Below are 144,179 nucleotides of genomic sequence, written 5' to 3'. Positions count from 1 at the left end.
TTCAACTCAGATTTTAATCTAAGATCCTGCCTTTGTTGTAAAAAGGAGTCTTGGATCTCTTTCTTTGTAAAGGACAATGTTTTTGTAGTGTCCGACCATACTGATAAATTAAGCAAATTTCCTAATGTGGAGTTAATATATGATAACCATGGAATTCTTAACACATCATTCAAATTTAAACAATCTAAAATAATTGACTTGGTAAAAACCGTCCCTTCCCGCCTCCAAAGTGAGGCCCATAATAACAATGGTCCAGCCATTAACGAATCTGCTAAAAATCGAAGCCCCACCTCATGATGTAAAATGGTATTTGATACAGAGGATGGTAAATACAAAAGGTGTTTTAAGAAGCAATTTTCTTCCGTTTGCAGGGCCAAGCTATTAGCATAGCCCCAGAGCCCTGCCCCACACAGGGCTGTGCTTACTCCTTTAGCTTTATAAATAGCTACCATTTCATTGGTCGGTTAATTTCCTAATTTTGAGGAGGATTTTAAAATCCCTTGGGTGACCCTGCTCATTTTAGCTCTGGTATTTAGAATATGTTGGGTCCAGGTGCCATTTCCCAAAAATAAAATACCAAGGTAGCAGAAGTAGTTCACTGTATGTATTGGCGTGCTATCAATAAAAAAGGTTTTACAAGGTTTCTTTTTGTTCCCTCAAATCATGTTGAATGTTTTTGATTTTTTGAGTACCATTTTGCTTTGTGTCATAAAATCTGAGAAACCATCCATTAGTCACTGGAGGCCTAATGGGATCCGTGCTAGTAGTACTGCATCGTCCACATATAACAATACAGGAATCGGGCAACCAGGCACCCTCGGGGAGTCGGCCTGTGTCGTTGCAAGTGGTTGTCTACCCCATTAATAAAGAGGGCAAACAAAACTAGCGCTAACACACACCCTTGCCGTATGCCCTGCTCTACTTTAAATTTGGATGAACATTCGACCTGGGGGCCAAAGTGGACTTGGTTAGGTTCTCATACAGTTGGGAAAGGAGCCCTATGAGCTCCTATAGAGCTCATAGTTTGCCGGAGTCAATTATGGTCGACTAAATCAAATACACTACTCAGATCGGCAAAGCATTAGTACAAGTTGCTTGCCTTTGCCCTAGTATACTTGCTGATAAGTAACTCTTGGTTAATGCATTGTTCAATTGTCCCAAGTTGTTTCTTAAACCCATACTGCACAGTGGTTAGGATAGAATACTCCTGCGCCCATTCCTCCACTCTTACTAATAAAACCCTACTCATAACATTCATGGCAGTATATAAGAGGAAAATTGGGCAGTAATTTTTAGGATCTGTTTTGTCACATTTTTTGTATGTAAGTACAATAATGGATTCTTCCCATGTCTGAGGGATTGTATCGATTGCAGCTGAATTAAACACTTGTTAAAATACGTCCCCATAATTTAGGTGCGGATTTAAAAAATCAACTGGGACGCCATCTGGGCCTGATGCCCGTCACCCAGAACTCTCCCTAATGGCCTGAATCACATCTTCATTATTAATTTTCAGGAGAGGGGGTCTCACCTTCACAACGCTCCAGGTCAAACCCTCCCCCAATGTCTCCCCATTATTGCCAGTAAAATGTGTCACCCATTTGTCTGAGGGAATAAAGGAACAAAACTCTGGGATGTCATTGTTCTTCAGGAAGGGGGGATTTACTGAATCCCAGAAAAGTTTGTTATTCCTAGTTTTTTTACAGAATAGCCAGATTTTCCCATGCTCCAGTCTGTAGATTCTTTTCAGGGCAGCTGTGGCTATATTATACTCGCTTCATAGGGATTTAATGATTGATATATCTCGTGGTGATTTAGACAATGTATACTTTAACACCTGTAATGCTTTAGTGCAAGTACCATCGAACCTTCCCTTTTTATTATGGTCTGAGTAGGTTTCTTTACTCTGTGTATATTGTTCGCAGGAAATTGGGTCAGATGCTTTGAGTAGGAATTTTATATATGCTTTTATTTCAACTGTCTAAGTCTTTACTGTATTTTAAAAGTCGTCTGTTTCTAATGTATCTGCGTATGTACACTGTATGAGCCTCTGGTTAATGTATGTATATATGTGTGTCTTTTATGGCCAACTGGCCGAAATAAAGAAATAAAATAAATACATGAATTAATTATTGCCTGATGTACCTGTCTGCCTTGTTAAAAGTGATTTAATGGCTATTGTAAGGCAGTGTCAGTGCAGTCACTATATTTGGAGTAATTTCATTCTGAAAACAATAGGCTATTTCTCGGTGGCTAGACACCAATATTTGCTGCATAGTCAAACATGGGTCGACACCCATTCACTTGATTCTAACAGTGTTAGTCCTAAAAGGGTTGATATAATTGACTAAGTCAGATAGTTCGCTCCTTTAGCCCCATAAAAAAAAGCGATAGAGTAAGTTAAGGTCACTCAATATGGAGGGAAAAATGCTAGGGTTGCCACACCTGCAAATAGCAGAGGCAGACATAGTAGATGATCAATGATGGAGCGCATATCTTTCCCTGTAAAGGTTGGCAGTAAGTGCCCATTGGGACCACACCCCCTCCGGAGTAGGGGGAAATTTTATTTTGAGATCATCCAATTTAAGGCTTCTCCATACTCATTATGGCAGAAATTGTCATTTTCCTCTCCATCCATGTAAATGTGACTGCGTGCCTGATTGTTAGTTACATGACATTCCATTATATTAAAGACTCCTGCCTATAGTAATACACAATCGGTGCAAATTGGGGCTAAGAATGTTTTGAGGGCACGATCAAGAGCTGTTACCACATTAGTGCATGTGGAATCAAACCTGTTGTAAAAATGTACAAATATCAGATATTTCCCTCGTTTTTTGCTAAGCCACAATATGTGTGCGTGGGGTCCCACTGATGCAACTTTTTTACCTTAATAGAAATCTTATTGGAGATAAGTATCTGTAGTTCCCCTTTTTGCCGTCCTGCTTGTGACCATATGGCTGCTAAAAAATTAGAGGAGTATCCTTCTTCGTGTACAGGGCTTATACACCAGGTTTCTTGTAAGCATATAATGTTGTAGCTAGATATGGTATTAACCCAATCAATGTTCCCAACCTTATTTAGTAGCCCATTCACGTTCCAGGTTACAAACTCAAACCCTTCCATAGGGAGCTGTTCAACAGGCTCAGTATCTTTTATGCTTGTGAGTATAATATTATCTCTAGAGGTGTCTTTGCCAGATGCCTCAACAGCCATAGCTTCAACTAGTCCACCGATAGCGGGCGCCTGTGTGGTGTATGAGCGGTCACTCTGCAATAGCTGGCTTATCTGGTTGACTATAGGAGTCATTGTGGAATCCCTTCTCTGATAGCTCCTGAGGTCCCCAGCATGACCTTGTTCAGAGCTAAGTCAGTTATTATCGTTTAGTCTACACAGGGTCTCATATCTATTGGGCATTGCAAAATGCAGATCATGTGATGGGTACAAACCTGTGGTATCTCTCCGTTTCTACAAATTTGGTAGGCCCCTGGAGCATTGCTCTAAGCCCTTTAGGTGATGGTAAAAAACCCTAGTGGAAGTATACGCATGGCATGTGTATCTGTGGTTGGTATTCCTATCATTTTATGAATACCACTGGTGGTTCTCGGGCTTCTGAAATTATTTATAACACAATCACCACAAAGATTTTTTTCCTGTGGTCCAATCCACCCCACTCTCCTTGTAAACAGGATTTCCTGCACTCTACTCGGGGAGAAAAAATGTCTGGAGCTAAGCCAGTGGAATACCTTATTTTTCAGACATTCCGCGGTTTCCCTAACTCCTCACTTTAATGGGGGATATTATCTAATACTTCCACCTATGGGCAGCTGGCAAGTTAATGGTGACTAGTTCTTGTATGGGCGCATTGGTATTGGGAGTGTGTGTATTTAAGCTTCTTTGATTTTGGCTCAGAACATATGTCCAGGTAGGTTTACTAATAGACTCTTGCATATTTCCGCCCAACATCCCCTCTTGACTGAGGTAACTCAGAGACTCGGCGTGAGGAGGGAAGGCCACCTATGTTGCTACTCATACCAGTGGCTATTATTCAAGGCCTTGGTACAATGCTGTTTTACTAAGATCAATAGCCCTTTTTCAGTCCCTTCTCCACCTTGTCCAGTCTTTCTTTGAGGGGGATTAATAAGCTACTAATAACAGATGCTGGTTATCCCAGAATAGTGCCCATGTATGATTGTCCATAGAGTTAGTTCCTTGTTCATCCCCCCAGTGAGGTCAGTTCATCTGGGGATCTTAAGGCAGTAGGGATTTTGTGCTGTGTCTTCCTTTTCCGTTTGATGGGCTATGTTCGATATTGTAGCTGCTCATAAAATGTCTGATCCCGGGGCAGCAGGAATAGGGACCTGGTCTGGCACAGTTAGTGTTGTTGTTTGCCCAAGAACTTCTCATGGACATCCTACTCTCTGAATATCATATTCGCTGCCTAGACTAGGTATCCCATTAGTAGATGTTGCACATTGGGCGTCTCCAATTTGGCCAATCATGGTGAGAGACATACGCCGTTCTGCCAGGTCAATTTCTTTAGATAAGGCCCCACCCGCACTGGCCAAGAAGGTGTCTATAGTAGTCTGTTTGAGGGTGCTGACTTGCTCGGTTGGTGGCTTCACACCCCCCACCTTTCGTTTTTGCCCATATTGCTATTTGGACTGTTAGAGTTAAAAATAGCAAGTACACAAAGAAGGAAGAAATTTACACACCACTCGTGTGCCAGGGAGAGGGGTGAGTGAGATTAAAAGTAAACAATTTCGAGTTTTTAAAACAATACAGAAGCTTAGGTACAACCACTCCCAGCTGTGCCTCAGGAGGAAAGGGTTACCTGTGCGCTAGCAGATCAGCGCGACTTAAATGGTTTTGGAGAAGTGGGCGTGGCCTCGGAGAGGGCGTGTCCTGCTGAGGGCGAGGAGAATGGAGGATTGTAAATTAGGCGATTTCGCCCTTTACAGCGCTCGTTTTTGACAAGGGACAGGTGCCTGCACACACCACTCGTGTGCCAGGGAGAGGGGTGAGTGAGATTAAAAGTAAACAATTTTGAGTTTTTAAAGCAATACAGAAGCTTAGGTACAACAACTCCCGGACATAAAGTCTTCTTGGTTGGCAAATATAATGGTGCCATCCTTCTCTTCCTCAGACCTCCTTTCAGCTATGGTGCACGGTAATCAGTTCACCATCAACTGCTGCTCATAAATAATACTAGGCCTAAATAAGAAGAAGAGACGACTTTGGGGTGTCCAAATTGACCATGGCCATTCTCTCATTTTACTGATTGATCATAAGAAAGTAAAAGAAAGCCTTCTCATCTCAACAAACATGCATAGAATACCCTACTTAGGAATGCATTCTGCACGGCAGAGTAGTAGTATTAGTAGTAGTAGTACTAGCAGAGTAGTAAGGAACAATGGGTTCTCTGAGTCTTACAGTACCACCACTAGCAGTCCACAAAGCTGACTGGAAAACCAAAAGAAAGGAAGCTACAGACAGAGGCAGTTTGAGGTGAAATACAGACACAAGAAACATAAAACAACTTAGTAAATAATAGAAGAATGCAGGGATGACATGATTTTGTAAATGAATAGATCAAAGAGGATTTGGGAAAAAAATAAAACTGGGAAACAGGTAGAAAATAGTTCAAATTAAGGTGCAGTAAAAGTTAGGGGAATACTTATTAATATTAACAACATGAGGACTTACTGGGGCCAGCAGAGCCATCAGCCAGGGAGGAGTGTTCTTCCTGCTGGGAGGCACCTCCAGCTTCCTCAGCTGCCTCAGATGACCTCTTGCCCCTGGATGCTGATGCATGCAAGACAGAAGTAAAGAAAGAAGAAATAATTGGTGGTAAAAAAATAATCACTCCAAAACAATTTTTGGACAGGAAACAGCAAAATGCAATAACGTTGAACTTTCCTAAATCATATCGACTAGTAGTAGGCTAGCATCGCGGTCCGTCCTATCAATTCCACATTTCCTAATACTACCTAGCCCGCCTATTCTAAAGACTTTGGAGTAAATTGTAACAAATGATGTTTGCTTCTAAGTTCCAATCTTATTCACAAACATTCTCAACCCCCTTTGACTGGCTGATTCACTAAGTATGCCTTTTTTTCTTTAAATGCATAGATGAACACATGAATACACCAAATTGGTTGTTTACATGTCACTGTACAAGCTACAAAAAGGTTCTAAGAACTGAGGTGAGAGGATGTGCGCTGCTAAATTACTAATACTTACTATCTTAGTAGTGACAGGACAAAGAAAAGGAGTTTCTCTCTAGTCTGCATTACTTAACTTAAGTTCTTACATAATCATCTGAAGGAAGCATTAAAGCAAAGTTGCAAAGAAGTAAAATTAGGTAGCACTGAGCACCTGCCTAGAATAACAATCACATAATATAAGATTTGTAAATGTTACGTAACTTACCTGCATGTGAGCAGCAGGCTTGCTATTTGGGAAAAAATATCAGCAATAATATAGAACTTACAATAATATAATATTTAGCTACATACCAAGCCCCGCGACCTCAACGCTTAGCAGATCCAGCAGTTCCTGCTCTCGGTCCAGAATTTTGGAAAACCAGTAGTGTCAGCTGGTTGTGGGGACCCCAGAGAAGTGATACACTGCCCAGCGCATACTCGCACACCACTGCAACACATGCAAAGGACCTTACATTCTATACATTTGGCTACAGGCAGCCAATGTAACAGACAAACTGCACTAGTAGTAGAGCATGTCCAATAAAGTTCTCAAGCAGCATCTTGAACCCTTTGCAGTCTAGCAATTTCCACCTTGTTAGATCCCAAATAGAGCGAATTGGCATTTTCCAGTCTAGACTAAGCATGAGCGAATTTTGCGGATCTCGCGTTCGCGAATTTTGCGGATTTGCGGATTCGCAATCCGCAAAATCCGCGAATTCCCGCGAATTTGCGGATTTTTTTTTTTTTGTGTTCGCCCGTGTTTCTGCCAGTTCGCGAGGGTTTTGTACACTTTCGCAAATTGCGAACTTACCTGTCGGGTCGCAAGTTTCGCGAACTTGTTGTTTCTACGTGTCCAGCCTGTTTGGGACACTCTTCTTCATCACTGCCACTCTCTGTCACCACTGCCACTCTCTGACTACTCATGCCACCCTCTGGCCCACCCATGCCACCCTCTGTTTCATCACCACACCCTCTGGTTGTCCAGTGTACATTATTTTCGGCAAAGCAAAGCACACCTTCCCTGCCTCAAGTGACCTGAATTAATTTGGGGCTGATTCATGTGTCACAGAATATTTTTTTAGCTGGCACCTGCTTCCTTAGTGCGCCCTGATTAGTGATCTTTTGCACTTGCTAAGTGCTTTCATTGTTGCAAAATTAGTTACAACACCTGCCCTGCCCCAACTGACAATAATGAATTAGGGGCTGATTAATGGATTTTAACTTCCAGCCTGGCTCCTGCTTGTCTCCCTTAGCTGTAATTCAGGACCTTTGTGGCATATGTGTAACTATTCTGAGGTTCAGAGCAGGGTCACATAATAGTTTCAACTGGCAACTGAACTCTGGAGGGGCCCCTCAGGAAGCACTACAGGAAATGGCTACTAATGATGAGCCTGAACTTTTGAACCTGGTAAGTAGTTACTTTCATTTTTGCTAAAATCGTATTTCTGCAATTTTGCACTTATTCGCGGGGCGCGAACTCACGCGAACAGTGCGAGCAGTGCGAGCAAAATCCGCTGCTCGCGGATTTGCGGATTTTGCGGGAAATTCGCAAATCTCGCGGATTGCGGATTTCCCGAAAATCCGCAAAATCCGCGAGCGGAACGGATTTTCCGCCCACGCCTAGTCTAGACAGGATGGAAGCCTGGACAATGACCTGCCTAATGAATGGGTCAAAAAACCATAGCAACGGTTTGAGCCCCATAGAATGCCAAAGCAGGTTCTTGCTACCTTCTTTGTTTGCATCTGGAAGCTGAGAGCAGCGTCTACCCACACACCCAGATCTTTTACCACCTGATTGGGGATGGGTGCAGAGCCCAAGGTGGCGAGCCACTAGCGTTCGCTCCACAGCTCAGAGTCTCTCCCAACCAACTGTACATCAGACTTGTTGGCATTGAGCTGGAGACAGTTGGCAGTCATCCACTCAGAGATGACCTCAAGATCTCTCCGGAACTCACATGCATCCTGCACAGAGTCATCGAGAGTGCCACTACCAACTGTGTGTCGTCCGCATATGACACTGCTGTGATCCTCCAAACCTTTTGCCTTCTCCCCACCTGTTTTCTGAAATTGTTTTTTGTTGTCCACAGGACTCTTTGCAAGTTAGCACTGCTAACCAATGCTAAAGTTCTTGTACTTCCGCCTTTCAACATGATAAAATTACCTTACACCCAATTGGTACATTTAATTTACTTGCGAGTGTTTATCCAAGTGGTACTACTTGTGCTCTGAACTACATGTACTCTGGGCTTGTAAATTAAATGCTACTAGTGGGCCTGCAGTACTCATTGAGCCACCCACTAAAGTAGCACTTTTAAAATGGCTCAGGTCTGCCACTTACTGATTTAATTTAGATATCACCAAAGGTTCACTTTATACGCAACCGCGTAAGAAACAGTTATTTAGGTAAGAGCATTTGAATATTCCTCTCAATATCGAGTATAGATCTCCATAAGCATTGAGATTAATTTGGTTTCCTTTCTTTCTTCTTTTCTCCCTTTTTACTATAGACCCCCGACAAAGGGGTACTAACCCCGAAATGCATTGGGTTTCATAAATAACTGTGTTGTGTATTGTTTGAGATACAAAATGTGTATAAGTCCTTTATCACTGATAATGTACTGTATATGTATAAATTGATTTGATGCAAATGATTCTCACTAAATCCACGATAAAGCATAATAGTGAAAATATGTACGGATTATGTTTCATTTAAAAAAACTTTTCTATGAGTAGTGCACACTAGAGTCCTGACGATCTAGCGATCCCAGGCCATATCCATTGTTACGCAGTGCGGCAGACACTAATCTAGTGTAGCACACATATCGGATTAACAATTGAGCTAAACAAACTGAGTGCAATACCTCCAACCATTCATTTTCTAATTCACCACTGCACCACGAGGTAATAGCACCACAGAAAAATGTCTTTTGATTCCATAGCATCAATAACCGATAACCGAGCCAACACCAAAGCCTACACGCCGGACGAAGCAACACAAATATATAAGCTAATAAAGGAGACCAAATCCTATGATGCGCAAGGAGGTTTAGTTGTACAACAACTCAAACAACTGGAATACTTATCTAAACGCGAACTCAATCAACGTCTACATGCGACTACCCTTATTCAATACCACCGAGTTAGGAGGATCCAGCGAGGATTGAGGCTAGCTATCAGACCAATGCTATATCGTTTAAACAGTAACCCAAAGTTTATGGAAAAATGGTTTGAGATCTTGAACAAGTGCTCTTTGGATTTGATACTGTTACTCATCGAAGAACTTGCCAAAACAATAAAAGATCTAGAGGAGGAAATATACAACTTAAAAAAGGAATTATCAGAAAGGATTGAAGAAGATCCCTGGAGTAAATATTTGGAGGAAATTGATGACAAACTTGAAAAATATGGGAAAGAACTTCAAGAGACAAAATTACGCAAGTTTAAGCGAGACACAATCGATTATAAATTAAACGAGACTTATACATGGGCAGAAGTCTACGCCAAAAGGCGGTTCACAGGAAAGAAACAACAGGCAACTTCATCCCAAGAGAGCATAGTCTCTGATAGTGAAACCAACATCTCCAGGCAACCTCTACCACATGAGCAACCACGTCAGAAAGACTCTGAAAAGATGGTCACGATTGATCTGGCATCTACATCATCTGTTGATCCTTTTTTAGAGAAAGGTACAAACCTAGGCAAACCTCCGGACCAAGCAACACCACAGGTTGGCGACAAAAGACAAGAAGAGGACAAGGCAAAAGAGAAAGAAAAAGAGAAGGAACAAGCGAAGAAATCGGGACTACGGAGTCAGAGCAGAATATAGTCATCAATATTTCTGGATATTCACCATCTAAATTTGAGATGAAATTATTGAACAAAGGACCAACCTTTGTAAGTACTTACCGAACAAATGAGCTTGAAACCGAAGTGGCTATTTTTAAGTTCATGCGGATATTGCGCTTGAGATGTTTCTTTACCATCCTAAATCCGATTGAGACATCAGATAACATCACGAGCAAATTCAAACCTAAAAGTACCTTTATGGCCCCTGTTTCACATAAAAGCCTGGATTTATTTGAGACCCTGGTTAAGGCGGATATGACTAAAATACATTACAAAAGTAAACTACAAAACCTGACGCGAGCAGAGTGGAGTGCGCTGCGCACTCTACGTAACAACAAAAAGATAGTCATCCAGAAGGCAGATAAAGGCGGTGGTCTTGTCATCATGGATTCTGAATTCTACACTAGGAAAGGTGACGAGCATGTTTTAGATAGAGAAGTCTATCTCAAACTTCCACAAGATCCAACTAATGAGATATCCCACACCTTGGATCAGATTTTGGACAAGGCTGAAGAACTAGGGTGGATCACTCTCACCACGAAAAGATACCTAAGACAAATGTACCCGAGGAGGCCTAAAATATACTTTTTGCCTAAAATACACAAGTGTTTGCAAAACCCTCCCATCAGGCCAATAGTATCAGGTTGTTCTTCAATTTTCGAGACATTGGGCATATTCATTGATTCTCACATGCAAAATTTCATGCAAGATTGGCCCACATACCTGGAAGACACTTCACATTTTTTAAGAAGCGTGAACTCTCTCAATCTGGAGGCAGAAGAAAACTTAATACTTTGTACCATTGATGTTGTGTCATTGTACACATCGATCCCCCACAAACTAGGCCTGGAGGCTATGGAATGGGCATTACTGAGAACTGACAAACCCACGGAAACGAAATATTTCATCCTGCAACTATTGGAATTTTGCTTAAATAATAGCTATTTTTCTTGGCAAGATGCGTATTACACTCAGTTAAGCGGCACAGCCATGGGTTTTCCTGGTGCATGTATTTATGCAAATATTTTTATGGCTAAATTTGAACTGGAGTATATACTGGAAGACATTACCTGGCAAACCGGCATTCTGTACTACAAGCGATACATTGACGATATCTTTTTGATATGGAAGAAAACAAGTGAAGATTTACAGAAGAACATTGACAGTCTGAACTTAGTAAACCCCAGAATTAAATTTACAAGTCAAATGAGTAACACCACACTACCATTTTTGGATGTTCAAGTTAAAATTGAGGACAAAACAATTGTCACACAATTATACAAAAAACCTACGGACAGAAATACTTCACTTCAATATGGAAGCTTCCATCCAACCACCTTGAAAAACAACCTTCCAGTTTCACAATTCATGCGAATTAAAAGGATATCATCCAACGAAGCGCAATGTAACAGAAGCCTTGAACAGCAAAAACAAAATTACCTTGATAGAGGTTATCCTGAAAAACTGATCAACATGCAAATGGAAAAAGTTAAAACAATACCACGGACAGAACTTTTACAAAAAAAGATCAAAGCAGAGAATAAGAGAATGGTATTTGTTTCAAAGTACTCCACAGCAACAAGAGAAATAAAAAGAACTATAACTAAACGCTGGGAAATTTTACAAATGTAAAGTGACTTTGACCATCTATTTGAGCAAAAACCTCTTTTTGCATACATGAGATCAAGGAATCTCAAAGAAATTTTGAATAGAACAGATGACATTGAGCTTAACACACCTATTCCTAAGGGCACAAGCAAGTGCTTTAATTGCAAAAATTGCAACAACGCAATTCTGGGTAATTTGTTATCGCACCCGAGAACAGGAGAAAAGATAAGTCTAAGACACTCGGCAAACTGCAACGCAGAACATGTGGTTTACTCCATAAAATGTCCGTGTGGACTATTATATGTGGGTAAAACCGACAGGAAATTGAGAATACGCCTGGCTGAACACAAGAGCAGGATTCGCAATAAAAACATAACATCACCATTGGCACGGCATTGGGTTGAAAAAGCACACACCATTGCACAGATTTGTTTCCAAATTATAGAACACATCCCACAACGACTAGGCGTTGACAATTCTAAAATCCTCCTCAGGCGTGAAACATACTGGATACGCAGACTACAGAACCTGATCCCAGACGGGCTAAATTATAAACTGGAAATGATATGTTTCCTATAATCTCAAAGTTTTCCACATAACATGCAGCTGACACCTCAAAAGGGAAACACCTAGCAAAGTGGGCTTTAATTAAGGTTGTAAATTAAATCCTAATCACCACTGTAATTCACTGTAAGATGACTGAAATTACCCTAAATGTTTTTTTCTGATTTATGTTTTTATGGTTCCACATAATGTGCAAATCATTGACTGTTGCAATATCTATATTTACTCTTCATAGTCACCACACCAAAATGTTTTCTACGATGCTAATACGGTTGTTAACAAATTCTCATTCTTATTTCTTCACCCTTTCCCTTCTTTCAAGTTTAAGAACGCGTTTATTTTAATGCCTGACTAATGTTCTCATTCTAAACAGTCATATCTAAGTCGCACTCGGCATTTGGTAACCCTAGAAAGCAGCCTGCTTAAACATGGCTGCCCGCATTTAGCGTTATAGTCCGTTTTCAGTGTTGGGCTTCTCCCAATTAGTTAGTAAAATGACTCGTAACAACACAAACGCATCGGTATTGACCGTCAGGAGAGACGCCGTTCTAACGCCGCTTCACCCGCTTTTTCCGGTAAGACCCTCTCTACAAATGGCTTAGCAGTATGAAGGTTACTGGTTATAATAACCCAATACTGAAACTCGATATCCACGTTTTTGTTTATCGTAGAAAGGGAAAACGCCGATCCACAGCGAGACCTCATGAAATAGACTAAAGGCTCGCAGGTAAATTTCTTTTTCGATAGTACAACAGCAAGCACGTTTTTAATTTCCAACGTTTAAGAGCGGCAATAAATATGAATGTATTATTGCTCTGTCCCACTAGATTCCAGAAAACTACAGCTGACCTGAAATAATTAACAGGTGAGACTTATGGCTGTGTTCATTTCCACTAGATAACCGTATGGTCTTTAATCCATTGGCTTCATAGAATCATATTCTCATTTTTCTTATTTTTACAAACATTTCCAGATAGGCTTTCATCAATCTGGAATTGAGGTAATTTTTGGAATACTAATTAAAATATAACGTCCTTTTAAGTTTTTTGCTATCCACTTACTAGTGTATGATTTAATTTAGATATCACCAAAGGTTCACTTTATACGCAACCGCGTAAGAAACAGTTATTTAGGTAAGAGCATTTGAATATTCCTCTCAATATCGAGTATAGATCTCCATAAGCATTGAGATTAATTTGGTTTCCTTTCTTTCTTCTTTTCTCCCTTTTTACTATAGACCCCCGACGAAGGGGTACTAACCCCGAAATGCATTGGGTTTCATAAATAACTGTGTTGTGTATTGTTTGAGATACAAAATGTGTATAAGTCCTTTATCACTGATAATGTACTGTATATGTATAAATTGATTTGATGCAAATGATTCTCACTAAATCCACGATAAAGCATAATAGTGAAAATATGTACGGATTATGTTTCATTTGAAAAAACTTTTCTATGAGTAGTGCACACTAGAGTCCCGACGATCTAGCGATCCCAGGCCATATCCACGGTTCTAATCTGCCATTTTGACCTTTTGCCAAGCCTAATCCTTACTTTTTAATACTTATAAGTAACCCTTAAGATGGTCCCAACAGGATAATAGGACAGGGTGCACTATATTTAAAAATGAGGACGTGTATTAAAATTGTGAATATCCTGGCATTGAAAATATTCCCAAAGCCGTTTTTTCTCTGTGGTAAGGCCATGGATGTTAATTCACCTCAACGCCAGATGTAGTGGAAGTGACATCAAACATGCCGAATTTCCCTCCTAAGACATCGCAGGACGTTATGTCACATGATCTTTGGTCCTGGTAACATCACAGGAAGTGACCTTTCTAGAGGCATACAATAAAAGTTTAACAAAATAATAGAAAGATTCTACAGTAGATAACTTTATTAAGAAATCATCCATGTTTACAATAAAGTGTAGCTATAGTAAATCAGTGTTGTATCCAAAATATGCCAAAGGCAAAGCCATTATAGGCCAGGGGCAGATCCATCATAGACACGCCCTAGAGTCATCACATACCTGTGTACAGTCATCACATTTCCAAGCACAGCCTCACGTGCCCCAGCAACAACATCTATATGCTCAGGCACAACCATTATATGGCGAGGCCTAGCAACATAAGAGCAGTCATTAACGACTGACCTAGGTGGTGACTGTGTTGGAGGTCCTTTTCAGAACCAGTGTGTGCAAATGTTTTAAACATTTTGAAGTTGAAAATACAAATACTAAAAATATTAGCTATTTCTATAGCACATTTTAAAAACTTCAATCGCTTATAGTGGATTTAATAAAAACAGGGGTTGCAATTCCACCAACTCAACAGTAAGTATCACGTACCTATCAGAATGGGAAAGTCTGTGCAGGTTATTACTTTGAACATATCTTCTTTCCTCTTAGTTGTACAACATAACTGTTTAGTTACAAAGGACCCCATAGTGCAGCTCCCTGAAAAAGCTGACCATTTTAGCACATGATAAAGAACATTAAATTAATGTTGGTTTTAGATATATGTATTGCATTACTAAGAATGACACTTGTTTTTCAGCTGCTGCTAGAGTACTAAGGGTTTTTGAGGCATACCAGTTTCTTTCTTTCTCTGGGTCTGTCTGAGCACTGAGGAATTCTCAAGAGTTCATGTGTCTGTGCACTGAAGAATTCCTAAAGGTTCTATAACGTCCACTTTTACCCATGTCTCTCTGCATTCTGAGGAAAGTCTAAGGTTTGAGTACATGCGTTTGCCCCTGCACGGGTTTGTTTACTGAGGACCTCCTATACGTTGCATATATGGTCTTAAGGATTGAACACATGCACTGAGGAATGTCTTGAGGGTTGAAGATGTACTTCAGACCCAAGGACAGACTGAACATTGAGAACGGCACGTGACCTGCTTCTGGCCCTAGTTCTGCATGCACAATGTGGAGTGATGGTGATGGCAGCATGCAACAATGCTTTTCATTGTGTTAACAGGTCGAATTGAAATAAATAGGGGCAACAACTCCCAGAGTAAAGTGAAAGTCCAGGACCTTCCAACATGATGTAATGATGACCTGTGACAAGCCGAAATGACTCCATACCACCAACACAGTGTGCTCCTGTCCTGGGCTTTCATATTGCAGTTTGGTAATTGGGTTTAATTGATGGGAATCGAGGCATGAACTAGAACAATGAATTAAGCTCCTCATTAAAAGCCTGGACTGGAATACTCCATCCTTGGTGATGTGGAATAAGTTAGTAATCTCACTCTGGGGGTGACGAGTGATCTGTGCTGGCGCACCCTAATAAACTGTACCAAACATTGCAGTATCCCATGCTGCACCAGGCAACATTCTTCAACTGTGTTCCTCCCACACCCTAATTTTAGGGTAATCAGAAATACGAATCTTCCGCACAAAATTGATTGAAATTTCCCAAAAATGTGACTTAATACTGGTTCTGAATCACATCATTATTGGGTTCAAGCTAGTTCAGTAAGCAAGATTCAGCATACTGAACAATCAGAACCTGGATCTGTCGCTGTTTACCTCAATGCCATCCAAACAGAGAGACACAGATTCAGGAAGCGGTTGACCTGTAAATATCCTTCTCACAACAAACTGCAATGATATTCAGTCATTAGAAGGACAACACCTAAAACTTTATAACGTTCAAAAGGATGTGATAAATCAGTTAAGCTAACAACAAAGAATGTAGACCGAGCATCTGAAGGCCCGCACATGGATCTTCTAAACGTGGACCCAATTAGGGTCATGCAGAGAAGGACTGTATGCAAGTTCCTTGGATGGTGTGTAGTGCGGACATCATGTGACTAGTGTCGTTTTGATCAGTTAATTCAGGCACCTTGATCACTACTTGAAAAATAATGCATCCCAAGTCTTTTCACATGCTTCAAACTTGGGCTGTGTGACTGTGCATGTTAGCAATTTTTTTCCAGCAGATAGTTAATTGTGGAGTAAGATAGGCCCAATTCAACTATGGGGTAGCAATTGCAACACCATGAACAATGGTTGTTTAAACCCTGTGAATAGAGTCATCGCAAAAGTGAACATAGAAATAGATGAGAAAATGAGCATGTCTGTTTACACAGAAACAAAAATACACTGATGTTAATATGCTTCCTACATGAGTCCAAAGACCATCATGTGCCATAGTAGAACAAGAAACCATTTATAACTTGTTCACTGAAAATAACATGTAACTTTCATTTTTAGGCACCTTTTACAATTTTGCTACTGCTCATTATTTCTGAAGACAGATTAACCGGAACACACAGGGGCATATTCACCAGGAGCTTTAGCCGAATTAACGGCACTTTATCACAGCCAAAGTCATGATAAATTTACCCCACCATTCACAAGCAGGTGCTAACAGCCCACAGGACCAGTTTTCCCGCGAAAGCAGCTGCAAAAAACATTGCCACAGAGGACCCCCACAACTATCGCTAATAAGATGCAGAGTAAGCGTTCCCGTGCCAAAGGCTGCAACAACACCACACCTCAAGATTCACAATGACTAGCCAGATCGGCGATAAGAACACGAAACACGGGATAAGGCGCGTCAGCAGCAGGAAATGTACATCTGCTCTGACATGCAGGCACGGGCCGTGCAGGGTGTCACACTGGGGCGGTGACGTCAGGCAGGGGAGGGTCAGGGTTGGGGGATGTAAAATACGGTCTAAGGACCATTAGAGGTAAGTATCGAAAAAAAAAACCGAATTTCGTTGCCCACTCTGCATCACATTTGGCGATGCAGAGTGGCAACGAAATTCGTTTCATTTCTTTTTTTCGATACTTACCTCTAATGGTCCTTATCCCGTATTTTACATCCCCCCACCCTGACCCTCCCCTGCCTGATGTCACCGCCCCAGTGTAACGCCCGGCAAGGCCCGTGCCTGCTGACCTGGTGTAAAGTCGGACGGCAGCCTGCACCACAATAGGGAGCCCAGCCCAAAGCCACACCTGAAGACTAAAAGAAGCCAGGGAGCTACTGATCATGCAGCTCAGACACTCAAGAGGGCCACAAGACCCACCCCTCCCCGTACCACCACAGAGGCAGAGCAGACAAAGACAGCGGCCCTCAGGAAACGCACAGCGCCTCACAGGTACAACTTTTGACAATGTCACTGTCCACTACAGGCTGATAAGGATAACCATCCTACGCATCTTGGCTGTCATCGCCCAACATGCCAACACCACCAACATAGCGGACAACCAACATCCCACCCCACACTAAGCTGCTGGCCGTGCTGCACCTGTTAGCCCCTGGCACACCCCAACCAAACCCCGCAGAGTTGGCGGAGTTTCACAGACAGCCACATCCAAGTCCCCCACACCTGTAATGGACATCACCATCTCCCTGGCACACCAGGCCCTGTACGGCCAATACAATGCACTTGAACAGCTGACACCAAAAAGGGCCATACGCCATAGCTGGATGCACGCACTTGTTGGGGGCAATCCACTGCACACATGTCCCACCTGTGCCCCCTGGTGACACAGCACATAATCAGCGCAACAGGGAGCACTCGTCACACATCTATGTGCAGGAAACATCAGAACACCGTGGGACCTTCACCAATGTTGCATCCAAATACACAGCCAGTGTGCATGACCCCTTCACCCTACGACATTCCATCAGCAACCAGCCTTCCCAGGATGGCACATCAGGGAAATGCACAGCTCTTTGGCAAGTTCCCAATTAACACTCCACTCACCTCAAATCCACAACCATGCAAACCACAAATCTGGCAATGCACACGTCACAAGTTCACAACCAACATGCACAACAACGTGCCCACCTACCAGACACAATTGACCAACTTACAATGGTAACCTTGGCAAGCTGTGAACATGACCAATCAACGTCATGGCATCCGAGCCACATGATAGATGAATGTTGGGAGAGGAGGCAAGCAGACATGTGTGAAGGATGCAGTAGAATCATTATTGGGAATGTACACAATGCCAAGAGCGCAGCCCGCAGTATGCAGAGCACACCCATATCCACGGTGACATACACCTCTGGTGTATGGAGTGTAGTGGACAGTGGACGCAACCATGTCACCCCAGCCGGTGGGGGTCCTTGTGGAAATGTTGCATCGCATGCCCCCCGTAAGCGTGAGCAGAGTCGGATGGGCCGGTGTACGCCAGGCCAGCATGGGGGTGTGAATAAAAAGCACATAATCCTGGGTGTGGTCCTATTGCGGAAATCACAACGTCTCTGCCAGGGCGGTGCCTCCCACCCCACCATGAGGCCGACGCCGTCCTTGTGAGCGGAGTTGCCTGAGATCCTGTGCGCCTGCCGGACCCCGACTGGATTACGAACCTCAGCAGCAGACACGGGTGTGTGTCAAGGAGGGCCCATCACATGCCAGTGTAACCTCCAAGCCTGAGGCCCATGACCCAGATGGCCTTTCAGACCACCGCTGTCCCCCCGACTTTGGCCCACATTACTCTTTTCTCATTTACATATTCTACTGGCATCCTCTGCGGCCCATGGGTCTAATATGTGAAACTTTGTCCTGTCTAATGAATGGCAGTGACCCCGAATCCGGACCAGCGGCCACAGCACCAGACCCCCCGATCAGTGAGGCATAGTTCCATATGGGCATCTTGCGACACGTGCTGCCACAAACCCTGTTCAGCGCCTTCCGGTGACACGTGCTGCCACAAACCCTGTCCAACGCCAGCTGGCGAGCTGTGTTGCCACAAACCCTGTCTAACACCAGCCGGCGAGCCATGCTGCCACAAATCCTGTTCAACGCCAGCTGGCGACACGTGGATGAGGGACCAGGACTACCATGCGGACCAGTAGGTCTCACATCCAGCACCTAATCGCGAATCACGAATGGCTGAGTCCACACCAGTGGTCGCACGGAGAGGAGTAAGAGGAAGATGTGTCTCAGTCCAGACGAAAGCCGGGTCATAGTCACAGAGTTGACCGAACACGTGGTGCCACCAAACCTGAACTACGCAGGCCACTGGGGCCACGAACCTATGCCGGCGACACTCGTGAATGGCCCTACACTGCTCTTGGCCTATGCTGTGCTTGAGTAGGTCACAGATTTGAAACTGAACATCGAGTATGCAAAGGCAGATTACACATCATTGCACACAAGGAGAGGCCTATGAGATTTTGCATTGCACCTTGGCAGAGAGAAAAGGATCATCGTTATGGAGGTGTTCGTACACTACCAACAACTGCTTTGGTGTCACTAGCACTTTGCATTGCAAGCCAAAGACACATGGCTGTGGGCCACTGCTGACCGCTGCCTCCGGCCTACACTGCAGTCCAGTAGGTCACAGAGTCATGGTTTTGCTATTGGGGAATTCATATCACTGTACTGGCATCATCGCAGACTGTATCCCCATTTAGCCCGGTTTCCACTAAGTCTGTTCCCTGACATTCATGGACACTCTCTGGTCAAACTTTGGTGGCGTCTGAGTCTATGGACTAGGGGGCAGTTATCATCCTCATGTAGCTGATACCGAATTGGCAGGGGCAATGAAGGTGTCGCATCCCACTACTCCATTTGCTGCTTTCAGATAAAATCAAACCTTTTGGCATCTTGCCCTGGAGGACACCTTCCACTGTTCCCTGAAACTCTCTGGAACATACACCTTGGACATTAATGGTGGCCCATTCAGGTCGCATGGCCCATCTGACTGCACTGCTAGTCACCGTCCGGTGGCTGGGTACCTGTGCCCCAGCTGCAGTGAATCCGGGGCCACTAACTCTCTGCTGGTCAAGTCCGTGACCCCTTCTCCGGAGGCATTGGATGGGCCCTGAAATGTAGGCCTTGGAGTCATCAATGCCATTTCTCTGTGGCCTTACACTGTACGCTGCCTAAGGGCCCGAAGGCAGCCCACCAGGGCTCACACACCAAAGCAAGTCCAGACCGGCCAGGACGTCGCATCACTGCAGGAGGCACACACCACCACCACAAGGACCACCTGCAACCGGCATCTGCCAGAGTTGAAACGGTGGTCCTGACAGACTTATGGAGTTGCTCAGACCTGCCGTGGATGCCATCATTGGCCTGATGCCCTGCTCAGCACTCCAGGTGCCAGTGACTCAGTGCATCGTAGCCCATTGGTATATGAAGTATATGAAGAGCTAAAAACTTTCGTCCAGATTGGTAACATCTTACATCCGCAGCAGTCGGGTTTTCGTTCCGGTCATTCTACCGAAACAGCCCTTATAGAACTAGCTGATTCCATCAAGTTCCTGCAGGATGGGGGCAGGCAGGCCGTCCTCATCCTGCTTGACCTAACAGCAGCGTTCGACACCATCTCGCACGTCATCCTTATCAACAGACTGCAAGAGATTGGCGTGACAGACACAGTTCTGGCTTGGGTTACATCTTTCCTATCTAATAGGTCCCAAACTGTGTCCCTGGGCCCCTACCTATCCAACGAGAAACCCATAACATCAGGAGTCCCCCAGGGGTCCATAATAAGTCCTCTCGTTTTTAATATCTATATGGCACCCCTCCTCGCTGTGATAGAATCTCATGGGATCCTTGTCACGTCTTACGCTGACGACACACAACTTGTCGTCACGATTGACAAAAAGTGTACGAACGCAGAGTTGCGTTTCCAAAACTGTCTTTCTGATGTTTTCCAGTGGCTAAACAAAAATCATTTAAGATGTAATAGCGCCAAAACTGAAATCATACCGCTGAGTAAAGATCTATCCTTCTGCCCGAAGGACTGGTGGCCCATAGGATCTGAGGCCCCTCCCAGCGCTGTATCTTCAGCATGGAACCTGGGCGTGCAATTCGACTCATCCCTCTCTTTTGACGAACACGTCAGGATCACGGCTGGACGCTGTTTTGGACGTATTAAGTCCCTAAAGAAATTCTTCGACCTCCTCCCCATTGCAGCCCGAAAATCAGTTGCGGTAGCTTTGATACTCTCCAGACTTGATTACTGTAATGGTTTAATGGCGGGAGTGAAAAAGTCCACCCTCAAAAAGCTGCAGAGCATACAACACGCAGCTGCTCGATTAGTGCTGGGACTCCCTAGAAGGTCACCAGCCTCAATGGCGCTAAACACCCTCCACTGGCTACCTTCACACAAAAGGATCTTCTTTAAACTCCTTCTTACCGTTTTCAGAGTTATGAATAACTCAGGGCCCCTTTACCTTGCAAAGCGTCTTATACGCTACCACCCCTCGCGATGTCTGAGATCCTCTGGCAAAAATCTTATCACCATTCCAAGATTTAAGTACAAAACCAGGGGTGGGAAGACCTTTACTGTCCTGGCAGCCAGGGCATGGAACACTCTACCGGTCAATCTTAGATTGACGGACAAAGAGAGCATCTTCAGAAAACTTTTAAAGACATGGGTATACCAACGATCAGACGCCTCAGTATTGGCAGCCATCTAATTTCAGCTTCTTCATTTTTCTTTCATCCTCTTCCACTTTCATGTACTCGTAGCACGCTTCCGGAGCGAATGTCTGCGCTCTATAAATACACATAAATATCAAATATCAAATTGTCCGTTGCTGATGGAGTTATGTGCTGTAGGGCGGTTGCGCAGATATATCACTTCAAACAGTGTGTCTAACACACCCCATTGCATCTGCATCAGGTACATACTGAAGTGGCACAATCCAAGATTTTTTCTTCCCATGATCACGCTCATCTCCAGTGTCCCAACCCCAGTGCACTGCAGCTCATGAACACTTATGTTTGCATGTGGCTGTCCTCTGGACTTTCTCCAGCTCACTCCATGGTGCTCAGTAGTTGACACTGTTATACATGTGTTTACTGTTTCCCTTACACTCATGCCCAATGTTCACGTGCTTGCTAGCACCAGACATTCAGTGAGGAATGGCTTACACTCACACCACACACATCCAGCACAGGCATCACTGCACATGTGGCCCTGTCAATAGATGGCCGGTTCAAAAGATATCTGCATGTGTCCCTGTGGTCTTGTTGTATGCATGAGGGCCCTGGGTCCTACGACATTACATTGTGTTGTGTACATCGGAGGCAGACGTGTCACGGCAGGCAGCGGGTTTGAGCTTGGACATGTAGCTTTGTCGTCATTCACTCAATTCGTATGGGGAGTGGCCGCGGCCGTCGTACACAGAGCCAACATGGGTGTGTGACTCCTATTTGAGCCCCCCTGGGCGTGGTTCTATACTGTGAATGTGCATCTGCATTACTCTCTATGGCAGTGTGGGTCTCCTTAGTGGGGTGTTGGTGGGCCCTGGAGTCAAGTCAAGTAAAGTCAAGTCAAAGAATTTATATAGCGCACTACATACCCAGAGGGTCTCAAGGCGCTTAGGGAGGGGAGGAGGATTACTTGTCAAATATCCACGTTTTAAGTTGCTTTCTGAATGCTAGGTGGTTCTGGGTAAGGCGAAGGTGAGTGGGGAGTGAGTTCCATGTTTTAGCAGCCAGGTATGAGAAGGATCTGCCTCCCGTGGTGGTCTTGTTGAAGCGAGGTACAGTGGCGAGGGCTTGGCTGGAAGAACGTAGTTGGCGGGAGGGGGTGTAGAAGGACAGTCGTGAGTTGAGGCATTCTGGTCCGATGTCGTAGAGTGATTTGTGTGCGTGGGTTAGCAGTCGGAAAGTGATCCTCTTATTGACGGGTAGCCAGTGGAGGTCTTTCAGGTGACCAGAGATGTGTTCGTTGCGCGGGATGTCTAATATGATCCTGGCTGAGGCGTTTTGGATTCGTTGGAGTTTTTTCTGGAGTTTAGCGGTAGTACCTGCGTAGAGGGTGTTTCCGTAGTCCAGTCGACTCGTGACCAGAGCATGGGTGACTGTTTTTCTGGTTTCGGTGGGGATCCAGCGAAATGTTTTTTTGAGCATGCGAAGAATGTTGAAGCAGGATGAGGAGACGGCGCTGACTTGTCTGTTCATTGAAAATGAAGAATTCAGGATAACGCCTAGGTTCCGTGCGTGGTCTGTCGGGATGGGTGCTTTTCCAAGGGCTTCCGGCCACCAGGAGTCGTCCCATGCAGAGGGGGATGTACCTAAGATGAGGACTTCTGTTTTATCTGATTTCAGTTTCAGACGGCTGTGATTCATCCATTCGGCAACTTCTTTCATTCCTTCGTGTAGGTTAGTTTTGGCGGTGCTGGGGTCATTGGTGAGAGAAAGGATCAGTTGAGTGTCATCCGCGTAAGAGATGATGTTGAGGTTGTGTTGGCGGGCGATGGCCGCGAGGGGGCTCATGTATACGTTGAAGAGGGTGGGACTGAGTGAGGATCCTTGTGGTACGCCACAGATGACTTCATTGGCCTCTGATTTGAATGGTGGAAGGCGGACTCTCTGGGTTCTTCCGGTGAGGAACGAGGTGATCCATTCAAGTGCTTTTCCTTGTATTCCGATGTTTCTGAGGCGTTGTAAAAGGGTGTTGTGGCAGACTGTGTCGAAGGCTGCAGAGAGGTCGAGGAGGATGAGGGCGACTGTGTCTCCATTGTCCAGTAGGGTTCGAATGTCGTCTGTTGCTGCGATGAGGGCGGTCTCAGTGCTGTGTTTAGCTCGGAAGCCAGATTGTGAGGAGTCGAGGCATTTGTTGGCTTCGAGGAAAGCGGCGAGCTGGTTGTTGACAGCTTTCTCAATGACTTTGGCCGGGAAAGGAAGGAGCGAAATGGGGCGGTAATTTTTGAGTTCGGTGGGGTCCGCTGTGGGTTTTTTCAGAAGGGCGGTGAGTTCAGCGTGTTTCCAGCTTTCCGGGAAGGTGGCGGAGTTGAGGGAGAAGTTGATGACGTCTCGGATGTGCGGTGCTATGACGGAGTTTGCTTTGTTGAAGATGTGGTGGGGGCATGGGTCTGTGGGGGATCCTGAGTGGATGGAGTTCATCAGGTGGATGTGTCCTCAGTGGAGATTGGGTTCCAGTCGTTAAGGGTGTTCAAGGGGGGAGAATGTTCAGCATATGGTAGGGTGGGTTGGTCTCCGTGTTGGTTGTCGAAGCTGTTGTGGATGTCTGCAATTTTGTTGTGGAAGAATGAGGCTAGGGAGTCGCAGAGGGCTTGAGAGGGGGTGATGTCGTTGGAGTTGGCCGAGGGATTGGTAAATTCCTTGACGATGTTGAAAAGTTCTTTGCTGTTGTGGGCGTTGTTGTCAAGTCGATCCTTGAATGCTGTTTTCTTGGCCTTTCGGATTAGTTGGTGGTGTGTGCGGGTGGCGTTTTTGAAGGCGTCCTTGGTAATAGTGGTTGGGTCTTTTTTCCAGGCCTTTTCAAGGGAGCGGCAGAGTTTCTTGGACTTCTTAAGATCATCGTTGAACCATGAGGCTTTCTTGCTGCCAGGTTTGTTTTGACGTTTTTTCAGTGGTGCTAAGGTGTCGGCGGTCTTGGATAACCATAGGGTTAAGTTGGCGGCGGCTTGGTCTGGGTTATAAGAGTGGGCTGGGGTGTTAAGAAGGAGCGATGAGGAGATCTGGTCGATGGTGATTTTGTTCCAGTTTCTTTGCAGAGTTGGTTGGAGGTGGTTGAAGGGTTTCGGCTTGTTGTAGGTGAAGTGAACGCAGCTGTGGTCAGTCCAGAGGAGATCCGTAGTGTGGCTGAAGGAGACATGATTGCTGGAGGTGAAGATGGGGTCGAGTGTGTGGCCTGCGATGTGGGTGGGGGAAGTGACCAGTTGTTTAAGTCCGAGGTTGGCGAGGTTGTCCAAGAGGGTGGTGGTGTTGCGGTCGTTGTTCTTTTCAAGGTGAAAGTTGAGGTCTCCCAGAAGGATGTAATCTTTGGAGGGGAGCGCGTGTGGAGTGATGAAGTCTGTGATGTCTTCACTGAATTTTGCGCGGGTCCTGGTGGTCTGTAGAGGAGGGTGCCTCTGAGTGTGGTCCTGGGGTCGATGTGGATCTGGAAGTGAAGGTGTTCCGAGTTGGAGAGGTTGGCGTCAGAGCTGGTTGAGATGCGGATGGATTTTTTATGGACGATAGCGATTCCTCCTCCTGTGTGGCCGGTACGGTCTTTGCGTGTGATCTTATAATCTTCAGGGATGGCAATGGTGATGTCTGGGGCGGAGGAAGCGTTCATCCATGTCTCTGTTAGGAAGGCGATGTCTGGAGAGATGGTGTCTAGTAGATTCCATAGGTCAATGGCGTGCCTGTGGACCGATCGGGTGTTGAGAAGGATGCATTGTAGGTGATTAGGGTCGGGAATCTGTGGTGTGGTCGTCGCGGAGATGTTGTCGGTGCCGATGAATTTGCAGGAGTAGCAAGAAAAGGTCCATGGGTGTGTCCAGGAGCGGCTTGGACGCAGTTGGGGGCGCGACCGGGGTTAAGGGCTATGAGGGCGGCGGCATCGTAGGTAATGCGAGAGGGCTGTGCAGCGCGAGGGGCAGGGGGTCTGGCGCTGGGCGCGGTCCAGGCGCGGACGGGCGTAGACGGGCTTACCTTTGGCGCACCTTCGGCGCGGGTTGGGCGCGGTCGCTGCGCGTGAACGCTGCGCGCGGGAACAGCTGTCATATATGGATAGTGGAGGGGGAGGGGCGAGGGCGGCTGAGCTGGGAGGCGGGGCGGGTTAACTCCGACCACAACAACAAACAAAATGGCAGCGGGGCGCTGGGGGATAACGCGCAGCACAGCCAAAGTTACACAGGCAATTACAATACAAAACAGAGCAAAAGCGGCAATCTAACAAGTTTACAGAGCGCAAATGCCTCAAGCAGGCAGATAGCAGGAAATCACAGTGAGGCGCTGCACAACAATACCACGTGTCGTCAAAGACACTGGGGAGCGACCACTCGCCTCGGGAGAGAAGAGCGAGTCACAGCGCTACGATGGAGCTGAGCGCTGGAAGTAGTCAGTGGGAGGGCGGCTGAGCTGGGAGGCGGGGCGGGTTAACTCCGACCACAACAACAAACAAAATGGCAGTGGGGCGCTGGGGGATAACGCGCAGCACAGCCAAAGTTACACAGGCAATTACAATACAAAAACAGAGCAAAAGCGGCAATCTAACAAGTTTACAGAGCGCAAATGCGTCAAGCAGGCAGATAGCAGGAAATCACAGTGAGGCGCTGCACAACATTAGCATTCCATGGGTTTGGCCCCCACCAACACCTGTTTGGCCACCTCCTGTTGGCATGCTGACACCTGGCATGGGGGTGGCATGTGTGGGTGGGTGAAGTATCGTGAGCCAGCTGTGCTTGTGGGTGCTTCCTGATGTGTGGTCTGTTGCAGGCTCAGTGTTATCTTCTGAGTAGCTTGCCTGTCCGGATCCTGGTGGGGGGTTGCGTGGGATATCCATGTGCTGTTGTAGGGCATCTGTGTCAACGGTGTGGTGGTCCTCTCCGGCATCACTGATGTGTTGTATTACATGCTCTGCTGCAGGTATTGTGTGCCCTTCAGCGATGTGAAGGGGAGGTGCATGTTGCCTTTGTGTTGACATATACGTTGGCGCATTGCATGGCAGTGTACATTGTGACTGTTTGGGCGGTGCTGGATTCTTCTGCGGGTAAGTGTACATTTGGACCAAATGACGGATGTGAGGTCATATGCATACATTTCCATTTCACTGTTTCCGACTCTGTCAGATATAGTGGGCATGTTTCTGTGCCTGTGCAGAGCCAGTTGTGTCCTCTGTTCTGCAGTGTCGGCTATGCGCGTTGTTCCAAGTTGTCATCAATGTGGGTGTGCTGTTCATGATATGTTATGTTATGTTATGTTAACTTCGATTTATACAGTGCCAAATCACCGACAGGTCTCTAAGCGCTTGCTTTGGGAATCCGTCCTGGCTTTCCCTGCGAGATAACCCCTACTGGGCATCCCCAAGGTGAAGACCAGGCATCCCATTGCGGTGGAGCCATAGTGGAGATTAAGCAAGCTATTGCCCAGAGTTGCAGAGTGTGAACCCATGATTCGAGTAGGCACCAAGACGAGAATTATCGAGTCCGTGGACATTTTGAACTCAAGACCCTGCCGCGTCGGGAATTGAACCCTGGTCCCGGGTCTGACCTCTGCATCAGGGTCTGCCTCCTCTAACCAGTGAGCCACACTTCTCCATATGTGTGTGTGCTGTAGTGTGCCAAGGGGATTGGGACATGATCCAGGCTGTTTGTGGGTGTGCTATGCCTCGTTGTGCATGTATGCCATTGTGCCCATCTCCCCCCGTCCCCCAGTCCCTGTTCGTTGCACCTCCTATTGGTGTTGTATCAGGCCCTCTTGAGCTGTGTCCATACTCCCTACTCCTTGCAACATCTCCACACTGATGACTGTGGGCTGGGTTTCCTCCAGCTCCTCCGGTGGCGCTGGACTGCCACCTCCTGTCGCCGCTGCTGCCTTCCTGTTGGCAGCGGGTTGGTGCCTGGTTTAGGTTGTCACGTCATGCCATCACCTATTGGCCTCCTGGATTGACCTCCTCGGCACTCCGACTGCATTCCAGGTGGTCTGCTTGTGAGTTAGTTGCTGGTAGTGTTCTGTCACCTCAATGAAGCTGGTCTTGTTTTCCTGCGGTCTGCACCCCTTCTTCCTCTCCCTCTTCTCTTTGGCCTTCGCTGACCCTGTTGTTCCTTACTGGTAGTTTGTGGGGGTTGTGGGGTTCGAGTTGGCCTCTGCGCTGGGTCAGGGTGCATCTATGTTTCTATGTGCTTTGGCTTGTTTCTGGTGTACTGTTTCCCTGGTTTTTATGGTACATTGTCCTGAAATACGAGTGGGGTTTGCAGGCCTGTGGCTGGTTTTCGCTACTTTTTGTATTGCGGTTGACCTCTTCGCATGTTTTTTTGCGTTCGCGTATTGCATTTTTGCGGCTTGGTGTTTTCACGCGGACATTTGCTGCGTTATTTGGTCTCTATCGCATGCTACCACCTTGTTGTGAATTCCACGTTAACACTGGGTTATTTTTGCGCGATAGACTGCGATGTTGAAAGTTGTGTTACGCTACTCTTGCGGTAGTTATCACACATTCTTGTGAATATACCCCTCAGTGTGAAAATATGTCCTTATTTTGGCATAGGCAAACCTGTTTGTACACTTTCAGGCACATGCATCAAAGCTTTTTGCGATCGTAAACGGTGCGAATCGCAAAAATTGGCTGTTTGCGATCGCAAAATCAGCTTTTGGGATGCAATAAAGGGTGAAGGCACTCACAATTTGAGAATTCGCAAATATTTGCGAGTTCTCAAATTGTGATTGCATTTAAGGAATCGCATTTTGCGATTCGTTAAATGCAATGCATGAAAGTTTTAAAAATAGCGATTTCGCAATTAGGGGGAGCAAATTACCATGAGGTTAACCCTCATGGTAATTTGCGAAAACTTTGAAAAATGCACTTTTGTGCATTTTTCAAAGTTTCAACATATGTGCACAGATTAATTTCAGGGGTGCAACAGGGTGTCCTTTGGACACCCCTGCCCCCTTGAAATCGCATTCTCAATTTGCGATTCGCTAATTGCGAATCGCAAATTGAGAATGTCTTCCCATTCAATCCTATGCGCCTGTAAGTCCATAGGAATGAATGGGGAGGCATTCCTTAATTGCAACTTGCAATTTGCGAGTCGCAATTAAGGAATGTTTAGAAATCGCAAATTTTTCAGCGATTTCTTCATGCATAGGCTTTTGCGATTTCCTAATTGCGATTCCTTAAAAATCGCAATTAAGAAATCGCAAAAGCCAACAATGATGCATGTGCCTGTTTATGTCTATCCTAAATATCAAAAATTAATTTTAACCGTAAAAGATGCTTTTAAAATGAAGGAAATTGCAAGCACCTTAATGTTAATTTTTTTATAGTCCGTGATATGCTACGATAGCTGGGATAAACACTGACTTACCTGCTTGAGATCCGATTTCTTTTTAAGACGGACTCAGTCTCTTAGTGCAACAAACATAATAACTGTGGTCTACCATGTGGCGGCATCTTGGCTCAGCAAGTATGGGCATGTCAAATATCATGTTATTTCAGCTGCTGTCATAGCCGCAGACAGAGAGATTCATAGAGCTTTCCACTGCATTTGCCTACATCACAGGTGGGTGTTTTCCTCTTTGCAACACACATGCTGTAATATCGGCCCGAGCAATATGGTGATGGGGAAGCACCATGTGATATGGGGAGAGAAAAGGTAAACCCTGAGGTAATAGAAATTTTCAGGTAGCTAATGTGTCCCCCACTCGCACCCTATCCATGCACCCATGTTCCTTGTATGTCGTGTAACTTCTGTACTGTACATGCTAGAAAGACGTAAATACATTTGCGTCCATCCTTAACATGTTAGCTATCCAGTCATGCAAAGAAATCCCGTTAATTAGGCTTCTAGGCATATGGTGCCAACGTCTTTACATGGTACACTTCTGAATTTCGCACATGCTTTTCTCCATGTTTCCTGGCCCAGTCGAGCTAGGTCCTTAAACGAGGCCTCTTTGCCTTATCTCTCCTGTCTCCGAGAGCTGTACGCATCCCTGACCCCTGCCTTACTTCCTGCCAGCGAAGCGGTGCCCGGCTCGGCCTGGACTGCCTGCCAAATTCATGTTTTGCCTACAGTTATCTGCTCAGCCTCCTCGAAAACACATTCCAGTCTAGTGAAATAGGTAAACATATTCCCAGCTGCAGAGCAAAGGGCCCGGCCTTCCTGTCCTCCTTGCAAGTGATTTACTGAATCCGTTACCATGGTAGGCCCATGGCTCCGCACGTTGCACCAAGACACGTATGCACGCACTAGCATTCAGTATTGAACGGCCTCTGCCCGAGAGACCTTTTACTTCAGACACTACATCCTCCAAACATGAGATACCAGATATGCTATAGGTACAGGTTGCCCTGACATTCCAGACACCAGTCTCCTCCACTAGTACTAAAGTCAAAGCCCCCAGTTCTCCCCAGTTCCACGTCATGCTAGTTGCGCGCGCATGCAGGTAATAGGTTTCTGCTGATCCTGCAACTTTCTCTATGCATACACCCACATGTGACGATTCTTGTGACGTTTCTCTGACATGTACAGTGCACGCACATGTGTACGCCCTTTTACACGCCTCCTGTTACGCACATGTGTTCTTATCTCTCTCTTTTCACCTGTTACGCCTACTGTATTGGTTTCAATTGTAACATTTTACTATATATAATGTGCAATGCTAATAAAACGTTGAATGTCCCTTCCTGAACCTTAGAGGCGATGGAACATGATGTCCCATCCTCGAGGATTATCCCATTAAAGCCTGTATGACTCAGATTCCACGGACTCTGCCTCTCATTTAAATGAGCTGTCTTGTATTGATAATTATATGGAAAAATGATTAGGTAAAATTAATTTACCACATAATTTGGCGCCCGAACAGGTACCCCCCCTTCCCCACTCGCCGGTGAAGTCACGCAGACTTTGACCCCTTCTACAGCCAAGACGGAAACCGTGCACGTTTGCGGGTTTTCCTGCTATCTTCCCTCGGGCCCACGGGGGAGACGGAGACTGCGGTCCGACGTCCAGACGAGGCGGTGAGGAATGCGGAGGATCCCGACCAGAGCCCTAGTCGAGAGAGCAAGGTCCGAGGTGTCCGGAGGCCCACCTGTTCCGAAGCGCATGCGTGGTAGCGTGATGCGTGGCAGCCAGATGTCGTAGTAGTCCAGTCCAGTCCAGTCCAGTTTCCGAGGCCTTTAGTTCCTTGCTTCCCGGTGAGTACCGTTGTTGGGAACGCATCTAGACGGGTTCATTAATTTGTGCCCGGTAAAGACAGGTTTGGGTACTGAGACCTGGTCCTGACGTGTTCACTTAGGTGAATACGGTCCGACGTGTCTCTTTATGGGACCGGTATTGTCTGTACTGTTTTAACAGTGCATCTAGTTATTCAGTATTATCTCGAGATTTCAGAATATGTGTTTTCTGTGTACTAGGTAATTCAGTCTGAAATGTTTTAATGTGTTTTAATGTCGTGGGGTGAATGATTGTTTACTATTTATTACTGTGTTTATTGTGTTCACGTTCGAATCACTCAAATCATGCCACTGTTCTCGAAATTACGTCAGATAGGTACTAGGAAAGGGATACTCGAAGAAGCAGTTCCTGTCCCGCCTAGGGACACTCCAGGATATTTTATGTACCACAAGCATGGCTTAGATGCCGTGCTGTATTTAGACTTATGGGTGGATTACACCAAGGATCTGGAAGAGAAGTTTAGATGGCCTGTCTCAGGGACATGGGATGCTGAATGCCTCATGAGAGTAGAAGAAGCATTGTGGAAAAAGAAAGCCAGACAATCTCAGAAAGATGCCATAGAATTGTGGCGTAAAGAATCGCATAGAAGTACAGAAAAAGCAATCAGAAAAACAGAGAAAAGTAGAGAAGAATCCGAAAAAGCTAGAGAAAAAGAGTTACTGGAAGAAGGAGAACAAGTCAGATTAGAGCAATTAGACCGCCAAAGAAATGCACTCATTACAGGCATGTATCCAGTTCTTGCCGAGGGCCTGCCCAAGGCGACCCCGGAAGTACCCCGTAACTTGCCACCTCCATTGGTTCCAACTAAACTCCGTCATAAACAGACCGCAGCAGACATTTTCCTTTCTTCCTATTTAGATGGCGTGGCTCCAGCATATACCAATGTACCCGTACCACTCGCTAATAATGTACAGCAGCCTGTTCCGGCTGTTCAAGCCACGACCCCTCCACGTCTCCAAGACTCGCTTCCCGCGCCTGTTGTCACTTCCCCTACTGCTACTGCTAGTGGTCCCCCTATTATTGGTCCTCTCAATCCTTTTGCGACAGCTGTAACCCAGAGTCCGCCCCCATTACATATACCTCTTCTACCCGCCATGATGTCAGGTCATGCCCTCGCTTCTGCCTCAGGAGGTGCCGTAGGAGGCCACCTTCGCACCCCGCCACAAGTACAACGAATGACAATCAGAGAATTAGCAATGCAACGTACACCGAAAGCGATCACATATGAAAACCTTAGACAGTATATTACGGATTGTAGATATGATCCAGTACCTGGTAAGAAAGGAGACATGATGTTAGCCTCGTTACGTCTACGACGTGTTACAGATTATTTGATGTTATTACCAGAAATGCCAGACCATCTAGACAAAATATATCATTTCATTAGAACTGGGGAGAGACCAGAATGTATTCGTGAGGCCATGGCATATCAGAAAGCTGAGACACAAGGTTTAATATTACGATTCTTGATTAATTGTTTGATAAGGGAACAAGATCGGCCAGGTGTTGTTCAAGAAGAGATGGAAGTACTGACAAAATGGAGTCAGAATATTGCAGATTGTAAACATGATAAACAGAATTGTATAGATGCCATGTCCAGAAAGATCCGTAAAGAAATAGTAGCAATACATAACAGACAGAAGGCTGAAAAGGAAGCCGAGTCAGACAAGAATGAATCCTCGGAGGAGGAAGAAATAGAGACTCCAGTAGAGAATGAGGATAAAATAGCGTACGTAGGTAGAGTGAAACTCCCTAAACAGTATTCTTTTGATAGACCTTTTGACAGACCCATTCGTCTGGAAAACAAGAAACGTTTCCTTTCCCCCATACCAGAGCAATGTTCTCTTGAACATGTATTTCAAGATACTGATAAAATACTGAAAGAAAGAATAGGTTATCATGAACTTAACACCTTACGTGATCAGGAACTAGCCCGGTCAGCAGTCCAATGGGCTGGAAATGACAGTATATACAAAGATGATTCTGTAGCGCAAACATTTTTGAGCCTTACTCCAGAAGAACAGCGACTAGCTGGTATATACATGATCCAACATCTCATTACATTATATGAAAATCAGCAATCCGATCCAGGTCCATTGTATAATATATTGCAAGACTTACTCCTGAGAAGATGGAGAGGCCTAGGTACCGATTTAATTAATACTATTCTAGAACAACGTCACAAATACAGAACTTTCCTGACTCCACATTTTGTTTCTGTTCCACCCCCAGTAAGACAGCCATATCACCTAGACAGACAGAATCCCTTACGAGAAGTTCATCCCGTCCAGACTACAGGGGGTACGCTTCAACGCGTATTCGTATACACTCCTTTGACCAAAATGGAATTATTGGAAATGAAGAAAATAGTGCCTTGTCACGATAAAGATCCTGCAGGGTTCCACCGTGAATTAAAAGACATGTTACTTATGGGAGATTACACGTATTCCGACATTCTTAAAATGTTAAAAGTATTGTTGCCAGCAGGGATTTACGAAAAACTGAAAGAAAAAGAATGGGAGGTGGGAGATAAAAAGATTATCTGGACTGAATTAGAAGACGAGGACAATAGACGTACCCCAGGTTTAGGTCTTGGGGACAAAACTAAAGCATTACCAGGATTATTAGTACAGGTTTTGCCTAGATTATTGACAGTTAAAAAGTAAGACTGGGATGCAATCTCAGCCTGCAAACAGAAACAAGACGTAGACACTAGTGATTTTTATTCCAGATTCGAGAAATGTTTCATTATTAATAGTGGCCTGAAAACAAGTAGCGAATCATATCCACATCTTTTTGTGACCAAATTAGTCGAGAATTCCTTACCACAGGTGAAAAACAGAGTATTGAAAGTCGAAAGCACATGGCAAGCTAATACGCCTTCCCAAATGTTACAGATGTTACAGTACCACCAGAACAGAATTAGAGAGGAACACGATCATGAACAGAGACGTATGAAAGACACGAAAATGAAAGTACTAGTTGCCCAGTCTGTTCCAGCAGATGGTCAGAAGAGGGGTAACACGCAGAACACACAGACTAGTCATTCTGCAGCTCCTGTTAAAGGGAATTGCAATTACTGCAAACAGCCAGGTCACTTCATAAATGAATGTGCCGTTCTCAGACACAATATTGCGACAGGCAAAACGAAAGAAAGACCACGTCCGCCTAGACCAGAACACGTTCCACAGAATATTCCACAGAATATTCCACAGAATCCGCAACCTCCACAGAATGCACAGCAACAGACAGTAGCTGTACCCCAACCCCAACCCATTGCCGCAACACAACATGTCACACAGCAAATGTACCAATATGCACAGTCCGATTACCCCGATTATCAGCAGTACACATGAAACAGCCTAGAGAGGGAGGTTGGCTTGCCCCTTATCGAGGTTCCTGTAGATCAAGATGGTCCCTATGTACATAGTCAGGTATTAGGGAAAGACAGAAAATTTTTGATTGACACAGGGGCGAGCAGAACTACCATTAGTCATGACGAGGTTCCAGGGGCACCCCTCTCAGGCTCACAGAATGTTTCCCTTGGATTTTCAGGAAAGCCTATTGTTAACGAAGTATCAAAACCAGTTCCCCTTGCAGTTGGTCCATTGTCCCGTACTACAGATCTGTTACTTACGAAATCATGTCCCGAAAACTTGCTTGGTATTAAAACGCTGAAATCTCTAGGAGCTGTTATATGTTGTTCTCCGGAAGGAGTGAGATTATTCTTACGTGACTTTAAGGGTCATTATGTGTTGAGAGATTTTGATGCAAGATTGAAAAATGTTCCACAGCATTTATGGGCGCAAGGTCCAACTGATGTAGGTTGTATGCACATTACTCCCTATCGTGTCACACTCAAACAAGGTGTTGTTCTGCCCCGAATCCGACAATACAAATTGCCCCCCGAGGCTGTAGCAGCCTTACGGAAAATTATTGACGAACTCATTGCCCAAGGAGTAGTTGTAGAGACTGACTCCAATGTATGTAATTCTCCTATTATTCCGATTCTTAAACGTACTGACCCAAATGCACCTCCAGTCTATCGACTGGTGATCGATCTTCGAGAACTCAATAAATGCATAGTACCACAGTACCCAGTGGTCCCAGACATTTCGTCACTATTGACTGCCATTGATTCCGAAGCTGCGTTCTTTACTGTAATTGATCTTAAGAACGCCTTCTTTAGCATCCCCATTCATCCTGATAGCCAATACCTTTTCGGTTTCTGTTTAAATGGCCGAAGCTTTAAATTTGCGCGTGCACCTCAAGGGTTCACGGAAAGTCCTAGTATTTACAGAAAGCACTGAAAAGACAACTAGACAGTATTCACATGCCTACTGACACTGCTCTACTACAATATGTTAATGATCTCTTGATCACAGCACGGACCGAACGTGACTGCGAGCGCGAGTCACTGACAGTCTTGTATTTTCTGGCCGAAAAGGGGCACAAAGTGTCCCCTTCGAAGCTCCAATTCTGTGCCCAGCAAGTGGTATACCTTGGATACTTGCTGTCCAAGAGGGGTAGACAGTTGACACCAGATCGTATCCAGTTAATTGCACATCTGCCACAACCCAAGACACAAAAGGAAGTACGGGCCTTTATTGGCCTCACTTCGTACTGCAGACAATGGATTCCCCAGTATGCTTTTCTAGCCAAGCCACTCATACAGTTGACAACACAGGAGGCAGCGACTTTGACTGTCCTCCCTTGGACTCAGGAACATACACAGGCTTTTAATGACTTGAAGAAAGCTTTTTGTCAAGCACCAGTCTTAGCGACACCATGTTACAGCAAACCTTTTACACTTTTTGTCACAGAACGCGATGGCACAGCATTATCTGTTCTCACACAAGATCAAGCAGGACACAATAAGCCTTGTGCTTATTTTTCTAGTACATTGGATCCAGTAGCCCAGGCTCTGCCTGCGTGCTTGAAATCAGTTGCAGCAACAGCACTAGCTATCAGACAAAGCGATTCAATAGTGTTAGGACATCCCTTGACAGTACAGGTTCCACATTCCGTGGAAGTTCTTCTGAACCGTACCCAGACTCAACACTTGGCCATAGCACGACTGACAGGTTATGAATTGACACTGTTCCAGCCACACATAGAAATCAGACGCTGCAACATACTTAATCCTGCCACATTGTTACCCTCGAGTACAATAGATCCAGCACCACATGATTGTGTAGAAGTCATTAATACAGTGACGAAGCCCCGACAAGACTTGACAGATATTGCATTGACCGACCCAGACCTGACACTTTACGTGGATGGTTCATGTATGAGAACAAGTACAGGAGAGTTAGTGGCCGCATATGCAGTGACCACTGAAACTGAAGTCATAGAAACACACCGTATTGACACACTATCTGCTCAAGCTGCAGAGCTCATTGCTCTGACCCAAGCCTGTATACTAGCCAAGAACAAGAAAGTTAACATATACACAGATTCACAGTATGCATTCGGAGTCGTTCACGACTTCGGAGTCCTTTGGGAAGAGAGAGGTTTTTTAACTTCTCACGGTACCAAGATCCAGCATGGTCCCCTCATTCAAGCCCTGTTAGAAGCAATACACTTGCCTACAGCCATAGCCATTATGAAATGCAAAGCACATACTAAAGTCACCGACACTATTTCCCAGGGTAACGACCTGGCAGATCGTACAGCCAAACTCACAGCTCAGACAGACATTCCGACTGACATGACAAAGACTGATGTAACTACACTGACACATTGCCTGACAGTTAAGGATCCCACTCTAGATGTACTCGACATACAGGCACATGCAACCCCAGATGAAATCAAGAAATGGACTGAACAAGGAGGGATCCATACAGATCAGGGATGGATGACGAAGGGAAGAGCCACATGGTTCCTCCCCGACTCTATGGTTCAAATCATCATTAATACAGCACATAGTCCAGCACACTTAGGAGAGAAAGCCATGTTAGACAGTTTACAGAATCTCTGGTTCAACAAACATTTACGAGCAGCAGCGAAACAGAAAGTGCGTACTTGCATGATCTGTTGTCAGTTTAATCCAGGAAAAGGTGTCCCCGTGGAACAGGGTGGATTTCATCCTCCTGACCATCCTTTTGAAGTCCTCCAGGTGGATTATATCCAGATGGACAGATGCCGAGGATTCAAGTATGTCCTCGTAGTTGTATGTGCTCTTTCCCGATGGACAGAAGCATATCCAGTCCCCGATTACACTGCTGCAACCACTGCCAAACAGCTGGTACGTGAGTTCTTCCCACAATATGGTTTGCCCCGTGTTGTGTACTCTGATAATGGACAGCCATTCTCGTCCGAGCTTATGAAACAGGTATCACTCCTGTTAGGTTACCAGTGGAAGTTCCACTGTGTCCGACATCCCGAAGCCGCAGGTCTCGTAGAGAGACATAATCAGACCCTGAAAACACGCCTAGCCAAAATATGTGCCGAGAAAGGTGTAGATTGGATAGTTGCCTTGCCAGTTGCACTCTTTTACATGCGAATGGTAGCCCATTCTAGGACAGGATTGTCTCCTTACGAAGTTATTTTTGGCCGTCCCCCGAACATGTGGGGTACGCCTATGCCGAGACGCATTACTGATATTGAAAGTACTATGTTGACAGATTACTTGGCTTCCTTGATGTCTGCACTACAATCTTGTCGTTCACAGGTCGCGGCTGCCTTTCCGGACAACACCCAAGTAAAACCGCATGACGTCGTTCCGGGTGACCATGTCTTCGTGAGAAACTTCGATAGGAAAAGTCCGCTGGAACCCAGATGGAAGCAGCCAAAATTGGTATTGATGTCAACAAGGACTGCAGTCAAGCTGGAAGGAAGAAAAGGGTGGCTGCATTCGAGCCACGTTAAAAAAGTTCACGGACTGTGTCCAGAAATCCCGATTAAGGACTGCCCACTTTCTGACTCTAAACTCCCCCTGCTAGAGAAAACTCCCCAAGAGGAGTACCGTACAAAGTTAAGGTCTAGTAAGTCAGACAGCGTTTAATTGTTTAAGTCCCCCTCGGGTGAAGCGGTTAGATAGGTTTCTGACATGTATAAGATAGACCCAAGTAGTCAGAGAGATAGGCGTGACGAGAAAAGAAAAAAGTACTGTAAAGTTTTGCACAGCAGATGCGTCATCGCCTTAATTTCTATGTTTCTTCTGAGTCTTACGGTTATATGCATTAGTCTAATGTTACACGTTTTCTTCCCTCTTGATTCACATGTACATGTTTCTTCTAATGATACTGTAGAGCATACTTTTAGTGACCTGCCTCCCCATGAATTGTCCTATCGTTTAGCCATGCGCAACAATACATTCATCCGTATGTTACACCATTCTCACCAGACCAGCAATGCCACTAATTGCTGGGTATGTGGCCGACTCCCTCCCTACCAGAAGTACAAGGGAGCTCTGCCCCTCTTTCCTTATCCGTTCACACATAATGGTTCGTGTGGTGCATGGTTTACTTTAATGTCCTCCCTAGATAGTAAGTCCACGGTTTCCCAAGGCAATTGGATATGGGGGAACCTGAATACAGTCATGAATAAAATATGTTTCCCAGACCAAGAAGGTCTTCCCCAAAGGACAGGGACCGATCTAGAAAATGAAGTGTATGGATTAGGTAATTTTACACTTAACCTCATGATCCTGAATGTGCAGTCTGAGACTAATTCGGACTTGCCGTTTATAACAGTTTTACCAGTGAAAGGTGAATTATGCATCAGAAAGAATGGTTCAGTACATCTAGGACACAGTGATTGTAATACTGTTGTCGAATTCAGTGATAAAGGAAAGTCTACTTTCAAAGCTTCCCGCCATTCTTATTTTATATGTGGTCAGACAGCCTATGTACGTCTGCCATTGGATTGGGATGGGACGTGCTATATTGCGTTCCTATTGCCACCTGTTTTCCTAGCCCCGCCTGATTATCACAGAAATCCAAACCTTGTGCATGTAAGACATAGAAGGGAGATCAAGACCCCGATTGTCGACCAGACTGAAACAACATGGGAACAATATACAGATTTCAATAAAGGATTCTTTTTCTTTGTAGGTCCTGTCCAGAATAGTAAATTGATACGCAAATTGACTAGAACTTTAGAAGCAGTAGTGAACGAGACTACTTCTGCCTTAGGTAACCTGACCGAGGAACAGTCTGCTATGAGACTTGTTGTTCTTCAAAATCGCCTTGTCCTTGACGTCATCCTGGCAGATAGGGGCGGGGCTTGTAGAGTCATCGGATTCAGTTGTTGCGTGTTTATTCCTAATAACGCGCCATCCGTGTATAAGGCCATAACTCGGCTTCATGAAATAGCTCACCTGATACACCAGAATCCAGGCTCCTGGACTTGGTCCGGTTGGCTCTGGAGTGTAATATCCGCCTGGGGATGGAAATTGTTATCATTCCTAGGAATAATATTGGTCATAGTATTCAGTTGTTGTCTCTGTCTGCAATGTGGGCCAGCGATTTGCGGCTTGTGCGCCACAGCTTGTATTCCCCGTCCCAGTACACGTTCCCGTTCCCGAATAAAGAAAGAAGAACAAATGATGCTTTACGAACAGATAGATGGTCTCATGAATATAGATATATCCTAAAGGGTGTAGTAGGGTCCAAGGAGGGAATGAGGTAATAGAAATTTTCAGGTAGCTAATGTGTCCCCCACTCGCACCCTATCCATGCACCCATGTTCCTTGTATGTTGTGTAACTTCTGTACTGTACATGCTAGAAAGACGTAAATACATTTGCGTCCATCCTTAACATGTTAGCTATCCAGTCATGCAAAGAAATCTCGTTAATTAGGCTTCTAGGCATATGGTGCCAACGTCTTTACATGGTACACTTCTGAATTTCGCACATGTTTTTCTCCATGTTTCCTGGCCCAGTCGAGCTAGGCCCTTAAACGAGGCCTCTTTGCCTCATCTCTCCTGTCACCGAGAGTTGTACGCATCCCTGACCCCTGCCTTACTTCCTGCCAGCGAAGCGGTGCCCGGCTCGGCCTGGACTGCCTGCCAAATTCATGTTTTGCCTACAGTTATCTGCTCAGCCTCCTCGAAAACACATTCCAGTCTAGTGAAATAGGTAAACATATTCCCAGCTGCAGAGCAAAGGGCCCGGCCTTCCTGTCCTCCTTGCAAGTGATTTACTGAATCCGTTACCATGGTAGGCCCATGGCTCCGCACGTTGCACCAAGACACGTATGCACGCACTAGCATTCAGTATTGAACGGCCTCTGCCCGAGAGACCTTTTACTTCAGACACTACATCCTCCAAACATGAGATACCAGATATGCTATAGGTACAGGTTGCCCTGACATTCCAGACACCAGTCTCCTCCACTAGTACTAAAGTCAAAGCCCCCAGTTCTCCCCATGTTTACAACAAGTTCCGAAATGCACCACTTCGACAGTCAGATTTACACCGTGTGTCGGTGAAGGAGTCTATGTTCGAAAAGAAATAATCCAAATAAGAGAACGCTGAGTCCAAGATTGCAAGAAAGTGTTCAAGGTTCCTTTAATGCTCCAATTTGAAAAGCCAGCCAACGCGTTTCGTTCCCTCAAGTGGAACTTCTTCAGGGCTGCAAATCCTGAATAAACATACAAAAACCACGTGTAAGTACCTACAAAAACCGATATTGTGCTTAATACATAAGGAAACAACCAATGTTAGCATTACCTAAGGCAAGCTAGAATTAAAAACATGCTACCATTTAAAAATGCAGCAAATATATTGGGATAGTAGACAAGAGAAGGAAAGGGAATTATCCTGTCCTGCTTACTCAATTCTTTAGCTGCATAAGACATTTAAAAATAGGGGAACAATTTTGAGGGTATATTCTCCAGCAATGGCTCCTATTTCGGCCAATGATGTCTAACAATGAGGTTCTGAATTAAGACACATAGCAGTTTTCTACACATTCAAATTATATGTCACAATATCGCTAAAATTACAATTAGCAAACAACAGCGTTCTCATTACTTGTCCTTTGTGTTACAAGATTCATGACTGCTAAACATTTCCAGATTGTATACTTGATTAGTCAGTTAAAAAGAGTTCATTTTGCCACCTCAGAAAGAATCTGTTTATATATCAAAATATATAAAACCAGCACTATTGTCAAGTATGGTTACAAGTGAGCAAATACATTTATTTACAGGTGTATCTATCAGGGACGATTCATTCAAGTCTATAATCGACTATACCGGTCTATGACAGGTGCGTATAACAACACCAAAACATCCCTGCACATATCTCCAAGTCCATTGGTAAGAAGAAGCAGGCCCATATATATCTGGGGATAACCCATCACGTGTAAAACATACAACGGAGCAAGAATGCAAATAAAACAAAAGTATAAGTAAGTCTCCTACCAGTGATGGTAGTTGACGAGTGTAGGGATTTTCCGAACCGGGATCACAAATGGCCGTAATTATCTGTATCCTATGTCTGGATGTTTGTGAGTAAATGAGGTCACCAGATGTCAATTTTTGAAAGGTAGTTGCCTAGAAATAATGTGTAAGAAAGAAAATATATTTATGAACATGTATGCCCTGACTCCATAGGTTCCTGAGACTCTTAAGATTGAATAGCCATACAATTTCCGAAGGCATGTCTGGGCCTTTACTACAGTAGGTGCATACAATCAAAAACTACCTTGTATCTTCCAAAAGGAATGCTCCTTGTGAAAGCCTTCCTGCTGTTTTTTCTATTTTTTCTTATTATTTCTTATTTTTTCTTCATCATAAGTGACAATAGGCTGTGCAGTTTATTGCTGGATAATTGCCTGCAAAGATGTTAAACATTATAACTAATTTAGTTGCACAGAACTGTATCGACTACATGACTCATGCGTTATCGAAAAAAATGTCTGGATTAAGCATGGGGTGTACTGAAACAAAGTGACATACCTTAAAGTGTATAGAAGGCTCGTATTATTCACTGTCACTTGTTCGGATTTGTAGATCCCTAATCAACTATGGCGAAGTAGTCACATTCAGGTAGTTACCTTAAAAGAAATATTTCAATATGGGTAACCATTCTTGCATTTATTATATGAAAAACACGAAAACGGATATGGTGCGCTTTTTTTAGACAATCACAAGAAGGAAAGACCACCCTTATAATTCCATTGTGTTGAGATAAGACGAGACGGAATAATCCCCCATTGCACTAGGTCGTTGAAACATTATATCGACCCCTCAGGCGTTTTTATGTCTAACGAAATGTGGCAAGTGGAGTATCGGCTTGTGTTACCCCAAGTAATGAACAAATATGGCAGAGACGGGGTCGTATACGCGCAAACCACGAACAGCCAAAACCGTGGCATGATGATTATTTAATGGCAGTTGCAAAGTGCAAAGGAGAAACTTTAAATATACAGGGGCTGTCTATCACGGGAAAGAAATTATTGCGTTCTACATTTGCTGACATAACAGTCATCCGCTAGCGTAAAAGAAAGTGAATTAAAAGAGTAAGGATCCTACCTGTGGGGGTCCCATCCGATGTCCCCAGTCGGCGTTTCCACAGTACTCGCGCCAAATCCGCTCCGGCCAATATTACCGTACTCTAACGTCGGGAGAGTTTTAAAGAGTCACTACCTCTCCACGTGTTGACGGCGAGTAGAGCTCACGACCCGAACCACTACTGGAGGGTCGAATGTGGCCGCCATTTTAGACTAGTCAAAGTAGACTGGTGGGCAATCACAAAAGCAATGCTAATGTCGGTGGGTCAAGAATGCTGGAAAGTGTGACGGGAAAAATTAACGAATAAAGCACAGGGTGTGAAAGGATATAATAAAAGGGTCCATTGTGTGGAAAATGTATTGGGTCAAGGGACTTGGAGATATGAAAGAATTGAAAGATTAAATAGCTAGTGATGCTCGACATGGGTCAAGACCGGTACTTCGACAGCAAGAGAAATGATTGCTCGATTAACGTGTTAGGAGGATCCCTGGGAGTGCAGGCATATATATTCAATATTTACATTAAATTGTGACTACATAAATTCCACATCATTCATATGCACAGTTATTTAGACTTTAACTAGAAATGAGGACAATAATACAGTCAATGAAACCTTGGGGAAATTGGTAATCGGAAATTCCAGAGGGGTCCACGGGGAAAGGTGAAGGGCCTATGGACAAATACAGTGGAAGGCAATCACTCGTGCCCCGTTTCTGGTTGATCTAACCCCCTGTGAGGTAAGCCAATATGTTCCAGTCATTAATACGATAGTATCCTAGATCAGATAGTAATGCATCTCGTCCTCTGTATTATGTCCCATCTCTACACACCGTAAGCGACATATCCAAGCCGCTTCCCTTTTCCTGAGCAAAAGTTCACGGTTTCCCCCTCTTGGGTGAGGTGGTATGTAGTCAATACCATGGAACCATAGTACCTTGCTTTCTTTGTGGTGTTCCTGCATGTGATAGGTCAAGGGATACTTGAGGTCATAATTCCTTATGGCACGAGTGTGTTCCTGTATCCTCAATTTCAATGGTCTTATAGTACTTCCAACATATATCATATTGCAACCACAGCCAATGACATAAATCACATGACTGGTGTTGCAATTGATATAGTGCCTTATCTCATACTCTCTGTCGGTGTTATATCTGAATTTCTTTGTTTTATTCCTTCCTAGTGGACAGACATTGCACCCCCCACATGTGTAAAACCCCTTTGGTTTTGTCTGTAACCAGGTGCCTGTCTTTTTCTTCTTGGTGGGATAGCTGGGGCACAAAATGTTTCGTAAGGTTTTCCCTCTCCTGAAGGTGACACTAGGATTTTCTGTAATGTCTTCCTTCAGGTTGGGAACCTCACACAGGAGCTTCCAATGTTTTCTCAACACCTTAAAAACCTCTGTGCTGTTTTGTGTATATTGGGTGGTGGTAATAGGTTTCTGCTGATCCTGCAACTTTCTCTATGCATACACCCACATGTGACGATTCTTGTGACGTTTCTCTGACATGTACAGTGCACGCCCATGTGTACGCCCTTTTACACGCCTCCTGTTACGCACATGTGTTCTTATCTCTCTCTTTTCACCTGTTACGCCTACTGTATTGGTTTCAATTGTAACATTTTACTATATATAATGTGCAATGCTAATAAAACGTTGAATGCCCCTTCCTGAACCTTAGAGGCGATGGAACATGATGTCCCATCCTCGAGGATTATCCCATTAAAGCCCGTATGACTCAGATTCCACGGACTCTGCCTCTCATTTAAATGAGCTGTCTTGTATTGATAATTATATGGAAAAATGAGTAGGTAAAATTAATTTACCACAACCCCCTGCAAGCGTGGAAATAGTGGTTCCTCCGACCCACAGTGAAAACGGTCAAAATTAAAGGCGGAAAGCGGGGCTGAGAAAGCAGTCACTGGCCTGACACATTGAGCAAGCCATCTCACAAATCCCTTATTTTTATTAGGTCTCGCCTGCGTTGCAGCGCATGCTCTGCTTCACCTTGGCGAGAACTATTCTCTTAGCTTTTGTGTCCGGCTTCTCTGGAAGCAGGGTTGGTGTCCGCCCTGTCGCGATTAGGCCCCGCCCACCCTGACCTCATATTTTGCAAGCCTCGCTCGGGCTTTTCATGAAGCATTCTCGGCGTTTGTTGTTGTCTACCCTGTTCATTAGGCTCTGCCCACCTTACTCGTGCTTTTCAGGAGGCATTTTTGGAGTTTGTTATCTGCATTTTATGCTTCCTCGACACTACTTATTGAAGCCATTCCTTCAGTTTTCCTACATTTCAGGGACACGTTGGCTGCTTTAGTACATTTCAGTGCAAATTCGGGTCATTTTTTTAAATATTTGCAATTTGCTGCAGGATGTCTCAGGTAGTTAAACGCTCGCTACTGAGGTATGTGGTGAACTGCAGTCAGAAGTTTGAATCACAACTCACTTTTCCGAAGTTTGTAAACAGAGTGCCATCGCAATGGGCAGTACCAGCCCCTTTGATTTATTTACAGCACTGAGAAATAGCAGAGACGTGGTATATTGGCAAGAGAGCATCAAAGCGCTTTAGCCGAGCACCAGTTACATTACACAAAGGTATGCCAAGGGGAGATGAAGTGATTTGCCCAGGATCACAGGATGTTGAGCATAAACTAGTACTCAAACCTAGTTCCCCAGTTCTAAAACCGGCAGGTCCGTCTCTTAGGCCACATCTGGTCAGTATTTACTTGAAACACTAAATCAATAAAAATTTATTTTTTAATTCTAAGATGCTTGGCAAGCCTCACACATTGGTAACCATCAGAGAGACTGTGCAGGCCTGCCAAGCCTCTCTGGGGCCCACAAACATCATCCTTCTGGAGGACATGACATGGCCACGCCCCATTCGGTAAATACATTTCTCACACAAAGTCCACACTGTCCACGCATGTGATTCTCTGCATTAGAAGCCACAGTTCATGTGACACTTCTCATCCTGTTGGCTGCATGCCCTCAGACAAGAACCCGCCCCCAATCTACACTCCCTGCTTCACGCTTCCAAGTGCAGATTTTCCGTTTTCTGGGAATCCCAACACTTACTAGAGTGTCCCTGGAAAACTAGGGTTAACTCCCTTTATGTTTCTGCCAAGCCATGTCCTCACATCCAGATTGGTGAGACTCATGCACACGGAAGTGACCTTGCACGTCAGGGTTTCTCTCAAATATTTTTGACCTATGCAAAAACCCTCCACTTTATTGTTGTTTTGTGTTTTTTTTGCAGTTTTGAATAGCGCAAACTCGACCCGAAGGTATTGGAGTGCTTTGCACGAACACCAGTTACGTTACAAAAGGACACATTAATTTTTTTAGGCACGGGGAGATTAAGTGATTTGCCCAGAATGACAGGATGTTGAGCGTCAATGCTGAGACTCTAACCTGGTTTCCCAGTTCCAAAGTGACTCTGGGGTAGTTTGCTTAGCCCACGGCTCCCAAGGACAACGGACAGGATGTATGAATGACAGGCCATGGAGAACAAGTGGGCTTGCACAAGAAGTCATCAGTGAAGGGTCACAAAACAGGGGTTGTCAGGGCACTGGGCAGTCCTGTTCTAAGTCTTTCAAAGGTACTGGCTTTACTGCAGGGTAAAACTGTACTTATCCTGCAGAGGGAGCTCCTACTACAGGTCAGAAAGCCCCTAATTCAGTGTCTGCACCCACCCCATAAACAGAACAGAATGTGTAGTTGTAAAGCGCACGTTCACCTAGAAGGATATCTTGGTGCTGAATAACAGATGTTTATTGTCACCCAATTCAATGATACTCATTTTATCGACCTCAGAACAATGAAAGGCCCAGCAAACCCACCGGGATTTGAACCTGTGACCATGAGGGCAAGCACCGGCCCCTACCATGGGCACATTAATCCACTAAGCCCCCTTCACTGCAATGCAATAGGTCTTACATTTTTGTAACATTGACCTATTGGTATTGTGAATGACAATGCCTTTTATTTTTGCAGGTTTTTTAAACGCATAAGGCATTGTCATTTACATTGTAAAAAGCCAAAAACTCGCAAATGTAAGACCTATTGCATTGCAAATGCTTGTTTATGCTGTGCTTGCAATGTGCTTACAGGCCACAACGCCTAGCCTCTCAGATGGCTGTTACCCAGCAATCGATGAATCTACACTAGGGAGAGGCGGAGCCCTACTTATGGATCACGCTTCTGTCTGCAGTGAGGAGCCCTCTCACAGTTCTCGATCTCCCAGGCAGCAGCTGTCCGACACACTCGCCCAGCCGGTGGTGCTCTTGCCGCAGGGGGCACTGAACCCTCCTACAGGCCTTGTCACAGTTTACCTGTGTGGCAGCTGCCCAGTTGCCTAGTGGAGCCAGCAGTGCTTGTGCCGCGAGGACCAAACACTAGTATTGCCTGCCTCGTACCAGCAGTTGTCCTTCATCACTTTGGTGTGAGCAGTGTACATGCTGTGAGCTGTGCCCAGCTCATGAGGAGCTCCACATGCCTTCCTGGTGTTGTCATGGTCTGCATCTGTGTGAATGTTTCCACTTCCCTCATTCCGGCCGTACTGTTGCAGGGATTCTGCTCACACAGAGAACTGTGCACAGAGACCCTGGACATCAGTGAATTATGGTGGACCAAAAAACTCACCTCAGTACCTAGAACCCCTAACCAAATAGTATCAGTGTCACATTAGCCCTTCGCCCTATAGCAAAGGTACCAATGATTAGACAACCCAGAACATGCAACTTAGGTTACTCTCAGGAATGGTGGGAATCAAGAACACTCTTTCGTTATATTCTCATACCAGTCCACAACATGGGTAAGAAAGAGACACGATAACGTTTAAAATATTTATTTTAATGATGTGCTCTAAGATGCAGTATTTTTACGAGCATAGGTAGCCATATGATTAGAAATAAAATGATCAGCATTGTTACAATTCCATAAAACACAAAAGGAGAAATCATATTATAATGATGGTGGGAACAGGCTAGATAGCACCTTGTATGCCACCCTCCCTAGCTAGGAACTATGTTTTATAAAATATAGAAGGTCTCTTAGGCTTGAATGGGGAGCTTCATACCTCCAAAATCAGCAGGATTGAATTATATAAGGGTCTGCCAAAGCACTGTGTCTCTCTGGAAACTGAATTTCTTCAGAGTGTCTAAATCATGCATGCAGTGTGATATTAAAGACACCAGCTTTCAGCTAGCTGCAGCTGCGTGCATGTTATGGCTAGTGCATGAGTCGGTCAGCCCAAACAACACCGAACATTATTTTGATACCCTTGGAGGCTTCAGCACTCACATGTGAAGCAATTTACGCAGCCTAACTTACAACTACAGTTACAAATAGTGTTGTGTGCAAAAGCAGCAAAAAGGTAAAATGGCGTTTAAACTTCTAATAAGCCTATGCTAACATAGCAATGTGTGCAAGTAAGGCCCTGCCCTCACTACACCCTCCTTTGATCGGAACACACACAAAATGGGGGGCAATTTGAAACGCAGAGTTCAAATTCGAGTGAGACAGAGCCAAGTTCAACATTTGCCAAACTGGACAGTTGGGAGTAATATTCTGAATCAGAAACCAACCAAAAAATGTTTTCTTCACTCAACACGAAGTAGGGGCTGCATAGTGTTCAAAGCACAGACAATGACTGGAGTAAAAAAATAGGTAATAAGGCAAGAGTCACAAATGCATCTGAAATAAAAACCAATTCAATCCAAAAGTTTATAAGCACAGTACTTTGCAACTGCATCAAAGAGGAAGTCATTGTTCTCATCCGAAAACATTTCTGCCATCCAATTTAATAATGGGAAAGAACACACATGTTCCTTGACAGCCGGAGACTCTAGCACCATCAGAGGACTATTCGGGTGTTCTTTGAGATAACTGCGTGCCAAAAAATCATGGGTTGCAGACCATATGTTCCAATTAGCTAGGACTCCATGTGCCGCTGCGCAGGCCATTATTCCAATACCAAAACAGTCTAACTTATGAGCAACTAAGGGACTCATTAGCAGATCATAATCAGGGTTAGGAGACACCATGTTGCAGAGACACAAATCCAGAGCCCATTCGAAACCGCAATCCAGGCAATAGAAGACAGGCTGCACACATGTAAAGTACGAGAACCGGAAAGATAATCCATGCGCCACACTTAAAGTAGCGAGCGGGAGCGCTCCATAATAATCAAGCATCCGGTTACGAAGCTGGAGCTGCCGGGGCATGTTGTCGTGGGGCACAGATTCTGCAGCTATTTTTGAGCAAGCAAATCAACAGCAGTATACCAGCAGCCAATGTGAGAATTAATGGCAATCTGCCTAAGAGGCTGGAAAAAATAGAATGAAAAAATGCCGGTATCACACCAAATATAGTTTGGAATGAAGTCACAAGGCCAGAACTTACAATTTTAATAAAGTGCGCCAAGCCTGTGGTCGATGAGGCATTAAAGATAGTGTGAATCAAAACCCCAAAAGGCAGGGGGAGATCAGTATTCAAAAGGGCATGTACCTCGGTGCGAGTATTTGCCACGTGAAGGACGAATGTTTCACGCGAAGAGGTAAGGGCCACTTCTTTTTTAGACAAAAGAGCCCTTATTCGACTCATCTTGTAGAACTCAGCTTTCAAGGTCGGAAAGGAAGGCCAGATGGATTCATCGAGCTTCCCATGTGGAGGAGTAAACAGCACATTTTTGCAGCAGACTACACGTTGGGAAACAGTCACAATCTACGAAATCCCTGCCAGCATACCACAGCTGTTTTCATTATTTAAAAACAAATAACTACCGTTTGCTAGCAATGTGAAAGTCAGGGTTATTGCTGGGACAGGATTTCCTTTTAAAATGCATGCTGAATTCAGGGTGCCTGAATTACAAGAGCCGTGCAATTGGATGTTCCTGCAAACTAATGAGTGATCAGGTGTGGAAGTGCAATCTTCACCTTTCAAATAAACGTCTTTACCCTCCCTCAGGCACCTATAGGTAAATGGCAGAGACCAAGATTCATGGAGATAAGTGCTCCCTTAAGGTTCAAATCTGCCTATGGCATAGTACTTCATACATGAATCTAATTTAAATAGCGGAAAAGGCAATGTTAATAACCCATGAATGAGCCATACAGCTGAATTAGATTCAGCAACCGAAAAAGGCAATGGTTCTACCTTTTCAATATGCAAAAGTGAATATGCAGCATCCTTCATCAACAATTGTTGCTTTACAGTCAAATTAAATGGTAAAAATAGAGAAGAAGTATTCATGTAGTCCCAAGGCACTTTACCAGCCTTCAACGTTTGTAATGTCCAAGCAAATTGCATAATGGAATGTAACAGATTTTGACCATGATACAAAACAGACACTTCATCCAGAACGATATCAACAACAAAAGAAACGATATTGTCCAATGTGTAAATTCGGGAAGAAAGGGTGTTAGTGCTGTTATCAACAACTGCAAGTTTCACATAATCTAGAAGCTGCTTCAATTTGAGACAGTTTCCAAACTTCATTGTAAACAACATATACCCATCGTTTTATTCTGCCTCTCACAGGGCCCTTAACAAAGTTGGAGTTTGACTGACGCTAAGGTGGAATGTTTGAGCCAGTTCTGACATAACTTGCCTACCGAATAGGTAGTAACAGAATGATCACTTTGAAAACTGAGATCAACCTTCACCTGTGTATAGCCAGGGGCAAGACACAGAAAACGATGTTTGCATGAATCAGAACTTTGTTGGCACAATAACCAACCCCGGGAATCGAAACTGGAAATGTTAAAAGACAAATTCAGTAACAGAGACTGTAATTCACGAAGGGACAAATCTGTGTGATTGTACCATGTCGGGTATTCTCCTCAATCAGGAAGAGAGGAAGGATTTAATTTTTTAGACATAGCCAATCCAAAGCAGGTTGTTTGTGAAATTGTCGAATTTAGAAACAACATATGGTTCGGGATGAGACATGCACGATGCAAAGCCTCAGTGCCTTTTATCTTCCATTCTTCTTGACTCTCTCCGCTCCCTTGGTGTTGCTGGATCTGCTCTGGCCTGGATTGCCTCCTTTTTAGGTGGGCGCACCTTTCAGGTGTTTTCGACAGAAGCTGAATCTGCTGTCTATTCATCGGCATACGGCGTCCCCAGGGGTCGATTCTCAGCCCTTTGCTGTTTAACATCTATATCAGACCCCTTGCTACCATCGTGGAGGACGCCGGTTTGACAATCTATTCGTATGCCGACGACACGCAGATTGTGTTCTCTCTCTCCAGCAGTGAGGGCCATGAGGTCTCTGCCTTGAAATCTGGCCTGTCAGGCGTTGCTGCTTGGATGCACGACCATCTGCTCAAGCTCAACGGTGACAAGACTGAGGTTGTTATCTTGGGCAAGAATAAAGATCTGTGGGGCCCTCGGCATTGGCCCTGTGATATGGGTCCTCTGCTGAATCCAGCCCTCGTAGCCCGCAACCTCGGTTTCCTCATCGACGATAGGCTCTCTATGAGACAGCAGGTAACAAAGGTCGCTGCAATCTGTTTCTCCACCTTAAGATGGTTGCAGAAGATCCTATGGATGCTACCTTGCTCCACTCGGAGAACTGTCGTCCAGGCTCTTGTGATCTCCCGCATTGACTATGGGAATATGCTTTATCTTGGGGCCGATAAGGCCACAATAAATAAGCTTCAGGTGCTGCAAAACTCGTCAGCTCGTTTACTGTGTAATGTACCCCAGAGATCTTCCGCAGCTCAGGCTCTGCATGACCTTCATTGGCTTAAGGTCCTGAACCGTGTAAAATTTAAAACCTTATGCCTTCCTTTTAAAATCTGGCAGGGTTCTGCTCCTAAATATCTGCAGAACCTGGTTCAAGTCTATAAGCCTGGTCGTACTTTGAGATCTTCCACTAGTGGCAATTTCCTGGTCCCCAGAATTAAACTGGCCAAAATGGGCGGCCGCTCATTTTCTTATCTTGGTGCAAAGATGTGGAATGCTCTTCCGTCGGCTCTGAAAGCCGAGATTGATCTCCTTCCTTTTCGAAAAAAACTGAAGACCCTTCTGTTTAATTGATCCCTCTGCACTGCTTGTTCTGGTTTGGGCCTTTTGCTGGTTTTCTTTCTTTTATCTATCCCTGGCACCGGGAAACCCATTGAGGGTAGCTGCGCGCAATACAAGTTTAAATAAATAAAATAAAATAATACCTGCCAGTCTTTAGAACCCCAAACAGATTTAAGATCAATAGTATCCTTCCACAGTTCGTAGCTCCGCAACTGCTAATTGGTCAAGAAAGGACTTAGAATATAGTAATTTAGTGTGGGTAAGTCTAACTTTGAGAGGGCTTGCCAGTCATCTTAAAATAAAATGCTTCAGGATTAGATTGATTAAAATCAGTAAAATCAGTAGACCTTTTTAAAAGAGTTTTTGAGCTGCCCTCAACGGGAGAAGGACAATGTTCCCATTCTGTATAATAAACCACATTTCTAAATGTGTTTGCTTTGTGCAGAAAATAATTGCCATAATGTTGGTAGCAAAATAAATCAGCATAATTGACTGAGTCTAAATATAAATCTTCAGCATCAAAAGCAGCATAATAGTTCAAATCAGAAAACAGAGCCTCTATGGCCTGGACATCCCAATCATCAGAGTGTATATTTTGTTCAACCACATCCCCCATAGAAATATGTAGTACATTGGGAACATTAATAACCTCTGTGGGACCATGGATTTGAAATCTTACAGCATCCCATACAATCCCATCTACAACGGGCCACGCAGTGACATTACCAAAAGTCTGGTCCCTCTTCATGATGTGAGATGAGGAGTGGGGTGCCAAAGTTCCATCAATTAACCGAATTGAAATTCTTTCTTTAACATAGTGTCCATTCACAAAACGGAAAAAATACACCACAAATCCAATCGACATAAACAAAAAAATTGAAAAAAGCACTAGCCAAATGTAAGTCCAAGTGGGTATCACAAAGTGTTTCCTAAACCAAACAGCAAAATTCGAAATTTTTGATGGGCACTATGATGCAACAGAGTCAGTGTCAAATAGTAATATTGAATCATTATATGAATCATTATATTTCCCTTCCTAAAGGTTTTGCTATCTAAGCTAGACTTCATATTTTATTTTTACTGCCCATCTGCAACAAGAGTTCAACTGCTGCCTGTACTGACCTGATGTTAGTCATCTTGTTGTTATACATAATTTTCATGGCCGCTGGGAACGTTAGTTGGGCTGTAGCCCCCAACGCCCTGAAGGCCTCCAGATGCCTCCCAAATTCCCATGGTTTCTCTAAGGTTATTCTGGAGAGGTCCGACCTTATTAAGAAAGTAAACCGCTTCCCAGCAAGAGATTTCTGCTTAAGCGCCATATTGAGAATTTGCTCTTTCAAAACATATGTGTGAAAGTTAACTAGTATTTTGCGAGGCTTTGATCTCTGGGGGCTGCGTTTAAAGTGATCCCTACGTACTCTTTGGATATCCAATGCTAGATCTTCCAATGAGGAGTTCATGGAGGGGCGCTATCAACTGAACATCGTTCCGGTTAGATATCGCAAGGGTTTTCCAGGGGTTGGGTAGGGGGTTTGGGGGGGTCACTTAGGTAGGACAGGCGTGGGGGGTGGGAAAAAAGGAAAAAAGTCCTCAGTAAACCAAGATATGTTAGAAAGGAAGGGAATTTGCAGTTTTTTGGAAAGAAATTTGGGCATCAATTGATTGGATTAGCCTTATTTGTTTGTTCCTCTCCTCAGTGGGTTTTCAATGATAAAGATGGGTGATATAAAATACTTCTCCTGGAATGTTAATGGCCTGCGCACAAAACCTAGGGTAAATAAAATTATGCAATATTTGCGAGACACGGAGGCGCAGGTCATTATACTCCAGGAGACTTACTTAACGCAAATAGAAATGCTTGACTTGATTAAAAGAAATAGATGGATAGACTTCGCAGTTTCAACTACCCAGACCACTAACACCAGAGGTGTCTCTATAATCTTCAAAAAAAGGGCTAAAGCCAGGCTGAAATCTCAAGTGGTGGACCCAGGTGGCAGATGGGCCATCGCATCTGTGGTAATAGCAGGTTCTCAAATTACAGTCTTGGGCTACTACGGCCCTAATCAGGATGATCCGGCTACATTGGAGGCTATGTTTTCTCATCTGCTTTCCTTTCCAGAGCCAACCATCATCGCTGGCGACTTTAATATCGTGTTGGACCCTGTGTTGGACAAATCTCCTAATAGTCGATCTTTAGCTTCATCTAAATCTAGGTCCGTGCTACATTCTGCAATGAAAACATACGGCTACCTGGACATATGGAGAAAAAGGTCGGGTCGTCAGCAAGGGGTGTCTTTCCGGAACTATAAATATAAGCACCAGTCAAGGATTGGCTTTATTTTAATTAGTCTGAGGCTGGTTGAGCATGTTAGATCCATTGAATATCTACCAATACATCTTTCCGATCATTCAGCAGTAGTAATGGAACTTGCTCAAGGTACGGAGAGATTGCTCGCTGGATGGTCCTTTGACCGATCACTTCTCTCTTCTCCAGATGATACGGCTTACCTCAATTTAGAGACACATAACTTTTTCCTAATTAACAACGATTCAGCGACCACGCGGATCATCTGGGACTCGTTTAAAGCATTTCTGAGAGGTCTTATAACAGGGAAAGTATCCTATAAAAGGAAGCAGTATAAGGAGCAAATCTCTATCATTGAAAAAGGGATTATCAACCTCCAAAGTCTCATCGACTCTAGTACTGGGGCGGATGAGTCCATCATAGACAGTCAACAAAAGGAAATGGCGACTTTGAAAGCCAGTTTAGGTTCAGTACTGAATCTCAGATTACAGCAGAGATGGGAGGCAAGCAAGTTGGCTCATTTTGAGTATAGCGAGGGTGCAGGCAAACTACTTGCCTGGAAATCCAAAGTTGATCAGGTCCGGAACAACATAGACCTTATCACCGTGGGTAATAACTCCTTCTCATCAGATGCTGAGATCAGGAAGGCCTTCAGGCAATTTTTTGAATCCATCTATAAGGAGGACATTGGCATTTGGCCAGAGGAGGTCGAGGAGTGGTTAAGGCAAGTGGATCTACCCTGTCTTGCGTATGAACAGTCCCGATTCTTGGATAGTACCATCACTGAAGAAGAGGTTAGGGCCCAATGGGCTACCTGCAGAAATCTATAGAAGCTTAGGGGCTGAGATAGTCCCCTTTCTCACCAAGCTTTTTAATCAGATTCTCTTGGAAGGATATACCCCTCCTTCATCATGGGATAGTGCATCAATAACGCTCATTTTGAAACCTGGGAAACCTAAGATTGCCTGTGAATCCTATAGGCCAATATCAATTCTAAATGTGGACTATAAGATCTTTACCACAGTATTGGCCTCTAGGTTGGCTCTGGTAGCTCCATCAGTCCTTCATGCGGATCAAAAAGGGTTTGTAAAGAGGCGACAGTTATACGAATTGACGTATGACTTAATAGGCGCAATTGATATAGCAGTGGCACAAAACTTGCCCTTGACCGCTCTCACGTTAGACGCAACTAAGGCCTTCAACAGGGTCAATTGGGTATACCTGTCGGGGGCCTTGGCCAAGTTTGGTGTGGGTGAGGGATTTTGCCGGGCGGTTCGGCTGCTGTATGGTAGCCCAGTGGCGAGCCTGTTGATAAATGGGGAGCTATCAGACCCCTTTTCAATAACTAGAGGGACACGGCAGGGGTGCCCGCTCTCCCCCCTACTGTTTGACTTTTACATCGAACCTCTTGCGCAACAACTGAGGAGAGAGATTGCCATCAGACCTTTTTGTCACAGAGGGTGGGAGAGGAAGGTGGCCCTTTATGCCGATGACCTCCTCATCCTCACATCAGACGTAACTACTGCTCTCCCTGTAATATTTGAAATGGCCCGGGGGTTTGGTCGGATATCAGGTTACCAGATTAACACATCAAAGACAGAGATGTTGGTCTGGAACGATGATGTGAGTGCATTGGAAGTACAGGCGGGTGAATCAATGCGCTATCTGGGCCTGAATATAATAAAGGATCTTAATAAACTTGCTACAGTAAACTTCACAGCAGTCGCTAAAGAATGTAGGAGATTAATGCAGTCATGGTTTCACCTTCAATTGTCTTTGATAGGGAGAGTAAACTTGATTAAAATGTTGATCTTGCCTAAAATTTTATTTCTTTTTAACACTATTCCCCTTTATTTTGACCAGACACATATATCCAAATTACAGTCAGAAATCACTTCCTTTATTTGGAACAAACAATTACCTAGACTAGCTTGGAAGAAGCTGAGGAGGTGTTGGGAGAAGGGGGGCTTAGCTGCCCCAGACTTGAAATTATATGCCTGGGCGTTTCAGCTGTCTCATACTCGAATGCTATTAAAAAGGCCTACAGACTATGGGGTAGGCTTAATGTTTTCTGCCATGTTGGAGGGAGAAGGTCTCGGCCGGTCGGTTTATCTATTTAAATTTGGCAACCCGAAATTTAAAAAAAAAGTTAAACTGAAGGTCCTCTATGGACTAGCTAAAATGTGGTGTGAGGTAACAAACTCAATCAAGCAGGGGTACTTTTGCGATAAAACACCGCTTTGGGGGTTACCTGAAAGCCCAGCCTGGCTAGAAGATATCCTAGCCATACCTTTAAAAGAGGCAGGCCTTGAAGTATGGGGAGACCTCTTTTATGAAGGGGACCTGCTTTCATGGGAGCACCTTCAGAATAGGATAGGTCCAACTATTTTGAGGTTTAAATACCTACAAATGAGTAGCTTGACGCAGACCTATAAAATTACACCATCCAAAAGAAATAGGTTCCCCCTTGGAGGGTATAGTCAATTAATTACCAATTTAGTGAACATCGGCCCAACTAAAAGCGAGATCTCACAATGGTATAAACTTTTAGTTGAGGAATCGGATGGGGAGTTCAAGTTACCTGCTCAGTTGTGGGGTGCATTAATAACTGACCAGGACGTGCAACAGCTTTGGTCCACCTCATGTGAGCTCGCAAAAAGTATAGTAAAGGCTTCATGGCTTCAAAGGAACCATCTCTATACCCTCCATAGGGCAAATTCTAAATTCTAAATTTGTTACAGGTAATTCAGAGGCATGTGCAAGGTGTGGGCTGCAAGCAGCATCAGGCATTCATATGTTTTTTGAATGTCCTCAGGTTGCTAAATTTTGGGAAGCCATAGGTAATACTCTTACAGTGTCATTGGGCTACCCTGTCACTTTTGATGTATCGTTAGTGATTTTTGGGATCTTGATAGGATCGCAGAATGCAGCCAGAAGTTTAGTGTTTTATACGGTCCTCTTAGCAAGGAGGGAGATATGTAGGAGGTGGAAGGACCCCTTACCCCCTTCCCATGGAGACTGGCTGGCCTTTTTTCTGCAGACGGCACAAATTGACCTTGCTAGACCGGGAAATCTAAGTAAAAGAGCTTTTTGGCACATTGCTTGTTTGGGCACAATAAAAATTCCGGGTTTTGTTTTTCCCCGGGTCCAATGATTACACTACTATGGTGCCTATTCTTTTTTGCACATATATCTGGTCATAACCCGGCCCTGGCCTCGCTGTAGGCCCCCCCAATGGTAGCCAAGATTGTGACCAACCAGAGACAGCTGAGGGATGCTTGGTCCCCCTTTCACGTTAGATCCCTTCCAGTTATAATACTGAGACAGCTGACTTATGGTTTGTTCTATATGGCTTTCTTATACCATGGTGGAAATGAGGACAAAAAAACCCAAAAAAAACAGAGTCAGTGTCAAATGAAAAGCGTGACTGGTTAATTGCAGATGTTCGAAATCAGCCATCGACAAGTCTGTAGGGTAGGTATACTCTGTCTCATTAAGGGGATCACCAGCTGATGTATTCAATAAAGGATCAGTAACTATAGGCATCTCGATGGCCATGTCAGGCCTGGTGGAACTCGCCGGAGCCAAAACAGAATTTCTCAGCATCGCTGGACAAGAGACCACTGGAGTCATACTAAGAAGAATCAGCCACTCGCTCTAATTTGACCAGGTCAATGGAGATGTACCTGTTTTCCTTGCGACCAGGAAGTGGTGGTAAAATGACTGTTCTTGTACCCTGCACGCCAAGCACAGGAACTGGTGTACAATATGAGGGGCCGAACTCCTTCTTGTTCTCCACCTTCTCTTGTACCAGATCACCAACTCGGGGTAGCAAGCCAACTACCGGAATCTGAAGAGCAGCATCAGATGTGGAGGGCAAATGTTACTTTGCAAGATGGTCTCTGATCTTCTGTGTAGCCTGTAACACAGTACAATGTTCATCTACATCAAAGGATGCGGCAGACGCCAACATGTCTAGACCCTCAAGGTCCAGAACAAACATTTTGATGCCAAAGAGCAGTTCGTATGGGATCCGCCCACCCAGGGACCTTCTAGGGCCATTATTAAGTGCACGCTGCATGATATAGAGATGGGCTAGCCAGTTCCAGCCTGTACATAAAACCTTAGCTGTCAAGGATTGCTTTAAGTCATGGTTCATGTGCTCCGCAACACTATTGCCCTCAGGAGAGACGAACATTTGACTTGGATCCCAATGAACCCATGGCATCCTTGTACGCCTTAGAGGCGAACGCTGGACCCTGGTCCGAGTGAAAGATACCACATGCAAAAATTCCCACAAAGACACGCAAATCCTTGATGACAGTGCGGTCATCAGTACTCCTTTGGGGCCATACCCAAACAAAGCGTGTGCACGAATCAACTGCAACTAAAATGTACTTATATGCAGTATAAGAGGAGAAAGGACCGCAGTGATCTAAATAAACACACCCAAGCGGTTTATTAGATATGTACAACTGTGCGTGCAGCAGTTGAAGGTTTAATCTGCTGGTATACGTCGCAATGAAGGACATAATCACGCTTCTGTTTGTACAATTCACACCACCAGTAACGCTGTTGAAGGAGAGATGCAGTAGCTGACATGCCGGCATTAGCCAAGGCCATACCCTCATGAGCTGCTGTTATCAAGGCTTGCCTGTGGTCCACGTTTGGAATCAACCTGTCACCAACGTCATTAATTCTCACATAGGGAATTTTATCAGGACTTAAAAGATAAAATATTTAGAAGGGAAACCTCTAAGGTAATTACCTCCCTTCTCTGTTGCGGCAATAGCTGCCAAGATGTCATCATCAATCTTACTTTTGGAATGTGCAACTGCTGCTACTAAGTATGTTGCAACTGCGGTCTTTGCTGCTTTATCAGCAAGACAATTACCAACAGTGTGTACCCTCATGCGTTGGTGACCAAGAGTATGAATTACAAACACGATGGGAGCCTTTCCTTAAGCTCAGCCACTCAAACCCAAAGCATTTTGTATTTAATCGTGCTACCTTTGGAACTGCGAGTCCAAAAACACAGTAGTAAGAGTCACTCACAATAAGAGTAGTCACACAAGGGTCTGCATACTCCAGTGCAAGCACCAGAGCAGATAGCTTTGCCAATTAGAAGGTACAGTCCCCTAATGTCATGTGCATGCACGACATCGGACTTGAACTCTCCATTCACCATAGTACCAACCACTATCGGCCAGACCGCAGAATAAGCATGTTTTCAATCTGTCACCGGCTGCACCAATCCATCAGTTTTTATGATACAATGGAAGTCCTCCAGCGGGCGCATGGTCAGAGGAGCAGGATGAACAAATTCATACTGCAAGTACTCTTGTGTTTGCAAAGAGGAGTCAAAGATGAAGGTGACATCCTGAGATGTCAAGGACGTGGCCCATTGTATACACCTCGGGTACAAAGCTTTTGAATTCGGTACACTGGCTTTCGTCACTGCCTCCAAGGCAGGATACAGTGTAACAACCAAAATACGTTTCCCCTGCGACAGTGCCCGCTCTTTCAGAATTGCCATCTGGACTGCAGTCAAAACTTTTTCCACAGTGGGAAACCGCATTTCAGCCGAAGTGTAGAAATGTGACTTGAAAGCTATAGGGACTGTGTCACCCTCATTAAAAGTCAGGTACGTGAAACCAACTGCGCCTGGCACAATTCTTATCACCAGGTTTGTATGGTTGTTACGAGTCTGTAAGGACTTAGATTCAAGAAGATCAGACTGCAAAGATCGCAAAATTGCAGAACGTTCAGGCAGCCAGCAAGATTTGGTAAAAGTAGGTTGTACCAAGGCATAAAGCGGCTTGATACGCTGGGTTTATTCGGGAATGTAGGTGCGCTCGAAAATAAAAAAAACACAGCAGAGATTGTTGTTTTTTTTAGAATTGTCGGAGCGCGCAGCAGTGCGCATTTCTCCAGGAACTGAGGTGCTAAACCTCAACCTTCATTGTTGAGCTCATAGCCCAGGAACAACACTGTGCTCTCTGCAATGTATGACTTTGCAAAGATACATTTGTAACTGAATTCTGCAAACATACAAATGATGCTGTCAACGCGACACAGATGCGGCCATAATTCGCCATCTGTGAGATAAATATCATCAACATAAGAGCATGCATCAGGGTTGAGTCTCTCCAAAAGAGAGACAATGCGGGCGGCAAAGACGCATGGACTGTTCTTATAGCCCTTAGCTAATCTTCTGCACTGTTTTTGTTTACTGCCACAGGTGAAGGCTGTCCATTGACTACTAAGAGAAGACAGGTTATGGCTAAAAAAGCCATTGGATATGTCAAGTCCGGTTTTAAACTGCTTAAGCACGAGACTATCCACAAGGGCTGAACTGTGAGTATTCTGTACCACGCAGGTCCGACAATGAGAGTTCAAGTGCCGGCAATCCAATACCAAGCGGTACGAGCCATCAGGCTTGGTCACAGTAAAAAGAGGATTATTCATCGGAGACACACAAGTTTCAATTACACCCTTCTATTCCAATTGTTCAAGGATTTCTGCAACGGGAGCTTTCGCTTCACGTCGCATGGGATATTGGGGTTGAGGCTGTGGCATAGACCGCAATTGTATCTCATGTCTGGGGGAAAATTTGTCTCATCCACACTGAGTACGGTATAATGCCGGGGCAAGCACCTTAGCCTGCTCTTCTGCAAAATTCAGGGCCTACTCCTTCGGCACGGTGTGTGCGAAAGCAGGGAGGATTACCTCATCTCCTTGCGGAGCCAACAGAACAAAGGGTGGGGGCCAATCAGCCTCCGCTAACAAAAGGTCATAGGTAGTAGTCAGATTTTCCCAAAATATCCCTTTTATTGTACGTTGTATGTCACCTTCAATTAAAAGGACTATTTCATAAAGCCTTTCTGGAGGAGCCACTCTAGTGTCAGCTGTCTCAACAGTAACGAACGTGTCAGTTGCTGTCACCTTCAGAAATGGACGCAATGCTTCTTGCACTACTGTAATTTCCGCTGCGTTGTCTAATAGCGTCAGCGTCCAGGTCAGGTTCCGAAGCTGTGTTCTCACTATCCATGGCATACCTCACTGTTAAAGCGACAACTTTCTTCTTCGGAAACTGAGGTCTTTGACGTGGTGAGTCGTCTCGCTTGCCTTTACCGTCGGTCTTACGGGGCTGCTCTGTGCTTTGCTGGGCACCCCGACCCTTGCCGCGGTCTCCTCCACTGGTTGGTGAGACCAATGTATCCTGCAAAGAACGAGGAGAACGTTGATCATGAACCTGAAAACGATCAGGTGACTTAATACTGCGCAGTCGCGCAAATTATATGTGTGTTCAGTAGACTCAGGTATTGGTGAAGCAGGACGTGACCCCTGTTTCTGTTGCTTTTCCACTGTTTTTTATTCTTATTGCAATTCTGTTTTGGAAAAGAGGGGCATTCATCTTTATCCGAAGACGCCACCTTAGTCTGCTGCTGTTTTAGCAAAAGGCTTAACACCCAAACTAATGCGGCCAATGGTTTTATAAGCATCAGCAATGATTTTCAGTAACTGTGGGGCTTATCCGCATCGGGGACAGTGCGCAAAGCATTAGACACTTGGTAGCTCACCGCATCTCCCTTAACATTAGCAAGGATGAGATCGGAAACAACCTCAAACGCTCCAACGAGTCTCATTCCCAACTCAACAGCCCCTTCCGCCCCGTGTTCATCTTGGACACGCTTAATGACGGAGGGCAGGACATCCATGGACGGAGTGCCGAAGCACTTAGGATAGACCGTCTCAAATATCTTACCCCAGGTCTCACAATCAGCAACATTTGGTGTTAAGTCTTTCTGCAAACTAATCGTTAGAATCCTGTGTTTCTCAACAGGAGTCGTATTAGGAAACACTGCTTCCAGCTGGTCAAATTTCTCAGCAAGCCAAAAAGGCAAATCATCCTTTTCTTGGGGCCGCTTGCCCATAACCGAATTAACCATGACGGGATTCATTTTCATCCCGGCCAGTCCAGCTGGTTGCCCCGCAGCACCAGATGGCCCTGCCTGGACGTGGCGGGAAACTTATTGCACTAGAGCCCGGTGCACTACGACCAAAGAGGTATCGAGCACATGCAACTCTTCTATAGTGACTTGCATGTGACGTGGATGCGGTGTGTAACTGGCCAAGACCGGCCATGTGGCCCCAGGGATGGACAAAGGGCCCAACCGAACCGCCATCACTGATTAGGGAAGGGCGCCATTGAACCAAATACGATGCTGCCATGCAGAAATGGGAATCTCCAGTGTCCTATATGGGTTGTAGTTCAAAGGCACAGCCATGGGAGTATAAGTGTGAAACAGACCAGAATCTGCATTTACTGCAGGAAAGGTAACCTATGAGTAGAATAGCTCAAACAGGTATGCCTCCTCAGCACTCACCACTAAAACTATTGCCATGCCATCCACAGTGATGTCATACATCTTCAAGTGAGTGCGGACGGCCATCCTACTATGCTGGGGAATCTCGACGTCACCCATACGGACACAGGAGATAATAAGTACAATGCAAAATAAATGTAGCACTAAGGGTAGTAATTCAAATAGGAACCGTTTTAAATTATCAAGCTTGATAGGAACCTATGTAACTATAGGTAGGTTAAACAGTCACCACTGTCTACCGGAAACAATAGTAAGGGTGTCGTGGACTGGTAAAAGCACTACTTGAGTGTCTCAAAAATACGACCATTACATTCGGTGTGCCATGTTGCAGGGATTCTGCACACACACAACTGTGCACAGAGACCCAGGACAACAGTGAATTGTGGTGGACCAAAAAACTCACCTCAGTACCTAGAACCCCTAACCGACTAGCATCAGTGTCACATTAGCTCTTCGTCCTATAGCAAAGGTACCAATGATTAGACAACCCAGAACATGCGACTTAGGTTACTCTGAGGAATGGTGGGAACCAAGAACACTCTTTCGTTATATTCTCATACCAGTCCATAACATGGGTAAAAAAGAGACATGATAAAGTTTAAAATATTTATTTTAACAATGTGCTCTAAGATGCAGTATTTTTGCGAGCATAAGCAGCCATACGATTAGAATTAATAGGATCAGCAGTGTTACAATTCCATAAAACACAAAAGGAGAAATCATATTATGTTGATGGTGGGAACAGGTTATATAGCACTTTGTATGCCACCCTCCCTAGCTAGGAACTATGTTTTATAAAATATAGAAGGTCTCTTAGGCTTGAATGGGGAACCCCATACCTCCAACAACAGCAGGAGTGAATCACATCAGGATCTGCAAAAGCTCTATGGCTCTCTGGAAACAGAATGTCTTCAGAGTGTCTAAATCATGCATGCAGTGTGATATTAAAGATGCCAGATTTTCAGCTAGCTGCAGCTGTGTGCATGTTATGTCTAGTGCATGAGTCGATTAGCCCGAACAACACCAAACATTGTTTTGATAACCATGGAGGCTTCAGCACTCACTGTGCAGATTAAAGTTTAGCTGTAAGTCTAGGGACGTTGAAAACAAGCCCTTCTCAAGTGAAGCAATTCACGCAGCCTAACTTACAACAACAGTTACATATAGGGCCAGATGTAGGTAAATGAGATTTACCGATTTTTAATTACCGAATTTTACCGATTCGGTAATTAAAAATCGGTAAATCTGAGGGGTGGATATGTAGGAACATCCAGATGTTCCTTTTACCGAATCGGTAAATATCTGTATTTACCGATTCGGTAAATACCGACCGGTAATGCCCCATTCATTCCTATGGGCTTTGAAGCCCATAGGAATGAATGGGGCATTACCGGTCGGTATTTACCGAATCTGTAAATACCGATTCTGACAAGGGTGCAGGGGGTGTCACTTTGACACCCTCTAGCACCCCCAAAAAAGGTTCGGGGGCCATGTGGCAGGCATACCTGCCCTAAGGGCAGGTCTGCCTGTCATATGGCACAGGTGTGCATGCACACATGTGCATGCACACCAGAATCGGTATTTTACCATCAAATAGTATTTGATGGTAAAATACCGATTCTGTAATGCTTGTGGGACTCAGAAGAGTCCCACCTACATATCAATTTTACCGATTCGGAAAAAATACCGATTCGGTATTTTACAGAATCGGTAAATTTACCGATCGGTAAATTTACCGATTCTGTAAAATACAGGGCCCTACATCTCAAATTGCATTTACCGGTCGGTAACGGCCGAATTCGGCCGTTACCGACCGGTAAATGCCTACCTACATCTGGCCCATAGTGTCGTGTGCAAAAGCAGCAAAAAGGTAAAATGGCTTTTAAACTTCTAATTAAGCATGGGCGAATTTTGCGAATCTCGCGTTCGCGAATTTTGCGGATTTGCGAACTCACAATCCGCAAAATTCGCGAATTCTTGCGAATTTGCGAAAAAAAATTGTGTTCGCGCGGGTTTCTGCCAGTTCGCGAGGGTTTTGTACAATTTCGCAAACGCGAACTTACCTGTCGGGTCGCAAGTTTTGCGAACTTGTTGTTTCTACGTGTCCAGCCTGTTTGGGACACTCTTCTTCATCACTGCCACTCTCTGTCACCACTGCCACTCTCTGACTACTCATGCCACCCTGTGGCCCACCCATGCCACCCTCTGTTTCATCACAGCACCCTCTGGTTGTCCAGTGTACATTATTGTGGCAAAGCAAAGCACACCTTCCCTGCCTCAAGTGACCTGAATTAATTTGGGGCTGATTAATGTGTCACAGAATATTTTTTTAGCTGGCACCTGCTTCCTTAGTGCTTCCTGATTAGTGATCTTTTGCACTTGCTAAGTGCTTTCATTGTCGCAAAATTAGTTACAACACCTGCCCTGCCCCAACTGACAATAATGAATTAGGGGCTAATTAATGTGTCACTGGATTTGAACTTCCAGCCTGGCTCCTGCTTGTCTCCCTTAGCTGTAATTCAGGACCTTTGTGGCATATGTGTAACTATTCTGAGGGTCAGAGCAGGGTCACATAATAGTTGCAAGTAGGCAACTGAACTCTGGAGGGGCCCCTCAGGAAGCACTACAGGAAATGGCTACTAATGATGAGCTTGAACTTTTGAACCTGGTAAGTAGTTTCAGTTTTGCTTAGATCGTATTTCTGCAATTTAGCGCTTATTCGCGGGGCGCGAAGTTGAACTGGGAAGCAGCGAACTCACGCGAACAGTGCGAGCAAGCCATAAGATCCTCTGCTCGCAGATTTGCGGATTTTGCGGGAAATTCGCGAATCTCGCGGATTGCGAATTTACCGAAAATCCGCAAAATCCGCGAGCAGAACGGATTTTCCGCCCATGCTTACTTCTAATAAGCCTATGCTAACATAGCAATGTGCGCAAGTAAGGCCCTGCCCTCACTACAGTACTCACCAGTACACGACCAAGAATGACCAATGTGTCTCAAATCGAGCCCTTCCTCATAGAAGGTGCACTGTCATCTCTAGCTTCCAAATGGAGGAACCAGGTGGAACTAAGAAGCCACAGAGGGACTCGTGGAGAGGCAATGATCCCCTCTACGTTTACCTAGGGGGAAAAGCCATACAGAAAGTAAACAAGATCATTACAGAAGTGACACCCAAAACATATGCCATGCTAATCGCAGCCCTAAAGACAGATTTTGAACCAATGGCAAAACATGACTGCAACTGGTTCATGTTTCAGCAACACCACAAAGAGCCCAAGGAGTCACTTGATAGCTTCTATGGCAGACTTGTATCTGCGGTTTCAATAATGAGCAAGAAGAGATTAGAGGCCAGATCATTCAAGACTACACCTCATACAAGCTGTAGGAGAGCATACAAGAATCCAGAACATCCCTGCAAGACATCTTCTGCAGATCAAAAAATCTGTCAAAGGCCAGGGCATCACATATGGATGCTGCACTACACATGCCAGTCTAGATGGAACCAGTCAATACTGTCAAGCTGCCGCCTGGCCCCGAGACAACGAAGAGACACTCAAAGCCAAAAGAACATGTGGATATTGCGGAGGACCAACCCACAGGCCAATGGAGTGCCCAGCAAAAGGAACGACAATGACACCCACCGGCTGCTCCCCCAATGCAAGTTCCATGTTGCCAATACCCAGTCACAGCGTCCATAGACACGGGAGCATACATTGACATCATGTTGGCAGGCACTTTTCAGGTCATGCCGAAACCCCCAATGTTAGCTAAAGCAAAAATCATAGTCTTTGCCTACATACCGACACAACCACTGCTGATGTAACAGTGTTTTGCTTTCAAAATCTCTCACGGGGACACATGTTGACACCACCAGATACTTGGCGAGAGGAGGCCAAGGCATGCTCATCAGTTGCAACACCACAGAGGCCCTGGGTCCGATCAAATTTGCTTTTGCCGTACAGACTGAAGAACTCTCCCACATACTCACAGAATTTGAAAGCCTATTATATGGCATTGGATGTCTGAAGAACAAAGTTGTAAAGTTGCACATCAACAAACCAATACAGCTAGTAGCACTGCAGCATTGTTGCATAGTGTTTTATTTTAGACCCAGAGTTGAGAAGCAACTAGACAACTAGAATAAGCTGCCAAGATTATTGAGGTCAGGGGCCCCACACCCTCGGTATCGCTCACCGTGATTCCAAAAAACAGAAGCATCCCAGAAAGGCCCGCATTTGCGTGGAGTGGAGGCTACCCAGCATTGCAATTTGTCGAGAACGCTACATGAACCCTTCCATAGATGACCTCATTAGAGAGTTCAACGGAGTCAATTGATTCTCCAAAGTGGTCCTACCACGAACTGCCTCTGCACCCTGACTCGAGGTTTATCACCATATTCTCAATGCTCATGGGGCTCCGGCACTACTTCTGCCTTAACTTTGGTATCTCAAGCACAGTTGAAGTGTTGCAAAATGCAATTCAGGAACTGCTTGCAGGACTGCATGATGTCATCAATGTCAGAAATAGCATTCTCATAATTGCAAAGTCAGTAAGAGAGCAATATGAGCAACTCCAAAGAGTACTTCAACATATCCAAGATGCAGGAATCATGCTCCATCAAAGAACCTTCTCCTACATCACTGCCAAGACCTTGAATGAGCTGCCGATCAACATCAGATGTGCCCCCACCCTGCACATCTCGATGAAGACCCTCAAGGCCTGGCTCTTCGAATGACCTGAGATACTAACCTCCCCCCAATCCCCACGGGTGAGTAGCACGCTTAAAGTTTACCTGATTGATTGAAAAGTGTGAGTTTATGAAGCAACAGATCAGTTTCTTTGACTACACCTTCTCAGTGAACAGTGTAGCCTGAGATTCGGTGAAGGTGTGAGATGTCAGAGAAGCGATCACACTGACTAATGTGTCGAAGGTGCGAAGCTTCCTGGGCTTGTCTATTGCGGCAGGTTTATACTTGATCTTATATATCTCAGCCAACCAATTTCAGAGATCACAAAGGCTGCGGTCCCATGGACCAGGGGTGAAGAGCAAGCACAGGCCTTCCAGACAACCAAAGAGACCCTCTCAGCTGACACCACGTTGGCATAATTCAACCTCTCCAAACCAACTACGATTGCAGTTGACACCAGCCTCAAAGGACTAGGAGCTGTCTTTACTCAGCAAAAAAACAGAGAGACTGGGCCCCAGTGGCCAATGACAGTCGATCACTAACCCATACAGAGAGGAGGTTTTGCAGATAAAATGTGAAGCCATTGTGATCCTCTAGGCATGCAGTCACTTTCATCTGTACATCTATGGACACCCCTTCCTATTGACAACAGACCATAAACTACTCATCCTGCTGTACCAGGGCATATCCTCCAAACCTCCACCACGCTTCTAGAAATGGATGCCAGTGACAAGACTGTGGCAATCGAGTAGAATACTGGACTGGAGTCAACAACCGGGCAGATTATCTATCCCGCCATCTGCGTGAGGTGATGCGTGAAGAGGCGGAGGATGTGGAGGACACAGAGGAATATGTGAGTTACATAGTAAAAAGGTCCAGGCCACTGCCTCTGTCTCTGGACATAATCCATAGTGTGACAGAGTAGGATGAGTGTTTGCGATTAGCCCTGGCTTCAATCCAGTCAGGGAAGTGGAATTCCCTCAAAGAACATCGAGCTTACCAAACTCCGGAGGCAAGAGGAATCCTAGAATCACTCTACTAGTCATCACTAACTAGTGACTGATGCAAACGTGTGCCTACAATGAGGGCCCCACATAGTTATTCCTGCCAGGCTCACCAAGCAAGTAGTACAGCTGACCCACAACGGGCACCAGGGCATTGTAAAGACTAAGAACCGCCTCAGGACCAAAGTATGGATGAGATGGTAGAAGCCACAGTGCAGTCCTGTCAAAGGTGCCAAGTCATGGGCCTATCAGATGCACCACCCCCAGTAATCGCTGAGCGAGGCCCTCAACAACCATGAATATGTGCCAGTCTTGCGACCCCCTGGTTCAAGGGTGACATGAGGAGCACCAGAATAAGAAAGTGAACTATAATCAGTGATATATTTTCCGAAAATTAACAAATCAGTTTACTTAGTGATGTGCAAGTGATAATTAGTTAATGAAACTCTATTTCCACATATTGTTTTTTGTGTGTTACATAGTTTGATCAGTAAAATTGCATATATGTGGAAATTTAGTGTTGATTTCAATAGAAAATGTGCGATCTGTGCTCATAACAGCTCACTACCATACCATGCTGTATTAATATATTTGTGACAATGTGCTCCAAAATTCAGCACCATCTACAAATCACTCCCTTACTACTTTCCTGCTGAATGGGCAATGCTCATTTGCTGCACGTGTTCTTTGTGTAATGCTAGGATGTTCCACAATCCCCATGACTTCGTTGACATAACAGTGATGACAGCAGCCCTCACCCCTCTAAAACATTATTTCAGCACCATTGGGAAAATGGCCAGTAAATAGTTGTGCACACATGGACATCAATTGGGGGTCACCAGGGGTTGTAGCTGAGACACCAAGCTTGTTTTGCTACCCCTGGGAGTGCTCTTGCGACCTCTGGCTCAAAGGTGACACGAGAAGCACCAGAATAGGAATGTGAACTGTAAGCAGTGATCTATTTTCTGAAAACTAGCATGCATGGTGGGAAGGGAAGTTCTTGCTAAAGAAAAGTGCTGAACAATTAAGTTAAAACATCAGCACAGAACTGTAATTGGGGTTTGGCCAGATTCATTTTTTACTGCTATGCTAAAGCGTTACCACATGAGAGAGATATTCAGTTGCATTTTAGCCACATTACATTAGTACTGAAAAGAAATTGGCAAACGTTTAAGCACGAAGCATTTAACCACTAGCCTGGGGCCTCAGATATGATACTCTGAAGGTTCCTACTTCCATGCATAGTTCTGAGGAAGAAATCAGCATATAGCTGCCCAGTGCCTACCATTTGAGACTGGATCTCTCTGCCTGCGGCCATGTAGGCATTGTAGACGCGGTGATTGCCTGGTGGCCTGTGAGCTCGTGTCACAAACACAGCATACATAAAGACCAGGGAGTCATGACATGGCCTGCTCAATGCTTTGGTCCAGTGACGCCTTTTCAGCCTCTTCTTCCAAATGTTATTCCAACCTTTGCACTGTGTGTAGGAGAAACTGCTATTCACCCGCATGCCGAGGTTAGACCCTTCCCCACTACTCACATGGTGCTGCCCCATCAGCACATTACTCTGGGTTCATATATTACATCCCTCCCATATTTAACTGAAACATAATATTTTCCTTTTTTTTTTACAATCAAGTACCTCAGTAAACTGGAGAACGAGAACGGAAAATGTGAGGTAGCATAGTTTATTCTCATCATGCAGTTTTTGAGTCGCACACAGGGTGTGGAGTTGTTCCATGAATTGTAGTTCATGCAGTCACTCCTTCTGCTAGGGTCTGAACTGCTTGAGGGTGTGTGAATGCTAGAGGGGACTGCTGGTCGACCTGAGAGGGGAGGAGGTGATGGGTTGCTGATGGTATATGTTGGATGGATCACAACCAACCTTTCGGGGTACTGCTGGTAGAGTTCCTTCAACAGTGTTGTGATTTGGTGCTATGTTTTTTGGGTCTTCCGTTTCCTCCTCGGTGTCCACCCTGGCATGTTTAGAGAATGAGATGTTGTGGCTGATTTCTTCATCATTCCATCAGGCTGTGGTCATTGTGCTCTGATGTCATGTTACAACACATGGGTGGTGGTCAACAGGGAGCCAGAATCTGCTACCCGAATACCTGCCTTTCACGAACATATTGCCACGTGGGCGGAGATTCGACACACGGGCTCTTCGGCGGATGTTCACCTTGTAGTTGGTGTTTCTTCTTCTCTGTAGTGTTTGGACATCATCCACCCTGGGTCATGGGGGATGGTTTCAGCTATTACACACCCCATGAAGGCATGCCCATGGGCCTGTCCAGTGGTCGAATGTAGGATTTCCCGATATTTATGCAGGAACACATATATTGCCCACTCGAGGGGTTGCTGATTGGCATGCGCAATGCCAATCACTTAAGCGTGCGCATGCATCACTCGGCTTCTACATTATCCTGAGGCTAGGGCCAGATGTAGGTATCCAAATACCGGTCGGTAACGGCTGAAAATACAGACTTTCGGCCGTTACCGACCGGTATTTGGATACTGAGATGTAGGGGCATATTAAAATGCAGATTCGGTAAATTTACCGATTCGGTATAATTACCGATTCGGTAAAATTACCGAATCTGCATTTTCATATGTGGGTGGCACTGTAAACAGTGTAAACAGTGCCACAGGGCTTTAAGGATTCGTTATTTACCACCAACTATTAGTTGGTGGTAAATAACGAATACCTGTGTATATGCAAATCTGTGCGCACATGGTTTGTGTGCCATGTGGCACACATACAATGCCCTAAGGGCATGTATGTGTGTCACATGGCACACAAGCCCTAATCAGGGGTGCAACAGGGTGTCAAAGTGACATCCTGCCACCCTTAAATTTTTCGGTATTATTCGGTAATTGACATTCATTCCTATGGGCCTACAGGCCCATAGGAATCAATGGCAACTACTGATTCGGTAAATACTTATTCGGTGAATACCGAATCCTACTGATTCGGTATTTTTTACCAAATTTTTACCTACATTGGATTTACCTATTCATAAATACCGAATCGGTAAAATTCGGCATTTATGAATCGGTATATCCAAATTACCTACATCTAGCCCCTGGTAATGTAACCGCAGAGATTTCTGGAAGCACATGAACATTTAGAGTTGGAATGAGGAGCAGAACCACAGGGTTGTCACAGGTTATCATTACATCATGTTGGGAAGTTCTGGACTTTCACTTTGCTCTTGGAGTTGTTGCCCCTGTTCATTTCAATTCAACCTGTTAACACAATGGAAAGCAGTGCTGTTTGCTACCCTCACTTTACAGTGTGCATGCAGAACTAGGGCCAGAAGCAGGTCATGTGCTGCTCTTAAGCACTCTAGGGACATTCTGAATGTTCAGACAGATCTTGGGTCTGAAGTACTTGTTCAAACCTCAAGACATTCCTCAGTGCATGCGTTCAATTATTAAGACCATATATTCACCCTATTGGAGGTCCTCAGTAAACTGGTGCAGTGGCCAAAGCATCTACTTAACCCTTAGACTTACCTCAGAATGCAGACCTGGGTTAAAAGTGCATGTTCAACCTTTAGGCATTCTTCAGTGGACAGACAAATGAACTCTCAAGAATTCCTCAGTGCAGAGACAGATCCAGCGGATGAAAGAAATTGATATGCCCTAAAACTCCTTAGTGCTCTAGCAGCAGCTGTAAAACAAGTGCCATTCTTAGTAATGCAATACATAAATTTAGAACCAATGTTAATTCAAAGTTTATTATTAAGTCTTAAAATGGTCAGCTTTTTCAGGCAGGGGCACATACTTCTATGTAAATAAACAGTTATTTGCTACAACTGAGAGGAAGGTAGATATGTTCAAAGTAATACACTTGTGACACTTTTCTTTAAAGCAGCTAGTGTAAATGTAATGTAGAACGAATACATTTGTGAGTTATGTTGAATTGTATTAGTAAGTTTATCTGAACAGCCTACTAACTCATTGTTGATTTTGGGTGTACAAGTTTTATGCTATTGGTGTGGAAAACAAAAGCGCATCTGAACAACATTGAACATATTGGCTTCTGAAATCTAAACAGACTTTCTCACTCTGATAGCTACGTGATACGTACTGTTGGTGGAATTGTAACCCGTGTCATTACTAAATCTACTAAAAGCAATTGAAGTTTTGAAATGTGCTGTAAAATGGGTACTATTTTAATTATTTTCATTTTCAAAATCAACATTTTTTAAGCTTTTGCACATACTTTTTCTGAAAAGGAAACTCCAACGCAGGCACCATCCAGGTCAGTCGCTAATGAGTTTTCTTATGTTGCTAGGCCTCGCCATATGAAGGTTGTGCCTGAGCATATTGATGCTGTTCCTAGGGCATTTGAGGCTATGCTTGGAAATATGATGACTGCGCCCAAGTATATGACGACTCTACGACTTGTCAATGATGGATCTGCCCCTAACTTATAATGGCTTTGCCTTTCACATATTTTAGTTGCACTACTGAGTTACTCAAGCTGCACTTTAGTTAAAATATGGATGGTCTCCTAATAGAGGCATCTACTGTAGGACGTTTCTATTCTTTTTTTGCATGTCTTTAGAAATGCCACTTCCTGTGATGTTACCAGGACCAAAGGTCAAGTGACATAACTTCCTGCAACGTCATTAGTGGGAGAGCCGGCATGTCTGATTTCACTTCAGTTACCCTAGCATTGAGGTGAATTGATGTCCACGTGTGCATACACATCTATCGATGAATCATACATTTTGGTAGAAAATACTTAGACCTCGCAAAAGCTGTCTCTGCCAGATTTGATATACAGGAGCTTGAATCTAATTTGTGGAAGCTCTTGATCATCTACATCCATCATGAAAGCAGTCCTCAGAATTCAAACCACTGCTCAAGTCATGTGAAATAGCTTGAGTTTCTGAGATTCTCATTTTGCAGAAGTTTAACATTTCGATTTCAAACTGGATAAATTAGTGTTACCTTCTACTACTTTTTCATTAATCCTCTGTACCTGTACTAGATTCCAGTATACATCTTTCACTACAGCAACATTTGCAATGGAGTCTAAGTCAAGGAAGTCAGTCCACACAGGCCAAGGATATCCATTGCAGCAGTTTACTGTCTACACCAGGATAACACTCCCAGTTAACTGGACATCTAGCAGTGGTCATCAGCTTCCTATGAGCACCCAGAAACATCTACCGGACGACAGGGTGATCAGTCTTCAATTTGGCAAAAATCATTCCAAACAGTCTTTATTTTAATAATCCTGGAAACCAGTTCAGGAGATTGGCAAATTGTAGTCCAGAAACAAGGAGTCCATGACATAAGAACTTGGGTGCAAGGTCTGAACACACCACAAATATTTCCTTTTCCAAGGCAAAATACATTCCAGAGCTACATTTGTGGCAAATCTCGAGCAGCCCAAATGTATTTATAAAAAGCCTTTCCTAGTCAAGAACTCTTTAGTCAAAGCCAAAATAATTCCAATGTTGAAAACTTAGGGAGGCCCCACTGGCACTTTTGCGCCTCCGGAACATCACTTTTTTTGATTTCCAGTGGCACAATATGCCATTTGCATATTTATAAGGCCATGCAAAGCAAGGTTACAGGGCTTTTCATTGCCTTATAAATATGTGCCTCTTTCACACAGAAAACTGAATGAAAGGGGCGTTCAATGTGTGTTGGTGGGGTCGTACCAGCAGCATCCACAGCTTTTTGGCACTGCCCCAGATTTACGAGAACTTGTACATTTGAGGCAGCGCAAAAAACTAGGGAGGCACAATGAGGAGAAATATTTTTATTTCTCCTCATTTTTCCTTTTCCTATGTGTGCTGCATAATGCAGCACACATAGAAAGAGGAAAAGCCTTTTGTTATCACTTTTATGCAGAAATGTTTCCCTTCCTGCACAAAAATAATCATTCCCGCAATCCTGGCACCCTTTAACCATGGTGCAAAGTGGCCTGTGTTGGTGCACGGCAGCCCATTGTGTGCTGGTGCAGGGGGAAAGGACAGGAATGCTCCGTATCTGATAGATATGGCGCATTCCTGCCCAATTCTTTTGCTGTAGGGCAGCGCAGCATGCCTTCCCGCTGCGCTGCCCAATGGCAAAACTTCATAAATGAGGCGCTACATATTTTGTAGTAAGTATAAAAAAACTTGGGGATTTGCTTTCTAGTACTCTAAATTTCCCATTGACTCCTTAATAATATTTAAAATGGTACTTTGCTTGCTACAGTGCTCTCTCAAAGCAAACCACTTCCCAGTTTCAACACATATTCCACATACATCAAGACATTTTGCATTTATCAGCCAACAAAGAAGTCACACCTTCCTGTGATTTTCTGCAGCCAGAACTAGAGGAATAGGATAACAAGTTAATGTAACTGGATCAACTTTATGCAGTTTCGGCAGTTGCTCTATGTCAGTTAGGATTTTACAAAACTCTTTTAGTATCTGTCTAGTGTTTCGAGATACAAACCAAGGAGTTCAAGAAGTGAAAAAACTGGAGATTTTTGCCCAAGCAGATGAAGCTGCTTACAGTGATAAAATTGGCACTAATGGCATTTGCATCGATTTAATCTTTGACCCTGAATTAAAGTCAATCAGAATTTGCTTTTGCTTGCGGTTCTGCATTTACATTTGTAGTGTAGTTCCTATTTTCCCAATAGGCCCTGCGCATTGGAATAACATAAACAGTAGTATCGACGTAGAAGTGCAGATCTTCCAGGCCTCCACTGACTATGCTAAACTTAATTGGGTTTGTTACCAACTAGCTCAGAGGTCACTGGAAACTTTCTTGACTGAAATAGGAAGTGATCAGCTTCCCTGGCACAGACAAGAAGGGATTCAGTTTTCCAACAACCGTGCAACATGACAACTTTGCTCCTCAGATCAAGAGTCAATCTCTAGGGTTGTGTGAAACAATAGACAGTTATTTTACTCAGTCAGGTTGGTGCAGATTACTTTCACAATATGTAGAGAATAGAGAGACGGGCGTTTGTCAATAAAAGGTTAACATTTATTGAACAGTCTTTCTTCTCATACAAGAGAAATGAATTGCCACAATTGCAAGACTTGTTATTATAAAAAGTACGTACAGTAAGATAAGTATTGCGAAATAGTACTGTAAAAGCATTGATATGGTTTCTTAGCCATACAATGGTTTAAAATGAATAAAACATATATACATTCATATATACATTAGGCTAAAATACTCAACTGGTGCTTCTAACTACGCCTACCCCAGTGTACCTGACCTAAGCCTAATACTTGGGAGGGGAGTAAGTAAGTAGCTTTAAGTTAAGTTGGTTTTGCCAAGGTTTGCTTCAAGAATTCTCTCTCAAGGGTTTAGTCAACACCATACCTCTGGAATAGAATGATGGAGGTCTGGTATCTCCTTCAGGGCTCGATATCCCAGTCACCCGCAAGGGTAGACCAGAAACGCCAGAGCTGGATTTCTCTGCAGGAGAAAGACAGCGTCTCTTCTTCAGCGCGTCGAGGAGGAGGAGGAGGAGGGGCAGCGTCCGCGGGCAGCTTGCATCTGCTGGGCTCTTGCAGGGGGACGGCTGTTCAGCTCCTAAGTTCACCACACCATCGTTCGCTTGTTAGCAGCGATAGCAGTAGCGATAGCAGCTATGGTATCATCAGCATGACAGCTTCTTCAGCTTCAGCGAAGACAGCAGCGATGGCATTGAGGCAGCTAGCGTTTGCTTAAGGCAACGTTGGTAGTATTTATACCTGAAAGGTGCCTTGGTTGACGTAAGTTTGCTGGACATAAGACGTCAATAAAGATGTCACTAGGAAGTGATCGTCTATCAGTGCTCATTAGAGTTCTATTACTAATCAAAACACAGCAAGTGGGGATTTCCAGGTTTGCTGAGTCTGTATCTTGTTGAAGAACTCGGAGTGTTAATCTAGGAATCTTAGATAGTAACTTCTGCTATGTCATTGCACTAATTGGTTGCAAAGGAAGTGGCAGAGAAAGCTATTCTGAAATGTGGCTCTGTTCGTGTGAGGCCAGAGATGAGTTTCTGAATATTGCACTTGAACGGTTATGCCAATATAGGGAATAAATGAATTTATAGCCGAATAGTGGCATAAGGTCACAGTATCGATCAGGATCCTAGATTAGAACGCTACTCCCACTCCACGAATTCATGTCCATCAAATTACTAAAACTAGAGCAATAAGATGCATGTGTAACATTGCCCACCCCAAAATACATATATGCATTTGAAATAGGCGTATTTGTAATACGTGAAAATTTAGGTACTGTACGTTTTTGAAGCATAGAAATCATTCAAAAATTATAGCATATGAAATCAATGAACGATTATGCAAAAGAATTACACATGAAATATCTCTGAAACAGAAAAAGGGCGAGATAAATCATCACATATAAATGCATTGCAATAACATGTGCTAGAGGCTGGTGTAAAGTTATTACGTCTCTAGATGTGTTTAGAACTAGAAGTTGAAGCTTCTGTTCTCTTTGAATAGTTTTTACTTTAAGCAAAGAATTTTTCGTGCCAAAAAGGGGTGAATATTAAAAAAGTGTTCAATTCAAAAGCATTAATGCTTGAACGGGGAAATTAGAGTTCCAACGCTTTTAGCAGTTTTTGTTGTTCAAAACTGAAGGCCGAATTCAGAGTTCATGGGAACGCTGTGTGTCGGAATGCTTCTCCAAAGTTATTGTTTCTGTTCGGGTGAGAACATCATATCAGACAGGCTCTCAAAGAATTGGTCTACAAAATCAGGTAACAGTTCAACCAAATTCGATAGTGCTGTAACTTGGCAGGTGTGAGAATGATTGCTGTCATCAAAGTCGGGATCAGCAATGCTCACAGAAGGTCGTACCTGGTTGATGTTGCTTTTGTCACTCGCTCCACTGTTATCACCTAGTCGTGGCACAGGAGTCTCAATGAATGCCGTCATCAGGATTGGTAGCCGCTGGGGACAACACAATGCGTGAGCCGTTATCGGACTTAGCAAAGTATCGATATCCATTGGTACTGCTGATGGAAGTGAAAGACAGATGTCCAACACGCACTCATCTCCGCATAGCATACATCGAAGTACAGGTAAGATGCAGGATTGCCATATCGATCTGAATGAAAGGAACCAGGTCATGTTTAGATCTCTCAGCCTGGCCAATCCAAGGACTTTAGTTATTCTGTCCCGGTAGCGCATTGCTAGGATTGTCTCTTCCATTCCCATAGGAGTCATGTCTGAGCTGTGGCTTGCCATAACGAAGCAGGAGGGTCAAATATAAAATCCCTGCTACAAGTCCCAAAAATAGGGGTATGCCACCAAAAACAGAGTGGACAAAATTTGGAACGATTCCCAGAATTGCTTGAAATGGTGTTAGCAGTCCCGTAAAAATGTCTTAAATATGCCTGGGATGCCTGTGGCACTAGACATGTTAAGGAGTTGGCTAAGCATTTCTACGAAATGCACGGGGCAATTTGTTGATAAAAGGTCATGAACCTCCGTAGCTGTCCTTGCAACTAGAAGATCATACGTCTCTTTCCTAAACCTAAAAACCTAGGGATTATGATTGACTCGGATCTTTCGGGAAAATCCCAAGTCAACAAAATAATAGGTAAATGTATGGGCACGCTAAAAATCCTGCGAAAAATCATCGATCTTATTCCCACTGAAGCAAGAAAAACTATTGTGCATGCACTTATAACACCTCACTTGGACTACGGAAACGTTCTCCTATTAGGCCTGAACCAAAAGCAATTGCACCAGCTTCAATGCATTCAAAATGCTGCCGCCCGCATGGTACTGGGTCTACCAAGAAGAACATCTTCCAAAGCGGCCTTGTCCAAACTGCACTGGCTCCCGGTCAGGGAAAGAATTAGATTCAAGAGTCTTTGCTATGCCCATAAAATTGCACACAACAAAGGACCTACCTATCTAAGAAATCTTCTCACTATCCATCGCCCAACCAGAAACCTTAGATCCTCGGGCATGTCCCAATTTAAACTTCCCCGTATCCATAGAGCGAAATTGGGTGGCCGCTCCTTTCGATTCCTTGGAGTAAAACACTGGAACGCCCTCCCTGTTCATTTGAGAATGGAACCTTCAGAAACTCTTTTTAGAGCAAAACTAAAAACTCATCTTTTTCCCCAATAATACTTTTCTGCACTTTTTTTCCGGTGGGCCGTTACGAGTTTTTGTTGGCAGTTAGCGCGGGGATACACAGTTGTGCAGCCATGCGCTTTATAAATGCCTTATCATTATTATTATTATTATTTCGATGACGTTATGGGCAGTGTTGTCTGTAAAAGCACAGATTTCATTTTGCTTAAAGTATCAATTCGTATAGAAGAGAAATGCAGACGAGGCCAGATGGGGTCTCTATGTCTCCAGGCCCGCTCGGGAACAATGCTTGCATACAGCATTTGACCATGGATGTTACGCTTACGAGATAACTTTTCCCTGGAACAAGGCCACAACATCTGTGATCCGTTCTTAGAATGTAACTCCCATTCGCGAGTTGCATAAAGAAGGGCTCTATCTGTGTTGCAGGTGTGACAAGCTGGTGGCATGAAAGGTTGTTAGAATTACCTTCACAGGCTCCGTGTAAATTAATACCCTGGCACAAAAGTATACAGCTTAGTGAACGTTTACAGTTTTCACCACTAAGAAATACATTTTTGTCGCTGTCACTATAGCATGAATGTGTGTATGGCAATTTCCATTCTGATTTTACATATCCTTTACCTAATCGTTCATACTGGCCAGTAGGTATGTATTCAAGGCACTTTTTAAATCGGAAAGTTGTTATCGGAATAGTGATAATTCCGTGTATTATCCATTCAATGACAGGACTTTCTGACATTGTCAATGGTAATCTCTCAAGTTTTTCGATGCTCAGGATTGTATAGTCTGCTCCTTTTTGTGCCAAACTGATTTGTTTATCAGTAAGGTTAAAAATGGAAAACAATGACGTTGTGTTGATTAAACGCCAAGGCACATAGCCTGAACGAAGATTTTGCAGCGTCCAGCCTAATTGTACAATAGAACGTAATTGCGACTGGCCATGCTGTAACATTAGCAAGTCTCTGTCTATTATGTCAAAGGCAGAAGATACAATATTGTCCAACGAATATATTCTGGAGGACAAAGTCATTAACCCATTGTCCACTACAGAAAGTGATTTTTCCAAATTAATACGATCAATTTCTCGTATTTTTATTGCTGTTTCAATTTGTGTGACTTTCCAAGCCTCGTTGTACGCAGCATAGATACTGGTCGCTATGAAACGCTTTTGACGCTGTTTACGTGGTCCAAGAATGAAATCGCGCAAATCAGCACCATCTTTTAGTAAAGACAAGTGTTGCTTAATTTCAGCCAGTGTGGATGATCCTAGCCATTCGAGGCAGAGTTTCCCTACACTGTATGTTGTTACTATCCCTGGATGTTGTCTCTGGGAGTATCTAGGGTCTTGTCTGGTCATTTTTAACCCCTGTGTTTTATTCAGGAATCTATCTTGACAGTTGTTTGTGTCAGTAGGCCAGATTAACCACTTTTTCCAATCAGGATGTGTTCTGTTAAAATGTAAAATTTTAGTTACGTCTATCTCAATATCTGTTGTTGCATTATCAGGTATTGGCTTTGGAATAGATGGTTTGTTAAGGTCTTTAATCCTAGCTAGGCCAAGACAGGATGTTTGGTGAATTGTGTCATTTAAAAACATCATTTGTTCTGGTATCATGCAGGTTCTGAATAGTGCTTCAAGGCCTTTTACCTGCCAATCTTTCGTACCCCAAATGGTTTTTGTTTCAATGTTATTTTTCCAATAATCAAAACCAAATGTCATCATTTTTTCATAAAATGTTTCTGAATATATTAATTTAGTGTTTGTCAGCATTGTTTTCATTCCTGGTTTATCTAACAGTTTGTAATAAAACGTTTCTGCATCACTGGTGTTAAACCCTGAGAAGTACTTGAATTTCTCAAAGAATGTTTTAGAACTGCTTTTAAGTGGTGTAGCACAATGTTCCCATTGATTATACTTAAAAACATTTCTAGGCTGTGCAGATTTATGCAAATAATGATCGCCATAATGTGTATAACAGAATAACTGTTCATAACTAGACGAACCTTGTAAATAGTCATGTTCTGTGAATCTAGCTAACATTACTAAATCAGACATCATGTCATTTATACTATTAAAGTCCCAATCATCAGAGAATGTACTATGTTTTACAAAGTCACTTAAGGAAAACTTCAGTTGATGAGGATACTTCAGGATCTCGACCGGACCATAGATCTCATAGTCAGTTTTCTCCCATACTACCCCACTTTTGGAATGGCTGTGACATTTACTGTTGACAGTTCTCTTTTATTCACGTGGGATGATCTGTGTGGTTTGAGGACTTGGTTGATGTTCTGACTTGCTGTGTCCATTGTACTATATTTTCCCTCAATGAATTTCCCAAACAAAGTACCATGATGAGCCAAAGCAGGAGGAAAAATACACCTAGACCGAACCAGAACTCTAACCAAGGGGGAAAGGTAGATAGATTTCCTTCAGTTGATGAAAGAGTTCCGTTGCTTTTTCTTTAAAAGTCTTTTTTATTTCTGGCATCACTTCGGGGTTACTTTGATCCTCGGAAAAGTTGTCGAAGACGATGAAATAACCAGAGGCAGTCCTGTCAATTGTTGGGATTATTCTTTCAATCTGTCTCTCGGTAGCACTTTCTGATGCCACATTATTGTAGACTGGTGTTTCTTGACGAACTGTTTCAATCTGTGTCTCAAGAGGCACGAGTTCCATGGTATTATTGCATAGTCCTTCTCTGTGCACTGCAGGCTGATCAAATGTGATTAGTCTTTCAGTTTGAACCTCTTGGATTGTTGCAAGTTTGGGTATTCTGTTGTTTCTTGGGAGTCCACTGGGCCTACTGTTGATTATAGGCCACATGCTTGTGGTTTTACCAGGTCGATAGATACGACTCTGTTCTCCTTTTTACCAGCAAGGGGCGGTAGTACTACTGATCTTGTTCCGGTGACTGCCAAGACAGGTACTGCTTTTCTGTAAGAAGGCCCAAATTCCTTCTTCACCGTGATTTTTTCTCTGACTAGATCCCCAATCTTTGGAATCCAGACAGGCCTTGCTGGGGCTGTTGCTTGTGGTGCCTCGTCAGTGGTATTTGGCTGTTGCTTTAACTTTATGTTGCTTAAGGATTTTCTTGTTTCATTCAGTTCCTGTAAAACAGCCAAACGATCTTTGATGTCAAAGTCTGTTGTTTTTTCTTGTACCACTGATACCTGACTATCTAAGTCCTGAATTGTCATTCTAATTCCGAACAATAGTTCGTATGGGCTGAAACCTTTTAGAGATTTTCTTGGCAAATTGTTAAGACTGGTCTGGACACTTATTAAATGTTTGACCCACCCTGCGCCTGAACCTAATACCTTCGCTGTTATAGATCGCTTTATGTCTCGGTTTTTTCTTTCAACCATACTATTCCCTTCGGGGTGCGACGGACAAGAATACCGCAACCCAATTCCCATGCTGGCCATGGCATCCTTATAAGCTCAAGAGCCAAAAGCATGACCCTGATCAGAATGGTACGTGGTAATTGCGTATGTGCCGATAAAGACTCGCAGATCTTTTATAACCGTTCTAGCGTCAGCCGAGCGCTGGAGGCCACATTTTTAAAGTGATTTTAGTCTTAACTGATTAATAGGACGCTGAATGGCTTGCGGACATCATTACCCTTTCTATAAATGGTAGCTGTGCAACAGGCAGGACCGGTTCATTACTGCGATCCCTGCCACAGTCCGGACAGTTCTTTACATATATCTGATGTTGCACGCTCATCCCCGGCCACCAGTATACTGATTGCAATTCAGTCAGAGATTCCCTCATCTGAATGTGCCTTGGACCTTCACCCATGTGTGCGTCTGCTATTAATAATATTCTCTGGTTCGTGTTTGGAATTACCCTATCCCCCACTCCAGGGATTCGAGCAAAAGGAACGGAGTTTGCATCGATTATGTATGCATAATTGAGTGGATAGTTTACGGGCAGTGCTGCACAGTCGCCCTTTATGGTTGTTTTTACTGCCAGCATTGTTTCCCCGTCTATGTATTTTTCTGTACGCTTTTTTGTGGCTACGGAAGCCGGTTTAGTTGCTTCCGCTGTGGCTGTGTTAGCCAATGAATTCCCTGCAACGTGAACGCCATCACGTTGACGACTCTGTGCGTGTATCACGTGAGTCTTTTGTAGTTCTTTCTGTAAAAGAGCTCCCTGTTTCCAGAGCAATTTATGCTTTATTGTGGCACCTGTGTCATCTTTGTAATCGTTTTCAATCCAACTCTGCAGTTTATTATTGTAAGAGTTGACGCATAAATGAGAATCGCACACGATAAGTGTCGGGAATTCACGTTCTGCATCTTCGAGCGCCATCTTCAAAGATCTGATTTCAGCTCTCTGAGCCGAACAGTTTTTGACTGATTCAGTTTTTGTTACTTTCGGTCTGAATTTACCGCACAGCCAACGACCTTTAACAATCGCACAGGCTGCATCGCAGGATTTGCTCTCTACGTTGAAATGCTGTACAAATCTATCTGTATAGATTATACAGGCGTATTGTGGGAGAGGCAGAAGTTCGATTGGCAGAGGATATTCTTCTTCATATTCTAAATCATTCAGTTCTTCGAATTGCGGGGCGAACTAGTATTTCACATCTTCCGCTCCTAGAGAATCTTCACACTGTATCCATTTCGGATCCAGTGACACTGTAGGCAGGTTTACTGGGCTGAATAGCGCCTCGAAGGCGGATTCCGCTGTGAGGATATTAATCAGTTTGCCGTGTGCTAGTTCTCGTTCATTTGCTAATGCAATTTGCACTGCTTTCACAGTTCTTTCTGTGTGACTGAATGTTTTTTCTACCTGTGTGTACAAGTGAGATTTAATTGAAGTTGGTACCTTTTCTCCCTCATTAGAGGTCAGGTACGTGAATCCGCATCTTCCTGGGATGACTCGGATTACAAGATCGCGTGTATTGTCACGTGTATCTAATTTTGTTTTTACTAACATGTCTGTTTGCAGTGATCTCAAAATTTCTGTGTGTTTTTGAGTCCAATTGATTTGTTTAAAATCAGGTTTAATTAGTTCGTAGAGAGGTTTAACTCTCTCTGCATAATTTAGAATGTATGTTCTTCCGAAATTCAGAAAACCTAGTATGGATTGTAAATTCTTTAGCGTTTTTGGAGCTTGGAGTACAGCGCACTTCTCTAAGAAGTTGTCCGCTAGGCTTTTTCCTTCACTTGATAATTCGTACCCTAAGAATAGTACTGTCAGATTGGCAATTCGAGACTTTTTAAAGTTGAATTTGTAACCCTCTGCTGCGAACCCAAGTATAATGGTGTTCACTCTTTTCAAGTGAGTATCCAAGTCGTCGTCTGTGAGATAGATATCATCTACGTAAGATAATGCCTCATCATCATATATTTGTAGTAACTCTGTTACCCTAGCTGAGAATAGTCCTGGGCTGTTCTTGAACCCCTGTGGGAGTCGACAGAAAATTTTTCTGCGACCCAAATGCTGAGAAAGCGGTCAAGTATCTGCTTTCTGGTGCAATGTTTTGACAAAAGAAACCATTAGATATGTCTAATGTCGTTTTATATTTTTTCCTAACTATGTTATTCATTAGGGCTGCACTATGCGAATTTTGTACTGCAAATGTTTTGCAACATGCATTAAGGTGTCTGTAGTCCAAAACTAGACGATATGAATTGTCTGGTTTGGAGACAGGAAACAAAGGATTGTTCATTTGAGAGGTGCATGTTTCAATCACCCCCTGGTATTCAAGTTGATCTAAGATCTCCCTGACTTGTTGTTTAGCTTCTTGCTTAATGGGATACTGCCTTTGGGCAGTTGGTTCGCTTTTTAATTGGATTTTGTGGGGAGGTGAGTCCTCATCCCATCCTACATGATTTTTATATAATGCCGGTGCCTAGGCCACTGCCTATTTCCTTGCATAAGTATATTTTTTGTGAATCGGAATGTGATTCGAGAAGGCAGGCATAATCATTTCTTCGCCACGAGGACACTCCCTGACAAACTCTGAGGGCCAATCTTTTTCAGCTAACAGAATATCATAGCCTTTTGAGAGTTTATCCCAAAATAGACCCTTTATTTTCCTAGTCTTATCACCCTCTATCCGCAATGTTATTTCGTATATTTTATGGGGCTCGCTAAGTCTGGTGTCGGCAGTTTCAACCTGAATGTATTCATTCGTGTCCACTGTCTCCAGATGACTCATCAAGATTTTGCGGGCTATAGTGATTTCTGCTGCACTGTCTAACATTGTCTGTGCCCACTCCCCGTTTTTCAACTGTGTCCTCAGTATTCTCGGCATGTTCGATTACTCTAATACTGGCTACCTTCTTTTTTGGAAATTGAGATTTTTTACTCTGAGCAGGTTCCTTGTCTTTGGACTTGGTGTGCTCTCCTGGGTCTGACCGTCCTCTTCTTTCCGATTTCTGCGAAAAAGATCGAGAGGGACGTGTATCAATACTTTGATATCTATCAGGTTTTTTCAGATTATCTCTATTTCTAAGGTTATATCTTTTCTCAGAGGGCTCCCTTTGGGGAGAATGGTGTTCTCGAGTCGGAGTTTTTTCCCTCCGTCGAGGAGACCTTCCTCTGGACTGGAAAACTTTTTCCTTGGGAGTGGATTGTTTATTTCCATCCCAGCTCTTTTTAGGAGTGTTTGAATTATTTTTAATAAATAATTTTTCAGGATTTTCGAGCAGTTGGGGCTTTACCGGTTTTCCACCCAAGCTGTCTCTACCTAATTCTTCATAGCATTTCTCTATGATTCTGGCAAGCTCAACTGGCTGATCTGTTATATCTGTTTCCTTCAACTTCTGGCGGATCGCCACAGATGCTGCTTCTCCTTTTATGTTGGCTAATAATATAGCCAAGACCTGCTTGAAGTCTTTCAGTAATTTCATACCAAGAGTTAAAGCAGGTTCAGGACCGTATTCATTTTGAATCTGTCTTAGTACATCTGGTATTACCGCCATAGACGGAACACCATGTGTTTTTGTGTAAATGGAAGCAAAGACTGTACCCCAAGTGTCACAGTCCTCCACGTGTGGTGCGATTCCCATAGGAAGGCAGATGGTCAAGATTCTGTGTTTCTCGATAGGGGTAGTATCTGGAAATACTGCCTCTATTTGAGTGATTTTCTGTGCTAACCAGAAAGGAATTTGTTCCCGTTTTACAGGTGTTTTACCAAGACATGACTGTATGTTCTGTGGTGTAATTTTATTAGTGTTCCCTTGATGAGGGGTCAGCTGTGGTACATTAACAGCTGGTTGGACTGTTGCAGTCCGCATTACATATTGTACTAATTGCCTATGTATTTTTATAAGTGTTTTTAGCTGTACTAACAGCTCTTCCTTTGACATTTTTGCAATGTCCGGATGTGGTGTGTAGCTGGCTAGAACCGGCCACGTTGCTCCTGGTCTACCTAGTGGACCGAGCCTGGTAATATGATCATTATGTTTTAGGGCGCCATTAAACCAGAGCAGGTGCTCTTGGAATTTTAGTGGGATTTCAGTCTCCTCAAAAGGAGCGTACTCTTCCGGTGGTTTCTCTATTTTGTAATAGTGAAACTCTTTTGTTCTAGCGTTTGCCGCTGGAAAGTTTATCCATGAATAGAATACCTCTGTCTGCCGATATTCGTGTGCCTCTATCACGAAAATTACTGTACCACCTTGTGGTGTCAGTCCGTTTTCTATAAGTTTTAACGTTATAGATTTTCTTAAGTGGACCGGGATTTCGATAGCATCCGGGTCTGTCTGTAGGAGACTCGTGTCTTCCTCTATTAGTAGGGTTGCCAGTCTAGCTGCTTCCCTTTCTTCTTCACTGTCTGACATTTTATTGTCAGAAAAGTTTTGCAGAGTAGGTCTCCAAGGAGACAAAGATTAGGTGCACAATATTTTGGAACACTGTATCATTCAACGTTGAATAAACCAGAGCTTTACATAGGAATCTCTTCCTACTGAGTTCGGGCGGATTTTAACCTTCACCCACTCCAGACGTCTATTGGAGTATTTACGGGAGAAAGGGGTCTGTGTGAAATATGCACGACTGAGTTATTCTAACGTCTTGCGTTAGTTTATCGCCTTACCAAACGTTTGGGCGCCATGTAGTGTAGTTCCTATTTTCCCAATAGGCCCCGGGCATTGGAATAACATAAACAGTAGTATCGACGTAGAAGTGCGGATCTTCCAGGCCTCCACTGACTATGCTAAACTTAATTGGGTTTGTTACCAACTAGCTCAGAGGTCACTGGAAACTTTCTTGACTGAAATAGGAAGTGATCAGCTTCCCTGGCACAGACAAGAAGGGATTCAGTTTTCCAACAACCGTGCAACATGACAATTTTGCTCCTCAGATCAAGAGTCAATCTCTAGGGTCGTGTGAAACAATAGACAGTTATTTTACTCAGTCAGGTTGATGCAGATCACTTTCACAATATGTAGAGAATAGAGAGACGGGCGTTTGTCAATAAAAGGTTAACATTTATTGAACAGTCTTTCTTCTCATACAAGAGAAATGAATTGCCACAATTGCAAGACTTGTTATTATAAAAAGTATGTACAGTAAGATAAGTATTGCGAAATAGTACTGTAAAAGCATTGATATGGTTTCTTAGCCATACAATGGTTTAAAATGAATAAAACATATATACATTCATATATACATTAGGCTAAAATACTCAACTGGTGCTTCTAACTACGCCTACCCCAGTGTACCTGACCTAAGCCTAATACTTGGGAGGGGAGTAAGTAAGTAGCTTTAAGTTAAGTTGGTTTTGCCAAGGTTTGCTTCAAGAATTCTCTCTCAAGGGTTTAGTCAACACCATACCTCTGGAATAGAATGATGGAGGTCTGGTATCTCCCTCAGGGCTCGATATCCCAGTCACCCGCAAGGGTAGACCAGAAACGCCGGAGCTGGATTTCTCTGCAGGAGAAAGACAGCGTCTCTTCTTCAGCGCGTCGAGGAGGAGGAGGAGGAGGGGCAGCGTACGCGGGCAGCTTGCATCTGCTGGGCTCTTGCAGGGGGACGGCTGTTCAGCTCCTAAGTTCACCACACCATCGTTCGCTTGTTAGCAGCGATAGCAGTAGCGATAGCAGCTATGATATCATCAGCATGACAGCTTCTTCAGCTTCAGCGAAGATAGCAGCGATGGCATTGAGGCAGCTAGCGTTTGCTTAAGGCAACGTTGGTAGTATTTATAGCTGAAAGGTGCCTTGGTTGACGTAAGTTTGCTGGACATAAGACGTCAATAAAGATGTCACTAGGAAGTGATCGTCTATCAGTGCTCATTAGAGTTCTATTACTAATCAAAACACAGCAAGCGGGGATTTCCAGGTTTGCTGAGTCTTTATCTTGTTGAAGAACTCGGAGTGTTAATCTAGGAATCTCAGATAGTAACTTCTGCTATGTCATTGCACTAATTGGTTGCAAAGGAAGTGGCAGAGAAAGCTATTCTGAAATGTGGCTCTGTTTGTGTGAGGCCAGAGAAGAGTTTCTGAATATTGCACTTGAACGGTTATGCCAATATAGGGAATAAATTGATTTATAGCCGAATAGGGGCATAAGGTCACAGTATCGATCAGGATCCTAGATTAGAACGCTACACATTTAGCAACTGCTTTATACTGGTGGTTGCTGTTAGGCCCAGATTTACACAACTGTCTCACAAAGCAGCACAGCATCCAAGGTTGCTGTGCTGATTTGCATGAGACGGAGAGAGCATGGAAGCACCATCTCTACTACAATATGGCACTATCATGCTCTCTCCGTAGCACTGGTGCTCAATCAGACTGCCTAGTACTACCTACATGCCTTTGCACCATAGTGCTTCTAGCATAGGTTTTGTTCTGGTAAGGTAGCCTACCAGAGCAAGATGTTATGCCTACACAACTTTTAAACATTTGACACTTCAACTGTTTGCTGTACAGTGCAGCACATATGAAAAGTGGGCAAAGTGATGCCTTCTTATAAGTGCTGTTATTGTTTTGGTGCAAAATCCAGTCTACTGCTAGTAGTAGAAAAACCATGGTTAGCTGCATGAGAAAGCCATGTAACATCCATGGAACGCTCCTTTGACGCAGAGTAATGCACAAGGGAAAACTGTTTAAATTATAGGCGACACAAACGCTAACATCCTTTTAAAAGGAGACCAGTAATTTTAATTTTACATGATATGAGTTTTTAAGTGCAAGTGCGTTTGCTGTCACAATACAGGAAGTCCTATTCATGCTTGGTGCTTTGGTCTATACGTTCCATTTACACTCCAAGGGGAGCTAGTATATGTTATGTAGGTAGAACAGTAGAATTCCCAATCAGGAGAATGTACTTGTACCCTCCGTCTCCAGACATTGAATGGTTTAAGTATTCTATTTTCATCACACACAGCATTCCATTCACGCATCATCACTCATGTAGACTGATCAATGACAGAATCTGGAGCAAAGGCGTACCAGTTGTAGTGTCTGGCTGGACACGTTCTAGTGTTCTGCCTGTTGTACCCCACACTTTACACACACCCACAACAGGCATCATCGTTCAGGTGACCCTGCAAATAAAAAGGGCCGGGCGCACGTGCCCTGGGCCAGTTCTGTACAGTAACCATCCGTGTCTGCGTGGTCATTTATTCTAATATGTGGGCCCAGGGCCCGCCAACATTACATTGGCGACAAGGGGCTGTGCCTGTACGTGCAGCAGCCCAGCTGATCGGCGTGAGGGGAAGGTATGCCTGTGTCGAGGGCACCCCTCTACGAGTCAGTGCAGGACGTGCCCAATGACCCGCGGGCCATGAGAAGAGCGCCAAGGCGAAGACAGTGATTGGGAGGCCCCTGCACCTGGTTTGCCTGCAAGCGTGTGGTGGCACATGGGAGTAAGAGACCACGTGGCAAGTCCTGGAGCCGGTGGCATGCCCCTACCACCAGCCTACTGAAGCTTGAATGAAAAGCGAGCTGAGCGGAGCCGACCTGCATCGGTCGCAACGTCACACTGGGCAGGAGGTGAGCCCATGGAACCTGAGAGGTGTCGAGAGGCTGTGGTGAGAAGAGTGACCCCTAACAGCATGAGGTCAGCGGGTGCTCACCCAGCATCAGCGGCAGAAGGTGAGCCTAATGTGGGAGGATGGAGAATGGAGTACCTACCCACTCCCCCGCCCCAGCGAGGAAGAATGAACTCTGCCCATAATGAAGTCAGCAGTCTCTGGGAGCCGCACTAACCCCTCCCAACCTCCATGCAGCGTGTGCAATGTGTGGCTGCAGTGGTGAGGTGGAGGAGTGAGGAGACTGGCCCCGCAGGGGGAGTGGCGCGAGACATCTCCCCCTGCGGTTTTCGGGCACATTGGAAAAGTCCAGGCGCAAGATAGGGAGGGAGCGTCAGGGCAGGTTTTCAGCGCGTAGGTTGTGAGGAGATTAGGCGCAGGCAGGTTAGAGTCGGGGATTTTGCTCTTCTAGCGAAATCGAGTGTCAGACAGGTTATGTACGATTGTTTTGTTAGAGGCTGAGGTTAGTTTTAGCAGTGAGTTTGTTTCATCATGGAAATGAGTGAGCAGCTGGTGGCAGCTTTGAGAGTTATTCAGCAAGAAGGGAGAAAGGGAGAAAGGACATGCTGACGCAGTCGGCGCTTCAAGAGATGCTTCCACCTAAGCGCCCCCCACAGAGAAAAGCGGCAAAGGGGGTGAAGTATGCCATTGAGGCTTGTTAGCCGGCTTCTGTCAAAAAGGGGAGCAGGAGAGCTCGCTCTTTGAGTGCAGGTGTTGACAAGTCATTGAGACCTGGCGTGACAGGAAAATTCGTGGCTGTACGCAGGGCTACCTCTCTCACGCGTCCACAAGCGGTGAGTGATATTGATAGCAGACCAGACATTTCTGACGTGAAGGCGCAGGTTGTGGGCACAACCTTGGGGGCCCTTTAGGGTACTACGCAGGTTGCTCTCAAGAGAAAAGGAAAAGAAAAGGTCATCAAGAAGCTGGCAGTTACCCAAGATAGGTCGGGTGGCTCGGGATTACCTTTGCTACCCCCACCCATGAGCGTTTTGCCCGTTGTTGATGAGTCTTGTATGGACAATGGGCAACCCAATGTCAGTCAGATATTTATCGTGAGGGAGCGGACAGGCTCTTTGGTGGCTTATTCCAGTGACAGTGACGATGATGAAGAATTTGAAGCGCAGCCCCTTCAGGATCCCCCCCACCTCACGATACACAGACAATTACCTCAGAATAGTAGCGGGTTAGTGCGAACAGCAGAGTTTAGCTTAGAAGGGCCACCCTTGCCTATGCGGGGAGGGCCCCGTGCCCATCAGCAAGTTGGTGTACCTCAGGAGACACAGGAGGCGAGTGATTCGGATTTTGATGATGATTCTGACGGCGAAGAGGAAAGAGAGGATGACGGCGAACCTGAGCAAAGAAATGAAACATTTTCTTCAGGACAGGAAGTCAGGAGATGGGATACCAAATATCTATTTCCACGTACTCGCCTACACCGTATGCCGCACCAAACATGAGAAGCACACAAACCAGGAGCGGCAACGGTCAGTGGGTTTGGGTTGAGCACCCAAGTTCCACTGACAACCACTCAGAGAGACATATTTCCGCAGAAGACTTCACTTTTTCGCGAGGTGCTCGCGACATGGCTGATGCGCAGATGGTTGGTTTCCAGAATGTGCCATCTGTTCATGCGGCTGCCTCTACTGTATCACCGTACATTGAGGGGCTTGGTAAGGTATATCCTAGCGAATCCAGAGCGGATTTTCCGCGGTCAGACAGACCTCTGGAGCGGAGTTCTGACCTGGTTTGGTCGACCTTTGATGGCTGGGTAGGGGATGGGGCTTGTCCTGGTACCAGTGGGGGGTCAGAGGTGAGGGGTGAGTTTAGTCAGGCCAAAAAAGGACAGGCAGGAAAATCGATAAAGGGCAAGAAAATTGTGCATAACAAACAAAGCGTCTTAGGTACAGCTGGTAAAGCACAAAAAAGGGCAGGGGGGGCAACAACCTCTTCTTTATTGTTTCAGAGGTCAAGTGCGGACTCTTCTGCTGTGGAGATGACCCCAAGAGATTATCAAGAGCGGATGTCTCCAACGGAGTTGCAGCAACGAGCGGTACAGCTATCTCGTGGTGGGCAGTGTGGGACGATGGACGGGATAGAGAGGTGAATTTTCGAAATTTCCCTGTGGTAAAAATAGTAGGGGAGAGGGAAGGTAGGAAGAGTGTGTCGTTAGGCAATTCGATATCATCTGGAGTGCTGACACCGCTTAGTGCACTAGATGCAGGAGAGTCCTCTCAGGGGTTAGTCACTATGGAGGGAGGGCGTACACAGGACGCGGTGTCAGATCAGTTGGTATCTATTAATGTTAGACAACGGCTTCCTTACATGGGCCTTGCGATGCCCTTGGGGGTCACACTTATCAGATAAGACCAAGCAACGTATATGGAACCATGAGTTTGTTGACATCTTCAAATTACTTCACCGTGATATGCAAGCCAAAGAGGGTTCAAAGAAAGAGGAATGGGAGTAAGCGCAACATCCCAGGGTGCCTCGTACAATTGAGAATTGGACCTCAGCCTTCCTGATACCACAGATTCAGTGGGCAACAAAGATTTCAAGAACAGGGTGGCTGGGCAGCTAGGGGAAGGGGCGCCTCTTTCCCTACTTTTCCGAAAGGCGCCAACACCAGTTAAGTTAGCCAGTCTGATACCTTGGTTAGACAAATATCATGACACTGACGCAGCAGCTCGTTTGTTTTTGGGGTTTCGAGAGGGCTTTAAGCTGGGATATCAGGGCCCCCATCAACAGAGGTGGGCTGATAACTTGCGTTCGGCTAAGGCGTTGCCGGAGGTGGTCCGTAAAAAATTAGATGCAGAGATCAAGGTAGGCAGGATAGCGGGCCCCTTTCAGCATTGTCCTTTGCCGAATTTGATAGTGTCCCCTCTTGGAGTCATTCCCAAAAAAGCTACTGGCGAATAAAGGATGATACAACATCTCTCCTGGCCCGAAGGGGGTTCCATCAATGATTTCATATCAGCTTTAGATACCTCAGTGTCGTACACGACAGTGGATGAAGCGATGGATTTAGTAACAAAGATGGGCGAGGGAGCAGAAATGGCTAAATGCGATATCCAATCTGCCTTCCGTTTGCTACCCATTCACCCTTCTGATTTTGAATTGTTGGGGATGTTTTTTCAAGGACATTACTATGTTGACAAAGTCTTACCAATGGAATGTGCGGCCTCTTGTGTGCTGTTTGAGATGTTTAGCACATTCATACAGTGGATCTTTTCACAGATATGTACGGAAGGTATCAGTTGTCATTATTTAGACGATTTCCTTTTCATAGGGAAGGCTAAGACAGGACAATGTATAACAGCACTAACACACTTCCAGATGCTTGCTGAGTCTTTAGGGGTTCCTTTAGCGCCTGACAAGACTGAAGGACCTAGTACGGTCATGACTTTCCTAGGCGTTGAGTTAGATACCATACAGATGATAGCGCGCCTTCCACAGAGTAAGATTAGTGAGATCAAAGCATTTTTGGTCTTGGTTATGGACGCACGCAAGATTGAATTAAGATAAGTGCAGCGCTTGTTAGGCTACTTGAACTTTGCGTGTCGGGTGGTAAGAGCGGGGAGGACTTTTTGTAGACGTTTAGGCATGTCTTTATCGGGCGCCTCTCTCCCACACCAAAGAGTTCATGTAACTAAAGGTATCAAAGAGTATTTGAGAGTGTGGTTGTGTTTTTTGTACAGTTTTAATGGCATACCTTTGCAATTCTTGGATGAGAATTTTGTTTGGCAAGTCCAAATTTATTCTGATGCTGCTGGATCGAGCGGTTTTGGAATTTTCTGGGAAGGAAGGTGGTGTGCCGAGGGTTGGCCAGAACATTGGAAAAATCAAGGCCGGAGCATTGCCTTTTTAGAGCTGTTTCCCCTAATTTTGGCTTTGTTAGTTTAGGGTCATGAATTCCAAAACAGATCTGTGTTGTTTCACGTAGATAACACGGCTGTAGTAAATTTGGTGAACAATCAGAAAGCCAAGGATGTCAGAGTGTTGCAATTGTTGAGAATGTTCATGCTTTTGAGTTTGTGTTTCAACATGATCTTCAAAGCTAAGCATGTCCCTGGCGTTAACAATTCCATTGCTGATGCTCTTTCCCGCTCTCATTGGCAGAAGTTCGTTCCGCGAGCTGGCGCCAGGGGCAGATATCACCAAAACGAAAGTGCCACACAACCTTTGGGCCCTAGGGGAATGAGGATCGTACAGCTAGTCGAGCAGTCAATTGCCCCTTCGACTAGAAGAAGTTATGTACAAGCATGGCAGGAGTTCTTACACTATACACAGGTGGTAGGCGGGTCAGGACAAGTGGGAAAAGAGAGGGGTAACATTTGTGATTTCATTCTTACGTTGATAGATAAAGGGTTATCTCACACAACCATTTCTGGAAAGTTGTCAGGTTTATCTTTTTATGGTCAACTGTTGTGGGGTTTTGACCCAGTTGATAATAGTTTGGTTAAGAGAATGTGGAGGGGACTCCAGAGGAGGACAGTTAAGTTTCAGCGGCCGCGAGCTCCCATTACGTTTGACCTATTGCAACGATTATTGGAGCAGTTGGATTTGTTTTGTTATGATCTTTGGGAAGTTGGGCGTTTTAGATTGGCCATGATTTGGATGTTCTTTGGTGCGTTCAGGGTTTCTGAAGTGCTGGGTGCGGGGAGAGACAGAGGTTTATCCAGCACAGAGATTTCAGTCATGGAACACAGGATAGGCATATGGGTTAGGAAGTCCAAAACTGACCAGTTGGGTCGGGGTACATGGGTCTTTCTAAATAGCAGTGGTATTTCATATTGCTGCCCTGTACAAGAATGGGTTCAATTTTCTTCTTTGCATACTTTTCAACAAGGGCACATTTTCATTCATGAGTCCGGAGACAAAATAACTAGTTCACAATTCTTAGCAGTATTGCGGAGAGCATTAGCGTTTTTAGGAGAGAACCCGCAATGCTTTGCCACGCATTCATTTCGTATAGGGGCAGCAACGGAGGCAGCTAGGTTGGGACTGGGTTTAGACGTCCTGAAGCGTATTGGCAGATGGAAGTCTAGCAGTTACAAAAGATATGTGCGAAAATAACTGTGTTGGGATGCTGGCACGTTTGATTGCGCCAGACTAATTTTTATTTTCTTTCAGGTACTGTTCGGGGAGTGAATTCGAGATTTAAAAGGCAGACGTGGATGGTAGGCCATTCATTTGTAAAATAGGCAGCCCTGTTTGCAGAAAAACAGATTTACGGACAATCCCTTGGTATTCCTAGCGCCCAGCATGAATTGGTGTGGAAGGGAAAAGGAGGCATGAAATGGACTGAATTGTTCCCAACGTTAACGCAGATGTTCCACGTAAGAGAGTGCCCGGACTATCTTCTTATCCATTTATGTGAAAACGATTTGGTGAAATTATCGGGTCTCACACTCATCAAACAGATGCAACTGGACTTAGCGGTCCTCAAAACAAATTGGCCGACCACTCGCTTAATATGGACAGAATTCATTTATAGACAATCATGGCAACAGCTCAGATGTCATGCTGCGGTTGAAAAGGCTCGGCGAAAGTTGAACAAAGTCATGAGAGTATTTTGCAAAGTCATGCAGATCGGGGTTATTGTACATGAGAATATCACAAGCAGCGAAGGTCATCTCTTTAGAGATGACGGAGTACATCTGTCACATTTGGGCATGGCCTACTACTTGGTTGAGATTAGGGATATGCCGGCTCAGGAATTGCAGGTCAATCTGTGGTGCAACTCAAAATTGTGAAGGGATTTAGTTTAGGTACTTAGGTGGGGCCAGGAAAACTCCTTGGTTTTCCTGGGTGGCATAAAACCCTCGGGGAGGAAAAGTCTAGAGCGGGCTTTTCCAGTTATTAGTTAGCTAGGGGGACTTCTAGAGAACAATTGAGGGCAAAGATGGAAAGAAAATGTTGGGGAAGTTATGTTAAGTTTGAATACAAGGAAATATATATATTTGATGGTTTCGGTATAAATTCAGATTTATAATAAAATAAAATGGTTTCGTGTTCAATTGCCAAATTACATGTTATAATATCAATGAATGGTATCTGGTGGGAAATTCATATATCCTGAATAAAGTGGCCTTTTATGCTATAAGAAAGCGAGTGGTCTTGAATTTGTGGGCAATGGCCCGCAGGGGGATCGGCGCGAGACGTCACCCCTGCGGTTTTCACGCACATTGGAAAAGTCAAGGCGCGAGATAGGGAGGGAGCATCAGGGCAGGTTCTCAGCGCGTAGGTTGTGAGGAGATTAGGCGCAGGCAGGTTAGAGTCGGGGATTTTGCTCTTCTAGCGAAATCCCACCCACCCACCCCCCAAAAATAAATAAATAAATAAATTATATTATATATTTTCCTCTCCGAGGGTTTTATGCCTCAAGAAATCTGTTATGGGAATCATATCCTGAAGCGGCGAATATATATATATAAACAAACGCATATATATATATATATATATATGACCCTACAACTATATACTTATGTATGTATATATATATATATATATATATATATATATATATATATATATATATATATATATATATATATATATATATATACATACATAAGTATATAGTTGTAGGGTCATATATATATATATATATATATGCGTTTGTTTATATATATATATTCGCCGCTTCAGGATATGATTCCCATAACAGATTTCTTGAGGCATAAAACCCTCGGAGAGGAAAAGTCTAGAGCGGGCTTCTCCAGTTATTAGTTAGCTAGGGGGACTTCTAGAGAACAATTAAGGGGAAAGATGGAAAGAAAATGTTGGGGAAGTTATGTTAAGTTTGAAGACAAGGAAATATATATATTTGATGGTTTCGGTATAAATTCAGATTTATAATAAAATAAAATGGTTTCGTGTTCAATTGCCAAATTACATGTTATAATGTCAATGAATGGTTATCTGGTGGGAAATTCATATATCCTGAATAAAGTGGCCTTTTATGCTATAAGAAAGCGAGTGGTCTTGAATTTGTGGGCTAAGCGTCTGGCCAGCGGTCGACTGGAGCGGCAAAAGTAAAGTGCCCAGAGAAGAGGGACGAGGTAAGTGCCCAAAGCGCGCATGGCCACTGTGCAGCAAGAGTATTGAAGCGAGGCCAGGGGAGCCCAAAGTGCATAGCCACAAAAATAGGGAGACTGGTGTCGCCGCAGGTTCACCCTCCCACTCTCACCGACTGAATGAAAGAACATTTAACTTGCTGGGATATCGGAGAAGGTGCCGCTGCCCGGTGAGAGGGCCTCCTGTAGCTGCCGGGGGCAATGGTGCACCGCCCGCAGGTTGAGTGAGCACGTGGCCGGCAGGGTCAATGAATCAGGCCACCCTCACATGGCGTGAGACCCCTGTGCAGCCAAGTCTTGGTTCGTCCAACGCCAGAGACGGGAGGCCCGCAACAAATGCAAAGTTGCTGAGGCCGATCCTGTATGAAAGAAAATGTGATTGCATCACAGACAGCATTCACGGAAGCAGTCAGAAGTCTCTACAGCTCTATGGCATCGAGGTGTAAAGAAGGCAGCCCCGTCGATGCCCGCGTGGGCAGGACAATATCTGCAGCACCATGGAGCCTGTCCAGGTTTTTGAAAGGAAAAACAGCTGCGGACTGAAAAATCAAGCCCCGCAGTGCCACCTAGTGGCCATCTTGCGGTACCACACCTTGGAAACAAACAGTGCAACGGAACGGAACACAGGGAAAGATTGACTGGGGCACACAGTTGTTGCTGAGAGAGAGGCAGTTCCAGGCGGCTGAAGAGATGTCAAACGGAAATACATCAGTGCCAGGGAAGAAGTTTCTCCATGTGGTTTCTAAGAGAAGAGAAAGAAAGCACTGCACCAGCAAAGTCGCAGCAGCACAGGAACGGTTGTTACAGCTCCATGGGACGTAAGGGAAAGATGTAGCTAGGGGAAGAGAAGTGGCAGAATTCCCCCTAAGACTGCTGCATGAGGGGTGAGGAAAGGACCACTATCCCAGTCAGCAAGGAAGCCCTGAACATAGCTGAGACAGAGAGTGCAGTGACACCTGGTGGCCACAAGTTGTCACTGCGGCCGCAGGAACAGAGGAAGGAGCAATTCCTAAAGAACAAGGGTGGTTCAGGACACAAGCCTAAAACAGCAAGTCCCTGGAGAACAGAAAAAGTGTGCAGCACACGCGCCCAGTGGCATAAGGACACCACCGCATGTGGAAGAAGGAAGAGCGCAAGGAGAGAAGTTGCGTGAAGATGTAACCCAGACACGGACGGTACAGACTGGAGCTCAAGAATCAGTGCCCTGCAAGGATGAGGGCCCAGGTGGTCACACGGCGTGACTCCTCCTGTCAAGCCGACCTGCCAGAAGGTCGCAAAGAAGCTGACCTGCCAGAAAGTCACAAGAAAAAAGCCGACCTGCCAGACAGTTGCAATGAGAAGCCGACCTGCCAGATGGTCACAAGGATGAAGCTGACCAGCCAGACGGTCGCGAGGAAGAAGCCGATCTGCTGCATGGTCACAAGGAAGAAGCCAACCTGCAAGACGGTCACGAGGAAGAAGCCGACCCGCCAGAGGGTTCCAAAGAAGGTGACCTACCAGAGTTTAGAGAGCAAATTGACCAGAGAAGAGGTCAGAGAGATGAGACCTGACAAGAGGTCCGACAAGAAAAATTAAGAGGATGTCAGTGAATAGAACCAAGGAGAAGTCTGACAATATTGACCGAAAGTCAGAAGTAATTGAACGGAAGAAGGTCGTGACGACAGGTCTAGTCACCGAGCAAAGTAAATGCAGTGTCCTAGGGGTAGGACCGGACCAGGGAGACCTGTGTGAAGTGCACGTCACCTGGTGAGGCCTGATCAGTGATTTCAAGCAAGAAGATGGAACCAGACCGAGTCGCAAATTGGAAGCAGAAGAAGGAGAAAATTGGGTGGCATGGCGCCACCAAGAAGAGATGCAAAGAAGAAAGTGCAAGAAGAAGAAAGAAGGAGAACGGAGTGTGTGACAGAACAACTTGCACCCCCAGACAGCCAAGGTGACACATGCCAGAACATCGGAACACACTGGAGCACAGGTCCTGGAGAACAGCAGTGGCACTGGGAGAAACACATACATCTTCTACGAGTCTCCAGAACACCGAATGACGGCAGTGGCTAGCAGGCTGGACCATTCGCAACATCTGCCTTTGGGGTCAAGATGGTGAGACTGCTTGGACTTCTGGAAGAAGATGATCCGACCACTCCACACCAGACCGTGGCAAATCAGGGGCAAAGGCCTCAGGGACGGCGGTGAGAGAGGGTCCCACCACGAGAAATGGATCCACAGCCGCTCTTCTGCAGGCCCCGGAAGGACAAAGACATTGTGCAGAAAGACAGGAGCCAACAGTTACCCTTCAAGGGAGAAAAGGTGGGACTTGTATCGTCTCCTTCACATACACACAGACAGTGGCAGTGGAGCGACACGGCGAAGTGCACCCAGTCCAGTGGAAACCTGGTGAAGAGGGCCCCCAGGACATCCAGTGGGAGGGGAACACCTGCGAGAGGGGAATCCTAGTGAGAGGGATGTCCAGCAACTACACCATTTCAGAAAGAACCAACCAGGACTGACTAGTGGGAAAATATTACATCCACCCGCTCTACCATCACTCCACCTGCACCGTCACAGAGAACGGCCTAGCAGGAGAGACTTTGGTCTCCACCTCCACCTCCACCTCGTGAGTCCAAAGAGGGCTAGACCCGCCAGGCACCCGTATCCTGTGCCAAGAGAACTGGTGGTCCCCGCTGCTGATGTAATATAGTTTATAACTGTGCAAGCAGCTAAAGAGACTCAGTGGAAGGGTTGTTCACTTAGTTTTATTTTGGTTTATTCTCCCCCACAGGTTGGACTTGATTATTTTGATTTTGAATAAAGTTTGAGAGGGATGTAGTGTCCGCCTGGACACGTTCTAGTGTTCTGCCTGTTGCACCCCACACTTTACACACACCCACCACAGGTGTCACCAGTCAGATGACCCTGCAAATAAAAAGGACCGAGAGCACGTGCCCTGGGCCAGTTCTGTACAGCAGCCATCCATGTCTGTGTGGTCATTTATTCTAATATGTGGGCCTAGGGCTCATGGGGTGAGCCATGGTGGGTGAAAACAGGGTGTCTTGAGTAAATCACGGACATATTTGAGCTAAGAAATCTCTCATTTGTCAGCTATGAGGCATGTCATAATTTATATGTCTGGTATACGGATAAACTCATATGAAATGCAGAAAACAGTAATTCATCTACTGGTCAAGCCAGATGAGAAATTTAGAAGGAAAGTATAAACTATGACAAAGTGGCACGATACCAGTAGGAAAGCAACTCTTGTCAATCTTATAAGGTGTAGTGCAGGAAATGGGGCCATATCTCAGTGGCATTAACTGCCCAACTGATACAACCCCCTCAAACTGGAAAGCGTAAACACATAGGTTTATAAAAGAAATTTCTGCAGAGAAATACAATAATATGCAAGTATGTGTAGAATCTGTAAATAGAGTAAATATGGATGTATGGTTTCGTTGTTCTAAAATCTATGCAGCCAATCACAAAAGTTTTTATGAGTACTCTTTATGGAGTACTATTTTACATACACCTATTTACCTTCTTGAACGAGGTCTGAAACATCCAACTCCCTTCTTGTAAAAGTGCAAATAGGGCACAGTCATCCTTTCATTTTGTACCAATTGTATTGGACTATTACCTATGTATTCCCATTTTATACAATTTTAGATGTTCTGGGTCAAGTAGTACTACAGGAGTACTACTTTATTAAATCCAAAATGCGTTTGCGACTAGGACCTCTGTATTTCAGTCGATGTCATTCATGAACCACTACGAAGCTTGGTAACCTTGGCGTAGTTCTAGACACAAATCTACCTTTAGAACCTCAAATATCAAAGGTTTCCAGCTATTGTTTTTGGCACTTCAAGTTTTTAATAAGGATTTTACCATTGGTCACATACAAGTGGTAACCACCCTAATTAATTTAGATTACTCTTGTTACTTGGCCTTTGCCAATAAAACTGCTTAGAGAACTTCAACCATATCACCCCAGTTCGCTTTCAACTCTTACAATTTGAATATAGAATGTATTCCAGATCTTTAGTCATCTTTTTAAAAGTTTCTTTACGGAAAGGCCACTTCTTTTCCAGTTAATTAATGTAGCACCCATTCATCATCCAGGGCTCTACTCTCTGGAGGCAAATATTGTCTTGTCACTCTAAAAGTGCGGACTAACACCTGTGGTCAGAGAGCTTTTTCCATTGCAGCTGTAAGAGAGTAGAATCTTTTTCTAGCAGCCTTACACAGACAATACCCACGTGTAGTATTCAAACAGCAGGTAAAAAGCTGGATCTTTAAGACTGCCTTTAATCTATTGTAATTTTGTTTGTGAGATGCGAGTTCAGTTTTTAGTGAAGCGTAATTATTTTAGCGCCACGAAGCCACTGCCAAGTTTGCGCTTAAAAAATGACATAACATAACACAAACCAACATAACGTAACCTCACATAATATTTTACATTTAACATCTGAAATTATGTGCTGTTTCCTACTCAAACTGCCAACTAAGAACAAAATGGCTGTGGTGGTCTTAACCACTTGTATGCAATGTGCGCACCAATCAGAAGAATTCGAAACAGGTGCACTACAGATGTTAGACTTGTTTGACATATTAATGCTGCCATGTATCTTGCTTTCAGTTAAGTATAGCAATGCTTGATCTTGCTCAGAGATGTAAGGTGTAGAAAATCTAGGTCTGGGGTGAAAAGGTTTACTAGGGTGCCCATGCTGTCGTCGATTCAATTTTGAAAGACATAGGAGGCACACAAACATGTGTACGAACATATATAGGTTCGTGAGATAGAGAAGAATTTTAATGTATAATAAAAGCAACATTATTTTCTTCTGTTTTATTTAAATGACAGAGTAATGGTCATAACTCCATTATTTGAAGGTAGACAATGTGGACTGCATGAGGAGGGCTTATTATCCAGACAAATGTTGAAGACAGACAGCGAATCCACAAAGGTACTTAGACTGATTGTGGGGACCAACGTGGTATCACAGTCCGTTGGTTACGGAAATGCTTCGTTACAGGTACAAAACACATAATATAATTGATAGGTTGTACATTGCAATCTCATGGATCAGAGACAGGTCAAATCAATCAGGGACAAAGGGCAATGTCCGCATTTTCTTTTAAACTACTTCAATCGGTGGTATTTCCAATGAATAAAATATATGTTTTCTTCGCTGGGTATTTTCAACTGATATATTTCCCAGCAGGGTAGAAATGAAAGACAGCCTTTTAAATCACATCATAAATGGCTCATGTAGTACATTCAATTTTACCTCGGCCATTTATTGTAGGCAGGGAAGCGCTGAGGAAAATAAATCGAAATAAACAAGGTAGCCATTGATTCCTTCTCCTCTCCGCTTTAATTTTGGGATATAGAACACTATCACTCGGAATGTTTTCAACTGCTTTTAAGACAATCTGATAATGTGCAATACACTTGGCTCTATTACGCAGTAACGACGTTGTAAACACATCGATGTTTAAATCCTAAACACGTTTTCAAATTGGGCATGCTAAGTGAAAGCTGCCCAAAAAGAAAAGAAAAGAAAATATTATTTCTATGGCCTGACAGGACAGCGAGCTGTTGCCAGACAATAATGTGTGCAACACTAGAGAGGGGCTGTCACTCCTCCAACACGTTGGGATACAGGATTACATATTTCGATTGGGCTCATATTGTGTGCTTCCACAAAAAAAATGCTTGCCCTTCACCAGCTGTGATTATTTTGTTTATTTATCGAGCAGGCTTGGATGAAAGTTCCTGGGGTACACACAGGACATTGCAATGCCATGCCGTAAAAGTTTCTTATATTACTAGATAGTTTATGGCGTTTGTTTTTCTCTGCCAGCAGCACAGATGGGAGGAGGGTAGTAATTAACCTACATAGATTATTGTGGTCTGGCTTGACAGTGCAGCTGTTACCTGACATTTTAACCTACACCAATATTATTCTACAGTTCTTTACTTTCACACAGATACATATTCATTCCTATTTATTTACCTGTATTGCTTCACATTACCATAAAACATTCCTTTTACGACAGACCTATTGAAATTGGCAATGCTTGTTGCATTTGGCACGTGAAACTGTGAATAGTAAAAATGAACGAATCCAGGGGCATATTATCAAGGGGGTTTATCTCCGCTTTTTTGGCTTTAAAAGCCAAGAAAGCGGAGATAAAATTATCTCCCTATTACCAAGCTGTCGCTAACACCAGTTAGTGACAGCTAAAAGGAGATAGCGACCATCTTGGGCCCCGCTTTGCATGTCAGTGATATTTATCACTAATGACATGCAAAGTGGGCGTGCCAAGATGTTAGCGACTGGAAACAGTCCCTAACATCGCTATCTCCTATTACCAACTTTTGGAGATATTCGCGCTAAGCGCGAATATCTCCAAAAGCTAACACCTGCCCTGAGCAGTTCTTAGCCATGTTATCCAATGGGAGGTGGATAACATGGCTAAGAGCATTTGCTCGATAATGCATGAATATCGCTGACTATTCAGCGATATTCATGCATTGCGGCCGTTTTTTATCGCATTTGCGATAAACCTTGCTAATAGCAAGGTTTATCTGCGATAAAAATCGCCGATGTGCGGCGATAATTTTTGTCTCTAAACAAGTTAGAGACAAAAATTATCGCTAGTTGTTGGTAATATGCCCCCCAGTTCCTTACTTAACTGCCACAAAAAGGAAAATAGGCACAAATGTACATAAAAAGACACTCACCATAAAGCAAGAAAAGTCCAATTCAAAAATATTTTGCTGAATCAGCATGACCTACTATTGAAGTACATCAGGCTTAGTGTTTGTTTTGTAAAAGGACATGTGTCAGTGTGCAAAACCACACTTCTATCACTGCAGCTCGGCTGCCAGCAATGCCAGACACAAACAGGCTCTACACAAGCCTGGCCGGACTGGGAAAAGAACCAGCACTGGCAATCTGCTCAGCTCTGCTGCAAAACCGGCCCACAGTAACAAAACCAGCCCCACAGCTCCAAAACCAGCACCCACCCTTCTGGCCCACAGTGAAAACACCCGGTGCCTGCTACGGCCAGACCGACCATGCACACAAGCAGGCCTAGTGCAAGCTCCGGACACCAAATAGGTATAGGTATAGGTAGCAGTCTGAAATGGTAATTAATGGGTTCCATACTACTCCCACAAAGTGCATGTTATCTATTTCTTCCTCCTTATCCGTCTATTTCCACTCTTCCCAGTACTCCAAGTCCTGACTCTTCTACCTCAGCCCCTTCTCTACACTGCTGCCTTTGCAACTCTACCTCCAGCCACACAACTCAGTCCTCTCTAAAGGTTTTTAGCTCCTGACCTCCATGTCTTCCAATTGCTAAAACAGGAGACTCAAATATTTGTCTGGGGCTTTAGGAACACTGAAGCATTCAAGGAGCACCTCAGCCTACCATCACCCTAAAATGGTGACATCCGGACCAACCATCAGGGTTAAATCACCGCCATTCCATTGCACAAAACTCTAAGTTTCAGCCAATAATATTACACTACTACGCCAGTGGTGTTTCCCTGGATCATGGCTCTTTGAAAATCAGAAGCCACAGTTACTACTGAGAAGATGAAACCGTCTATGAGCAACTTAGTCTGCTCTTAGCATCTAAGACACAAAGTATGATTATCTTTGTGGACTATTGAGAAGCGCTGACCTTCTTGAGATGGATCAAAACATCGGCTCACCCTAACAACGCCATTGGAGGTTTAGATTAGCCAAACTGCTTCAATACTCAGGTTTTACAGGGGTTACTTTTGGAATGACTATATCTACCTAACACATTGAGGAATTCACAAAAATTAAATGATCAGCATGCCACCCATTGGACCATTAAAATAGGGTGTGGAAATTCATGCAAGGCATTTTAGAATGGTGTCCTCCTGAAAAATCATAGTTCAATGTTAGATATTGCAAATCATTAAACAAAGAAATATATATGTGGTAGCTGTTCAAAATGACTCACTAAACATGTGTCAAAGGAAACATTATAAGATCCTGCTGAAAAGTGATAACTACAAAAACGTCAGTGGTAATTGTTATTGGGAAATACCAATATATATATCAGGCTTAACTTAGAGGCAATGGCAATGTGTAAAGTAAGGATGCAGCACACAACCAGTAACAAAGTGAAAACACAGCACAAGAAAACTCCCATACCAATTTAGTAAAACTGGAGATATTCAATTTAACATTTTGTAAGTAATCATAGCACCAAGAAGCATATAGCACCAACTATGGTTATCTAGTCATACCAGACCAGGAAAAAGTCACAAATTCAGTCCAAAAGCGATGCACCCGGGCCGTATACAGGCACCAGGTTAGTCCCAATGAGAGTTGTGCCTTATGTCCTTCATGCGAGGCTTCTCTTGGCTTCGGTAACGATCAGGAGCTGTGTGTTGAGGTAAGTAGGAGTTTTCTCTGATTCCAGCCAAGGATCCAGGACCTGGGGGGCACCTCTCGGAGATCAGGACTCACCATAGCAGTGGTCAGCAGCAAGGATCAGGCAAGTCCAGTGTACGGTTCAGGCAGGTCTAGTTGCAACAGGGCAGCTGGGTAGATGCACGGAGGCCTCTGAAGCCTGTAGCTCACTTAAGAGGCCAGCTAACTGATCTCTGGAGTCACTCTCGATAGCGTCGGATGAAGGTAAGCAGGTCCAATCTTCCTTCTCAGACAGCAAGGCAGTCCTTAAAGCAGCCATGTACTCCTCTTGTAGCAGGATAGTCCTTCTTGTGTAACTTCCACAGGACCAGGATTGTTCTGAAGAGTGGCTCTTGAGGTCCAGTTTGAATACCAGGTGCCTACCTTTGTGTAGACAGATTCACTGTCCTATCCCAACATCTAGTTCTGGAAAGTTCTCCCCCCTTCCCCTGTCTAGGGTGATAATAGACAGTGCAGGTCTGTTATGTTATGTTACCTGTTTTGTAGAGCGCAACAGCTGCCCCAGCGACGGGGCGTCCCGGCGCTAGAACCGTAACACAATCTACTGGCTGCGAAAGAGGGACCTACGGGGCGGGAAATAGATGGGTTTTGATCGCTCTTCGGAAGGCTAGCAAATCATCCATGCAGCGGATGTGGAGAGGGAGGGAGTTCCACAGCTTGGCCCCCAGTAGCTTGAAAGAGCGACCTCCGATGCGACAAAATTTTGTCTGGGGTATCAGAGCTAGATGTTGCCCCATAGACCGGAGGTTCCGTTTGGGCTTGTAGGGGGTCATCAGAGGACGGAGAAGCTCTGGGCCTTCATTCTTTAAGATCTTAAAGGCAAATAAGAGGGCCTTGAACTGTATACGGGCTTCTATGGGCAGCCAGTGAAGTCTGTACATAGTCGCTCTTACTGAGCACCTTCTTGGAAGGCCTACTATCGCTCTAGCTGCCGAGTTCTGGATTCGTTGGAATCTTTTTATCTCAGCTTTATTAGCTCCTAGCAGCAGGACGCTCGCATAGTCCAGTCTTGATAGGATGGTAGACTGCACTATGAGTTGTCGTGTCTTGGAGTCGAAATAGCCTAGGATGGGGTATAGGCTTCTCAGTAGTCCAATGCAGGTTGCGGCAACTTTTTTAGTGTGCGATTGGAAGCTCAGGGTCGAGTCCAGCCATACCCCTAGATTTTTTACTAAGTTTTTTGGAGGGGGTGCTGGGCCCAGGGACTGAGGCCACCATGAATCGTTCCAGTTGTTGCTGTTTTTTCCCATTATCAGTACCTCGGTTTTGCCACCGTTTAGTTGGAGGCAATTTGCTGTCATCCACTTGGCGACAGCAGACAGTCCATCCCTGAAGTTGGTGGCCTCCGGGGAGGGGGCCTCACTAAGGCTGATGACTAGCTGAGTGTCGTCAGCGTACGACACCATTGTGAGGCCCCATCTCTTAGCAACCTCCGCCAAAGGTTGCATATATAGATTAAACAGGGAGGGACTGAGAGCCGAGCCCTGTGGGACACCTTGTCCTATGTCTTGGGGTTTGGAGATAAACGGAGGGGCAGATACCCTGAATGATCTGCTGGTTAGGAATGACCGAAACCATTGGAGCGCTGAGTCCACGATTCCTATATCTTCCAGGCGTTTTAGCAGAATGGCATGGGACACCGTGTCAAAGGCCGCGCTCAGATCGAGCAGTATCAGCGCGGCACTTTTACCGGTGTCCATGATTTCCCGCAGACTCTCAGTGGAGGTGAGGAGCGCGGATTCCGTACTATGGCCCGGCCTGAAGCCATGTTGGGAGGGGTCCAGGATATTATTATTCGCCATATACTCACTGAGTATTTTATTCGCGTGGGCTTCTGCTAATTTAGCGACCCAGGGTAGCAGTGAGACAGGCCGGTAATTCTCTGGTTTAGCGGGGTCTAGGGAGGGTTTTTTTATAATCGGGGTTACCCAGGCCTGTTCCAGCAGATGGGTACCGTGGCCGTAGCAAATGATAGATTCAGAATCACGGTTAGGGATGGGAGGAAGAATCCCAAGGCTCCTAGAAAGTGACTAGGTCTCATTGGGTCTGTGGGTGCACCCGACTTCACCTTCCTACAGAGTTTGGTAAGTTCTTCGCTGGAGATGGCGGGTAGGCAAGTGAGCCTTGCGTCTCCGAAGGTGGCGTTAGGAGAGTCGACGTCTCCTGGGATGTCCTGGGTGAAGGTGTTGTAAATTTTCTTCACCTTGTCTGTGAAGAAGGTAGCTAAGTCTTCACATTGTTGCGTGGAGGTGATATGAGTGGCCGGTTTGTATTTTTTGCACAATTTGAAAGATAGTTTTCGTGGGGTTTGGGCTGGATTCTATTTCAGAAGCGTAGAAGGTAGCACGGGCTATCCGAATTGCCTTGTGGTAAGATTTCAGCGAAGCCAAATATAAGATTTTATCATCCTGCTTATATTCCTTCCTCCATTGCCGTTCCATTTTCTTGCAGGCTTTCCTCATTTTTTTCAGGCTATCGTCAAACCAAGGGTTGGAAGGAGTACTACGTCCTTTAGTCCACTTGGCTGGTATGATGTTGTCCAGCCCCTTGGTGATCCAATCCTGGAAAGACGCGTAAGATTTTTCTATGTCGTCTGTGATCTCCAGGGTAGGTTGCCCCAGGCTGGCCGCAAGGTCACCTTGTCGGAGTTTATGCCAGGGTCTTTTTAAACAGGAGGTGGGTAGTTTTTTCTTAGGAGGGGAGTTATTCGGAATGGAGAGGGTTACTAATGAGTGATCCGTCCATGCCATAGGTTTAGGGTCATCCGTTTTGGCCTCGGGAATGTTAGTGAATACTGGATCAAGTAAGTGTCCTGCTACATGTGTGGGAGATTTGACCAGCTGGGTTAGTTGCAAGGCGGCTAAGTCCGCGACAAAGTTGCTAATTTTAGCGTCTGTTCCGTTGTCTAAGTGGAGATTAAGATCTCCTAAAATCGTGAAATTAGCCGAGCCAGTGATCAAGGCATGTGTAACATCGATGACCTCTTCCGTGAATTTGGCAGAAGGCCCTGGGGGTCTATAGATAAAAAGGCCCGAGAAAGTGCAGTGGGGGCTCGTGGAGATTTTAAAGCGGGCACATTCGCAGTCTGCAATACTTTCCTTTTGGAAGGAGCAGGTAAAGGGGGTTCTGTAGATGGCAGCAATGCAGCCTCCTCTTGAGTCTCTATTGATGCACGTCATAGAGAACCCGTCTGGTATTGTTAAATTCGGGATGCTAGTAAGGTCGTCTTTGAGCCATGTTTCACTTAGAAACATTATATCTGGGTTCTCGTCCATTAGGAGAGTTCTTACCTCTGCATGGTGTTTAACCAGCCATCTAACGTTCAGCTGCATGATGGTGAGTGAGGTATCGCTCCTTATAATCTCCTTATGGCTTGTCAGGCATGGTTCCGGTATGGCCAGATTACAAAGCTTGCAGTATAGGGAGGTACGACCAATGCAACCTTCTATATTGTTGCATCTGGGGCCGATGTTAAGCGACCGCAGGGTGTTACTGTCGTAAACGATTTTTTGGGCAGGGGGTCTGGCGAGAGGCGAGGACTTGGCGAGGACGGGCGAAGACGGGCTTGCCTTTGGCGCACCTTCGGCGCGCTGACGGCGCGCCCGCTGCGCCCGTCCGCTGCGCGTACGGAAAATGCACATCCCTAAAACAGGGGAGAAGGGGGGGTGGGTGTGGCCTAGAGGTAGGCGTGGCCTCTACTCCTCGCCGTCAATGGCGGCAAAACATTTGTTTTCGAGTGGGTCGTTGCAGCGAAGGAGTCGCTGTTTAAGCGTATCACTGGCCCGCAATGAAGGTGGCAACCAGGTGAGTGCGCGTTTTAAAAACAACAAGGTATTTAACAAGTGACACAATGAAGATTTCAAATTTTAAAAGATTCCGTCGTCTCCCGGCTTCCGCCTCAGGAGATTGCAGGGTTCTGGTACAGTGGCGCTAGAGGCAGCGTTTATATAGTGCGGCGGGTGGGCGTGGCCTAGAGGTAGGCGTGGCCTCTACTCCTCGCCGTCAATGGTGGCAAAACATTTGTTTTCGAGTGGGTCGTTGCAGCGAAGGAGTCGCTGTTTAAGCGTATCACTGGCCCGCAATGAAGGTGGCAACCAGGTGAGTGTGCGTTTTAAAAACAACAAGGTATTTAACAAGTGACACAATGAAGATTTCAAATTTTAAAAGATTCCGTCGTCTCCCGGCTTCCGCCTCAGGAGATTGCAGGGTTCTGGTACAGTGGCGCTAGAGGCAGCGTTTATATAGTGCGGCGGGTGGGCGTGGCCTAGAGGTAGGCTTGGCCTCTACTCCTCGCCGTCAATGGCGGCAAAACATTTGTTTTCGAGTGGGTCGTTGCAGCGAAGGAGTCGCTGTTTAAGATTATCACTGGCCCGCAATGAAGGTGGCAACCAGGTGAGTGCGCGTTTTAAAAACAACAAGGTATTTAACAAGTGACACAATGAAGATTTCAAATTTTAAAAGATTCCGTCGTCTCCCGGCTTCCGCCTCAGGAGATTGCAGGGTTCTGGTACAGTGGCGCTAGAGGCAGCGTATATATAGTGAGGCGGGTGGGCGTGGCCTAGAGGTAGGCGTGGCCTCTACTCCTCGCCGTCAATGGCGGCAAAACATTTGTTTTCGAGTGGGTCGTTGCAGCGAAGGAGTCGCTGTTTAAGCGTATCACTGGCCCGCAATGAAGGTGGCAACCAGGTGAGTGCGCGTTTTAAAAACAACAAGGTATTTAACAAGTGACACAATGAAGATTTCAAATTTTAAAAGATTCCGTCGTCTCCCGGCTTCCGCCTCAGGAGATTGCAGGGTTCTGGTACAGTGGCGCTAGAGGCAGCGTTTATATAGTGCGGCGGGTGGGCGTGGCCTAGAGGTAGGCGTGGCCTCTACTCCTCGCCGTCAATGGCGGCAAAACATTTGTTTTCGAGTGGGTCGTTGCAGCGAAGGAGTCGCTGTTTAAGCGTATCACTGGCCCGCAATGAAGGTGGCAACCAGGTGAGTGCGCGTTTTAAAAACAACAAGGTATTTAACAAGTGACACAATGAAGATTTCAAATTTTAAAAGATTCCGTCGTCTCCCGGCTTCCGCCTCAGGAGATTGCAGGGTTCTGGTACAGTGGCGCTAGAGGCAGCGTTTATATAGTGCGGCGGGTGGGCGTGGCCTAGAGATAGGCGTGGCCTCTACTCCTCGCCGTCAATGGCGGCAAAACATTTGTTTTCGAGTGGGTCGTTGCAGCGAAGGAGTCGCTGTTTAAGCGTATTACTGGCCCGCAATGAAGGTGGCAACCAGGTGAGTGCGCGGTGGTGTCAGATTACTTTGTATGTGCAGGAGGCAAATCCTTTTGAAATGTAAGTGGGGCTGGGTAAAGCTCCTCCCATTCCCCATACAGCTGGTCTCGGAGAAAGCCCATTTATTGTATTAGGAGCACCAAAACAACAATAAATTCAAGACATATATTAGGAAAAGCCCATTCCAATATATTGCCAAATTTAATCATTGACATTGGAGACCAAAAGATCAAAAAGCGGTCAAAGATATTGCAAAAATCAATAGAAGCAAAGGAAACCTAAAAGTCACTGTTGTCCAATGTGAAATGATAGCTAGGGATATAGGTACCTTTGGGGCTGACAACAATCAAAGAGGCTCAGGTAAGCAAATTGGATATAGCCTGGTTAAAGTTTTATCATAATATTTAGAATCTGTTTCAGAGCTCAAAATCCTTAAGCGAAGCAAAGTTGATGTCAGGAGATGACATGATCGAGTCTGTACTGCTGTTTTTCTTGGAGGAGAGATGTAGATTCACCACTTACTTACTTACTTGCAACTACTACCACAAAGTATCATGGAGCAACTAACACAAATCATTTGGTAAAGGGGAATGGGGGAGAGAGAGAGAACACACTTCTTGTGCTGCATGTTTCATGCCATCGTGTTGGGGAGCCTCTATAGTCCGGTCACGTCCTGTGTGCTGAATGTAAGATCGCTAGAGTGGTAAAAATAGCAGGTTATAGAGCAATCCTTAGTCCACTAAGGCTTAATCTACTTTTACACAATTGAGTTTCAAGTTACCTATCTACCTATATTAACTAGATAATCTAAAGAAGCTTATCGTGCTGTCTCTATAAAGAATGCTGCATAACTAATTTCGATGGTTATGCAATTTTCTATAAACTCAATACAAGCAATGTTAACAGAAGTCTGTTACAGCAATTAGTGAAAATAACAACATACTACATATAAAGATTCATCTATGCTAGTGGACATTCATAGGTTTAGATAAGCAGGTACACTTGTGAGAAAGTGGATTATTATTTGGGGTGGACAGTTGCCTGTAGGAAAATGGCTGTTTAATGTAGTAGTGCCAATTTAAGGGCACACCATGCAAAAAGTCCAGACAGCCCTTATTTGGTTTACAGAGCTTACTTTCATAATCCCAAGTGCTCTATTCATGGTAGTGTGGTTGAGCAGCTCAGGCTTATAAAAAAATGTGTTTCAAACACACATTCTATGATTGACGTACATACTCAAAAAGAAATCCGAGACCAATTAAGAAAAAGAACACAGATTCGTATATAAATGTAGACACCAAGATCTTTAGAATAACTCTAATACTTTCGGAGATATACATTTTACAAATAAATAGCAACACATACTTGAATGATGTTTTTTGAAGTATGAGCCTCAAACACAGTAATGTTAACCTATGGGACGTAAAACACACACGGCATACATACACTTGCAGTCGAAGTTCGAGGTTGCCCTTTTGGACTTGAGGTGTTAGGGGGCCAAAGTCCAATGAACCACCAGCAGTTTTGGTTTACCTGCCTTGGGTGTCTGGGTGCAGAGGTGCTGGTCTAAATGGTAGCCTCGTGTGCTCTACAGTTTGTGTGTGGGCCCCTTAGGGTAGCATAATACATGCTGCAGCCCTTAGGGACTCCTTGTGTACCAAGGGTACCATTTACCAGAGACTTACAAGGGTGCTAAATTCCTTGCCAATTGGCTACAGTTAACAAGTGTCTCATTTTAGAGAAAGAATACTGGCACTGGGGCCTGGTTAGCAGGGACTCAGTGCACTTCCAATCAAAAGCATTAGTACCAGTGAGCACTTTCCTACCTCGCCCACTTCCAGAACTAATCAAACTCGCTTATCAGAGTGAACCCACAAAATGGACCTGAGCTCCACCTAGTGTTATCTATGGCACAGAGCAGACATGCTAAACTTAGGGCAATGTGAAATGTATTTATTAGGTACAAAACAATAATAAAGTTAAAACACCAAACAATAAAAATCCTAAACCAAATGTGAAAAATAAAGTGCATTTTAATAAACAAAATGACACCAAAACAACAAAAATCCAATAAGGGGAAAAGGAAATATGATTTGTTAAAGTTTTAAGTAAAATAAGCACCCAAAAGCACTAAGTGCTTCTGATAGTCTTAGGAAGCGTTAGGCAGGGACCTAGATGCAAAATCAGAACAAACATGATTGAGTACAGGTCAGTTACAACAAGCGAGTTCATCAGGGTAAAGATTTTACGTTTTGACTTAGTCTTTTTTATGGAGCCCAAAATTGTACAGCCGGGTAACCATGAAGCTTAATTTGAATAAGCTGCATTGAATTCAGACAGCTTTGCAATGGGGTCTCCCCAATGGCTGCAAAGGTCTTCAAAATCCAGACGTTCTCAGAGTAATGACTTTACATGGTTTCTGGAGCACGTCCTCTCTCCTCTGGATCACTTCTAAGGCTCCCATGACCTCAGTAAGAGCATGTAGGGGACAGGACTCACTTCAGCAGAGGCGTCAGCAAGGCCCAGTACAGGTCTAATTGGTACTGGCTAACTGGTCACTTCAGGGAAAAAACATTTTGCAGTGTGTTGTGTCCTTGTAATTACAATGAAGGTTAGCCAACTGACCTTTGGTGTCTACTTCTTTATCCTGGTCACAAATGGGAGCATGTCCAGTCCTTCACGGCTCCTCCCGGGTCACAGTGAGCAGGAACAGTCCTCTTCTGTTTTCCTGCAGGTCTTGAAAGTATTCTGACAAGGGTTCCTTGGAATACCAAATTGTTGGATGGCACTACCAATTGATTGGGTGACTCCTGGGCACTCCCTAACCAATGAGGGAAAAATTTCTATGGACAATTCTAAACAATATTCCAGTAGTTCCTGATTGACATACTGCAAACAGTCTCATAGTGTCCCTCACTTCTAAATCCAAAATGGGGAAAACCTTTCTCTCTTGTGCAGAGCTTGGGGTCCACATATATATACGTGACAGAAAAATGACCAGTCCCATCCCCTGTGTCTACTCCAAACATATTCTAGGGGCAGCTTCCCTTCCAATGGGTTTGATGACAGCATGGCTGGGAGGCAAAAGCTTGCCTTCTCAAGGACTCACCTAACATTAACTTGTGAAAGGATGATGAAGTCCACCCTAACTTGTCTTCCTGCAAGGGGAAGAAAAACACCTTTCCACACCCAGGCCATTTTTCTTGCTCTGGTGGCGGTTTTTACACCTTACTATGGCCAAGCACTGGCAGGCCAGCTGTCAATGGACAAATGCTAATTAGCTGCTGAAGGCTCACACAGGTAAAGGTTAACTATTTTAAAGCTACATTTCTCCCCAAAAATGGGAACAATCTGACTTTACTATTAAATTAGATTTTTTTTACAAAAAAATACAAATATTCTTTGAATGATTTTTGTTGCCGTTTCTTGTAAAAAAGTTACAGTTTAAAGTTTATAAATTGTACTTTGAATTTTTCCCGGAATAAATTACACCCCTGCAAATGGAAATAGCTTTTGGGACCTAGTCACTGCAGAAACACCTATTTCAATGTTGCACATATTATACTTTTAAATTTCAGGCAAACTAACTTGTTGAAAAGAAGGTGTACTTAGTGGTGACATTCATGTTTAAAATCAGTTTCCCGCCTGTTAAAAAGGATTGTTTTGACAAGTGTGACACCAGGTTTTTAGGCTCCTGCAGTCAGGCAACACAGGGTAGGACTGAAGCCATGTTTTACAGGCCCCCTACATGGATGGTATAACACTTTCCTCCTCTCCGATTCTGTTTTTATGTCTAAAGTTAAGGATTTCATCTCTGAATACTTTTCCCTCAATTTACCTCATGACACGTCAGTTTCGAATAATTGGGATGCCTTTAAAGCTGCCTTACGAGGCTTCACAATTTCTTATGTATAAATGCTGCAGTCCACAGGTGGCATTTATGTTCCCTGTCAAGGGCGGATTTTCTGCACCATATGTTAGGGGCGTATAATCAAGAAAATATGTCAATTAAGGATAAGCCAGTCCAACCATGTTCAAATGAGAGCACATGCACTTTACTCCTATTGAACAGGGGTAACAGGAGAGTTCAGTTCTAGGCCCAGCAAAACTAGGGTCCAGAAAAAGGCAAAAAATCAGAGGTGATCATGAAGGAAAAGGTAGATTTCCTATAACACTCGTGTTAGAGGCTATGGAATTACTTTTGCCTTTAATTCATTATGTCTTTAGACAAACTGTAAGAGATAGAGTTCTGGAAACCTACAGCTTGGTAGGTAAGTGGTGCTGTAAAACTAGGTAAATGTCAGCAGTTGGAGCACTAGACTCAAATGCAAAAGTAGTATAGGTTGTACACTACTCGTCACCATGCATTTTTTGACAGGTGGCCACGCCCCCGTGGCCCCGCCCCTTTTATTTAAAAAAACTTGAAAAAAATGTGGAAAAAAAACTTGAAAAAAAAACTTGAAAAAAAAAATTTAATAAAAAAAAAACATGCGTATATAAAATGCTAAGTTAGGTTTTGCGAATTAAGGCATATAAAATGATACGGCGTTGAATTTTTTTAAAAAAGCGCGTAAAATGACTAAGTATGCTGGGGATTGCTAAGACGCGGTACTAGTTTGAAATACGAGTCAACCACATACCGGGGCGTGTCTAGCATGTTCACAGAGGATATAAGCTGGCATTCTGAGGCGTGTGTGTTAAGAAACCCCAGTTTTTTCCGATGAAGAAAACCCGAGCTTTAAGACAACTCTGAGAATGTCATGCAGTAGCGTGGAAGTTGGACCCCTTGGAGAAACTATAACTGCGATGCTGAAGGATGCCACAAACGCTGCAGATGCCGCCGTTAAACTCGAGGATGGTGACAAGGAAAATTGCGCCCCAACAACTCCTATGGCAGAGATGGCATCGACGCAGCCAAATAAAAAGCCGGGGAGCAGTATCGCAGAGACGGTGCCGCTGAATTAAATAGCCGGAGACCGGCGCCAGTGAAGAGGCGGTCGTGCAAGTTGGAAAAACACCGAACAATTCCCCTGATGCTACAGACGGACGAGAAAGACCGAAACCGAGTGAAGAAGACAAGGGTATTTACCTGCAAGAGCCTGAACCCGAGGACTCTAGCGACTGTACAGAGATGGATTCCGGAGAAGAATCTGTAAACGAGCCAGAGAAGTCAACGGATGCTCAAGAAGAAAAGTGTGAAGTTGGAAAACGAAAAGTAAGTACGAACCGCGATTTTTCAGCAAACCTACGAGGTGTGTTTAAGAGTGTGATGATGACACGTGTAGTTATGAGGAAGTTTGAGGTCGAAAAAACCCTTTTTTCTTTTTATCAGCAAAAGAGAGGAGGTGGAGCCCCAGGCGACAAAACTGCTAGCACGACTATGGAAGTTACGCATCCATTGCTACGTTTTTCATGTCTCTGCTGCTCAAGACAGAAAAAACTTGCCGTTACGCATAAAAACTGCAGCTGTAAGCGCCTAGACGCAATTGTACAACTTTGGTGTGGTGACAGTCGGGGTGCAGAACAGTATTACACACTTTTGACCGCTATAGCCGCGGTCATAAAATTGTGCTTAAAGGCGGGGTGGTACGACGATTGCGAAGGATGTAAAATTGACGACCCGAGTCAGTTGCATCACGACTGTCTCATGATGGGGTGTGAATATGAAGATAGGTTGATACGTAAACTATGTTGTAAGCTGGACCCCCATAAAATTATGGGCGCGTTGGGGAAGGTCACCGGCGTGAACGAAATGTTTCTACCCGCCGAATGTGTTAAGATGATTGTGATTGTTTTAAAATATATCAGAAGAGTACAGTCCCCGGCTGAGAATGTTAAAAGTATGTATGAGGCGGGTGGAGAAGACATAAGATCGAAAATGAAACAGCATCTGAGTAAGAAGAATTATCGTAGATATTTTAAGATCAAGTATCTTTGTAGGAGTTTAAAACCGCGGAATATGACATTTATGAATGACGCTTAAATAAAAATGTATTGATGACCGTGTTCGCTACTATTATGTATCTGTGTTTTTCTGTTGCAGGAAAGTTTGTTTCATCACATGGTCGAGATCGGGGTGCGGCCGAGCGCTAAATGCGTGGAAGATGCTTTTTATTTTCTGATTAGAGCAAAGATGCCGTACCCCAAACCTGTGTTTCGGCCGACCTCGCTGTGCCGTAACAAGCAATGTGAAGTCATTGAAGAGTTTGAAAAAGAGCTGGGTCGGAAACCTAGAGGCATTTACGACATTGAAAAGAGCAAATACTTCTTGGACTCTGACGACGTGCTCGAAGACTGCGTTAACAATTATATCACGCGGACATTTTGCACCCTAGGCACTACTCTGAATAAGAAACAGTTTTTCAATTTTATGAATACAATAGCCGATTTGTATCGTCGAGCCTTCATGAGTGGGCGTGGGGAAGATGCAAGAAGACTGATACCATACACAGCTAGCAAAATCAACATACTGATTCTACGTCATGAGTTTTTGAGAGTATTGTGTTAAATATCTATGTATTTGTTGTTATCATCGTTTATAGTTTTGTACATTCCTATATTACACACTTTAAATCATGCGCTGTTTAATTCATGTTTTATTAAATAATCTACTATTACCGCATAAACCGACTTCTAGTCCTGATTATATTATAAAAGGTGAATAATAAATAAAACAAGCATGAATGAATTGAGTAGTGGTGAGGGTGAGTACAACCTATACTACTTGCAAACTTTAGGTGTGAAACTGAAGAATGTGCATGAAGCAAGCAAACTGCATCCCTACCTGACTAACCATACTTTGATCTTGTTTTCCAGCAGGTATAGAACAAAGAACAGTGAAGTGATGTTGGAACTGGGAATCTGGAGCTTATAAGTGATATTGCAACAGCAATGGAAAGCATGATGAAGCACTTAAGAATGTAACATACAATTGGTAACCCAGGTTAGAAAGGGCGCTCTGCAAATAAGGGTAAAGTAAAGTTCCCAAATATATGTATCGGTGCTCAAAGGAAGGGTGTGGTCACCAACACCCCACACAACCTAACCAGTAGGTCTACAAAACAAATTGATTTTCCTGAGCACTCACAGTCTATATAGTTCAATATCATAGATAATAGTATTTCCAATAAATCCAAAGCAGTCCCAGGTGGGTAATCCAAAATGATATATCAAAGTCCTTCAGATCATGGATTTTTATTTTTCACTTCTCTTCAAATTCTTTGAAGATCGTTGATAACAGAATACATTGGAAGACATAAAAAGACTCCTGACTATGAACATGATCTAAAGGAATAGGGGTCTTGTACTTCACAATTTGAAGTACTGAGGAAAGAGACTATTTCAAACTGCGAGCATTTCAAAAATACTGGGACTACGCCCTGATGAAGTCGCTGTGTAAATAATATACGAGACGAAACACGTGTTGGCTGAATAAATCCTATGACATCTGTACATGGAATGTGGAGGATTTGGATTTGAAGAGAAGTGAAAAATAAAAATCCATGATCTGAAGGACTTTGATATATCATTTTGGATTACCCACCTGGGACTGCTTTGGATGTATTGGAAATACTATTATCTTTGATATTGAACTATATAGACTGTGAGTGCTCAGGAAAATCAATTCACTTAAGAATGTATGTAATGCTCTGGGATCAACTGGAGTCTGATAGGTACAGACAGCTGTGGCATCCTTTCATTCAAAAGCACAGGTGCACACCATATCGAATTTATCACAATCTGTATCATTAGCTTATTACAAAGACAATGCAAATAATGTCCAATATTTTTTTAATGAAAAATCCACTTTATTGTTCCATTTGTACGGAAGAACAGCCGACGTGTTCCATCCCTCACAGGACTTCTTTAGGGTGTGGTAGATCCTTGTGGGTAAGTCCGCCAGTATTGTCGTGGCAAATAGATGTAGATAGTTGCTGTGCATTGTATCGTCTGTGTAGATATTTACATATAAGTAGTGAAGTATATCTATTCACTATTTCGAAGGAGACAGGATCCCTGGTCAAGGTAAATGAGGAGAAGGTTGTGAATGAAGACCCTATTAGTCCCAAAAGTCGAATGTGTATAGGGCGTGAACCTTCAAGATAATGTGCCTTTTTGGACCCCTAATTGTCTCAACACTCGAGAAGCTTTAATGAACAGGAAGTGCACCTTCAAATTGATGTGCCACTTAAACCTGGTCTCCAGAATTATTTATCAAATCAGCGCTTCAAAATGATAAGTGAAGCCTTCCCACTGACCGCAGCCGACTCGCGGGAGCACGGAAATGCTCGATCATTCTCCTTGGATGTATGATACCCTTTCTCCAGTCCGTATAGCACCTGGTGGTGGCATCCTGTTTAGAAGTCTCAAAAGCAAACAGAGAGGTACAGGCAGAGTGTGTCACATGCAAGAGGTGGAGTCACATCCTAGATTGGGAGCCAGAGAAAGTGTCACAGGCATGTGTAGAGTTCTAGACTGGGAGTTTGAAGTGAGCCATTTCAAAGGTCCACAGGAACAAGGACATGATAGCTTAATGTTGTACCCAAACATGGCTTTACGAGATCAACTATTTCTTATTTTGCTGACTAGCAGTATCCTCAAACGATATTCTCAACCGCTTCAAGTTGGGCACAATTTGAAAAAACATATTGTGCCTTTTTTTGGTAGCCTTGGTACACTTGGTACCTTGTTCTTGTCCTCCAAAAGTCAAAACATTTCCGAATCTCAACATTATGAAACATTTAATAACTTTTTCCTGGTTACTTCACTTGTCCCCAAGCTTTCAGGAACTGTTCTTTAGGTACCAGTCACAAATTCCAGCAGGCAAAACTCTTTTCTCTCTTTTCCTTCAGAAATTGTAACTAAAAGTCCAGATCTAATTTGACTTGATGGCTTTTACCTTGGTGTTGCAGTAGACCCTTTGTCTACCTTTTTTAAATAATTCAGGCACTTCAAGGCAAATGAAACTACATAAAAACATTTTCTCAGTTTTATTAAGATGGACCCAGACAGAATTCCTAATTGGAAATGCTGACTGCGCAAACAATCTGCCCATGCTCATCTATCTAGAACTTTTATGGCAACAGAGAAGTGCATCACTCCAAGCCATCCTCTCATGGGCTGACAGGAGCTAGGAATCCTATTCTTCCAAAAAAGATCCTCTGAACTTATTTTATTTTCCAATGGGGATGCCGTGAATAAACTGGATGCTTCAAGGTGTAGTCAATCTGATATACCTATTTCCCATCTTTGCTATGTGTTTGCTAAACCTAAGGCTGCAAATATGGCAAAACTGAGCTGTCAGTTCCTTTGTGTCTCCAGTCCTTTTATCAGTGACCTCTTGACTTAGATTCTAGCTAGGACACTGAAAGAGGCGTGTGAGTCGGGGGTATATTATTAATGACAGATCCTTTAATATGGAAGCTATTCATGCCTCCTCCAAGCTTTCCTGGGCTGCAGAGAATTTAACTAAAATGTACTGCAGGGAATCCCAGGTACAGTTAGAGTGACCAAACTGGAATAATACAGACTTCGAAAGGCAGGTTAGCAACTTGTTTTAAACGTCTTCTTATTGCATTTGGCATACTACTCTAAGCTTGTCAGTAGTAAAGGTTGTACACTACTCGTCACCATGCATTTTTTGACAGGTGGCCACGCCCCCTTGGCCCCGCCCCTTTTATAAAAAAACTTGAAAAAATGTGAAAAAAACTTGAAAAAAATAAACTTGAAAAAAAAAACTTGAAAAAAAAAATTGAAAAACAAACTTGGAAAAAACGGGTTAGGTAAAAAAAAACAAGACATGCCCGGGCATGTTCGGACATCGTTTTATATGTAGTTCAGACATGCCCGGGCATGTCATGTTTTAGAGTTTTTATGGGGCTCCATAAGCCGGATATAGGTAATGTAACGGCGAATTACGCGGATATTTCATATCATCACATTATTAAAAAAAAACAATGATAACGCATTTTAGATAAAAAATTGCTTTTTATTAAATATAAAATCAAAGCACTGACAAGTTTTATTTCAGGGTAGTATTTGCAATTTAATTGAAATCATGTTTTACATAACAGAAAATCACATTTTATGTCATTACAGTTTTTATTATATGGAATTACGTATACTTGACAACATTTTAGTGACAATAGAAAAATTGAAAGAAATTCCAGCTTATGATTAATGAGGTAACGGTTGTTATCAAATACATTATGTCCAGTGGCATATAAATCACAGTATCGAAAGCAATCATAAAATCAGAGGAAGATACATAAAAAAAGGAATCATCTCTTTTTTGGTACTGAAAATAATCATAATAGCTATAATACAATTATAATGTATAGAAAACACAAATTCTAGCTTATCATTATTAGTGAGGTAACGGTTGTTATCAAATACATTAATCTCGGTGGCATATAAATCACAGAATCAAAAGCAAACATAAAATCAGCAGAAGATACATAACATTTTTTAAAAAGGAATTGCATCTTTTTTTTGGTACCCGATGATAATCACAATAGCTATAATACAATTATAATTTATAGAAAACACATTTTACAGCTTTTGATTAATGAGGTATCGGTATTCATGAAATACATTAAGCTCTGTGTTATATAAACTGCAGTATCAGCAGCAAACATAAAATGAGGTACATAAAAATCAAGAAACCAAAAAGCATATTATCAACACTCAGTAATATACGGTATGGCCACAAAGCATAAAATCATTCAAAACTACAAGGATTGATAAAAAAATGAGATAGCTACATAAAGCAATATTTAGTTACCACAGTAATAATCACAGATCTCTAGGATAAATCCAGGGTGCTATTAAGACAACCAAGTCGGTCTCTTGAACAGTTTTCTTTTTTTGGGCGGGAGTGCTTGGACGGGGGTTGTTATGGGGTCATGAGCATTATCAGAGGTAACTCGGAAGGCACGCGAGGGTGCTCTATGACGGTCATGTGAAAACGGTGATGCGGGGGGAGAAGGAATAACAAAAGGTGCAACAGCGTTGTTCTTTAAATCTTCTAAGTAGATAGGATGACCGCCGTTGCCTAGCACAGATGTCGGTATGTTCAGTTCAGCTAGACTCTGCATGAAGACATCCCAACCGACAGGCACTTTATTATTAGCGAAAGAGTGTGTTTGGGTGGCGCCTCTGACCAAATCATGCAGGTTTAACCGCGAATAACATTACCTTTATAAAGAAGTTCCCCCTTATCATTCCAGAAAGCAATGTCTTTATTTTGATTAATTGTATTAAGAAGTAATTCGGCTTTCTTTTTGTGCCGGGGGTTAACATTGTTAATAACTTCATTAACTAAATTAAAGGCTGGCGATTCAGGTTCTCTGACGGTAGAAACCGGGGGCTCATGACTTTGGGGCTCATGACTTTCAGGCATGAATAAAGTCAGGCCCTCTTTTTCCATTTTACCATGATGGACAAAGTTCAGGTACTTTTGAAGGATGGCGGTATAAAGCTTGGCCTTTTCGTGCACCGGTAAATCGCTACGCTGAAGAATTTCACGCATCTCGATTTTCTAATATCACTATCAGCGCTTGGGGGACTTCGCATTTTGTCTAGCTGATGTTTAGGCACGAGATACATTTTTTCAAAGTGAGCCATCACAGGCGGCGCAGCAGTCCTGAGAGAAGCGGAATAGCAATGCCTAGCAGCGACCCTATGAAGCCCCCAGACTGCTTGACAAGACTTTTTTTAGTTTTACTAGAGATCCTTTTATTGCTCTGTTTCTTAACCAGATTTCTTTTCTTTTTAAGCAGTCGGAGCTGCTGAGGATTCAGAGGGACATTGCCCTTCAAGGTATTTAGGGCTATCTCAGAAATTGCTGCTACTAAATCGTCAGACGCCGAGCATAGAAGAGCTTTCCTTTGTTGCGGGGATGATGAGACCAACAGTCTTAAAAGAGCTAGATTGCGCGCTATTCGGCTCGACATGGTCGTGAGATTGTCTGCGCTCTAAACTGGTGCGATGCTTTCTATTTATCTTCTTTTTATAGACGGGTTGGACTTTTTTAGAGTATAAGCCACAGGGAGATCCGGTGGGAAAAGCCCGGTTCTTAATCTGTAATCCTCCGGCGTGCCAGCGTTTAAATCTACAAAAAGATACCCATAGGGGTTCTGAGTGGCATTCTCAAAGGCTTCTAGAAAGAAATAAGAGCAACCCGGGTACATCTGTCTGGCTAGAGTAGTTATTTGAAGCTTGTCTCGGGGGTTTTTGAAAAGCACCATGTACTTGGTGTTCAGAGCAATGGTTCGCGAGCTCTTACCTTGGCAGATCACGTTTTGCACAATGTATAAAATGCTAAGATTCCGATGGTGAACATACTGAGTAAAAGCTTTTTCAATTTCATCGCTGGCGCAAGCAGAGGCCATTAGATCATCTACAATTAACATATTAACACTAGAGGGTGGAAATAAAATGTCATCATTTAAGGTGTCAGGGAGCCCCTCGACAAATTTGAGGTGCGGAAGCTTTTGCGAGAGTTCTTGATAGAGCCGCTTCCAACAGGAATAGGCCCACACCACATTGGTGGCTGGCTGTGTCATCATTTGATGCACATTTTCCAAAAGTTTTTTTACAAAATAACTTTTACCAGAATTGGAAGGACCCGCGAGGATGCATGAGAACGGAAGCTGTAATCTAATATCCATACTTTAAGCAACCTCTAATAAACTATATACAACAATGCAGAAAGCCTTTTTTCTCGCTAGACCGTTTTACACAGAGGCAGGATGACTCTTAAAAGCCGTAGGGGAGGGTTTTATAGTCCTCTTTAAGAACACATTTATCATACACAACCCTCAACGTTTTACGAAGAGGGCGGGTCTCAATATCCCAACGTTTTTTAATTCTTACAATGCTGGGGTGTTGCACTACTAAGCTCTCAGCTTCTGGAACACATTCACCTCTTTCGGTGTGCTTAGCATATTGAGTGACCAGCTCTTTTAAGTTTTGAAAATTTACTTTTTCACAGTTCTGAACATTGAGGGTGATCCCCTTCACCTTCAAGCAGATTTTACCGCTTGATAAGCTGTAACCGTAAGTTTTGGGTCCGGCGCTAACGAACTCAGTGATGTGTTCATCGGAAGGTGTTTCGCTAGTGAGTTCCCCAAGATAGTCACCCAACGGGGGTTAACATCCCCCTCTTTGCTCACGAAAATCACTGAGTCTGTGTCGTGGTAAAGACAACGGTCTTGGAGCAACTCCAGGAGCTTATACAACTCTAATCTAGCATAAGCGGTGGTGAAACTGGCAATAAAAATGTTGGCATTGCACGAAGGCGGGTAATGTTCTTTGGTATACCGCCAAACACACATGCGGTATCATCATCTATGAACTCGCAAGATGACACTTCGCGGTAGGTAGTAAAAAAGTACTCGTCAAATTCATCCGGCTCAGTCACTAGAGTAGTTTCTGAACGGTCTTCTCTCTGACCCAGTTTTCCCCATAGAGAATTGAGAAACAGTTTAGCAATCTGTCTTTTTGTGGGGTTCACTTGGATTTTATTAGCGCGCAAACGAATAGCCTCTTTCTGAAAATATTCCCCGCGGTACTTCTGTTTCTCCTCATTATCAGTACACCACTAGGGGTAACCCGAAGCTTCTTGCTCGTCTCTAAGGTGTAAATTGATGTAGTCGGTGAACTGATCGTGAGAAACATTTTCAAAATGCCATATCTCATAAATTCGATGTATCACATAGCCTTTTTTCAGTGCTACATTCACTTCTACAGTGCACCAGGTGCCTGTCAGAGCGCGTTCAGCATCAGAGTGATCACACCGGGAGGTCTGTCTGGCTTCTGTGCAGGAGCGGCACAGGGTAAATAGTAGTTTGCCCTCAAATCTGTAAGGAAGCACCGGGAAAAAAATTCCTCTAGGCGGTTGAATTCTACATCTGATTAGACCAAAATACCTTTGAGGGTCTCCAAAATCTTTATAAAGGATCTTAGGATGTCCTATTGGGTAGACTTTTGTCTTGTTTACAAATGGGTATAGGCTGGTAAAATCATAGTAAAAAATCTTTTCATCATCAGAGACCTTTCGGTAAAGAGTAACTGCGTTGGTTCGCCCTCCGTAGAGAGAATCACGCGGTTTCAAGGGCTCGGGTAAGTCACGATCCTTAATAAAAGTCTGCAGCTCTAGATTACAAGTTAACTGATCTCGCCACACGTGTTCCCAAATACTTCTCACGTTGAAGCCGTGTCTTTTTAAAAACTCCTGTTTAATAGTTGTGCGGTTGAGCAACTGACCGTATGTACAACCTGTCATTTTGTTAAAATCGTTTCCTGCATAGCAAATTGGGCAGCCGTGAAAAAAACATCCATTAAATTCAAAGGCTGTAGGAACCCGTCAATATTGGCATAACCATCTAAAAAATAGGACCCAATTTTAAGCTCCCCGCCTCTCAATGCGTGACGGATGGTGATCTTTTCATGCAGAGTCTAGCAGAACTGAACATACCGACATCTGTGCTAGGCAACGGCGGTCATCGTATCTACTTAGAAGATTTAAAGAACAACGCTGTTGCACCTTTTGTTATTCCTTCTCCCCCCGCATCACCGTTTTCACATGACCGTCACAGAGCACCCTCGCGTGCCTACCGAGTTACCTCTGATAATGCTCATGACCCCATAACCACCCCCGTCCAAGCACTCCCGCCCAAAAAAAGAAAACTGTTCAAGAGACCGACTTGGTTGTCTGAATAGCACCCTGGATTTATCATAGAGATCTGTGATTATTACTGTGGTAACTAAATATTGCTTTATTTTAGCTATCTCATTTTTTTATCAATCCTTGTAGTTTTGAATGATTTTATGCTTGGTGGCCATACCGCATATTACTGAGTGTTGATAATATGCTTTTTGGTTTCTTGATTTTTATGTACCTCATTTTATGTTTGCTGCTGATACTGCAGTTTATATAACACAGAGCTTAATGTATTTCATGAATACCGATACCTCATTAATCAAAAGCTGTAAAATGTGTTTTCTATAAATTATAATTGTATTATAGCTATTGTGATTATCATCGGGTACCAAAAAAAAGATGCAATTCCTTTTTAAAAAATGTTATGTATCTTCCGCTGATTTTATGTTTGCTTTTGATTCTGTGATTTATATGCCACCGAGATTAATGTATTTGATAACAACCGTTACCTCACTAATAATGATAAGCTAGAATTTGTGTTTTCTATACATTATAATTGTATTATAGCTATTATGATTATTTTCAGTACCAAAAAAGAGATGATTCCTTTTTTTATGTATCTTCCTCTGATTTTATGATTGCTTTCGATACTGTGATTTATATGCCACTGGACATAATGTATTTGATAACAACCATTACCTCATTAATCATAAGCTGGAATTTCTTTCAATTTTTCTATTGTCACTAAAATGTTGTCAAGTATACGTAATTCCATATAATAAAAACTGTAATGACATAAAATGTGATTTTCTGTTATGTAAAACATGATTTCAATTAAATTGCAAATACTACCCTGAAATAAAACTTATCAGTGCTTTGATTTTATATTTAATGAAAAGCAATTTTTTATCTAAAATGCGTTATCATTATTTTTTTTAATAATGTGATGATATGAAATATCCGCGTAATTCGCCGTTACATTACCTATATCCGGCTTATGCAGCCCCATAAAAACTCTAAAACATGACATGCCCGGGCATGTCTGAAATACATATAAAACGATGTCCGAACATGCCCGGGCATGTCTTGTTTTTTTTTACCTAACCCGTTTTTTCCAAGTTTTTTTTTTCAAGGTTTTTTTTTTCAAGTTTTTTTTTTCAAGTTTTTTTTTCAAGTTTTTTTTTCAAATGCTTTTTTCAAGTTTTTGTTATAAAAGGGGTGGGGCCAAGGGGGCGTGGCCACCTGTCAAAAAATGCATGGTGACGAGTAGTGTACAACCTATACTACTCTTGTCAAATTATTATATTGTCATTAATTAGCATAGTGTCAAATAAATGGAGCATTTACGTTTTCTCTAACCAAAGTTATGTATCTATAAATTGTCATTTACCCCTCTGGTAACGTGACTTGTTTGTAACTGTTACCCTGCAAGTGGTAAAAGAAACAAAGTCGCACATTAACTGCATTACATTATGTAATGAACATTGCGGGAATGACAAATGAGGAGCCCTAAGGGCATTTAGATCAGGTGTCCCAACAAGGAACATAACAGGAGAAAAAGTAATCTTTAAAAAGTATGCAAGATCAGAATGCAGAAGTAGGAAGAAAGGAAAGCTCGTTAATAAACATGTTTAAATATTCAGTCTAGCACGAGTTAAGGCTTCAGACATTACACAAAGGAGTTCACATTTGTCAAACAGGTATTGTCAGAGAATTTATGTTTGTGCAATTGATTAAAATACATAGACTAAGGGTCTGTTTGCGAGTTTGGCGGTCCCCCTTAGCACTGCCACCTCTGCGCTGCTGGGAGAACCACCAGGCCCTTGGTGCACCCGCATGACGGATTCCAAGTTGAATCCAGGATGAGCAGGCAGTGCCAGAGCGGTCTAATGGCGGCAGCTGTGTTAACCTCATAGGAAAGCCTTCTGATGTGAGAACAGAACATTCCTGCATGGTGAGGCTTGCACGATGTCCTGCATGCCACACCGTGCAGGAACAAGGGTGAAAGAAAAGGAGGGCACAACATGTGCCCCCCCTACCCACCTTGCACCCCGAGGGACAGAATCGGGAGGGGACCCTGTTAAGACCCACATACCTGCATATTTGCCACTCTTTTTGTGGCAGGCTCTCCGCCATGAAATGGGCAGTGGATATGCAAGTCGGAATATGCTCAGCAGTGATATACCTGCTCCTGTCCTCACTGTCACCGCTGCGGGATCCTGGGTCTCAGCAGAGACGACAGTTCTGTGACGATCCGATCACCACACTCTGACTACAGTGAGCGCATCCTAAGGAGGTGTGGTCAGACCGTAGCCATGATTCCCGCTGTCCCAGGGCGGCTGTACTCATAATAAGCGCGAAGTAATGTCGGAATGAAACTATTGTTTTTGAAGCTTTCATGTATTTCATAAAAATGACATAGAGTACTCGCTGAGACATACGCAGTATAAGGGACTGGAACTACCATAATGAGGAAAATTATTTCCTAGTCACGGATACATTGCCAAACTGGTGATAGTGCATACGTACATACGAGGTGAGCGCTAGTTTTTTACTTCCATAACTTGAGACGCCATATTTGGCACATTGAGAAAGATGAGCAACAAGCTCTAAAGCAAGCACACGTGTAAGCGTAAGGAATTTGTCTTATCCTAGATTACTTTTTTTCAGGAGGCTTATAAATCACATTTTGCTTTATAAAGCTTTTATTTTTTAAAACAGTGCCAGCATAGGCCGTATCACGGTACAAGGCCTTTCTGTCTGTCTCCGAGGAAATTAATGAAGCAGGACTCTTTATAGAGACTTCTGGTATGCTTGGAGAAAATGGGATTTCGCTGAAAGGGTTTTATTACCTGAGCAGAAAGGAATCGATGTTTTTTCACTTTGCCTTTCTTTTTAATAATTGGAGAGTACTCGTCAAATTCATCCGGCTCAGTCACTAGAGTAGTTTCTGAACGGTCTTCTCTCTGACCCAGTTTTCCCCATAGAGAATTGAGAAACAGTTTAGCAATCTGTCTTTTTGTGGGGTTCACTTGGATTTTATTAGCGCGCAAACGAATAGCCTCTTTCTGAAAATATTCCCCGCGGTACTTCTGTTTCTCCTCATTATCAGTACACCACTAGGGGTAACCCGAAGCTTCTTGCTCGTCTCTAAGGTGTAAATTGATGTAGTCGGTGAACTGATCGTGAGAAACATTTTCAAAATGCCATATCTCATAAATTCGATGTATCACATAGCCTTTTTTCAGTGCTACATTCACTTCTACAGTGCACCAGGTGCCTGTCAGAGCGCGTTCAGCATCAGAGTGATCACACCGGGAGGTCTGTCTGGCTTCTGTGCAGGAGCGGCACAGGGTAAATAGTAGTTTGCCCTCAAATCTGTAAGGAAGCACCGGGAAAAAAATTCCTCTAGGCGGTTGAATTCTACATCTGATTAGACCAAAATACCTTTGAGGGTCTCCAAAATCTTTATAAAGGATCTTAGGATGTCCTATTGGGTAGACTTTTGTCTTGTTTACAAATGGGTATAGGCTGGTAAAATCATAGTAAAAAATCTTTTCATCATCAGAGACCTTTCGGTAAAGAGTAACTGCGTTGGTTCGCCCTCCGTAGAGAGAATCACGCGGTTTCAAGGGCTCGGGTAAGTCACGATCCTTAATAAAAGTCTGCAGCTCTAGATTACAAGTTAACTGATCTCGCCACACGTGTTCCCAAATACTTCTCACGTTGAAGCCGTGTCTTTTTAAAAACTCCTGTTTAATAGTTGTGCGGTTGAGCAACTGACCGTATGTACAACCTGTCATTTTGTTAAAATCGTTTCCTGCATAGCAAATTGGGCAGCCGTGAAAAAAACATCCATTAAATTCAAAGGCTGTAGGAACCCGTCAATATTGGCATAACCATCTAAAAAATAGGACCCAATTTTAAGCTCCCCGCCTCTCAATGCGTGACGGATGGTGATCTTTTCATGCAGAGTCTAGCAGAACTGAACATACCGACATCTGTGCTAGGCAACGGCGGTCATCGTATCTACTTAGAAGATTTAAAGAACAACGCTGTTGCACCTTTTGTTATTCCTTCTCCCCCCGCATCACCGTTTTCACATGACCGTCACAGAGCACCCTCGCGTGCCTACCGAGTTACCTCTGATAATGCTCATGACCCCATAACCACCCCCGTCCAAGCACTCCCGCCCAAAAAAAGAAAACTGTTCAAGAGACCGACTTGGTTGTCTGAATAGCACCCTGGATTTATCATAGAGATCTGTGATTATTACTGTGGTAACTAAATATTGCTTTATTTTAGCTATCTCATTTTTTTATCAATCCTTGTAGTTTTGAATGATTTTATGCTTGGTGGCCATACCGCATATTACTGAGTGTTGATAATATGCTTTTTGGTTTCTTGATTTTTATGTACCTCATTTTATGTTTGCTGCTGATACTGCAGTTTATATAACACAGAGCTTAATGTATTTCATGAATACCGATACCTCATTAATCAAAAGCTGTAAAATGTGTTTTCTATAAATTATAATTGTATTATAGCTATTGTGATTATCATCGGGTACCAAAAAAAAGATGCAATTCCTTTTTAAAAAATGTTATGTATCTTCCGCTGATTTTATGTTTGCTTTTGATTCTGTGATTTATATGCCACCGAGATTAATGTATTTGATAACAACCGTTACCTCACTAATAATGATAAGCTAGAATTTGTGTTTTCTATACATTATAATTGTATTATAGCTATTATGATTATTTTCAGTACCAAAAAAGAGATGATTCCTTTTTTTATGTATCTTCCTCTGATTTTATGATTGCTTTCGATACTGTGATTTATATGCCACTGGACATAATGTATTTGATAACAACCATTACCTCATTAATCATAAGCTGGAATTTCTTTCAATTTTTCTATTGTCACTAAAATGTTGTCAAGTATACGTAATTCCATATAATAAAAACTGTAATGACATAAAATGTGATTTTCTGTTATGTAAAACATGATTTCAATTAAATTGCAAATACTACCCTGAAATAAAACTTATCAGTGCTTTGATTTTATATTTAATGAAAAGCAATTTTTTATCTAAAATGCGTTATCATTATTTTTTTTAATAATGTGATGATATGAAATATCCGCGTAATTCGCCGTTACATTACCTATATCCGGCTTATGCAGCCCCATAAAAACTCTAAAACATGACATGCCCGGGCATGTCTGAAATACATATAAAACGATGTCCGAACATGCCCGGGCATGTCTTGTTTTTTTTTACCTAACCCGTTTTTTCCAAGTTTTTTTTTTCAAGGTTTTTTTTTTCAAGTTTTTTTTTTCAAGTTTTTTTTTCAAGTTTTTTTTTCAAATGCTTTTTTCAAGTTTTTGTTATAAAAGGGGTGGGGCCAAGGGGGCGTGGCCACCTGTCAAAAAATGCATGGTGACGAGTAGTGTACAACCTATACTACTCTTGTCAAATTATTATATTGTCATTAATTAGCATAGTGTCAAATAAATGGAGCATTTACGTTTTCTCTAACCAAAGTTATGTATCTATAAATTGTCATTTACCCCTCTGGTAACGTGACTTGTTTGTAACTGTTACCCTGCAAGTGGTAAAAGAAACAAAGTCGCACATTAACTGCATTACATTATGTAATGAACATTGCGGGAATGACAAATGAGGAGCCCTAAGGGCATTTAGATCAGGTGTCCCAACAAGGAACATAACAGGAGAAAAAGTAATCTTTAAAAAGTATGCAAGATCAGAATGCAGAAGTAGGAAGAAAGGAAAGCTCGTTAATAAACATGTTTAAATATTCAGTCTAGCACGAGTTAAGGCTTCAGACATTACACAAAGGAGTTCACATTTGTCAAACAGGTATTGTCAGAGAATTTATGTTTGTGCAATTGATTAAAATACATAGACTAAGGGTCTGTTTGCGAGTTTGGCGGTCCCCCTTAGCACTGCCACCTCTGCGCTGCTGGGAGAACCACCAGGCCCTTGGTGCACCCGCATGACGGATTCCAAGTTGAATCCAGGATGAGCAGGCAGTGCCAGAGCGGTCTAATGGCGGCAGCTGTGTTAACCTCATAGGAAAGCCTTCTGATGTGAGAACAGCACATTCCTGCATGGTGAGGCTTGCACGATGTCCTGCATGCCACACCGTGCAGGAACAAGGGTGAAAGAAAAGGAGGGCACAACATGTGCCCCCCCTACCCACCTTGCACCCCGAGGGACAGAATCGGGAGGGGACCCTGTTAAGACCCACATACCTGCATATTTGCCACTCTTTTTGTGGCAGGCTCTCCGCCATGAAATGGGCAGTGGATATGCAAGTCGGAATATGCTCAGCAGTGATATACCTGCTCCTGTCCTCACTGTCACCGCTGCGGGATCCTGGGTCTCAGCAGAGACGACAGTTCTGTGACGATCCGATCACCACACTCTGACTACAGTGAGCGCATCCTAAGGAGGTGTGGTCAGACCGTAGCCATGATTCCCGCTGTCCCAGGGCGGCTGTACTCATAATAAGCGCGAAGTAATGTCGGAATGAAACTATTGTTTTTGAAGCTTTCATGTATTTCATAAAAATGACATAGAGTACTCGCTGAGACATACGCAGTATAAGGGACTGGAACTACCATAATGAGGAAAATTATTTCCTAGTCACGGATACATTGCCAAACTGGTGATAGTGCATACGTACATACGAGGTGAGCGCTAGTTTTTTACTTCCATAACTTGAGACGCCATATTTGGCACATTGAGAAAGATGAGCAACAAGCTCTAAAGCAAGCACATGTGTAAGCGTAAGGAATTTGTCTTATCCTAGATTACTTTTTTTCAGGAGGCTTATAAATCACATTTTGCTTTATAAAGCTTTTATTTTTTAAAACAGTGCCAGCATAGGCCGTATCACGGTACAAGGCCTTTCTGTCTGTCTCCGAGGAAATTAATGAAGCAGGACTCTTTATAGAGACTTCTGGTATGCTTGGAGAAAATGGGATTTCGCTGAAAGGGTTTTATTACCTGAGCAGAAAGGAATCGATGTTTTTTCACTTTGCCTTTCTTTTTAATAATTGGAGACTGTTTGATGCACAGCAGATTGAAATATGATGAAGACATTTTAGGACAAGATGAGAATCTTCAGACGAGTTTAATAATTTAAAAATAACAATCAAATTCAACGAGGAACAGTTATTGTCTATGCCAATAGAATTTGTACCCAATTTTTGAAGGAAATGGTTTGGGAGTAAAAAAGTGTCAAGTGATTTTTTGTTTGGCTTGTGTCCTTCATCTGCGGCACTGGTGTTGTGAAGCGTTGAAAATTGTGATACGTTTTTATAGCATGTCAATTCGGAAACCATGTGGCATGTCTACAAGGAAATCGTGCAGCACGGCTCCGCAGCAAATGTTGCAGTGCTCCGCTCCGTTGCATCATTTAAGAAATGCCGGGATGCACTATACACGTCGCACCACTGTGTTTTCCCATGCGCTGGTGCTAAAAAATAGCTGCCTAGCGCCAACACAGACACCCTTGCGCCATAGTACAAGGGTGTCTGTGTTGCAGGGAATTACTGTTTATGTGCAGGAAGGTGTTCCGTCTTGCACATAAACAACCAATAATGGCAATTTGCTACTATAGTGTGTGCTGCATTATGCAGCACACATAGAAGTAGGAAATTGCCATTATTTAACGATTGTTATGAGCAGGAAGTGACATACACATCCTGCACATAAACAACATTAAAGTCGTTTTGCTCTTTTTACGTGTGCTGCAAAATGCAGCACACATAGAAAAAGCAAAAACGAGGAGAAATAAAAGTATTTCTCCTCATTGTGCCAATCTACTACCTACTTTTGCAAGGCATTCGTTTTTGGTACTGCCTTAGATTTACAGATCCTTGCAATTCTTTGGCAGCATAAAAAAACAATGGGTGTTGAGGTGGAACGCTCACAGCAACACCCATTGCATACCCCTTTCAAGCAGAAAACTGCATGAAGAGGTACTGTATTCACAAAACGGTGTTAAGCCGCACAAACGTGGCTTAGTGACACTTTGTAAATATGGTGCAGGGCATTGCGCCACCAAAACATAGTAAAAAGTGACATTCTGGGTAGCGGAATCCACTTCTAAATATGCCCACATCTTTTTTTGTGCTGACCGTGTATGATGGTGGTGAATGAGAGTGTTTCCATGGAACATAGTGGACCAGCACATATATTGATGGATGTTCTTTTTGGTTTGTTTTATGGTATGTGCGTTTGTTTTGGGCCTGTTTAGTTTAATTCACCCATTCTTGCACATAACTTAGTTGGTTCAGCTCAGTGATTTACTTCACTGACTGTGCTGAGTTAGCCCACGTGCAGTTTGATCTCTTCACCGTTGCTTCTGTAACATTAAAGTTTTGCAGGGATACTTATAAGCATATGGAAAACTGTATTTGCATAGCTAATTGCACATTTCGTTCTGTAAAGTTTTGTGTATAAATATCATGCTGCATTTACCACTTGAGCAAACGCAAATTTGCCCAAAGTCAATTTTGCCTTTTTGCCTGATTCATTATCAAATGGTCTTCATTTATAGAAGATCGATTCCTTATTGAATGATCATGAAAAAAATAAAAATACCTAAACGTGAGCTGCCGCCCACCATCAACTCTAGGTATTAGAAGTCTAAGTATGATATTATCAAGCAGCCTTAGGTCAGAACGGCTGTTGAAATGCACAGTACCATCACGTTATAATCACCCTTTCAGTGGTTTTGAGTGCAGTTCCCATCTGCACATACAGAAGAACCTGGGCACTTTAAAAGCATCTGCACTTGATACTGCTGTTCCTGATAAGGTTGATTCCCTTGAACCCCATCTATATGGATGTAAATTAAGGGCTGCTAGGAGTAGCAGCTGCAATTGTTGACTTGCTTTTGGGCCCCGGCTACCCCGAGTTTCAAAGATACAGTTTGTCTTTCTGTGGTTTTCGCTCGTCGGTCTCCTAAGTCCTCAGCTGCAAACAGAAGATAGGTGAGTAACTAAGCAGAGGAATAGGGGGAAAACGGAGGGGCATTATCTGGCAGTAATCATGTGCCTGCATTCTAAAGGAGCTTGCAGTGAGGCTGCATAAATCCTTTCCCTAAATGTTATAAAGGAAAAACATGACGGCAGCAGAAGCCTGTGAGTGAATACAATCCTACAGGCTGTAGTGATGTCTATTCTTTGTAACTAGGCTGGCATGTGCTGTAGAATTGTTATTAGAATTATTACATGTCATTTCAGAATGTTCTTATGTCATATGCATGGAGTGCTGGTCAGTCCTGGATTCTCCTTCAAGCTGGCAGCACCTTTTTACCACTGCTTTACATCTTTCAAATAAAGCATTAAATATATTCTATCTTTCAACTCTTTTTCGAATCTTCTTTTACATCGTAATTAGATTTATTCTAATTTTTGGATTTCTTTCAATTCTACAACTGAAATTTATTAACAACTACGCATTCTATGTTTGACTTGCATCGGAACTCCTCTACAATTCCTTTTCTTCAATTGCGGTGAGATCTTGTATATTTTGTTTATTTCCTACGTGTGTTACCTTTGCATCCTTTGAAGTGGCTCCGGTTACCAACCGCTCCTGCACCAGCTGTCTCCATCGCACTTTCAAAAGACGCGGCTTCTCTCTGGAACTTGCCTTGCTTATCCGCGCCACCGTCCTTGCATTGTGCGTCATTACAAGTGCATTCTGGGTACCCTGTTGCATTCTGGGTACGACCCCACATAAGGTCACGTCGGCGGCCATCTTTAATAACATTTTTCAAGTAATTTCACCGCGATCTTCACAAAAAGGAAATCGGAGTTCTGGAACCAATTTTCACGGTATTTTCATTGCATAATCATTTCGATTATTACTTTTATTTTCTTTTATTATACTTTAATTTCGATAAAGTGAAGGTGCTGCCTGCTATTATTTTGGCTCTCCCCTCAAGAAATTCAATACATTCTTATAAGTTACATTGTACAATTTTACTGCTTCAATATGCCTGACACTAATGAAAGTACTGTGAGTGGAGAAAGGTCTATTCATGGATTGAACTTAAATCCTCCCAGAGAATTTTTAATTATTCCTGGTGATCCTCTGGTTGCTTGGCTAGATTGGAAGGAATATTTTCTAAATTACTTAGCCAATCTTGAGGATGTCAGTGGTACTTTTACACAAGAAAGGAAGAAAAGAATCTTATTATCAGGTCTTGGTCCAGAAGGATTAAGAATCTATAACCAACTTGATAAGACAGACAGATCTTCTGGAGATATTGATGTGTTCAATGCAGCACTATTGGATATGGATGATTATTTTTCTCCTTGTGTCTGCATTGCTGTCACCAGACATTCCTTTTTTCCAACGCAAGCAAGAAAAACATGAATCAGTTGAGGATTATGTTTCTGCTTTAAGAAAGTTAGCTGTCAAATGCAAATTTGCCCAGCTTCATGATGATCTTATTCGTGATCAAATTGTCATGTACACTAAAACCAAAACCATACAAAACAAGTTGTTGGTTGAAGGTGATGCATCTTTGAAAGAAATTATTGCCATGGTCAAAAAGGCAGAACTTTCTGAACGCTGTGCCAAAGCTTCTCTTTCCAATGACAAAAAAGAATCTGAAATTGTTAACAAAATCTCTGAGGGTAAAACTTTTGTTAAACATAACAAAAATTTCAAATCAGGGAGTATGAGAAGGGAAACCTTTGATTCAAAAAAAGGTCCTGATCCTGTTTGTTATAGATGTGGGAGTCATTCTCATCTTGCTCATTATCCTAAATGTCCAGCAAAAAATACTAAGTGTTTAAGTTGTGATGTTATGGGCCATTTTGCAAAGGTTTGTAAAAAGAAAATGTATAAGAATTTCAAAAGCAAAATTGCATGTATTCAAGAAAATGAACATGATGTTAGTTCATCATCTGATGATGAAGTGTTACAAGTACAGAACATAGTTAAAAAGAAGGTTGTTTTTGTACGGCTGCTCAGACCTTTTGGATCAGTCTGGGGCTCCCACAGACCACCTGGGATCAGTGCTTGGAGAGAAAACATGGTCTGGTGCATGTTTCGGGAGAAGACGGTATATGAGGCTCGGGGCCGGCCCAGGAAATGGGGTAGAATCTGGTCACAATGGAATGCATACCGTGGAGACATTTGTACCCCACCGCTTGATTTTACTACTAACATCCCCTCGTCCGTCCCCGTAGTTGACGTTCATATAGACTGACTACCATACCTTTCCGATAATCCTTTTCACCGTCTCCACCCTCCCCAGAAGGTTGCCTTTATTCTTTCAAATTGATCTCCCCCTTCCCCCATCCCGTGCCCTAGACACTGTTTTACCATGTGAGTGTTTGAGTTGTCTGTTTCACATTTCATCAAAATTATAAAAATGAAACCTACATGATCCTTCCTCTATGTATGATGCCAATGCACCATAGTGATGTTATTTCTGGCTTTTTCCGCAGCATAATGTGGTCTGGAATATTGTCGATTGTCATAGCGGCCGGCCCGATTGGGTTGTAGGCAGACGCTGTGTACTGTGCATACGATAATAAAGGTTTAAAAAAAAAAAAAAAAAGAAGGTTGTTTTGAATATTTCTGATGTTGATTCAAGCAAACCTTTTTGTCAAGTGTCTTTAGGAGGAATTCTAACACAACTTGCTGCAGACTCAGGTTCACCCTATACTATAGTTAATAAGCATGTATGGGAGGAGAAATTTATTAACCAAATTGGAAATTGGTTAGAACCGACTGATATTTCACTGGTTAGCTACACAGACAACACTATTGAGATTTTAGGTTTTAGAGTTTTAATGTTTAGATTAAAAGGGAGACATGCTACATGTAAATTATATGTCTCTAAAGATGGACCATCTGTTCTTGGATGGAGGGATCAAAGGAGTTTACATATAATTCTGGATCCAAACAGCAAAGAACAGGTTTTGGTTTCTTGCACGAGTGAAGACACAAAAAAGTGGGTAATGGATGAATTTCCATCTGTGTTTACAGGGAACATGGGTAAACTCAAAGGTTTTACACACCAAATTAGATTAAAGGATAACGCTAATCCTAAAATTCATAAAGCTAGGAATATTCCTATCATTATTAAGGATGAGGTCAAGTCTGAATTGGATAAATTACTAAATTCCAACATCATTGAAACCATAGAGGCTGCTGAGTGGGTTTCTCCGTTGGTCGTCGCACGCAAGGCCAACGGAAAGGCCCGTTTGTGTGTGGATTTGAGATATTTGAACAGCCAGATCTTGGTTGATCAATATCCACTCCCACGTATAGACGAGATGTTGTCCCTCACCAAAGATGCCAAGGTATTTTCCACCTTAGACCTATCTGCAGCCTATCATCAGGTAGTCCTTGATCCTGAGAGTAGACATTTAACATCATTTGCCACTCCTTTTGGTTGCTTTAGGTTTAAAAGAATGCCTTTTGGCTTAGCCTCTGCCGCGGCTGTATTTCAAAGGTTAATGACTAACCTTTTCGGGCACATCAAAGGTGTAATCTTCTTCCAGGATGATATTTTGATCATGGGGAAGGATAAGACTCACCATGACAATCTTCTGAGAAAAGTTCTAAAAATTCTAGCTGATAATGGATTAGTGGGGGAACTTAGCAAATGTAAATTTTGTGAAAGGTCTGTTACGTACCTCGGACATGAAATTTGTGATGGAGGTATTAAACCCAAAGCAAAGTTAGTGGAAGCCATTGTAAACTCACCTGAGCCCAAGTCCAAGGAGGAGCTCAGATCGTTTTTAGGTTTAGCTGAGTTCTACTCGAAATTTGTTAACCAGTTCTCACAGAAAACCTTTCACATGCGTGTTCTAATGAAGAACAAGTCACCTTTCTTGTGGGATGAAAAGTGTAAATGTGCATTTAAAGAAATCAAATCAGCAATTGTTAATGCACCCATGCTGCAAGGATTTGACCCCTGTGCAAAAATGTATTTGACCACTGATGCTAGCGGGGTTGGTTTGGGAAGTGTTCTGTCACAGGTTTCTGAGCAAGGCGGTGAAGTGGTCATAGCTTTTGCTTCTCGTTCCTTATCGCCTTGTGAAGAAAAATACTCTGTGATCGAGCGTGAAACCTTGGCTGTTGTGTGGTCAATGGAACATTTTCGCAAATTTATTTGGGGTAAACAATTCACCTTACGCTCTGACCACACACCCTTAACTAAGCTTCTTACTACGGAAGGTCTGAGCAGAGTGTCAGCCGGAATTGCAAGGCTGTCAATGAGGCTTCAGGATTATATGTATACCATACAATATGTTCCCGGGGCAAAGAATGGGGTGGCTGATTTTTTAAGTAGGTTACCTTTACCCATGAGAGAAATTGATCTTAACTCGTGGAATGATTACTGTGTTGCTGGAGTTTTTTCTAGTGCCCAAGGTTTATCAAAAGAGGAATGGGAATCTGAATCTATCAAAGATGTAACACTTGAAGCAATCAAGAACAAAATCAACCAAGGTTGGTTTGTCCAATCTAAAGCAGATGTCCAGTATAAGCCATTCTGGGAAGTCAAAGATGAACTCAGTGTTGAGGATAATTTATTGTGTCGTGGTGATAAACTTGTGCCACCTTTTGGTGTGCGTCAGAAGATTATATCTTTAGGGCATGATGGACACCCAGGTATTTCCAGAACCAAAAAGAATGTAAAAGCTTTATACTGGTGGCCTGGAATTGACATGGAGATTGAGAGATCGGTTTGTGATTGTGTTCAGTGTGAGTGTTCTGACAAAAGTCAAAAAACACTCAATCCCCCAATGTCATCTCTTAGTTGTCCTAAATTGCCTTGGGAGGATTTGGCTTTCGACATTATGGGGCCAATCATGTGGCAAGATGATTCTGTCAAGCATATTCTGGTTTTAGTTGATTTATTTTCCAGGTGGATTGAACTGAAGGTTGTTGATAGAGTTAACACTGATACAGTCATAACTTTTCTTGATGAGTGTTTTATCAGGGAAGGTCTTCCTGCATCCATATTAACTGACAACGATGTTCAATTCAAGTCTGACGCTATGAAAGTCTTTATGGATTCTACAGACATTAAACAAAGGTTTTCAGCGGTTTACCATCCTCAAGGTAACTCAGTTGTCTAGAGAGTTAACAGAGTTATTAAGGGAGTTTCACAACTTGCCAGTAAGAATAGAAAAGATTTGTACAATGCATTAGATAAAATGTTGTGGTCGTTTAGAATCACTATTCATGAGACTTGTGGTGAAAGCCCTTTTGGTTTGATGAGAGGCAGATTTCTCTATTCCAAGTTAAATCCTGTGTGGATGGGCAGGAGTAGAGAATATATTTGGAATGCTGATAAGGTCATTGACAACATCTGCAAATCTCAGAACAAGAGCAAATCTTACTATGATAGGAAACATGGGACTAAAGAAACTCATGTTGGTGTTGGTCAATTAGTTAGAGTCAAGTTGACTAGGAAGGTTGGTAAACTGCAGCCTCGTTTTTCGGATCCTAGAACCATAACTAAAGTTATGCGTAACACTGTTATGTTGGATGATGGATCCTTTCATCATTTAAGTAAGATTGCTTTGGCCAGGGTGTCTGATCCTAGTAAAACAAAGAAGGAGGATGTGGGTGATGTTGGTGAATTTTGGTGGTTATCTCCAGTTGTGCTTTCTGATTCAGGTTCTGTTTCTTCCAACTGTGATTATGTTCCTTTTAATGGTATGGCTTGTCAACCTTTGGTTCCACATGGTGACTCTAAGGTCTTGGCAGATTCATCTGAGTCATTGCTCCCATATCCTCAACCTTCTTCTTCCCACACTTTCTCAAATTCTTGTGCTGATTTTTCACAGGTTCCTAGTACTGTGGATTCTTCTATTGATAAAGAGTTACATTTCCAAACTTCCACCAGAAGTGGGAGGAAAATTGTGGCTCCTAAATTCTTAAAGGATTATGTTTGTAAATAATTATTTTTCCCTGTTTAATTTTGCATTATTTCATTCTTTTGTTTTGTTTGATTATTTTGTATATTTAAGGAGGGGGATGTGTAGTGATGTGCATTCTTTGTAACTAGGCTGGCATGTGCTGTAGAATTGTTATTAGAATTATTACATGTCATTTCAGAATGTTCTTATGTCATATGCATAGAGTGCTGGTCAGTCCTGGATTCTCCTTCAAGCTGGCAGCACTTTTTTACCACTGCTTTACATCTTTCAAATAAAGCATTAAATATATTCTACCTGCGTTGGAGTCACTACACAGGCCTTGAACAGCCCTTTGGCTTATCTGAAATGCATTGCCCGGAAGATGCACAGAGTGTCATTGTGAAAGGATGGACTAGACCGGATGTGGTACTTGAGCAGAAACAGGCATGCCCCTCCTTTTTATTGATGCAGTAAGTGGTCTCTCCTCAGGTGGTGATCCTGGTGGTGTGTGGTGGCAGCCCAACTTTCGCAATGGTGGATTGGGTATGCAGGTGGTGCGGCTCAAAGCCCGATAGCAGAAGGAGGATGGAGCTGTGGTGTGCAGGGTGGCCGGGTTGCAGTTGGTGTGGTGGAATGGAGGTGGTAGTGCTGTGGCTGTTTTCTTCACCTTTGGACATCCTCTATGCTGATAGTGGTTCTCCTGTGTACGAGGTGCCACGCTGCTGCGCTTGTTATTTACCTTGTTTTAAAATTGATGGCATTATTTCAATAGTGTTTTGAATAGGACATTGAACTATGTGTCATTACGGAAATTTTTTTAATCCTTTGAAAAACTGTAATCTTTTGTGTTTTTTAGTGTCACCTCATTAGTGGGGACACTTTCATTTGGGCTCTTGTGTTCGAGGCTTTCTCAGAGTCTTGTTCTCCTTCCTCGGTCCACCACGGCTTGCCGATTGTTGTGGAGCGAAGTGAGTATCTGATTTGGCTTCTCCTCTGCATTTCCTGCCTCAGCTCCGCAGGAAGCGCTCTAGTCTTTCCCGGTCCCAGCTATTTAATCACATGCTGGTCCGGACGGTAAGTAGACATAATATCGAGTTTTTTATTTCGACTAGACATAATATCGAGTTTTTAATTTTGACTAGACATAATATCGACTAGACATAATATAGAGCACAAAAATATCGACTAGAAAAATGTAATATCGACTAGAATAGCAATAATATCGATTCAAAAATATAGAATGGACATAATATCGACTAGACAGAATATAGACAACAAAAAAATCGAATTTAAGGTAAGTTAATATTAATGTTTCATTTTTGTGTAATATAATTCTGTAGTGGGTTGTGGGTAAATAGGGGAATAGGGTGGGAAGTAATTTAATTATAATTAATTAAATATGTTATTTAATTAATTGTCATTTATTTACAATTAATTGTTAATTAATTATTAATTGGTAATGAATTAAAATATATAATTGGTGATCATTTTTAATTGATTAATTGATGAATACATTATTTTTTGTAATTTATTTTCTGTAGCGGGTTGTGGGTTTATAGGGGAATAGGGTGGGAAGTAATTTAAATATAATTAATTAAATATGTTATTTAAGTAATTGGTATTTATTTAGAATTAATTGTTAATTAATTATTAAATGGTAATTAATTAAAATATAGTTGGTAATTAATTTTAATTGATTAAGTGATATATATTATATTTTTTGTAATTTATTTCCTGTAGTGGGTTTTGGTGTTATAGGGTGGGAAGTAATTTAATTATAAATAATAAAATATGTTATTTAATTAATTGTTATTTATTTAAAATTATTTGTTAATTAATTGGTAAGTAATTAAAATATAATTGGTAATTAATTTTTATTGATTAATTGATAATTTAGCGGGTTGTCCGTTTATAGGGGAATAGGGTGGGAAGTAATTTAAATATAATTAATTAAATATGTAAATTAATTAAAAGTTATTTATTTAGGATTATTGTTCAATAATTATTAATTGGTTATTAATTACAATATAATAGGTAAATACATTTAAATGATTAATTTATAAATATGTTAATTTAATTAATTTAATTTCTGTAGTGGGTTGTGTGTTTATAGAGGAATAGTTTGGGAATTAATTTAATTGTAAGTAATTACATTGTTTGAAAAAATATATTGAGTTTATTTTGTAAAATAATTAAAAAAAATTAATTAATTGATTGTTAATAGGTAAATTATTAGTATTAGTAGGTAATTTATGTTATTAAATAATTTGTATTTTACAATTTAATAGATTAATATAATTTACACAATTCTAAAATATTTAAAATATTTTGTAATAGATTTTACTATTAATGTTATTTATATTTATATAAGAAGTATTTACTTTCCCTATTGTTGCACTCACTGGAGTTGGAATAGTAAATTTAAACCCTACGCTATCCAACGCTTTCCCTACTGTTACACTCTCTGGAGTCGGAATAGTAAATTTTACCCCTACGCTATCCAACTCTTACCCTACTGTTACACTCTCTGGAGTTGGAATCGTAAATTTCACCCCTACGCTATCCAATGCTTACCCTACTGTTACACTCACTAGAGTTGGAATAGTAATTTTAACCCCTACCCTATCCAACGCTTTCACTACTGTTGCACTCTCTGGAGTGGTAATAGTATTTTTTACCCCTATGCTATCCAATGCTTTCCCCACTGTTGCACTCTCTGGAGTTGGAATAGTAATTTTTACCCCTACGCTATCCAATGCATTCCCTACTGTTGCACTCATTGGAGTTGGAATAGTAAATGTAACCCCTATGCTATCCAAAGCTTTCCCTACTGTTAAACTCTCTGGAGTTGAAATAGTAATGTTTACCCTTACGCTATCCAACGCTTACCCTACTGTTACTTGCAAAAAACACAGTTGATGGACAGAATGCAGAACAATGTCTTACATTCACCCCATTACAAAGATCTGGGCCTAAATCCATCGTTTTTTTGCTCTCTACACCACCCTAGGTCAGAGACTGGCTATATGCAAATTAGCCTTGACCCTGTGCCTCATGGGAACAGTCCAGCCCGAACTACCAAGCCATGTCTTTCCTAGACCGCAATCAAGCATCCAATGACCGGTTTCTGGCTATCAGCCTTCTTCCGCCTGGATAGCTTGACTCCAGTGATGTAGAGAGGCACAGGGTCAGAGCTGATTTGCATATAGCCAGTGTCTAACCCAGGGTGGTGTGGAGTGCAAAAAAAACGATGGATTGAGGGCCAGATCCTTGTACTGGGGTGAATGTATGACATTGTTCTACATTCTGTCCATCAACTGTGTTTTTTGCAATTTTCACCCGAGTGTGCTGGGTATACTCAGACGTGAGTCCCAGGCTCTCCACACCAATGGAGTCAAGCTATCCAGGCTGATGAAGGCTGATAGCCAGAAACCGGTCCTTGGATGCTTGATTACGGTCTGGGAAAGACATGGCTTGGTAGTTTGGACTGGACTGTTCCCATGAGGCACAGGGTCAGAGCTGATTTGCATATTGCCAGTGTCTAACCCAGGGTGGTGTGGAGTGCAAAAAAACGATGGATTTAGTCCCTGATCCTTGTACTGGGATGAATGTATGACATTGTTCTACATTCTGTCCATCAACTGTGTTTTTTGCAATTTTCACCCCGAGTGTGCTGGGTATACTCAGACGTGAGTCCCAGGCTCTCCACACCACTGGAGTCAAGCTATCCAGGCTGATGAAGGCTGATAGCCAGAAACCAGTCCTTGGATGCTTGATTCCGGTCTGGGAAAGACATGGCTTGGTAGTTCGGACTGGACTGTTCCCATGAGGCACAGGGTCAGAGCTGATTTGCATATAGCCAGTGTCTAACCCAGGGTGGTGTGGAGTGCAATAAAATGATGGATTTAGGCCCAGATCCTTGTACTGGGGTGAATGTATGACATTGTTCTACATTCTGTCCATCAACTGTGTTTTTTGCAAGTTTCACCCCGAGTGTGCTGGGTATACTCAGACGTGAGTCCCAGGCTCTCCACACCACTGGAGTCAAGCTATCCAGGCTGATGAAGGCTGATAGCCAGAAACCGGTCCTTGGATGCTTGATTCCGGTCTGGGAAAGACATGGCTTGGTAGTTCGGACTGGACTGTTCCCATGAGGCACAGGGTCAGAGCTGATTTGCATATAGCCAGTGTCTAACCCAGGGTGGTGTGGAGTGCAAAAAAACGATGAATTTAGGCCCAGATCCTTGTACTGGGGTGAATGTATGACATTGTTCTACATTCTGTCCATCAACTGTATTTTTTGCAATTTTTACCCTACTGTTACACTCACTGGAGTTGGAATAGTAAATGTTACCCCTACGCTATCCAACGCTTACCCTACTGTTACACTCACTGGATTTGGAATAGTAATTTAAACCCCTACGCTATCCAACGCTTTCCCTACTGTTGCACTCACTGGAGTTGGAATAGTAATTTTGACCCCTACGCTATCCAACGCTTTCCCTACTGTTACACTCTCTGGAGTTGGAATAGTAATTTTAACCCCTACGCTATCCAACGCTTTCCCTACTGTTGCACTCACTGGAGTTGGAATAGAAATTTTAACCCCTACGCTATCCAACGCTTTCCCTAATGTTACACTCTCTGGAGTAGGAATAGTAATTTAAACCCCTACGCTATCCAACGCTTTCTATACTGTTACACTCTCTGGATTTGGAATAGTAAATTTTACCCCTACGCTATCCAACGCTTACCCTACAGTTACACTCTCTGGAGTTGGTGTAGTAAATTTTACCCCTACGCTATCCAACGCTTACCCTACTGTTACACTCATTTGAGTTGTAATAGTAATTTTTACCTTGACGCTATCCAACGCTTTCCCTACTGTTGCACTCACTGGAGTCGTTAGAGTACATTTAACCCTCTCGCTATCCTTCGGTAAAA

Source organism: Lissotriton vulgaris, chromosome 3_1 (genome assembly GCF_964263255.1).
Source record: "Lissotriton vulgaris chromosome 3_1, aLisVul1.2, whole genome shotgun sequence".
Classification (NCBI taxonomy): Eukaryota; Metazoa; Chordata; class Amphibia; order Caudata; family Salamandridae; genus Lissotriton; species Lissotriton vulgaris.
Note: the sequence above shows the minus strand (reverse complement) of the source record.